Raw genomic sequence first — 144,179 nt, 5'->3', positions numbered from 1 at the left:
GTATGTTCACAATAAAAAAAAAAAGGTAATCTCAAAAAAAAGCTAAGCTCATAGGAAAATCAGAAATGTTTATGGGAGATATGAATCACTTTTTATGCTTTGATTATAAAGATCCAGAATTCATAAAGAGACATGCTTGACATTTCCCTGATTGGTTGTTTATATAACACAAGGTCTCGTTATGTAGCCCATACTGACTTTGAATCTCCAAATTCCTGCCTCCCAAAGGGATTTTCAACGTGCACCAGCATACCCAGAATAATCACTTCAACAATAAATGTAAAAATGTAACATTCTAAGGATTTTATTTGATAATTAGTATTTATTCAGTAAAGAACTAAAACAAGGAAAAATAAAGCAATACATAGTTAACAAAAAAGTCCCTTATGGAGGACAAAGTTTCTACTTAACTTGGAAATGCTTTAGGGGAAAGCATGCACAGTCTAATAGATGACAGCCCAAAGTAGACAATACCAATAATTTCCCTCCTTTCTGGAACTTTGTGGCCTTCTAATTTGCTCCAGACACAGAGACACAAAAGGAATTAAAATATCTTTGACAAGATGCATGAATTTTTCTCACTTTTATATTCATTACCTACATACTTTTGTAATTAGTCTGTGAATGCCTCACTTACTAATAAATTTTCAACATAAGTGAAAGGATTCAGTTGGGTAGTATATCATCTTTATTTTTTCGATGCTATTTATCAACTTAAGCTAATTAAACTCAAAGTTGTCAGACTTCCTTTGCCTCCTCAAATTCAAATGAAGAATTTGATATCACATCTTTAATAAGTAATGAACATTTTGTGACATTTGTTTCTTCTAATTAGCCTGTTAAACTTGTATGAAATTGCCAGTTGATTGAAGAATTCTCTTTGCTATAGCAGAATTAATTAACTTTGACCATTATTTCAACTAGCCAATGATTTTTAGCTAAAAAAGTAATATCAAAAATTACTGATGACATCTCTATTCTCTTGCTATGTTTAACTTTTCATTACATAATAAAATCTATCTATAAGATGAATATTACACATATTGATATGGATTTAGAAACACATCTGTTATACTATAGCATATGTACATATATACATATCATATTTACAGTCTATATATAACAATGTATCAGATACATTTAGTCTATGTATCAGATTTTATCCTCAAAGTATGCTAAAATATTTTAAACTGACAAAACTTTTACATTTACACAATATGCTTTTTGGTAAATGTTCACTTATATTAAAGTATAAAAGATTTCAATATGTAGAATAATGTAATACACACACATACCATATATCAGGATAAACATACTGTTCTTAGTAAACTTGAAAAGATTAATAATGTTAATGATGAGTATTGTTTCCCTATCTTGCACATGAAGATTTGAACTTTTTCTTAAGTTCTTTTATAGTTGTGGTGGTACCTTAAAAAACTACTTTGTTTTTTAAAAATGTTTAAATTGTGACCTACAAACAGAACCTTGCAAATGGTTAAAAACAATGTAACGTGGAAATATTACAACCTAAAAGAATTTTTATGTCACATAGATGATGTGCTTTACACTTAGTTTGGGGGTCGTTTTAGAAGGAGACTTTCTGTTTGTAATAAACTTTGAAGAGTTTGGAAATAAAATTTCTGCTTAATTCATCATTTTCTATGATAATAAAAAAGTAAAGTGAGACTTTTAATGGCTACATATATTTATGAGTAGATAAGTAGCTAGATACATATATAGAGAGAAAGAAGGGATGATGTAGATACTATATATAATGCTTACCTTTCATATTCTACTTATATGTACTGATTTCAGACCTAAATCCCCACAAAGGGTCACCTGCACATGAAATACCGATAGTATTGAAGTTGATATTTACAGTGAGACACTTTGAAATATTAGTATCTTTGTTCATTTTAATCTTAACCCTTTTGTAAGATCTTCCCATCAGAGTCAAAGATGTCCAAATTGCCTCTAAAAGAAGTAAGATTTCAGAGGCTAGGAATGATGGTACATGTCTTTCAAGCCAGCAGAGGCAGAGTTTAGGTGGATTACAATTTGAGGCCAACCCAGACAAAATGTTAATAAAAAATCCTCTTCCCCCAATCTCAAAAAAAAAAAAAAGCCAAATTCGGTGGGAGAATAAGACTTCCATTTATACACAGAAATTCTAATGGCCCAAGAATTTACCAAGCTAAGTTCCTGTGCTCAATATGTAACCAAGTATCAGAGACTATAAGGCTTAAACAACAGAAACTTATATTTCACAGTTCTGGAAGCCTGGAAGTCCAAGATCAAAGAGTTGGCTGCATCAGCTTCTGGTAAGTCTCTCTTCTTGGCTTGCAGCCAATTTCTCATTGAATTATTAAATGGAAAAAAGAAAGAAGTTGGATTCTCTGACATCTCTTATGAGGACAACAAACCCATTATGAGGGCCCTACCTTCATGAACTCACATAATCCTCATTGCCTTCTACTATGCCATCACATTTAGGATATGAGGCTTCAACAATCTGAATTTCAGAGGGGCAACAGTGCACAACATTTTCTTCCAGGATTTCCAGATTCATGCCCTTCTTTCATAAGAAACTATGTTAATTGTATCACAACTGCCGGAAACATCTTAACTAATTCAAGCATCAATTATAAATCCCAAAGTCCTTTCTAAATGTTATTTAAATATAACAGAGTTAAGACAAGATCTGATTCATCCAAAAGAAAATTCTTTTCCAGGTAAGAGCCTGTGAAACCAGAGAACTATGTGTTTCCAAAATTCAGTGGTCAAATAGGTGCAGACCATTTGTCTCAAGCCAAGAAGGTCCCAAACAAGTTCATAATCTGAAGGAATCACATCATGAGTCCTGAACATAATCCCATTGGGTTCATTCTGTCTTCTAGACCCTCTGAGTTAGTGATTCTCCATCTGTAACTCTGTGGGAGTAATCAATACCCCAAGATTCAGACAGGAGCTGTCTGTCACTATGAAAGCCAACTTTCTGAATCACCATCAGTACCAATTTTTTATGTTTTCAAAGAAGCATACTTTCACTAATAGAAAAATAGCTATTGGGTCTAAGGCCATACCACCCTGAACACGCCCAATCTCATCTGATCTCGGAAGCTAAACAGGGTCGGGCCTGGTTAGTACTTGGATGGGAAAAATATCTATTAGTTAAATATCCAGTCTTGTCAAATCTAAGAAGTTGCATAATATTCTTTTATTTCATCTTGGGTGTTTTCAGCTCAAACTGGTGGCTGCTCTTTCTCATAAAGTATCATTTTCACACTAAAGTAAGGAGGCTGAGCCTAAATAATTTCTTGCAGACATCCTGGTGTCTAGGCAGGAGATGGGGGCTGTCTACCCAGCTCCAAGGCCTAGAGATCAGACAAGCCATCCTTTGAAGTGCAGATGCCTGGCTCAGTGGTGTGAGCTAGGAGGGCTCTGCTTTAGGGAAATGCTTTGTATATAGAGAATGCTCTGATTCTGCATTGATGAACTCCCTAAATGGCTTGAATCCCCAGCCTCTTAGTAGACTCTAAGCATACCCTATGTGGGAGGTTAAGACCTACCTTCCATAGATGGAAAAGTTCTGCTGGCACCTGAGTATGTCCATTTAAGATCTGGCCTCTTGTCTTCATGGAGGGGGAAGGTGATTCCCATCCCCACTCCCCACCCCTGCCAGATGATAGGCATACCTGTATCCCTGAAGACAGGGACAGTCACTTGGCTGATAGGTTGCTGAACCTATCAGTCCAATGCCTGGGATGAGTAGTGTCCTGTGACTGGGCCCTCTGGCCTGACCCTATTTAGGCATGGCTCACAGGTACCAAGATGCCCTGCCTTGTGTCTCCATGATCGTATTCTGTGTCCAGTCCGTTGGCTTATCTCCGGTCAGCATGGCATCCCAATTGAGCTCTCCATCAGAGCTGAATTGGCTTGTTGATATTGTTTTTGTTCTTTCTTTCCATTCTGGCCTGTTTCCTAGCTCTGTTAAGTGTATTTGCAGGCTTCAGGCCTTTATAACAACTGGCTATTGGTAGCCTGTTAACTGTGTAATAAAAACTCCAAGATTCCATCTTCCAAAACCTGAAAAATATCCAATTTTTTCACTCATAACCTCTACTGCCACAAACCACTAGATCACTCTCCAGCCCATCAGTTCCTAATAATCTGCTTGATTTCCATCTGAGATCTCACCAGAATTGCTCTGAGCTCCCATATTACTATGTGTGCCCTGCAACTTTCCACATCTCTACTTGTTACCCATGTCCAAAGCAGTTTCCATGTGTTGATGTATGTCCCAACACCACCCCAGTTCTTAATACCAAAACATGTTTTAAGTAGTTTAGCTCCCCAGAGAAACAGAATTGATGAGATACTACATATAGAACAAGGCTTACAAGGAATATTTTGACAAGGTTCTGAAAGTTGACAAGTCCCAGGATTGATAGTGAACAGAGACCCAGAAGTGTAGATGGTGAACATTCTAGTTCCAGCCCAAAGGCCTGAGGTCCAAGAAGCCGATAGTGTTAAGTTTCAGCCCAAGACCAAAACCAAAAGCAGAAGACTGATAACTCAGCTCAAAGATAGCCAGGAAGGAAGTGCAAGTTCTCCCTTTTCCAGCCATTTTGTTCTATTTAGTTGCTTGACAGAATTAATGAAAGCCAACCATCTACATTAGAAAAGGCAATCTATCTTACAAATACAGTAAGTCAAATGTTAATCTCCTCTAAAACATGCCATCATACATACACTCAAAATGATGTTTAAGCAAATTATCCTGTATCCTAGTAAAACTGACCCATAGAATTAAGCATAAGAAAGGCCCTGTCTGGAATGATATTCACAGGGCTCCAGAGGTGACATATGGGATCTTGGATACCTTGATAGCTGGTAATTGAGAGAAAGGAGAGCCCCAGGGTTGGTAATTGGGTAACCCTGGAGAACGATATATTCTATCCCAATAAATAGTAAACATAAGAGATATTCTAGTATTTGATGTTGGTATAATTTGTGGAGGGGAAGGGAAATAATTGTTTAAATTTGGATACAGGTGGACCCATTGCAACAATGAGATGTGGAAGGCTTTATGTCGAAAAAAACGAACGTTACAACTTTGGCGCGCAAGTGTGTGTGGGGGGGGGGCGGTGCAGAGGATATGGGAAGGGATGGGAAAGGGAAGCAAAGGAGGAGGCAACAATGCTTGATAAGAAATGTATTCATTACCTTGCTCATGTAATTGTAACCCCTCTGTAAGGTATTTTCACAATAAAAAAAAGGGGAAGCTGAATAGAATCTCTAGCTTCAAAAAAATATTCTACATTTTTACTCTGGCATAACTATGAAAGATGGAGTTGATATTTTTCCCCTACACATGTTTAAGCAAGTCAAAATGGAAATACAATTGTGTGTGTGTGTGTGCGTGTGTATGTGTGTGTGTGTGAAACCTCTCAAACTTTTAAAAGCAACTCTTGGCTTAGTTTATTCCAAAACCCTCTGGATCTAGGGACCACCTATGTGGGAGAAATTTAAAACTAAATGAAACTATTCTATGTTCTTTGCCCAGCAATTTAATTTTAAGCCTTTATAGCCCTAAAAAATGTGCAACTATCATTTTATATTGTGTCTTGGAATTAGTTTTCTAAAAAGATTCCAACAAGAGTAAATTTGATATTTATAGTCTTAATTTGGTGTTTCAGTTTTGTTTCCCTACATGAATTCTTATTAAAACTTCCTTTGTCTAAGCCTTCTTTCCCCATTCTTTTTGAATATTGATATTTGTTGAAGGCTCATCATAACTACCCAATAAATATTTTGTAATAAAACTATTATTATTAATACTCATCTTTACATCATTTTCAAATTCTTCAATCTGCAGGTAAACTGTGAACTTCTACTGCAGTAGCCACTAGCTATTTGTTAGCACATTGGTCGTTAGAGCGTCCGTCAGTCCCTGAACTGTACATTGAAGCTAAGAACATAATAATGATGAAAGTCTAAATGGCTCACATACTTTTAGAGTTGTCTAAACTCACCTGGAAGTTATTGAGGCAGATTTAATTAAATGTTATTTGGAGGCATGGAATTCAATTTTACTTAAGTCTCAATGCCTTTATAGATGAACTTGACACCACACATAAGCTTCTTGAAGTTTATGCTTCCAAATAATCAATCAGACCATTCTACACTAATGCCCTGAAGGGAACATTATTGTATCTCCGTTTTTTCTAATGAGGCTTAAAAGATTATTTTGTTGATCTGATACTGATTGTGTTTTTAAATTCCATTTAAGCAAACTAAGATGTGTAGTGTCATTTCTTGGCAACTGAGTCATGGAAGAACAAGATGTTTCAGCTATACTATAGGACCATGAGTTACTAAGAGATAAGACAACCTTTTGCATATTGTTTGCCAAAAATCATTATGCGCACTCTCCTGCTCTGATTCCTGACAGCATGTTCTGTGGGTCCTAAGAAACGGTTTCCTTGTTCCCTGTAACCTTAACTGCAGTGATCACAGCATTAAAAGTATAAAGCAGTTCTGGAGCTTTATTAATGAACCCATCAGCTAAATTACAGTGATCATTAAAACTGCCAGTCAGTGTCCAAATGTTTTGACTATCAAATTCAGAGAGATTAATCATTCCCTTAAATATGCTCTGCTGGCAACCTAATTCCTTTTACTTGTCCAAGATGTCATTTACTATGGTATGTTTCTTCCCTTGTATAGACTAGTAATTAAATCAAGGACAAGTGGGTAGAACCAACCTTTGGGGAAATTTTTAAAAATGAGTTAATGATCCATTTATTCAGCATTAGAAACTGAAGGTGAGTTATGTAAGCTAATGGCATTTATAAATATTTTCAAAGAACATCAGGTGTTTAGTAGAATCACAGAGGTCAAATCATTTCAGAACAGAAGACATGTTTCAGAGGACGAGATGTGTCAACAAATCATTCATGACATCATCTTCAAAAGAAAAGGGAATTTTCAATATGTTATAAAGTGATAAAAGTTAAAAGATGCTTGGTAAGTTGAAGAAGAAAATATTGGCTGGAAAAGCAGGTTTGTTATAAAAATTGACAGGGACTTTAAGACATGTTTGAAAATGATTGAATTGAGTTACATAAGTGATATATCTTGCTGTCTCTCTTTTATTCCTTATCAAAATTGAAACTTAACAAATTGCATCATTTCTGTTTGCTTCTCTTCCTACTTTCATTTTCAAAATAAGTCTATAACGCATACTTCAAAAACTTTGAAGCCCTTCTGAAACATCACCAGCATTTATTTTTTAATTCCATAAGTTGTACAAATTGCTGCTGAAAAATAATTACTATAGTTATAACAAACACTATTTCTTTAAATGAAAAAATTCTTATGGCTTTCCAGGAGTAAATTCTGACCCCCAGTTAATGAACTGTTTTGTATAAAGGAATGATAGCCCAAGGTTTTTATTTTTCCCTTCTGATGTCAAAACCTTCCTCGGGGCTGATGTATGAGGCAGCTCATACCTGTAATACCAGCCACTCAGGAAGTAAAAGACCAGAAGGATCATGATCAAGGCTAGTCCAAGAAAAAGATAGTAAGACTCAATTTCAATCAACCAACTAGGAACAATCCTGTGGTGTCAGCCATATTGAAGGTATTGGTAGAAGGATCCTGAGTATAACACAAGACCTCACCTGAAAAAGAAAACAAAGGAAAAATAAAACAACCACAAGACTTCACCTAAAAGAAAAATTAAAAGGTAGGGGTATAGCTCATGTGATAGAGCATCTGTCTAGCCCAGTGCAAGGTTCTGAGTCCAAACTCCAGTACCCATCACAAAAAACATTATATATGTCTCAGACTCTGCCAATACCCACTTGCTTCTTTCAGCCTATGTCTACTGAGAAAAATGATATGTTTAAATGAGAATACTCTTTGTTTGCAATCTAAGTTTATGATTCTGAAGAAAATTTAATTAAGTCAATGAACTTACAAAAAAATTCAAAATGTGAACTCATTATTATGATTCACCTACTTGATTTTAGAAATTAAAAGATTACAATTAAAGGATTTAAATCAAGAATGGTTAGACACTCCTTAACACTATTCACACTGGAAGACAAAATTAGAGCTCTCTTTCACAACACATAAGTCTTTTATAATAACATAATTGCTGGCTATCCTATCTGACAAGCCTAGGGGCTTTCTAGAGGATCTTGAGCATTATAATTTCATATCAATAGTTGCAACTCTAGTCAGAGCACTTCCCATATCCCTACCTAATTCTCATTCTTGGCATTTGGCTTCAGCTGTCTCTGTGTAGGACAGGTAGAAGGTATCGGCAGTAATAAGACGAAGCTTCCATCATCTATCTTTCTTTCCTTCCTCTACCTTCCAATTCTAAGTTTGCACAAGAAAAGAACTCTTATTCATTAAATGTCTCCTATAAATTGGATCAGTTCCATGTTTTACATATATAATTTCATTGATTCTTTCCACAAAGTATTAAGCATTTAATGACAATTAAAAATAAATTATACATATATTTTTATTAATTCCTTCATTTGTTCTACTTCAGTCTTGTAGATGAGGAACACTAGACTGATAAAGGTGAAGGGATTTTCTAAAGGCAGAGAGTGAAGAAATGGGGTTTCCTGATTCTTTCTGCCCAGGATACCATACTATGCCCATCTCACCTGTACTTAAGACTTTCTTGAGGGTTGGGTTGGGGAAAAGGAGGGGAGAGGAAACTAACTATGATGCTAAAATACACGAATTAATATTAACCTTTTGACAAACTCAGAGACAAGTAGAACAAACTTTCTTTACTAGAAAGTGAAGATGCCTAGTATTCCTTTTGAAACTTCAGATGCACATTTGGCATGAGAAGTAATTCTGCTAGAGTATGCAATTGGTATAAGTTATAAATCTCTTGCCAGCCAATAATAAATTGTAGGTTCCATTTTAAACATTTTTAATGTGTACCTTAAATGCCACTTGCTGAATATTTCTATTCTTCAAACATCCTGTTCAATATGTAGGCTAATTTTATAATCCTTATAACTGTATTAAAGCTGTTCCTATTAGTTCTCATCCTCCTGAGCACTTCACCAGGATTCTGACTTAAGAAATTTTGCTAGAATCCGTACTACACTACAGCTAACAATGTACTGCAATACCTAAAATGCACACTTTATGTAGTTCCTCTTCAGGTAGAATCTACAATTTTGCTGACTTCATTGTATTAAGTTTTCACTGCAAGAGAAATATAATCATCACTGTGGTATCTAATGAGTTTTTATTCAAAAAAATTCACCCTCTCAATAACTATTCATTTTGTAATTATTTATGTAATAAATTTGACACTATTGAGCACTGATTTTATGCATGCCTATTTCAATCTTGCAAATTAAAAATTTCTATTTTTCCAAGTCTTTCCATTTCCTAACAAATGAGGCAACGTCATTCTTTCTGATGGAGGCATAGAATTCCATTTGTGTATATATACCATATTTTCTTGATCCATTCATCTACTGAGGGTCATCTGGGTTGGTTCCATATCTTAGCTATAGTAAATAATGCTTCAATAAACATAGTTGTGCTGGGAGCTTTACTATGGTCTTGTTTGTGATCATTTGGGTAACTGCCCAAAAGTGGTATTGCTGGGTCATAAGACGAAATGAACCCCAAATAAGGACTCATATGGTTTTTTTCTTGCTATTGTTTCTCACATATTTATAAGATGATTTCTTTGTTGCTTTGTATGTCCCTTCCCCACAGTATAACCCCTGTTTTCACTGTATTTGGTGTTGGTATAATTTGTGGCGGGGAAGGAAAAAAACAAATTGTTTAAATAGGGATACTGGTAGACCCATTGCAACAATGAGATGTACAAGACTTTATGTCAAGAAACGAACTTTACAACTTTGGCTGGGAGGGAGGGGAAGGAAAGGATGAGGGGAAGAAGGGAGGGGGGAGGCTGAAGGAGGAGGGGGTGCAGAGATGGGAAGGAATGGGAAGGGGAAACAAAGGAGGAGGCAGCAATGCTTGATAAGAAATGTACTCATTACCTTGATCATGTAATTGTAACCTCTCCGTACGGTATTTTCACAAAAAAATTAAATAATACATTAAAATATTTTTAAAAATTTATATTTTTCTATTATATGTCATTTTTCTTTCACATCTAAGGATAGTTTTTTATTTTTAATGTTACCTTTGATTCATAGTTTATAAATCAGATTTTTTGTTCTTTCTATTCCAGTTTGTTTGGAGAAATGAGTTTTGGAAAAACTGTATAACAGAAGTTTTAATAATTAGTAGTATTCATCAAGAAAAGAAACAATTGTGAATCCACTTTTAAAACACATACAGAGCTGAGCAAAATTACTACCACAAATGATAAGTATTAGCACTAATTTTTCCTATTGATGAGGTTAAATGTACAGTACTATTGGAGCTGGGGACCCCATAAGGCCCTCGGCATTTCTCAGATGGCTAGTATTAGTGGGTACCTATCGATGAGACACCTAGATCCAGCATGTATGCTGCATATGACAGTGACATATAGCAGACAGGAGTGGGGAAACATAGTTCTGCTAAGGGTCATTTGGATATTTATAAAAATCACTTAGAGGCCATACAAATCATCAGCACAGACAGTCATAGCCTGCCAATGAAAAGCATTTGAGAAGAATATGTGTTTGCTGTCATTTACCAAATGATTTCTTATGGAAAGACTAGACTTTCCACATCCCTCTGAGTTCCATGACATTTGGCTAAGACAGGAAGACTTCTGTTCAATCACATTTTGCTCTTGTTTTTGCATTCTTCTCATCTGTGTTTTAAATTAATTTACATTCCTGGTTACTCTATTTTAATTAACAGATCTTCTCTACATATATCCACCTTCCGCCTAGGAGATGACTTACAGAGCCAGCAGAAGTAGCCCATATCCACCATTTTTAAGTGTGCTCTGCACATGTACTTCCTGTTTCAACTTATCTTTGTATTCTGCCAATGTCAGAGTTAATATCCAACAGTGCTGAATGTGCTGAACTATAGCTAACCTCGTTTCTACACCTCATTTCTAAAGTTTAAGAACTCAGTTACAAAACAGACTTGGTTCAGATTGTCAGTTTTAGTAAATGGGATGGGAAAATGTCCAATCAAATGTGAATTTCAGAAAAATAATTTTAGTTTAAGAATAACCTATATTATATCTAGACCATACATATACTAACAAAAATGCTTTATTGTTTATCTGAAATCAAAATTCAAGTAAGAAATATTTTTCTTGATTTATTTTTCTTGTAAAGGTGATGTACGGAGGAGTTACAGTTACCTCCTCCCTTGTTTTCTCATAGTTTTCCCCTCCTAACCCCCCCAACCTCCACAAGTTGTATAGTTCATTTTCAACACAGAATGTAGTGAGTATCACTGCCACATTTGTTAGTAAGCAAAGTAAACTAGACCCAAGAAACAGTTGCATGGGTTCCCTCATTTGTAACTAGAATTTGCCTATAAATCTACAAGTAAATACACTCGATGGCAAAAAGATAAAAAAATACACTTGGACATGATAAATTATGCAGGATTCTGGATACTCACACAGTGAGACCAAAAGAAGATATTCTTTGGAGAATATCTTCACAAAGGTTCAATAGCTATATGCATATGGTCATATAAAATGATGTTTACTGAAAGAAATTCCAAGAAACTGAAGCGAGATTTTTTGTTCTTTTGCTTTATGTTCTTGTTTGTTTGCTTGCTTGCACGGTTGATTTGATTTCTTCTTCTTCTTGACACAGTTTTTTTTTATTTCTGTACCTTTTGTCTGGTATATAATTTTATCTGTTTGGGAGAGGGTCAGGAAAGCATGTATATTGTGGGACAGAGGGCGAACAAATACAGCAGTGATACCAGAATTTAATAATTTTGAGTGTAAGAATATCTTCAACGTTTCAGATATATATATATACATGTTAAATTTTATTTGTTATTAATCAAATTTAAATTTGACTGAACCAAAAAGGGACCTTTAGGAAGCAAACACATCCTTGATAGGTATTCATTCATCTAAGATTTTGCCTATAATTGTGCTTCAAGGAGAGTTGAAGGTGAGAAAAATTATAAGGCTGCATCTTAGTTGTAGTTTTGTTTTGTGCTTGTGCAGAAATTTCTTCTTTAGTCACTATTTTATTCCCCCAGATGATTCTTTATATAACAGGTTTAATTAGAATATACAAAATATACACAATTATATTTTTCTTTCTCTGTGAAGGAAATATTCTCCATTGAATACACAGGTCTTGAGAGTAATAGAATGTTGTACAGTATGTATACAAAGCCAAGCTGTTTGATGTTGCATGACACATTGTGACATTTTTGAGCTAGGCAGAAAAAAAAATCTGTATTTGCTCCTTGACATATTTACTATATCCATAATTCCAGGAGAAACCCTTCATGTGGAACTTCAAAATGGCTTTGGAAAAATAAAGAGAGACAGAAATGTAACTGAGGTAAAATCTAGGATGGCGGGGAAGTTCTATTTCTTCCAACTCTTCTAATATGCTGGAATCAACTTTTTCACTAATCTGCACCAGAACTTTAAGATGTTGAATTACTAATTATTGGCCACAGTCTTTGCTTAGATTCAGAAGACATTTCAAAAAATGGGGCGGGGGGGACTGATAAGTTTGAATGAGGAATACATGGAGTAGAATCATGTCAAATTATTCCTAATTATTCCTATGATACTGAAAAGGAGTAGAATCATGTCAAATTATTATGTCAAATTATTCCTAATTATTCCTATGATACTGAAAAGGAGTTGAAAAGAGAAAGAAAGCACTTTTTCAAATTAATGCAGACATTACTCAACCATCAGCTGACCACTGTTGATAATACCTGAATGATGTAAACAAAAAACCTTCCTTATGTAACAACTAATGTCCATAATCTTTGATACATGAAACTGATCTTTAACTAAAGGGGTTCAGGATAACTCACACTTGGGTCCACTTTGTTAGCACATATCCTTCTGAGAAACTTGACATTATTCAGAAAACCTTTTTTGCCCCCTTTGCCCTTTTTCTGATTCAGTCTTCTCTCTAAGTTCTCCTGGTCTTAGTCCTTTGCTTTCCTATGGTTAGAAGCGAAAACTGAAATTCACCATCATCATTCAACACACCCAGCAACCAGGACCAGAATGAGGACTGGAGACCTACAGAGATTTAGATGCTGAGGAACTGTATTTTCCTTTCTATATCAAAATAGCAGTCTCGTGTTATGCAGAAGAGCCAACAAACTTCCAGACTTGTTTATCCAAACACTTTATCCAAACCTGCACTGTTTTTTTCCCCTTTTCTTTCTGCTGTGTGAGTGTGAGTGTGTGTGTGTGTGTGTGTGTGTGTGTGTGTGTGTGTGTGTGTGTGTAGGCATCTGTATTATTCCGGGGGCTTGAACTCTGGACCTGTTTGCTCAGGACCATGACAATTGCCATGGGAGCCAGGTGCCGGTGGCTCATGCCTATAATCCTAGCTACTCAGGAGGCTGAAATCTGAGGATCGAGGTTCAAAGCCATCCCAGGCAGGAAAATCTGTGAGACTCTTATCTCCAATAAGCCACTCAGAAAACCCAAAGTGGAGCTAGGGCTCAAGTGGTAGAGTGCTAGCCTTGAGCTGAAGAGCTGAGGGACAGCTGCCAGGCCTAGAGTTCAAGCCCCAAGACTGACCAAAAAAAAAAAAAAAAAGCCAAGGGTTTTTCTGCCCAAGCTTTTTAACTGTAATCCTAGATCTCAGCCTCTTGAGTACCTGGGATAACAGGTATGAGCCCTTAGCACTCAGCTTCATTTCTTTTTCCCCTCCAGCTATTTGCTTTTATTTCTAACTGATTTTCTTGGTCCCCCTCCTTTCTTTCTTTCTTTTTTTTATTGTAAAGGTGATATAAAAGGGGTTACAATTACATAAGTAAGAAAATGAGTACAATTCTTGTCAAGCAATGTTTCCCCCTCCCTGCTTTTCTGTGGCTTTTCCTCCCTCCAACTCCCTGGCACACTGAAGTTGTGAAATTCACTTCCAACATAGTGTCTTGTGATTAGCACTGTTGAATTGGTTCATCCTTTGTCCTTTGTCTCACCACTTTGTTATTCCCCTTCCCATCTCCAAATCAGATAAACTTATATATAAGATAAAGGGGTACCAAAATAAAAAAAAAAAGAGACAACAAGAGATACACCAAAGGGGGGAAAATGAAAGAAAAAATAAAAATTGCATACATTACACTTTAAAAATAAAACAAAAACCTCTTGTTTCTATATTTTGTAGTACATTTCTATTAGCATCATTTTACAAGGCCATATATACATAGCTACTTAGTTATTGTGATCCTTTGCTAGGACTATCCCAGACTTATACTAGTTGTTACAAATGAGGGAAACCACAGAGCCTATTTTTCTTTGGATCTGGCTTACTTCACTCAATATAATTTTTTTCCAAGTCTTTCCATTTCCTAACAAATGGGGCAGTGTCATTCTTTCTGATAGAAGCATAGAATTCTATTGTGTATATATACCACATTTTCTTGATCCATTCATCCACTGAGGGGCATCTGGGTTGGCTCCATATCTTGGCTATGGTAAATAATGCTGCAATAAACATAGTTGTGCTGTAGCTTTAGTGAGGCCTTGTTTGTGGTCATTTGGATAAATTCCAAGTAGTGGGATTCTATTAAAGATTTTCTAAATGTTTTCAAATTTTCAGCAGACATTACTCTAAAGTTTTATGTTCAGATAAGAAACTTTTCATGAGACCCACCTTCTAAGCATTTAAATTCACAGTGACTTTGAAGAAATTCTAAGACCTATCCTAAAAGAAAAGAGAAAATTTAAATAGTAATTTAGACTACACTGACTGATAAATTTCATGGAAGATATTGTCAAACCATTTATAATCTACGCTTTGTAAGACATCTAAACATCCATATTTTACTATGCAACACACAAAATTTTTATTTTCAAATGGCTCAAAAATAACAGAAAGGATTATGAGTCACTAACGTAAAACTAGTCTCTTTTTGCCAATGTCATCACCATTTTATATTTTTACACACTTGCTTTTACATTTATATAAATCAGTCAATGCCTGTCCCAGAAAAGATTTCATGATTCTCAGTCCAAAACCATTCTTTGCCAAACACAAGAAAGTGCCTTGCTCCTTGGAGAATCTGACCAATGGAAACTTGAGAAAAAAGCAGCCTCTGTTCTCCTGTTTACTGGGCACTACACTTTAACCTGCACACACCGCCCACAGCAGACACATACCCAGGGTAGGAAGCTTTCTGTCTGAGCTTCTTCTAGCTCTTCCATTGTTCCACTTCTAGAAAATCACAAATTCATTTATTTACAATATATTTCAAAAATTCAAATGGCCTAAGGAAATGAGGTAGACAGAGCAGTTAGCAATTTGTTCCTCTAAATTCCCAGTGTTTGTTTCTTTATGATTTAACAGTTTCCTTGTGTCTTTCCAACAAATGAGCAAGCCAAAAGAAACAAAGTTGTTTTTGCTATGGACTCTGATTTCTTGTTGAAGTGCACCCCCTGCTGGCTATTCTGTTTTTAATTTTTTTAATGTAATTTTATTGTGAAGGTGCTGCACAGAAGGGTTCCGTTACATAAGTGAGGTAATTAGTACATTTCTTGTGGAACACTGTTACTCCTTCATTTTTCTCTCTCTATGCCTCCTCCTCACTCCTCTCCCTACTCTAAGTTGTAAAGTTCATTTCCAACATAGTGTCTTGTATCATGGTTGCATTGGGTCATCCTTTTTCCTTGTTTCACCACTTTATTTCCTTTCCCTTCACCAAATCAGATAAACACATCTACAAGATTCAGGGTACTAGAATCTAACACAGAGTGATTACCAGGGATAAACCAAAAGGAAAAGGAAAAATGAAATAAAATAAAAAGCAAGAATTTGATATAGTACAATGATGACAAGCTCAACAACCAAAAAAAAGGCCTGTTGTTTCCATATCTTGGAGTTCATTTCAACTAGCATCCTCTGCTAGAACTATCCTAGACATATACTAATTATTACAAATTAGGGAAACCATGAAGCCAAGTTTCTTTAGGTCTGGCTTACTTCACTTAGTATTTTTTCCAAGTCTTTCTATTTCCTTAAAAATGAGGTGATGTCATTCTTTCTGATGGAGGCATAGAATTCCATTGTATGTATGTATATGTATATGTATATGTATATATATAATATATATATATAAATACGTATACATATATATACCACATTTTCTTGATCCATTCATTTACTGAGGGGCATCTGCGTTGGTTCTATATCTTAGCTACGGCGAATTATGCTGCGATAAACATAGTTGTGCTAGTAGCATTAGTATGGCCTTATTTATGGTCATTTGGGTAAATGACCAGAAATGGGATTCCTGGGCCACTGAGGAGCCACTATACTGCTTTCCAGATTGGTTGAATAAGTTTACACTCTAACCAACAGTGCAGTAATGTTCCCTTTTTGGCCACATCCACTCCAGCAACTGAACTATAACCAATTTCTTTGATGAACATCGATGCAAAACTTCTCAACAAAATTCTAATTGGATCTGGGAAGGTGGCTCAGTGGTAGAGTGCCTTGCATGAATGAGGCTGGGTTGGATTCCTCAGCAGCACATAAGCAGAAAAAGCCAGAAGTGGTGCTATGGCTCTAGTGGTAGAGTGCTAGCCTTGAGCTAAAGAGCTGACGGACAGTATTCTGGCTGAGAGTTCAAGCCCCATGACTGACACACAAAAAAAATTCTGTCCAATCAACTTCACCAATTCATTAAAAAAATCATACACTATGATCAAACAGGATTAATTTCAAGGATGCAAAGTTGGTTCTATATATACAAGTCAATTCATATAATTCATCACATCCACAAGAGCAAGGGTAAGAACCACTTGATCATCTCAATAGATGCAAAAAAAAAAAAAAAAAGCATTTAACAAGATCCAACACCCTTTATGATGAAAGTTCTGGAGAAACTAGGAATCCAATGAACATATAATAAAGGCTGTGTATGACAAGTCTACAGGTAGCATTATACTTAGTGGCTACTAAAGCCATTTCCTCTAAATTCAGAAATGAGACAAGGATGTCCACTCTCTCCACTCCTCTGCGCTATATTAGAATGCCTAGCTAGAGCAATAAGACAAGATGCAAACATAAAGGGACTCCAAATAGGGAAAGGTAAAGTAAAAATTCTCCCTCTTTGCAGATGACATGATCTTGTATTTAAAGAACCCATAGATTCCATTCCCAAGTTACTCGAGCTGATCCGAAACTTTGGCAAAGTAGAAGGGTATAAAACAAACCCTGATTTTCAATAATTAGTATAGTCTAGGGTAATCTTATCAGATGAGCAGAATAGCTTAATAGCTACGTATATATGACCATATAGGATGATGCTAAGCGAAGTGAACTCCAAGACATAGACACAAGAGGTTTTTCTCTGTTGCTGTTGTTTTTAATGTACTACGTGATTTCTTGTTTCACTGTATGTTCTTCCCCCTATGGTATATACCCTGTTGTCACTGGATTTGATTTTGGTGCCTGGTATTGTATATACGTTTATCTGAATAAGGGAAGGGGAACAACAGAATGGTGAGACAAAAGACAAGGTGGGAACCAATGCAACAGTGATGTTCTCAAGATAATACGTTGGAAATGATCTGTACAGCTTAGAGGGGGGAAAGGGAAAGAGGGAGAAAAATAAGGGAAGGGGTAACAAGTTTAACAAGAAATGTACTTATTACCTTACTTATGTAACTGTAACCTCTCTATACATTGCCATGGCAAAAAAAATTAAAAATTAAAAAATTAACTCTAAAAATCAATGGCTTTTCTGTATGTCAATCGTGAGAAGAGTGGGGCTGAAATCAGGAAAGCAACTCCTTTTGTAATAGCCTCCCCCCCAAAAAAATAAAATAACTAGGAATTAACTTAACCTGAAAAAAAGAAATTAAAGTAGAACTAAGGAAGTGGAAAAACCTTCCATGCTCCTGGATTAGGAGGTTAACACCATGAAAATGGCACTGACAAATGCTATAGCCACTTTTTGATACCTGAAATTACTCCAATATATAAGGCCTTTAATAAAATATTTGAAACAAAAGTGCACATATGATTTAAAACTTAATTTACAAAACTCTGCTTCTTTAGGCAAACTCAATACATGATGAGTTTTGTTTAAATTTTATTTGATTGCAAAGATGCCACACAGAGGGGTTACAGTTACATGAGTAAGGTAATAAGTACATTTCTTGTTGAACATTGTTACCCCCTCCTTTGCTTTTCTCCTACTATCCCTTCCCTGCAATGAGTTTGTATAAAAGAGAATGCATTGCAAAACCTGCTCATATTCATCATTATTGTTAGTTGTTGTTGTTTTGTTTTTTGTCAGTCGTGGGGCTTGAACTCTGGGCCTGGGCACTGTCCCTCAGCTTTTCAGCTCAAGGCGAGCACTCTACCACTTGAGCCATAGAGCCACCACTTCTGGTTTTCTGGTAGTTTATTGGAGATAAGAGTTTCATGGACTTTCTTGCCCGGGCTGGCTTTGAACCGTGATCCTCAGATCTCAGCCTCCTGAGTAGCTAGGATTACAGGCATGAGATACCGGTGCCTGGCTATTGTTAGGTTTTTAAAGAGAAGCTGTTGCCGAGTAAGAACCACACCACGCACATGGTATTCAGGTAAGGGGTAGATTTACTCATCATTCTCGCTGGCAGCAGGCCATGTTGGCACTCCATGCGGCTGGGAAAAGACCTGGGAAAGAGCATCTGGCCCTGTGCTAGGCCTTATCTAGGGTAGGGGCAGAGAAAGGTGTGGCCACATTGAATCCAGATGTAACCTCTTCCAGGTATGCCAGTTGCCTAAGTAACACAGGTACTGGGCGGAGACTTGGCTGGGAGGAGGGCAGGACTCTGCTCACCATCCAGGAGCAGACCTTACAATTATAAACAACTGTGGCCAATTGTTCACTAGGATTAAAAATTGATTGAAACCTTGTGATGAAAAATTAGGGCTGTGTGTTACCTTAACAAAACTTCGTGCCTAAAGGTTTACTTGGACATACAAAGTAGTTCTAGCCTTGGTGTACAGTGAACACCATCACAGGCTCTACTCCATGCATCAATTTTTCCCCTCTCAGTCTTGCACACTTACAGCCTAGAAATATTACACTACAATCCTCTTTTAAAGAGGGGGAAAAGGAAATGCTTTGACATGTTAAATGAAATGTCAAGATAAAAATATGTGTAGCAATATATTATAAATATGATGTTTTCAATATTGTCAAAAAGAAAAGTCAAGACAGAATAATTATACAAAAGGGAAATATACTAAAATGTCAGCAATGACAGATTTGGGGGGCTTAGGATAATGATTGAACTAGACGAATAAATACAGCGTGCATATATTTAAATTTCATTTTCCAAAACGGTTTAGAGCATTATTGCTTGTCTTATAAGCAACTAAAAAGGAAAGGGAGATTGTCACTTTTATTATAAATATGTGCCAAAATTTAACATTGCTTCTCAATATTACTGGATCTTAAAGTGTCTAATCTACAGTCTTCATTTGGTAAATTTCACTGTGAATCTGTGGTTGAGTCTGAAACATGAAGTTCTTGCAGTCGATGTTACTTTTCTTCAGACAATATGCAAAGTGTGCTGAGATCATCATTGGGGGGAAAGACAGTAAAAATTATAAACTAAACAACACACACAAGCAAAATAGATTTCTTTCTGGATGTCTGTTTTCTAACAAATTGCTTAATATTCCAGGCAGAGGCAATCACAGTGATGACCCACAGCTGGTTGGGGGCTGTTGTGGGTGTGGTAATGACAACAGGCTGAATTCATTGTACTTAATTTTATATGATTAATACACGTGTTCTGAGCAATGGTTGGAAATAAAGTGACAATACACATTTGGCAGAATTTGTTCCTTTGGTTTATAATCCTATAAGTATAGTTGAGATTATTCTTTCCTAATATTGATTCCTAATATGTCAGCATCCTACTTCTTTTCTGCCGACCTATATGAGCTAATAATATCTTCCTTCCATGATTTTCCACCATGTTTTTTTTAATCTGGAAGGTGGTGACTCATCTGAAAGTTTATAAATTACAAATTGTATAAATTACAAACTTTGGAATTATTTATGAATATAAGGAAGTTGGAGGCAGTGATGGTGGCTCACACGTGTAATCTCAGCTACTCAGGAAGTAGTACAGATTGGAGGATCATGACTTCAGACCAGATGGATGCAGTGATGTAGGCTTGTGATCCTAGCCACGTGGGAATTGGCCTTGGGCAAAGTAAACAAGACCCTATCTGAAAAATAAACATAAAAGGGCCAGGGGCGTTGACCAAGTGGTAAAGTAATTGCTTAGCAAGCATGATGCCCTTAATTGAAAACCTAGTACTGCCACATGTTTTAGGTTAAAAAAAAAGAAATTCTAATGGCCTATTCTCTATAGGATAGCTGTATTTCCTCTCAAATATGTAATATTGTAATCAGGCCTTGAAAAGTTTTGTCCTCCAGCCTCAATTCTGTTGTGTTTTTAAATAAGCATCAGAGAAGGAAGAAAAAAATATCATTTATATAGATCATTCTCTGCTTCAACTTCACCAGCTGTGTTTCTACAAAGTCAGAGTCCCCTCCCTCACAAATTTCAGCTTCCATGGCTCTCCTCCTTAGCTTCATTCCAGATACACTCACCACCTTGTTTTTCTTGTACATGTCAAGGCTGTTCTCACCACTTCCCCTTGCAGTCGCAGTATTCTTCACATGGCTACACAGCTCACTCCTTTAAACCTCCTGTTATATGTTCACTAGTAAACATATTACATCTTCCTCAATAGACTATAAACTCCAGGAGAGCAGGGATTTCTGGGAGTTTGGACACTGCTACATATCTAGAATCATATATCATCACACAGTATATGCTCAAAGAATACTTATGGCAAAATACATTAATTAAATTTGTAAATCTAATTTCAAAAAGTGGTACTTGTGCTGGGTGCTGGTGGCTCACACCTGTAATCCTAGCTCCTCAGGAGGCTGAGATCTAAGGATTGCAGTTTGAAGCTAGCCCAAGCAGGAAAATCCAGAAGGTCTGTCTCCTATAAACTACCAAAAAACCAGATGTGGAGCTATGGCTCAATGTAGTAGAGCATTAGCCTTGAGTAAAACAACTCTGGAACAATGCCCAGGCCCTGAAATCAACCTACACAACTGACCAAAAGTAATTAATTAAATTAAAAAGCAGTGCTTGTTAAAACACAATAAATTGGAGTTAAGTGGGAAAAATACGGATGTAGCTATAATAAAGTTTTATTGTAATAATTAAAAGTAAAGTAAATAGAATATTTCTCCATATGGACAATTCATATGGAGTAAGACAGAAAGACAGATCTGGAAAGAAAGTAGAAAACACATCAGTGTGACAACGTTAGCACCCATTAACAATGAACAATGGAACATGGAACAATGATTCTGTCAGCAAAATCTGGTCTCATTAATCAAAAGAGTAGACACAAGTAATATTTCCCCTTCCAATTGGTTGACTCTGGGCCATGACCAACAGTACAACTATGTTGCTATCAAGATCAAGTCTACTTAAACATCACTGTCCAATCATCGAAGTGGCCACCAGTCATTCATTGAAGCTGTGAAAAGCCAAGTGATAATTCTCTTCATCAACAAAACTGAGGATTCCATGAAATGGACATGTCAACTTCTTGATGTGATTGTGAGAATGAGTACTTAGTATACCAACATATGCTACAAAGCTGGCCTTAATGACAGGAAAGCCAAGGCTTGTGTGGAAAGGTTTTGGCAATAACGAGGTAACAAAAATTGAGGAGGAAGAATTTGCAGGGGAACCTGTCTTTCCCCATCCTGTGACTTAATAGGACTCTTCGCATGATGAACAGCCCTGTGGAACAAGCTTTAAGAGTTCTCTTCCAGCTTAGAAGAGCTTTGCCTGGAATCATTTCTCATAGTAGGTCTTTATGTTATTGAGTTTGGGTATCCTGAAAGACGTGTTCACAAGGCACTAGGTAATATGCTTTTATCTTTTCAAGAACTTTGCCTATGAAATGAGTTTATGCTCAACCTTCCTTGAAGATTATGACAACATTTTCTTAGGTAAAAGTTAAGAAAATATTGACTTTGAAAATAAAATAGTGTTTGTAATTAAGTCTTCCTGTACATAAGCATTTACCAAGATATGTACTCTTTGATTCCTACAAAAACAACATGATGGACCATATGGGGCATTTTATGGCAAACAGTGAGGCTCCCAAATTAATTTAGAAAGGGTTAATGGTTTAAAAAAGAGTAAAATGATTTGACATTAATTTATTTGTTCTCTATGAATGCTTGATAAATGTAAGTGATTACCTTGGGGAATGAAAGGACAACAATCTTTTTAGACCTGTGCTGTCCGATATGACGGACTCTACCATCTGTAACAATTGAAATCAGTCAAGTAAATATTTTAAATCGAGTTTCTTGGTCACACAGTCTTCTCAGTCACTGCAAAATAACAGTCTGAACATTCAATAAAGAGAAAAATGGAAAGTTAATGTTTGAAAACAATTCTCACTGTTTTTAGGATATTAACAATGGCTACATGTGACTGGTTACTGGTGAACAGTGAAGGAGGTTTTGCTGAACAGTGCTGGTCTGAACAGATAGGATTCTCAAGAGCATTCTCTAAGGAAGGGCAGACTTCTAAACATGTGAGAATTATATGTATTTATCCCCCAAGTCTTCAAGAAATATAAAGTATCAGTCATTAATGTTAGCTTGGGAATGGAGCCAGTGACGTAAAGTACCAAAATAGTAAGTGGGCTAGCAACTAAGTGAATGCATCTATGAGGTGGGGAGCCAAGATTATGAGTCCTTGTGCATTTAATCCAGTTCCCAACTTTACCAAATGTATTAAAGCAAGTCAGCCTTAGAAAGAATGGGAAAAGAATGAGAACTAGGCAGTGCTATTTCATGGAAAGAAGTTTGAGGTATGTTATTCACATTTTAGGATAAAAGATAGGCCTATGGAAGCTAGAGGTCTGGCTAACTCCCATGAGGGAGACGTTTTGCTTACCTCCTTCTAGATAATTAAGACTTTCTGAAGTATTAGCTTCAGAAATACTTTCTGAAGAGCTAGCTGATAAAGTAGCTAGAGATTTAAGTATTTTATCTGGAGGAAATAAACTGAGAATGATTTCTAACATTAGTCATAGATGAGAGGCAATTATTTTTCAAGGGTAATCTAGTTTTTCCTAAAATAATTTCACATTTCAAAAAAAAAACCATCAACACCACACAGTAGAGCACAGCAACCTGGCTTGGACAGACCCCTCTGGCTTCTTAAAACTCTTTTCTCTGCAAATGATAGAAAGTAGTAGTTATGAGACATGAGTGGCTTTTACCTGAATAATACCTCCTATTATTTTTCCAAAAGAAAGTTAGCCATAGATTGTCTTACTGTTTTAGCAAAAGAGAAAAACAAGAGACTTAATTATCTTCAATAGTAACTCAAATTAGTGTTTACTAGAACTTTATGATTTAAGAAACAATATTACAAATTACAGAGTGTTGCTATGCCATTTACTAAATAACAGATTAGATGACCAGAGACAAATGTTATTCCTTGCAATTTCTAGAAAAGTGCATTTGCTTACTAATATGTTCAAGTTACATCCCAATTTATTGTGAAGATATAAAGTTGCAGTCTATACCTACTGAGCATTTAACTATGGCTAATCCAAAACTACAAGGATTTTACTAAATACAAACTATGTGTGGTGACGGTGGGGATTCAATCCCATACACCTTACATGCAAGGCCAAGTACATAAGACCACTTAACTATCTTCCAGACCTTACCAATATTTTAGAATAAAATGCACACAGGATTTTGAATAGCCTGAAAAAATAGTATCTTGTTAGTAATTTTATGTTGATCACATGAAATAATAACTTCAACAAGTTAAATAAGATATCATATTAAAATTAGCTTTACCTGTTTCTTTTTACACTTTCTGACTTAATTTAAAAAGTCTTACTATTAAGTGGATCTGGTCATCCTTCCTTAATCATCATTACCCAAATAATTTTCAATGAACTCATGATAATACAGCTACTAGCCACTTTTTCAAGCTTCCTTTTTTTTCAGGGGGGGGGGTCCGGTCGTGGGGCCTCAACTCTGGGTCTGGGCGCAGTCCCTCAACTCTTTAGCTCAAGGCTAGCGCTCTACCACTTGAGCCACAGTGCCACTTCTGGATTTTTTCTTTTTGCTTATGTGGTGCTGAGGAATCGAACCCAGGGCCTCATGCTTGCAAAACAAGTGCTCTACCACTGAGCCACCTTCCCAGCCCTTTTTCAAGCTTCCTTTAGAATTACATATGCCCCACACAGGCCGAAATTTTCTTAATAGAGAACCAGAAACACAACAAATCAAAGAAAAGTTAGACAAATGGGATTGCATGAAATTGCAGAGCTTCTGCATGGCAAATGATATAGCTAGCAAGATCAATAGAAAACCCACGGATTGGGAAAAGATCTTCACTAGCCATAAAACGGACAAGGGTCTCATATCTAAAATAAACCTGGAACTCAAAAAATTAAATCCCCCAACAACAAATCCTCAAAGAAACAACTGCCCAATAAATAAATGGGCTATAGACTTAAAGAGAAACTTCTCTGATACCACCTCACCTCAGTTAGAATGGCTATAATTAAGAACTCTAATTAAACAACAGATGCTGGAGGGGATGTGGACAGAAGGGAACCTTACTTCATTGTTGGTGGGAATGTAAACTTGTTCAACCACTTTGGAAGCAGTATGGAGGTTCCTCAAAAGACTCCACATAGAGCTCCCCTATGACCCAGCAATCCCACTTTTGGGCATTTATCTGAATGATCACAAACAAGACCATACTAAAGCTACCAGCGCAACTTTGTTTATTGCAGCATTATTTACCATAGCTAAAATATGGAACCAACCCAGATGCCCCTCGGTAGATGAATGGATCAAGAAAATGTGGTATATATATATATATATATATATATATATATATATATATATATATATATATATATATATATATATATATACAATGGAATTCTATGTCTCCATCAGAAAGAATGACATTGCCCCATTTGTTAGCAAATGAAAAGACTTGGAAAAAATTATTAAGTGAAGTAAGCCAGGCCCAAAGAAACATAGGTCCCATGGTTTCCCTTATTTGCAATATCTAGTATAGGTATGAGTCAAGAGGAAAAGGTCAGATAATGTGATGTTAGGAAAACGAACCCTTAAATATGTATTTTAATGTTTTTTTTTCTTTCATGCGATTGTTTCTAACGCATTTATAAGATTATCTCTTTGTTGCCTTGTATGTCCCTCCCCCACTTGTATGTCCCTCCCCCACAGTGTAACCCCTGCTTTCACTATATTTGATGTCAGTATAACTTGTGGAGGAGATGGGGACAAACAAGTCGTTTAAGGATTCAGGTGGACCTGTTGCAACAATGAGAAGTACAAAATGTCATGTCAAAAATGAGCTTTACAATGTCGGTGTGGGGGGGAGGGGGGGAAGGATTGGGGGGAGGGGGGGGAGGCTGGGAAGGGAGGTGAAGGGTAAACAAAGGAGGAGGCTGCAATGCTTGGTAAGAAATGTATGCATTATCCTGCCCATGTAATTGTAACCCCTCTGTACAGTATGTTCTCAAATAAAATTAAATTAAAAAAAAAAAGAAAATGTGATATATATATATATACACACAATGGAATTCTATGCCTCCATCAGAAAGAATGGCATTGCCCCATTTGTTAGCAAATGAAAAGACTTGGAAAAAATTATATTAAGTGAAGTAAGCCAGGCCCAAAGAAACATAGGTCCCATGGTTTCCCTTATTTGCAATAACTAGTATATATCTGAGTCAAGCAGAAAAGGTCAGATAAGTTGATGTAAGGTGAAATGAAACCCAAGATAAATATTCAAATGATTTTCTTTCATGCAATTGTTTCTAACATATTTATAAGATGATTTCTTTGTGGCTTTGTGTGTCCCTCCCCTACAGTATAACCCCTGCTTTCACTGTATTTGATGTTGGTAAAATTTGTGGAGGGGAAGGGAAAAAAATCAAATTGTTTAAATAGCGATACAGGGGAACCCATTCCAACAATGAGATGTACAAATCGTTATGTCAAAAAACGAACTTTACAACTTTGGCGGGAGTGGGGGGGGGCGGGGGGGGGGGGGGGGGGGGGGAATGGGAAGCAATGGGAAAGGGAAACAAAGGAGGAGGCAACAATGCTTGATAAGAAATGTACTCAATATCTTGCTCATGTAATGGTAACCCCTCTGTATGGTATTTTCACAATTAAAAAAAAGAAAGGAGCACTATTAACCAAAATATATTATATCCATTGTTAAATGAATATTGTCAAATGAATATAGTTGTGGCAACTCCTTTGTACAACTATTTCAAGATAATAATAAAAAGAAAACAACAACAACAACAAAGAATTACATATGCCCCAATAACCAAGTATGCTGAAATTATGTTTGAAAATTATGAATCATGCCACTAATGTGAAATAGCATGTATTTCCTTCTTTGTCCCCTTTTTCTGATGGTTGGAATACAAGTATAACGTAATGGCAAGGATAGGATCATTCCCACTATGACACCAGTTGGACCACCCAGATAATTAGACAGGTGCAATCTTTAATGATTGCTAAGCCCCTCTTTCAACCTTAGATTTTTTAAGTCTCAGATATTTCTGTCCAAGAAATAAAACTTTGTTGGTTAGGCAATCATACTTTAGCTTCAATCTGCAAATATGATTTCAAAGTCAGTCTCAACTAAATGTAGCATTACTTGAGAAAACATGAGTATAGAGAGAATGGCATTATTGTATGCAAATTAAGATAAAATGCTCTGGAAATGTGCCATAAAGACTGGGATTTTTTTTTTTTTGTCGGTCATGGGGCCTGAACTCTGGGTCTGGGCACTCTGAGTCTTCGGCTCAAGGCTAGTGCTCTACCACTTGAGCCACAGTGCCACTTCCAGCTTTTTTTGCTTATGTGGTGCTAAGGAATCGAACCAGGGCCTCAGGCATGCAAGACAAGCGCTCTACCACTGAGCCACCTTCCCATCCCCAAGACTTGGATTTTTTTTTAACTATTGAACTAGGTAAGTGGGAAATCATTGTAAAAATGGTAGAAACAGAAAAATACTTTGCTCTCAGATTCAAAAATCACTTCAAGTTTATTCTTAAAAATATTGAAGTACTGGGCTGGGAAGGTGGCTCAATGGTAGAGTGCTTTCCTTGCATGTTTGAGGTCCTGGGTTCCATTCCTCAGCACCACACAAGTAGAAACAGCCAGAAGTGGCACTGTGGCTCAAGTGGTAGAGCACTAGCCTTGAGCTGAAGTGCTGAGGGTCAGCGCCCAGGCCCAGAGATCAAGCCCCAGGACCAAAAAAAAAAAAAAATTTAAGTTCTGAAATTGGTTTTTGAAAGATGCATTGCCTATATGGCTTTTTCAAGGACGATGACACAAACCTCCAAACAGTGGACAAGTACTTATATACTTACAGAAAAATACTTCATTCTGCGGATAAGAGATGATTAATGTATGTGTGTGTGTGTGTGTGTGTGTGTGTGTGTGTGAGCTACTGAAACATGGAAGGACTCCTAGCTTTAATACAAATTGATGAACCATCATCAATTGAGCCCATCTTTAGATACCGAGGAAGGCTTTTGTTTTACATAAATAGTACAAATATTGTTTTTTCAGATTGAATCAGTATAAATTAAAGAATTTCCATGCAGCTGGGAAGGTGGCTCAGTGGTAGAGCCCTTGCTTGCATGCATGAGGCCCTGGGTTCAATTCCTCACACCACATAAGCAAAAAGGAAAAAGCCGGAAGTGGCGTTGTGGCTCAAATGGTAGAGCGCTAGCCTTGAGCTGAAGAGCTTAGGGACAGTGCCCAGGCCCAGAGTTTAAGCCCCATGACCAGACCCCCACCCCCCAAAAAAAAGAATTTCCATGCAATCTGAAACACATATAATTATTGATTAATGTTTAAGTGAGATAATTCCAATCAACTTGATAAAACATTGGAAACTCATTTGCTTTTACTCATTTTCCTTTCCTAGTAAGGTTGATTTCTGACCTTTAAAAGCCCAGATGATAAATGCTAGCAACTTAATTAACTAGTTTTATCAAATGAACATAGTCTGACATGCTTATTATCATTTCATATGGCCAGTCACCAGTGGCTCATGCTTGTAATCCTAGCGACTCCACAGGCAGAGTTCTGAGGATTGCAGTTCAAAGCCAGCCACAGCAGAAGTCTGTGACTCATACCTCCAAAACTCTACTGAGAAAAAGCCAAACATGACACTGTGGCTCAAGTGGTAGAGAGATAACCTTGAGCACAAAGAAGCTCAGGAATAGGGCTAGGCCCTGATTTCAATTCCCAGGACTGACAAAAAAAATCATATAAATAAGATTCTTTACATTTAAGTTTGAAGAAATAGTTCTGGAAAAAAATACATTTTTAAATGAGAAAAATAATTCCTTCAGAAAATAAAAGCTGTCTGCTTAGAGGTCTTTCAAAATGAGTTTAAAATACTTTTCTGTTATTTTTTTCTTACAAGTTATTTATGTTCTTTTAAAACAGATCCCTTCCTATTTTCATATCTACACTCACAGTTGTCACTATTTTTTTTGTAAACCTGTCTAGCTATGTGGGAGATTTATTTAGCTTGAGGGACTTAAAACATGTTTTGATCCCTGTTATAAAGATTCACCCACAAATAGTCCCTACATCTGTCACTGATCTCCGTTCTTTTGTAGAGTTCAGTCTGGTTTACTTCCTTTCTGGAGTGTTTTGTAACCCAGGGACAAGAATACTCCTTCAAAGAACTCTGAGCCAGTAAGTCACATCCCCTGTTACTTCTTATATTTAAATACAGAGAAAGATGCAGTACAGGAAGTAATTAAGTAAAGAAATTAACAACTTATTAATTCTAATTCTTAACAACAACTTTATATGACCAAAATTCTTCACCTTTTTATGTGATTTATTTCTAATTTCTTTAGTGTATATTTTTCATTTTCAAAAGCAGATGTATTCAGGGCAAAATTTTTCAAAAACTATCTGCTTACAAATACTTGATCTATCATTTGCTTGCCACTGAGATAGCTGAATTACTTACCTAATGCCATCTTCAGTAACACCTATAATGATATCTGTCACTACTCATTTTGAATATATAAAATATATGTATAGTAATTTTAACTTAGTATCTTTAATACTAAGTGAATGGGGTAACTATGAAGTTCTACGTTAATTCTAAATGTTAGAAAAAAGTGAATATAATGAAATATCAATAAAATGATAAGAATGCCAATACAGGACATATATGAATAATATTTATAGTGATCAAGCAAAAACTGAGTAGTTATTATAGTGAGGATTTAGACAAATTTACCTTAACATTAGTTTTTTAAATCCAGTTCTCCAATATATAAAATACTCAATAAAATACTCTCATGAAATTGCATAACTAGTTTTTCCTAACACAACACACATGTGAAAGAAGAGGGAATCTACCCAATATCCCTATGCAGGGGATATTGGTCTGAGCTTGGTATCCATTTGCAGAAAACACCATCTCATCCAGACAAATATGCCACTGGTAAATGAACGAGAATGCAGGAGGACAAACTGTAAATAAATAGGTGTTAGCAAAGCAGAGAGCAGGGAGAAGGAGCCCTTCCCCCCCCCCTTTGCCCCCCCCCCCACGTGCTTCCCATAGCTCCTGTGTGGCAGCATTGCTTCAGTGCTGGAAAGATTGATGTGGAGCATAAACTAAGGCTGTCAAACTTCCTGCCATCTTCCTTCCCACAACCAGAGAAACGTCCTTGAGTGTGGGCAAATCCAATCATACTTTTTAGAGAAACTCTGAGAAAAATATCTCTTTACCTTAATACAGGGATTACAGACCCCCAGTTCCAACATCTAAGAGTCCCATATTTAGGTCAGGCGACTTGCTGTCCACATGCCAATAAAGAGCCATGGCAAAGGATAGGGAAAGAGATTTATTACATGGCAACCATGGGAAGACAATACTTAGCTTCATTTTCCCCAAGTCTTCACAGGTACTGCAATTGGCTTCAAGCTAAATAGGGAGAATTAAGGGCATATGGTAAGAAAGGTAGGCAAAGTTAAAACATTTCTGGTCAAATACAAGGTCTGGTTTGCCATTAACTCAATCTTTGTCGATGGAGGGCTGGTGGGTGAATGGTCCATAGTTTTTTGGCTGTTTACTTCAAAACAATCAGATCACTGCCTGTTTGAGTGGCAGGCAGTCTTTTGTCACATGATGCTTATCATGAATTATTATTTTGAATCCTATTCTTCTTGGAGTGGTTTTCATAAAGTGACTACAGGAGAAAGGGGCTCGTAAGGAGTATAAATGCAAAGTCTGGGGGAGCTGACTTAAGTCACATGTTAGTTAAGTCACATGTCCAGCAGAAACAGCATTTTAGTTGCCTCTCATGACCTAAGAAGCAAAAATAACACAATTTGTGACTTTTTTCCATAAAATCTCATAGGCAATGAAGTGTAGTGTAAATGATATCTACAAAGAAATAGTTTAATAAGAACACAACAATGCTAAAACCTTATTTAGCAAGAATACTGGATACAGATTTTGCAATGATTTCTAAAGAACTAAGTTGAGGATTTTTGATACTGGGGTCTATGAGAAGTTTCACAAGACATATTCTTTCTTTCAAATATATCTATATATACAGATATATGGATATGTATATATATAGTTTGGGGTTGTTTTTTTTTTTTTTTGGTCAACTGTGGGGCTTGAACTCTGGGCCTGGGAGCTATCCCTCAGCTCTTCAGCTCAAGGCTAGCACTCTACCACTTGAGCCACAGCGCCACTTCCAGTTTTCTGGTGGTTTATTGGAGATAAGGGTCTCACCAACTTTCCTGCCCGGGCTGGCTTTGAATGTGGATCCTCAGATCTCAGCCTCCTGAGTAGCTAGGATTACAGACATGAGCCACCAGCACCTGGCTTTATTATTTAAAAGTTATAAAGTTGGCTTTCCATTTCAAATGAGTTCACTTGACAAATGAATAGCTCAAATAAAGTTACAAAATATGTATAATATTTAAAAACACATGTGCTTAAGTACTTCCTGTATTTTACAAAGCACCATTATAAACCCAAGACCATTGATGGCATACTTTCAAGTTATTTTATTTAAAATAAAAATATCTGTAAGAGTTAATTTGTCATTTCAATTAAGCTCTTTTAGGGAAAAAATGAACAAAATTTGATCAAATAAGCTCATATCTTAAGATTGTGAATACATAGGTGAATGGAAAACATCAGAGAATTAGTGGATATTTAGTCTAAACATCTGTATCTACTCCTAAACCTTGTGAAGAATACTAACAAAGGACTAATACATTTTATTTTTATTAAGATATACAGAAATTTGGCTTCCCAGAGTTATTGGATACTAAAATAATGCTTTAGGAGAAATAAAAATCAAAACTTTTGAGAAATTACTAGCAAAGTCTAAAGCAGTAACAGAGAAAAACATGGGTATTTATAGAGCTAGTGGGTTTATTCATAGCTTTTCCCCCCCAAGTATTCACCAGGAAAAGCAATCCAAGAAAGGGCTTTGTAAGCAAAAGAGCAAGAAGAATATAGTCTAAGACTTTGCTTTTGTTTCTGAAAGTCATCCATCTGCTTTCTCAAGTCCCCTTTACATCAAATTGTTATTACTTTATGCAGTATGCTTATTAGTAGAAGAGCAGAGTAGAAACCAAAAAAATGCTGGGAAGAACATTTAAAATGCAAAAGGTTCCTCGTTTTTCATTCAACAGAAACATGAGCTCTTCAAAGTTATTTCTTTGAACATCTCTAATTAAATTTAAAGTGCCTGCCACCTCCTTTCTCATCAAAATACTCTGGAAAATGTGCTTTGTCACACATTCCAACTAATTGAATCATGGTATCTAGAAAATTTGATTACAAAGAAATCTGATCCATGCAAAAATCAAAGACTCAGATACAAACTTGCTTCTCACATATCAATGAGGTCACTCTTTTAAACAAATTATTTTCTTCTTTGTTTTTCATAGTGCTCATTAATATGTGTCTCTGATTATAGGGCTACTCTTGTCTATTTGAGCACTGAAAATTTTAAACATAAACAAAGAGAAATCGGCTGTCCATGCATTCTCTGATAGAACTATTGCTACTCATCCTTATATGAGTTTTTTAATTTTTTTAATTATCTTTAAATAGTTGTACCAAGGGGTTTCAATTCAACATAACAGTATGTTTACAATGATTTCTCACTTACCTAATTCAATGACGTCTAGTCTTGATGGTACATTTCTAGAGCATTTTTGCTTAATGTGCTTATAACAATGACATTCTTCCTACACTCATTTTTTTTCCAATTAAATGCTAAATTTAGTTGGGACATAATACTGCAAAGATGTTTCCACAGTAAGTTAAAGATTGAACTTGAAATATGATTTGCCTAACCAAGAAAGTATTATGTCTTGGACAGGAAAGTTTGAGGAAATACATTTCCAGAATAGACTTGGAAGTGCAGGTACTATGTGTCTTAAATGTATCTTAAATGTAAGGTGACAAAAGGAAGTGATTTCAGCCTGACTGATTTGTAGCCCATCAAGACAAATGCTCAGATGGTTTTGATTGGCTATTTGCTATCTCTGCTGATTGGAACTGGTAGTCCTTAGCTTAAATTTTTTAGGAAGAATATATTATAATGAAAGTTCACAGTTGTGGATGCACTTCACCCTAAATATCCATAGATGGTGCCAATGTGACACTTAAAATCCCCTAGGATTTACCTAAAAGGTTAATAGCCTAAAAGGAATAACCTAAAAAGTTAATAAACATATTTATTTTATCTTAACTAGCCCAAAAAACTCGTGTTAGGATCAACTAAAATCCTTTCAGTTCTACAATAGCATTACACTTAATTACCTTATTACCTTTCAAGAGCTTCAGCAAACTTCTGTATTAAGAACACTATAAATGGATTTTACATATTTGGTAAGTAATTCCAAAAGCAAGCAAACTCCCTGAAATAACTGATCACATTTGAAAATTTATTTTGTCTTTCTTCATGAAGAAACCAAAGTGTAAATCCTTGTATCTTATTTATATTCAGACTGATCAAAGCAGATTATACAATGCTGAGGAAACTGCAGATTTTCTTTTTCGTAGTAAAGTCACAGAATCTCAAAGTTAGCCCAATGTTCTCATCATTCTAAAGGTGTTTTACAGCAGAAACTGAATAAGAACTCATATTTTGAGTGTGAAGTCAAATTAAGCAGCCTCTCCTCCCCCTTTGTCCCTTGTTTTCTCTCTTTCTCTCTCTTTCTCTCTCTTTCTCTCTCTCTCTCTCTCTCTCTCTCTCTCTCTCTCTCTCTCTCTCTCTCTCTCTCTCTCTCTCCATCCACTTTCCACTCTTGCATTTGCTGTGACCAGCAGAGTCTCACAAAGCAAATAAGCCTCTGATTCTTAGTAATATAATATTTTGCTATTTGTCAGTCTCTGCTAAATGCAGAAATAGCGTCTTCTCTTATACATGACTTTTAAGCTTATGGCTTGCTAGTTTGAAGATTTTGAACTGTATCATTTCATTCAACCGATTTTTCTTTCACCCTTTTATTATTTTTTTAATTTATTTATTTTATGGTAAAGATGTTGTACAGAGGGGTTACAGTTCCATGAGTAAGGCAATGAGTACATTACTTGTCGATCATTGTTACCCCTTCCCATCCTTGGTGTTGTCCCACTATCCCTTCCCTCCCTCACCTCCCACACTCTTATTCCCCCCTCCCTACCCTCACCACCCTGAGTTGTAAAGTTCATTTCCAATATACTGTCCTGTGGGTATCTTTGTTGCAATGGGTCATCCTGTATCCTTGTTTCAGTGTTTTGTTATTCCCCTTCCCCTCCCCAGATTAGACATATGTATATACAAGATGCAAGGAATCAAAATTGAGCACAGTGACAACAGGGGATATACCATAGGGGAAAGAACATACAAAGGAAACAACAAAAAAATCATATGGTTCATGTAAAACAATAACAATAAAGACAGACCTCTTATGCCCATATCTTGGGGTTCATTTCACTTAGCAATCATGTTATATGGTCATTTATACATGGTTTTTGAGCTTTTCAGCTCATTTGATAAGATTATCCTATATGTATACTAATTATTGCAAATAAGGGAAACCATGGGACCTAAATTTCTTTGGGCTCGGTAACTTCACTAAATATAATGTTTTCCAAGTCTTTCCATTTCCTAACAAATAGGGCGGTGGTGTTCTTTCTGATGAAAGCATAGAATTCCATTGTATATATGTACCACATTTTCTTGATCCATTCATCTACTGAGAGGCATCTGGGTTGGTCCCTTATCTTAGTTATGGTGAACAATGCTACGATAAACATAGTAGTGCTGGTAGCTTTAGTATGGCCTTGTTTGTGATTGTTTGGGTACATGCCCAAAAGTGGAATTGCTGGGTCATAGGGGAGCACTATATGGAGTCTTTTAAGGAACCTCCATATTGCTTTCCAGAATGGCTGAACAAGTTTATACTCCCACCAACAATGCAGTAGGGTTCCCTTTTGGCCACATCCCCTCCAATATCTGTCATTACTAGATCAGACTTCAAACTCTACTATAAAGCCATAGTAATCAAAACAGCTTGGTACTGCGCAAGAATAGACCTGAAGACCAATGGAATAGAACTGAAGACCCAGAAATGAACCCACAGACTATATAGGTAGCTATAGGCCACCTAATCTTTGATAAGGGGGGCAAAAAAAATAGAATGGAAGAAAGATAGTCTCTTCAGTAAAGGGTGCTGGAAAAACTGGTTAACTACTTATAGAAAACTAAAATTAGATCCTTATATATCACCTTGCACCAGAATCAATTCCAAATGGATCAAAGACCTTGAAGTAAAAGCAGACACTCTGAAAATATTACAGGAAGGAATAGGAGAAACTTTAGGGATCCTTGGCACAGGCTGAAATTTTCTTAATAGAGACCCAAATCAAAGAAAGGTTGGACAAATGGGATTGCATGAAACTGTAGAGCTTCTGCATGTCAAAGGACATAGATAACAAGTTCAATAGAAAGCCCACAGACTGGGAGGTCTTCACTAGCTATACAACAGGGCCTCGTATTTAAAATATACCTGGAACTCAAAAAATTTAATCCCCCAACAACAAATCCTCAAAGAAACAACTGCCCAATAAATAAGTGGGTTAAAGACTTAAAGAGAGACTTCTCTGGAGAGGAAATAAGAATGGCTAGTAGACACATGAAGAAATGCCCACTTCTCTGGTCATAAAAGAAATGCAAATCCAAACAACATTGAGATTCCATCTCAGCCCAGTTAGAATGGCTATAATCTTTCACCTTTTTCTAAAAAAAAAATACATGTATACAATAACATTACAACTGCTGATAAAGAATTCACTTTTATTAGAGGAATAAAATAATGTAAAATGTCATCAATTACCACTATGTTAAAGGAATTTGAAATTAGTTTTCAAAACACATCCCAAAAAAGTTCTATTGCAAGAGATCAACCTTTTACTTATTTTAAGAGATGTGTTGCATTCTAAACACATCTTGCTATTGTTGTTTACTTGAGTGAAATTGTGATTTTAAAATTCACAGTGAACAATTATTATCTTAAAGTATATGTTGGACATCAACAAAATTAAATATTTATTAGCTTGACATCTAGACAGTTCAAAAGTCATCACTTAGTAAATGGCATTAGATTCAGGTCATTTAAAAGAGTTTTCAATGTAAACAATTTTTGTTTTGGAGACTAGGTATTTTCACCTGGAAAAAGTTATTTGTTCCTTTAATCATCTTCACTCTCATTCATGTTCTTAGTAAGAAAATACTTTCAGGAGTTTTACACATTTCTATCAACTTTTGTTTTACTATGCACAAAAAACAGAGCCGGGTGCCTGTAATACTCAGGAGGCTAAGATCTGAGAATTGTGGATCAAAACTAGACCAGGCAGGACAATTCGTGAGATTCTTATCTCCAATAAACTACTCAGAAAAAGCTATAAGAGGCACTGTGGCTCAAAGTGATAGAGCACTAGCCTTGAGCAAAAGAACTCAGGGACAGTGCCAAGCCCCATAATCCAAAAAAAAAAAAAAAAAGGAAGGAAGGAAGGAAGCAAGCAAGCAAGCAAGCAAGCAAGCAAGCCAGCCAGCCAGCCAATAGGAAAATTATTTCTGCTGGCTGGCCATAAACCCTGCACATTAAAATATAAAACAGAGCTCTGGACCCATTTACAACCCCCCCCCCTCACTTTGAAGTATAGCTTCTTATCAGCTATAACATTGATCCAATGACATGAGGATTGAAATTCTGCCAGCCTTTAGAAGTTACTTCTAGGAATTTTACTAATGGGTACTAAATATTAGTCATTTTAGAAATTCAACATTTATAGTTAAAAACTTACATTTTCATTGAGAAGACAAAAGTCTCCTTGTTTGTATTTTCGGTAAAGAGTTGATCAGAAGACAGTGTGGATTAAAAATTTCTAGGGAACTGTTAGTTAACCACATTATATAAATCTCCAATAATCTCAACAACACTTGCTAAATTTCAGTAATGTGATTATATAACTTGGAAAAATGAGATGTTAGACAGCAGAAAGGTTTTTTCTTGTTTTTGGAACGGTAGCATAGCACAACTATGTGCTACAATAATTTCTTTGCCTCTTTAGCAAGGGAGAAAATGTTACTCATAAGAGCAGTATCTCCTTAGCTTAATGAATAAGAGAATCATCTGGGCTACTTTAAAAAGCTTAGTTCCTGACTTCTTATGCCCTGTTAGTTATGAGTCTGAGAAGATCAGAATTAATCTTAGTACAAATGGCCCAAGTTTTAATAATCTCTAATGCTTCTGCTGTCAAGAATGCTACAGAGATAATTCTAGTACTGTCTCTAGACCCCCAGCCTGGTGGTTCCCTGAACCCATACCCTTGTCAGATGTACCAGAGCTGATGGTGAGGCTCTTAAGTCTAAGTAGCCCTGACTTACAATAGACTGTGGAGAAGTAGAAAGAATAACAAAGATTTGAGGGAAGGATAACTTGAATACTGAACTTGAAGTCACAAAAATATCTGCCAGTAAGTTAAGCGTAAAATGAAAATGTTCTTCAGTATGGGGAGAAGACTACAATTAGGTTAAAGAAAGTAGATGTAATCTGAGAACTAATCAAAGCAGTACTGAATTATACTGAAGGTCTTTTTCTTCAGAAGATAGGAATATTATTTAGCAGAAAAAATTGTCTTAATTATATCACTTAAGGCCTGTATTGGCACATAGTAAATCAATCTATAAAACCAACCTGGAACAAAACAATGAAATGTACGGATGATCCTCATCTGATTCCTTCCAGTCAGAATACCACCAATGGAAACTAGTGACCTGGCTGGAAGAATAGATAATTTTGTTATTTTTGATATACCATGTAGAAGTAAGGTGTAAATTGACTTCCAGTATGAACTTCAGGTGGGACCTCTGTTTCAGTCCAGTGTCCAACAAGATGACAGCATGGAAGAATATCTAAGCTGCATCTAAAACTACGTGTAAGAACTTTGAATTTCACACAGGCAATATTTATTAAATAAACTTGATTTGCTGTACTGGTTGCTAGAGTAGTTGTGTGCTCCTAAGTTACATCAATACACAGTTCCAACATAGTCAATGACAGCTCACCTCTCTATCTTCTCAAATATTTCTTTCTTTAATTTCCTAAGGAATTAGAAATATGATCATATCATGTTTCACATTTAATTTAACTTTCTCTTACAAATTAAAGCCTATGTAACTCTCCTGGCTATTGGAATATCTTCACTCAAGAGATCTCTTCAAATTGTGTCCATTTTTCTACTAAGCCTCCTAGTCTTGAGCTTTCTTTTGATCCTATGATCTCCTTTCATCCTCCTGTTGAGTTTGGAGGTCTTTCCATTTCCTTGAAAGAAGACATGGTATCAGGTATATAGGGTATAAATGCGTGCTCCGGGTCCCTAATTTATCTCTATCTATCTATCTGTAGTCTTTTGAAGTCCAAAGATTATAATTTTAATATTATTCAGTTCTTGGATTTTTTTATTATTTTATGTTTAATTGTTTTTATATATTTTCAAGGTTTCCTTTGAAATGGCAAGATCATAAAACCTATACAAGATCACAAAACCTCTATGTTTTGCTTGTTTTTTTTTTTTTGTTTGTACATTTAGTTCAGAAATCCACCTAGGGCTAACTTTTATAGATGGGATGAGATCAGAGTCAAATTCCTTTCTTTGTGAAATCATTTAATAAAAAAGATAAATTTTCTTTACCATATAAACTGTTCATTTTCATAAATCAAGTGAATGGATATACATTGCCAGTTTCTATATTTGGTTCCATTGGTAGTCTTTTCCTGGACTAGAATGACACTTTTGACTATACACTATCATATAAACATACTGGTAAGTATTTTCTCTGTGTTTACAATGTTAGTGTGTTTGAAGTGTGTGAGTGTGTGTGTGTGTGTGTGTGTTCTGTTTCTGAGACTTAAACTCGGAGGTTGGGCGCTGTCCCTGAGTTTTTTTGAACAAGGGTATGTGTCTACCACTTGAGCCACAACTCCATTTCTGGCTTTCAGTGGTTAAATGGAGAAAAGGGTCTCATGGATTTTCCCTGCCTGAGCTGGCTTTGAAGTGGAGTACTCAGATCTCAGCTTCCTGATTACAGGTGTGAACCACCAATGTCCCACTAAAACTTACTTTTCATTGATGCATTAAAACAAAAAAGTTTTAATGAGGGGGCTGGGAAGATGGCTCAGTGGTAGAGCGCTTACCTTGCATGCCTGAGGCCCTGGGTTTGATTCCTCAGCACCACATAAGCAAAAAGAAAAAAGCCAGAAGTGGTGCTGTGGCTCAAGTGGTAGAGTGCTAGCCTTGAGCTGAAGAGCTGAGGGACAGAGCCCAGGCACAGAGTTCAGGCCCTACGACCGGACCCCCACAAAAAAAAGTTTTCATGAGGCAACACAAAATGTACCATTTCATATAGCATTATGCATGTATACATTGCATAATATTTAAATAGGGTTAAACATTTATCTCCTCAAAAACTGTTCATTTCTTCAATATCAGGAATCTAAAGCATGTTTTGAATGGGGGATAAGTTGAAAGGTAATAGATGACTAGAAAAAGGATTAAGAGATGAATACAGTCCTAATACTAAATGCACATATGAGAAATCTATGTGACTGGTGAATCAAGGAGGCAAGAGGAGAATGGTAGGAGGGTGATTCTGATTGAGATGCACTGAACACATAAATAAACATGTTAAATTTTAACCCTGAACAATCATTTATAGACAAAAGTTCATTTAAAAATGATCATTTCTTCATATTAAAACTTCCATAATCCTTTCTTTTAGCTTTCTGAAGTGTATTAACTATTATTTTGTATAGTTATCTTCCTACAGAAATTGTGGTGTGATGGAGCTGCTATATTACATTGTTTCAGCATAGCTCACTTAAAAATTACATCTGTAAGGAACAAAAGTAACTCTTGAGTGATACCTGTGTAATAAAATAATGCTTATGGCAAGCATTTTCTAACACAATTCTAACATTAGTTGTATACTTCTTGTCAAGATAATTGATGAAAGTTCAATGATTTGCTCCTTACAACAAATCTAGACATAACTCCATCAAATAAAATCAGTTAACTACATAATTGATTCTACTTCTAACTTCAATAGAATAGATTTAAGATGCAACAGTGGAAAAAATATTGCACCCCATTAATGATCCCATGTCCTTCTGCCTAGTAGTCTGTCAACTTTAATAATAAAATAAGATACAATTCATTGAGATTATTAAGCAAACTACTTTCTCTCTGGAAGAGCAGTCTTTAATAGGTTAGGATTTCGAAAATTGAATCAATTTATAGTAGATCAAGAAAGAAAACAATAATCATTCCAACCATTAAGGTTCCAGGAGCCAGAGCAAAGGAAGAAGGATGTGACTTGAGAAGTGTATTTATTAACTCAGCAAACCACCAGCAGCCAAATTGGAGGTGAACACAAAACAGTCTGCTAAGTAGTGATGGGTGTGGTGAGAGCTTCTGCATAGCAAAGGACATAGCTAGCATGATCAATAGAAAGCCCACGGATTGGGAGAAGATCTTCACTAGCCATACAACGGACAAGGGTCTCATATCTAAAATATACCTGGAACCCAAAAAATTAAATTCCCCAAAAACAAATCTCCAAAGAAACAACTGCCCAATAAATAAGTGGGCTAAAGACTCAAAGAGAAACTTCTCCGAAGAGGAAAGAAGGATAGCCAATAGACACATGAGGAAATGTTCAACCTCCCTAGCCATAAAAGAAATGCAAATCAAAACAACATTGAGATACCACCTCACCCCAGTTAGAATGGCTATAATCCAGAACTCTAATAACAACAGATGCTGGAGGGGGTGTGGACAGAAGGGAACCCTACTGCATTGTTGTTGGGAGTGTAAATTTGTTCAACCACTTTGGAAAGCAGTATGGAGGTTCCTCAAAAGACTCCACATAGAGCTCCCCTATGATCTAGCAATCCCACTTTTGGGCACTTACCTGAATGATCACAAACAAGACCATACTAAAGCTACCAGCGCAATTATTTACCCTAGCTAAGATATGGAACCAACCCAGATGCCCCTCAGTAGATGAATGGATCAAGAAAATGTGACACACACACACACACACACACACACACACACACACACAATGGAATTCTATGCCTCCATTAGAAAGAATGACACTGCCCAATTTGTTAAGAAATGGAAAGACTTGGAAAAAATTATATTAAGTGAAGTAAGCCAGGCCCAAAGAAACATAGATCCCATGGTTTCCCTTATTTGCAATAACTAGTATATGTCTGAGTCAACCAGAAAAGGTCAGATAAGTTGATGTTAGGGGAATGAACCCGAAGGTAAATATTCAAATGTATTTTTTTCTTTCATGCGATTGTTTATAACATATTTATAAGATAATTTCTTTGTGGCTTTGTATGTCCCTCCCCCACGGTATAACCCATGCTTTCACTGTATTGATGTTGGTATAATTTGTGGAGGGGAAGAGAAAAAACAAATCATTTAACTAAGGATACAGGTGGACCCATTGCAACAATGAGATGTACAAGCCATTATGTCGAAAAACGAACTTTACAACTTTGGCTGGGGGAGCGGTGAGGGGAGTATGGGAAGGGGTGGCAAGGGGAAACAAAGAGGAGGCAACAATGCTTGATAAGAAATGTACTCATCATCTTACCCATGTAATTGTAACTCCTCTGTATGGTATTCTCACAATAAAAAAGAAAGAAAGAAAGAACAATTCCCCTGTTCTCCATCAACGCATCTGGAAATTTGAGTAGACAGTTTCAATGGTGCCACTTGGTGTCAAACCCAGAAGCAAAATAGAAAAAGAAAGCTACATTTAACATATCTATAATTAACACTTGTAAATTTCTATCTGCTGGACCAGATATTTGCATCCTGTGTTCAAGGTATTGATTGTGACCTGTAATTTTGCCTATATTCAAAAGAAAAAAACTGCTTAAATTCAAGTATATTAGGCACATGATTTTAAAAGGAAAATTAATCTTTAATGGAAAATCATCTTAATATTTAAGTAATATATAAATACTGGAAAAGGACGGTGTTCCTGTTCCTGTTTCGCTCTGGTGTCCTTTAGCAATGACTCTCTCATTCCTGTCTCTTAAGAGGCCTAAGCTATAACTGTCAGCTTCTAGGTAGGAAAATTATACATGATAAGATGAGTCTATTGAAGTATCTACTTCAGGTACAAAGTGAAAACTGTCTAGAAAAACAATCTTTGACTCAAAGACTTTATTAACCTTCAGTGGCTTTCTTCTCATGTGTCCTCTTCACTTTTGACAAAATTTAAATATGTCTATATTATGATTATTTAAGTAAATGATGTAACTATAAAATATACCTTTGGTTTCAGTCTCAAAAGTCTTTCTACCAACCTAAATTCTTTTTTATTTAAATATATATTTTTATTGTAAAGATACTGTATAGAGGGGTTATAGTTACATGAGTAAGGTAATGAGTACATTTCCTCTGGAGCATTGTTACCCATTCCTTTGTTTTTCCCCTACCATCCCTTCCCTCCCTACCTCCCCAACTCCCCCTGCCCCCGCCCCCACCCACCACCGAAGTTGTAAAGTTCATTTTCAACATAGTGTCTTGTATATCTCATTGCTACAATGGGTCAACCTGTATCCTTAGTTCAGCATTTTACTATTTCCCTTCCCGTCCCCAAATTAGAAAAATGTATATTCAAGATTCAGAGCACCCGAATCAAATACAGTGAAAACAGGGGTTATATCATGGGGGAAGAACATACGAGAGAAACAACTTACACAGAATATTATAAGTACATTAAAATCAACAGCAACAAAGATAAAAAAAAACCTCTTGGGTCCCTATCTTGGGGTTCATTTCACTTAGCATCATCTTATCTGGTCATATGTACATAGCTTTTGACCTTTTCTGCTTATCCTAGACATATACTAGTTATTGCAAATAAGGGAAACCATGAGACCTATGTTTCTTTGGGCCTGGCTTACTTCACTTAATATAATTTTTTCCAAGTCTTTCCATTTCCTAACAAATAGGGCAGTGTCATTCTTTCTGATGGAGGTATAGAATTCCACACACACACACACACACACACACACAACACACATATGCCACACACACACACACACACACACACACACACCACATTTTCTTGATCCATCTACTGAGAGGCATCTGGGTTGGTTCCATATCTTGACTACTGTGAATAATGCTGCGATAAACATAGTTGTGCTGGTAGCTTTAGTATGGTCTTGTTTGTGATTGTTTGGGTAAATACCCAAAAGTGGGATTACTACCAACCTAAATTCTTAATAAGTTTATGTCTACAATCATTTTATGAGATAAGTACTGGGTACAAGTAAGTTAATTCATAGAATTATTGAGCTTAAGATTTGATACTTAAAAAAACAGGCTATAGCATATTAGTGCAGATGTGGAATTATACAGAATGAAAAAAGGTTTCTCAGATATGTCTTCAAATGTGATCAAAATTCATGTCTGCCATCAGATTCAATAAATATTAAGAACAATGGACAATGTATTTTAAGATATCACCTCTAATTTTCTTAAGTTATTTTGGACTGCACATTGGTGTCTTACACAAGTAACTTGTTTTTACACTGCTTTGCTAGATGTTTGCCTAACAACTGAAGTGGTTAATTGTTTTATAAATACCACGCTCTTCTTCATCTCATCTACTGAACACAAATCCACATACATACATTTTACGCGTTATCTCAATTTAAAAATTCTGAGTCTAATTTAATTTTTGAATTTGCAATGAGAATGCAGATATTAATAAATAAATTAATTTTTGGAGCTGCTCTGTTGGTTACTTGTTGTGAAGTTTATGTGTGTTCCAAACTTATTCATGATTCAAAATCATTTTAATTTATGCTGAGTAAGAAGAGTAGATTTGGACATGGTCATCAAAATTATTATTGCTTAGTTATTCTCTGGACCAACTGAATAGATTACTAACTCTAATGCCTTTTTGATTGCTAAACTTTAATCTTTTCACTCTTATCCCATTTCTTTATGGTTTAGTGACTTGTGCCAACTTTGGACTAAGTTGAAAGCCAGTTATTGGATGCCCTAATGCACAACCACTGGAACATTTCCAGATAGGACTCTGGTGTTGGCACAGAGCGAGACAATCCAGGGTTTCCAGAATTTATGCCATCTAAGTGGGTCATGTTATAACTTCCAGAGATCATTTTTTCTAAGCTGTAATAGTAATGTGTGGGCTAACATTTATAACTTTCAGTTCTGAAATAGTCTTACAACAAAGTGACAAGTATAACTTCTCGTTATACGAAAGGATTACATTTTCACATGTGACAAATTAAATCACTTAATCAAGGTGAGAAAATGGAAATGAAAAAGAAGAAAAGAGTTCATGTATTTCCATAATGCTGAAAATACAACAGTGCCTTTCTTCCATGAATTTCAGGCCAAACAGCCCTCAGCCAACGTTAATGAAATGATGCCAAGGCTCCTGAGTAGACCAAATGAAGAGCAGATTATGTGCTCAGCAAAACTGGATAGAGCTTATCCTCTATGTTGCTAACAATGAGGAAAAGAAATTCCTGCATGGAATAACATTGTCTCTAAGAGAATTTCAAAATAGATTGCAATCTGACTTTTTTGTTGTTGTTGTTTTGAGGTCTGCTCATTTTGCTTAGGTTTGTTTAGTTTTGCTTTTCTAGTATCACCAAGTAGACCAGATTGGGTTCAAACTCAGAGCCCTACTACCTCATGTACCCAAGGGCTAAGATTACAGTCACGATCCACCATACCCCGCTGCTTTCTGAGTTTTGTATGTGCTTTTCCATGAGCAACTTGGTTTAAAGCATGGTTTAAAGCATGGTTTAAAACATGGTAAACTCAGACCCAACTGAGGAAGATTGTCAAGGCCATAATAAAGCAGAGAGTTCACCTTATAATTTAGAACCCTAGCCCTTACTGCTTTTCTTTTTGCATGAATAACTAGTCTGGGACACTTTAGTAATTAAAAGAAATAAATGATTTCATTAAGGAAATAACATGCCAGCTTTCCAATGTCTTTTTGACTGGTAGACCCTTATTTTTCTGTGAGGGGCATTGCCCATACTCTGACAAAATATAAATGAATATAATTTATTTGGTGTTAGGAACATTTTCTCAAACCGCCAAGGACAGAATCACAGACTAGGTTGTCAGTTTCTATGGAGTTTGGAAAGTGAACACCCCACCATTCCTATTCAGTTCTCAAAGATTCTCACTTGCTTTTGAAGATTAAAAAGAGCTTGCAGCCTTCCACACTCCTGGGGTGTGATACAAGAACAAAGACAGCTTAATGGACACGTAGACATTACTAGGCTTGCTGCTCTGATAATGCCATCTGGAAATTCTTAATAACTTCTAAACAGAGGCCCCGTATTTTTATTTTTAACTAGACTCCACACATTATGTAACCAGTCCTTAAACACAGATTGGCTGCCTTAGAGCGTAAGTTCTATGTTTTTATCACCAATGTATGGATAAGCTTGGCCCTTTTCTTCTAGTGTTTCATGTTTTCCATGAGTATTTTTGCTCTAAATTCACATGAACTTGTTTATAGGCCCTCCTCCTGTTTAAAAAAAGCCATCAGAAACTTACAGGTTTGCAACTTGAAATGTTAAGAACCTTGTTATAAAATTACACTGAAACTGCAAAATGTACTTTGTAGGAAGGCCAAACTTCAAAGTTTCATTTTTAAACTTAGAAAAGATGTAAATAAGACCAAATATTATCATGTTCAGCCTTGAAACAAAACTTCATATTTTATCATCAATATTTGTGCTAAGGGAATTGTATTATCTTTAAATATCAAATATATTTAATACTCATGTATAGCCACCACTGGGGCTGTTTATTAAACATATTTTGAGGGGTATTTGATTAATTTACTAGAATTATTTCAGTGCACTAGATTTCAAGGGTATTTGTTTCATGTTTTCTGCCTATTTAACCCCTTCAAAGACAGAAAAAACAGATGAGAAAAACTTAGCCCAAACCAGGTCACAGTTACAAGAGGCCTTTCTCTCTGATACAAGAAGTAATTTATCAATGGTATAATTCATGAATTATAGACCCCAAGGTCTTTACAACACTTCCTTCTCCACACATCAATGTCTAAAGTCCTGTTCTTAATAAAGAGGTCATCTAGTTTTGGCTATGTTCCTGGCACAAAGCTAAAAGCTTTACCTACACAAGTCTTAAAATAATAACTCCAGTAGCAACTTGGAGACTGTACAACAGAGATAGTATGAGTTGTTCTACCAAACAAAGGTTGAAGATGATGGATTTCCTTCCCAAATAGGTGTACATTTTAAGGTCTTAATTGTTGAACATTTATCTAACCTGGCTGTATAGAAAAGTAAAATACCGAGCAAAGGAGAGAGTGTGTCTGTAAGCATGTCTGTAATCTTTCCCTTCTGGCTCCAGTGACCTACAGTTACCAGTTCACGTTAGTATTTTAGTACTATTGTATATCAGCCCACTGAAAGTATTTTACTAGCCTAAATTTATCATGGAAAGTTCTAACCATTAGCTGATGTTTATTCTTCACTACTTCAGGTGCTTTCCATCTGTAAGCAATGAATAATATCAGCACAGAAATTCAACATTTATAAAGATTTACATGGTTGATGAAAAGTGCTGCAATAGGTTCTGTATATATAAAACAGTCTATTGAATACAAAGCACTTAAGGTTTCCATTCCTAAATACAATAGTTGACAGTTGAGGTAGATGACCTCTTTGACAGACACTGAAAGACACAATGACATGAACTACACTAAACTTTGTGTGCTGTGAACTTATGCATTAGCAATATCTTAGCAAACACTGCCCCCATGTGGTATTTCATTCTAAAATGAGTTTAAGGATTCATTCTAAATGAAATGTTGCATTTAATGTGAAGGAACAAAAAAAAAAATCACATGTTATCAAAACTATTATTTAACTGAATGTATAAAATACTCCTCACACTGTTTCCATCACTATTTTCTTTTCACTTGCAAGTTTAGATCCATACCTTTGTTAATAGGTTTGCTCATCTTATGGGGAAAAGTTCTTCAAGCCTAAAGATGTAATAGGGAAGAACAAAACTACACAAACTGAAAATGTAATAATAAAGAACATGTATTATATTTTCATTTCAAACATATATCATATACAATATAATAACTCAATATGTGTATACAGTATGTAAGGATCACATTACGGCAATCATTTCCTCTTAAATATAACATTGCACTACACAGGACAATGGGATGCATGTAAACAATATAAATTGATTGAGTCAAGATAATTAATAAATCCATTTCCTTACTTTTACTTTGTGACAGAGAACTTTTCTCTACATTTACTATAAACTATATGATCAATTACTGTGAGATATAGTGACCTCACTGGTCTGTAAAATTGTAGAACTTATGTTGGATACTAAAGAAAATACTATAATTAATCTTAATGCATTTTAAAGTTTTTCATTGCTATTACATAGGAAAAATTGAGTCTTAAGTATTAAACTTGTGTCAAGAAACTTTGCTACAGTAACCTGTTAGTCTAAAAGATTCCTACAGATTCTTTTTTAAATATTTATTTCTTCTATTCCTAGTTTTAACAAGGTTTAATTTATGATTTACTGTTGAATTTTGACAAAAGCTTTATTTTCCATCTGTGGAAATGGCTTAATGTTTTGCTTCTCTATTCTGTTACATCTGATTTTGTGATAAATCACGTTTTCATTGCTGAGGGTAAATTTGGCCTTGCCACTGTGTATTTTCCGTTTTGTGTACTGATTCATGTGATAGGTGCTGAAGATTTTCACACCTGTGTTCATCAGAAATTTCCACCCACAGTTTGCTTGTAATGTCTCTGTCTTTGGTGTCAAGGTAATAGAAAAGTTGTAAGTTGCGTTGTAAAGTACCCTATTATTTTTAATGTTATTGTAAAAAGTACCCTATTCTTTAAGAAATCATTTGCATAGAAATGGCATCATTATATCTAACTCAAATACGTAAGAGCAAGCCGGGCGCCGGTGGCTCACTCCTGTAATCCTAGCTACTCACGAGGCTGAGATCTGAGTATGGTGCTTCAAAGCCAGCCCGGGCAGGAAAGTCCATGAGGCTCTTCCCTCCCCACCCCCCACCCCTTGGGTCGTGGGGCTTGAACTCTGGGCCTGGGCACTGTCCCTCAGCTCTTCAGCTCAAGGCGAGCGCTCTACCGCTTGAGCCACAGCGCCACTTCCGATTTTCTAGTGGTTTATTGGAAATAAGAGTCTCATGGACTTTCCTGCTCGGGCTGGCTTTGAACTGTGATCCTCAGATCTCAGCCTCCTAAGTAGCTAGGATTACAGGCGTGAGCCACCGGCACCCGACTAGGTAGTGTTTATTGAGTACTTAAAGTATGTCACGCGATAAATAATGAGCCAATAATGTTGTCATGTTAAATACTACATAGTTTATGCCACATAAACATCAATGATTACCATTCAAAATACATTCAAACAGATTGCTACTCATTTGTTTTAAAAGAAGTTCCCAATAAATAGTAAACATTAACTAAATCTTGCATTTGTACATTTTGCAAAGACTGGGGCAAAATCCAATAAAGGTAAACTCCATCATCCACTATTCTAAGGAAATTAATGTCTAGAAGCAGTATTCCCAGCATGAGGATCTAAACTGAAAAGACTTGATTAACAATGTTACATGTATCTTTACAATAAAATAAAAAAGTACTGCCTTTACAGATTTCCATTAACTATAGCTAGGCTGCAAGGTCTTAAAACCATGCAGCAAACACACACATTACAACTAGATGTCACCCAGGAGCTCCCTGGGGTCCTTGATTTCCCTTGTACCCCAAGCTAACATAGTCCAGAGTATACTGTTAGCTTTGTATTCCTGTGGTTACACTTTATTTTAAATTAACTTTTTTTTAATTGACACAATAAAATACAAAAATGTACAGATTAAAGGGGCACTACATGATGTCTTGATATTTATGGTAATGTTTAAGTAGGGTTCAGCGTACCTAACCAAATATTTCTCATTTGGTTATGATTTAAATCATTCAAAATGTCCTCCCTCCTTTCCCTTTAAAATATATTGTGCATTTTTGATGTTACCCATAATCCTGCTATGCAATAATAACAAACAGTGTTGGACTGTTAACTTAAAGAATTGTGCTTATTAATGAGGTAAAGAGTATTATTTCTCTTTATGTGCTCTTGCTAAGTTTTGTCTATTTTGCTTATCTTTTCAAAGAATCTGTTCTTTGTTATATTGATCACTTATAATTCCACTTCATTTATTTCTATTGAGATGCTAGCTATTTCCTTTTATTAATTCTGGGTCTAGTTTGTTCTTTTCCTAGCTCTTTGATTTTTTTTAATTTTATTTTTTTTTGTGAACATGCTGTACCAGAGGGGTTACAATTACATGGGCAGGATAATGCGTATATTTCTTATCAAGCATTGCAGCCTCCTCCTTTGTTTACCCTTCACATCCCTTCCCAGCCTCCCCCCCATCCTCCCCCCAACCAACCCTGTAAAGCTCGTTTTCGACATGACAACTTGTACTTCTCATTGTTGCAACAGGTCCACCTGTATCCTTAAACGACTTGTTTTTCCTCATCTCCTCCACAAGTTATACTGACATCAAATATAGTGAAAGCAGGGGTTATACTGTGGGGGAGGGACATACAAAGCAACAAAGAGATAATCTTATAAATGCGTTAGAAACAAATGCATGAAAGAAAAAAAACATTAAAATACATATCTAAGGGTTCATTTTCCTAACATCACATTATCTGACCTTTTCCGCTTGACTCATACATATACTAGATATTGCAAATAAGGGAAACCATGGGTAGCTCTTTGATTTGTAGCAACTTTTTGTTTATTTAAAATCTTTCTGAATTTTGAAGTAGGCATTGATTACTACAAACATCCTCTTGGTATTGCTTTTATTGAATCCTAATCTTCTGGCTGAGTCTCTATTTTTATTTCTTTCAATTAATTTAGTTAATTCCTTATTGATTTATTCCCTCATTCACAGATTGTTGGCCCAGGCTAGCTTTAAACCATAATCCTTTGAATCTCAGCCTCCTAGTAGCTAGAAATATAGGCATGAGACACTGTTGCCAATTTAATATATATTTACATATATATTTAACTGAAGAATTTCATATATAGTCAAGGTTATTTTTAATAGCAAAGTCTTGCGATAGTCATTTTGTGACTTGATTTCTAATACTAGTTTTAAGTCCTTCCTTTCTCTCTTCCTAACTTTCCTTCATTCTTTCTTTTTGTTTTTTTTCTTTTCTCCCTCTGTTATGCTTTTCTTTTGTGGTTAAGTGATACACTTTAGTAGTGAATATTAATTCCATCTTTGTTTGTTCACTATGGCAAATTTCTGCTTTATAATTAACATCAGAATTACAAAATATCATTTGATAATGCTATTTTGAAATAATAATAAAACATAAGTCTAAACATAAGGAAAAGGCAAAATCATGAAATGTCAAATATACAAAAAAAGACTTTACTTGTACTTCATTCCTTCCCATATTGTTAATTTTTGATGTTTCATTTTTGCATTTGTCTATACTCTATATTAATTTCTTTAAATGTTAATATAGTTATTTTGACTGTTTTGCTTTGTAGTCTTCATAGTAAAATACGAATGGTTCATGTATTATATTTAAAAAATTAGACTTTGAGTGATGCTTTGGCTCAAGCAGTAGAGCGCTTGCCTTGAGCTGAAGAGTGCAGGGACACCGCCCACCACCAACCAAAAAAAAAAAATAGACTCTGAATTTGTCTGTATTTGTATTTCCAAGGATGAGACTATGCCCTAGGCTAACTCCAGATTTGACAAGGCCAAACTCAAATCTGTTCACTATTATGCAGTTTCATCTCATACCAGGGCAATTGTCAAGGTTCTCACCTGAGTTTCTGGCTAGTGATTGTCTTACTACAGCAACCCCAGCATTGAGCAGGAAAGGTAATTCTTGGCCTACCTTTTTATCATTCTCCCTATTGGATGAAGTTTTATTTCTGCTGACCAAAGTTGGAAAGGTATAGTGCAGCCAGTCAGCTGCTTGGTTAATGTAATTCTAGCAGCTCAGTCCAAGGGTATTGGCCTGAAACTAGGGGGTGTGAGATTCAGCCCAATACTGGATTTCACCATGGTGGGTCTAATATTAGATTTCAAATCTAAGGCCTCCTGAGTAGGAGATAACTGTCTCCAAGAAACTTGGAGTTGTGAGAGGGATCACACAGCAACTATTTCCTTTCTGCCTTCCTCTGGGTATCTTTGGAGTCTCTTGCTTGTCTTTCTTAGCTCTTGTAAAGAAGTGTGAAAAAAAAACAGTTCAAATAGAAATGTTTATGTAGGAACAATCACTGGAGAATCTGACTTAGCCACCATCTTGTTCCTTATCCCATTAGTTTATATACTCTAATTTCATTTTTATTCAATTTATAACAGTTTACTAATATCCCCCTGTGATATACTTTGCCTAACAGGATATTCAGGCATTTGTATTTAATGTAATTAATATGATATGTCAACCATCTTACTGTGTATTTTTCCATTTATTCCACCTCTTTTATACGTTCTAGATGTTTTATTGAGTATTTTATCAATATTCTATTTTCTGTTCACAACTGACTTATCATTGGGCCTACATCCCTGCCTTCTTAGTATTTTCTCTATGTTTCTATTTGTCACTGCATATTCAGATGTAATAACAACTCACAGAAAAGAAACTTCATCATTTTGTCTACTTTTCTTTTCTGTCTTATGGCAATTATCATTTTACTTTTTACTTCTCCATACTTTTAATTTTTACAAATGCTCTAACATGGAAACAAAATTTCCCCTACCATACTTCAGAGAGCTAAGTGTTTGAAAGGAATATTGCAGCAATTATTACCATAGAAAAGGTATAGAATCAGCACAGATGCCATGCACAGTGAATGACTGCCTATATACACCAGGGAATGTTACTCATCCATTTGAAAGAATGATATTGTACCATTTGTAAAGAAATGGGAATATTTGGTTGGGAAAAAACCTGTTAAACAAAGTAAGTTAGACTTAGAGGAATATAATACATATTTTCCCTTATATGTAGAAACTAGATTTAGTTTACAAACTTCTAAGTAAATATGTTGGTGTTATGCAAATGTACACAAATGTATTAGCTGTAATATGGTAAACTCTAGGAGAAACAAATAGTGTTATTCCTTAGAAAGCCAAAATCAAAATTCCACAACAACAACAACAAAAAACCCACCAGGAATCAGGTAACATGAAAGAGTTGGGGTAAAGTTGAAAGGAAAGAGGTAGATGAATGAAGAGCAGAAAAGGGGGGAAATGCAGACAAGAATCCAATATCCTACAAAATTAAGAATAAGAAAAGGGTGTCCGGTCAAGATACGTTGCATTCATAAACTGCTTTGTTAAATGGTAACTCCTTTGCACAACTGAAGATAATAATTTTAAAAAATTAAAAATGAAATAAAATATGAAACTCTGCATTTTAGCTTCACTTGCCTATTTTTCCATTCTCTGGGCTCTTTAGTTCCTAGTAGATCTAACACACCACCTTAGAACCTTTTCCTTCTGCCTGAAGACCTGCTAGATTACTTCTTTTTTTTGGGGGGGGGGGCCAGTCGTGGGGCCTGAACTCTGGGCTGGGCGCTGTCCCTCAGCTCTTCAGCTCAAGGCTAGTGCTCTACCACTTGAGTCACAGAGCCACTTCCAGCTTTTTTTCTTTTTTTGCTTATGTGGTGCTGAAGAATAGAACCTAGGGCCTCAAGCATGCAAGGCAAGCGCTCTACCACTTCCCAGCCCTAGACTATTTCTTATAATGAAATTCTAATGCCAGTGATTTTCCTAAGCCTAAAATAAGTATTCAGTCTAAAATAAGTATTTATTTCACCTACATTTATACAAAACATTTCTCACTACATAAAGAGCAATAAGATCCTTACCCCTCCCCACATTTACATGTCTCTCCTAGTGCTTTGCCTTGACTCAGTTTTGATGGGAATCACACTCATCATTTCTTAGTTCCCTTCTGCAAAAAATCAGGAAGTGGCAGTGAGGGCAAAGGATAGTCAAGAGAAATCCTAGCAGAGCCACACTTTAATACTAGAAGCTAAGCTAGCTCGGACTACAGACAGTTCTAGATTCACCTTAGCAAATATTTTTTAAAAAGCCTGAAAGTATCCTGTGAATCTATAAATAACATGCATGCCTTCTAGTAGAAAACCCAACATTCCTTCGAGGAACATAATGAAATTCAGCACTCAATAATATAAATTCAAGATGGATGATTTTGTAGATGCAATGATGAAATGGAAAAAAATATATTACTGAGATTGAAGGATACAGTTTGGTAATAGGGCATTTATGTAACATATGCAAAGTTCTCATGTTGATGCTTAACACTGCAAAATATAACAAAACCAAAACAAACAAGAGAGGCAGAAAACCACTGAGAAATAAACGAAGCTTACATAGCTCAGAGGAAAACAGCCTAACATACACACACACACACACACACACACACACACACACACACACACACACACACACACATAATGTACAAAGAAGAGAAAAATATACATAGAAATAATGTCCCAAAGATTTTCTGAAATAGTAAAAATCAAAGCATTTTTAGGTACAACTAGCGTTCTACCACTCATGGCTTTCCAATTTGCTCTCTAGCCACAGCACAGTTGACTTTGGGGTTTTTTGAAACTTGGCTTTGTAATTTGACATAGCTATGAAATCTTATAGTTTTTCCCGTAACTTGGTGTATATGTAAAAAAGACATGATTTTTAATATTGATTCAGTCTGTCATTTGTCTGTAAGAATTCCATTTTGTTGTTGTTGTCAGTCACAGGGCTTGAACTCAGGGCCTAGGTGCTGTCCCTGAACATTTTTGCTCAAGGCTCAAGCTCTACCACTTTGTGCCACAGCACCATTTCCACTTTTCTGGTGGTTAACAGGAGATAAGAGTCTCAAGGACTTTACTGCCTAGGCTAGCTTCAAACAACAATCTTCAAACCTCAGCTTTCCTCAGGAAGCTAAGATTACATGTGTGAGTCACCGGCACCCAGCTAAGGGTTTCAAATTTTTATGTGATGAAATTCCAAACAGACTGCTTGGTTTGAAAAATGTACAAACTAGTAAATATGATACTTGGTATGTACAAGCATAACTATCGTTAAATGGTTTTAAATAGTAGGAGTGAATTGAAAGATTGTGTTTCAAATAAATATGAACTCTGGGTTTAGGTGCTGTCCCTGTGCTCTTCAGCTCAAGGTGAGCGCTTTACCGTTTAAACCACAATGCCACTTCCGGTTTTCTAGTGGTTTATTGGAGATAAGAGTCTCTCGGACTTTCCTATCCCCAGCTGGCTTTGAACCGTGATCCTCAGAACTCAGCCTCCTGAGAAGCTAGGATTACAGGCGTGAGCCACCAGCGCCTGGCTTAATATATATTTTTATTGTAAAAACACGGTACAGCAGGGTTACAGTTACAGGAGCAAGGTAATGCATTTCCTTCCTATTTTAGAGCATTGTTACCCCCACCTTTGTTTTTCCTCTACCATCCCTTTCCTCCCCACATGTTTCTTTTTTAAACTTCTTAAGCTTTCTTTTAATATCCTTTGTAAAATCCAGTCTCAAATGAGTTTTTCATATTAATTTTTCTTAAGACTGTCAGCAATATCAAAATACTGTCAATCAATGTCAGCTGTAACACCACCTTTAGTTTTGTCGGATACTGCTTTCAATATAATCCAACTTTTTTACACATTTGGGATAGTTATTGCTACAGCTGTTCCCACATTTTAGGACAGATACAAAAATAAATGGGTGCTAGATATAGTTAGCCAATTTGCACATATAAATGTCTGGTCCATTTATATCAGTCAAATTTCTCCCTCTGCTTAATTTAAGCCTAAATTCCCTGAATTGATAGGATTTTAAAAGCAAAAAGATAAAACAATATTATTTATAGGCCCTGAAATAATCCATGAAAAGCAAGTCCAACAGCTTAAATTTTATTAAATGATCAATCAAAAACAATGAACAGCTAAAACTAGAGCCTCAGTAATATAGAAGACCATGACACTTAGAAAAAGACACATCAGCTATTTCACAGAAATAATGAAAAGTTACTAGCATAATGAAATCTGCTGAATTTTAAGTTGCTACTGGTAATTCTTCAGGAAATATAAATGCAATGTGTGCTCCATTCATCCAGTAAAAAATCTGCCATACAGTAAAATAAAATATAAGGAGCTACTTCTAATTTAAAAATTGTTAGCTAAATACTTCTTCAATGCTAAGCATTTTACAGTTTCAGTGCTGAAAATACATCTTCTTTTAAAGTTTTTTTTTTCAACTAGTAGTAGCCTTAATATACTTTCATATTTAAAAGACCACCACAATACATCATGCAACAATAAATGAATTTCAGACTTGTACATAATACATTAAGCCATGACCAACATGATTTTTTAGGAACTGAATCCTGAAAGTGTTTCCTAATATTATTCCTTGATAAATAGTTATTCATAAAGATAAGCTATCCTGAGTTTATGATTTCATAAAGATATTTGACAGAGTTTAAACCAACATGCTCAAACAAAAGATGACATTTGAGTAGGTGTCTGAAGAAAAGTCCTACCAAAAAAGCATCTTTCAAGAAGACCTTTGTCTTTTTATGGCACTTGGTTTTTTACTACTGTATGTAACTTAAGAAAGATGGATCCACCTCAGAATGCTCTACTTTTAAATAGTTGATATGACAATAATTTATGAAGACTATCATTAACAAGATATTCCTTCATCAATATTTGGAATATCATAGTTAATTTATATTTTTATACAAGTACACCTTGGTGATGTTTCTATGACACACATATTTTAAAAAAGAAACAAAGAAAATATATACCATTTTGTATGGTCATATGTACATAGCTATTGAGTTATTATGATTCTCTGCCAGGACTATCCTAGGAATATACTAATTACTGCAAATGAGGGAAACCATAGAGCCTGTTTCTTTGGATCTGGCTCGCTTTACTTAATATGATTTTTTTCCAAGTCTTTCAATTTTCTTTGGAAAAGGGCAATGTCATTCTTTCTGATAGAAGCATAAAATCCCATTGTGTATATATTCCACATTTTCTTGATCCATTCATCTATTGAGGGGCACCTGGATATGACCATACAAAATGATGTTAATTAAAATGAACTCCAAGACATGGAAATTTTTTTGGTTGTTGACCTTGTTGTCACCAATGTACTAAATCTAGTTCTTTCCTCTTATTTTATTTCATTTTTATTTTTCCATTAGTTTATCCCTGGCAATCACGGTCTTTGATTCTAGTACCCTGAGTCTTGTATATATATTTATCTGATTTAGGGAAGGGAAAGGGAACAACAAAATTATGAAACAAGGACAAAGGGTGACCCAGTGCAACAATGATACTCACAAGACATTATGTTGGACATGAACTTTACAACTTCAGGGGAGGGGGAAGGGTGGGAAAGGGTGGGAAAGGGAAGGGATAGTGGGAAAAAAACAAAGGAGGGGGTAACAATGTTTGACAAGAAATGTACTTATTACGTTACTCATGTAACTGTAACCCCTCTGTACAGCATCTTTACAATAAAAGAAAATAAAATATACATCATAGTGACACAATCTATTAATTTGCAAAATAACAACTACCTGTTTATAAAACCATAGAAAAATATTTGAAATAGTACAAATTGAAATAGATTGATAGGATACTTCAAGCAAAGTGCATAATTCCTACTTTTTCTTGATTCATCTTGGCCTTCTTTTCCGTATACTAATAACTATATCTTATATTCATAATTTATAAAACTAATAACAGGGTTGACGAAATAGTTCAGTGGTAGATTGACTGCTTCAAATGCAAAAGGCCTGAGGTTCAAATTCAAACACCATCAATTAAGTAATCAATTAATAATCTAGTTTTCAACTGAAATTATATCCTCAAAAATTCACTAAAAGTATAAGCGAATATATCTTTTATACTAAGTTTTATAAAAAAATGTGGGCCTTACTATTCACTTGGAGATTTATATAGGATTATAGTCTGATTTAAAATCAGACTGTTTGAATGTTATTTAAATGAGTTATTACTGTTCACCATACTTTGTTTAGTTATGTTTATATAACATGATTGTGAAATTCTCAATTAGTACAATAGTAAACAGAAAGTTTTCAAAAACATTACTGGTATTCCTGATCAACATAATAAAGATTATATAAAACTTCAATAAAAATGTAAGGTCTAAATTACTTGTTTTAAGTTAGAACAAAATAATTTAAAAGCAAAATATTAAGGTAAGGAAATTTGGAGAAATAACCCATAGATTATTATCACTAATTGTAGTAATAAATTTTTGGAGATTCATCTAGACTTCTAGCCAGCAATGTTGTTATAAATACAATATACCATCAATATATCATAAATCACACTAAAGTCCCCTGTATTTGACTAGTTTCTTACATATTCATTAATGCTAAAATGAAGTCTATTATTAAATTGACATCATAATAATTCTGTTTCTGAAAACTAAATGTAAACAAGTTGTCTCTTGGACATTTTCTAATCAATATGTGGTTGATTTTCTTTCTAAGGCACCTCCATAAAACTGTGGACAAATTGTTATTCAGATTCTGAAAGTTTCACACATTTTTATAAGGCAATTTAAAGGCCAATGTTCCTTTAACATAGCTGGTAAGTATTATGAAGAGATTCAGTCATGACCATTGAGAGAGAACTCTTGCACTATATGTAGAAACACCTTAACATTGAATGCTTATGAAAACCTTTTGAGAACAGTAAGTAGCAAACCTGAGCAGCAAATGTGAATCTAATATGATCAGCTGGTGGCTTGCTCCTATAATCCTAGTTAATCAGGAGGCTGAGATCTGAGGATTGCAGTTTGGAACCAGATTGGGAAGGAAAGTCATGAGACCCTTGAATTAACTATGAAAAAAGAAAGAACTGTGGCTCAAGTGGTAGAGAACTAGCTTTGAGCAAAGATATTAAAGCACAATGCCCAGGAACTGAGTTCAAGGTCCAGGACCAGCACACACTAAAAAAAAATTAGGAATTTTAGAGGATTTTGAATATGTTCAACTATATACTTCAACTATAATATACTTCAACTATAAATGAGTTGAATAAACCATAATATTGACACCAAAACTCTTGTGCTGTCATTTTCAGCTTAATTTATACAGATCATAATATATATATATATTTTTATTTTTTATTGTGAAAATACCATACAGAGGGGTTACAATTACATGGGCTAGGTAATGAGTACATTTCTTATTAAGCATTGTTGCCTCCTCCGTTGTTTCCAGATCATAATTTTTAAGGAATAAGAAAATATCAGACATCGCCATGTAAATAATGGGATATTTTTTTTTAAAAAAATTCATCCCACATCTCTATCATCTCCACCTCTAGCTCCTATTAGTACTATTTTTTTCTGGACAACAATGAAAAAGGTCACAGATTTTACACATATTTCTTCTCTTATTTTGCAGATCATTTCCTATTTTGACATTTCAATAAGTAAATGATAATGTGGCCCAATTTCCTGAAATCAAGGATTCTATTTTGTGTAACAAAATGAAATTTTTAAATAGGTAAAGGAAAAGAAAGAATTTAATTAAGTTTGAAAGTATACTTTAAATATTATATAGGAAAGGAATACGAGCATTTGACATCCTTCTGTAATCTTTTCTACATAACTAACACATATGAAGAAAGCAGATGTTATCAATGCAAACCACAAGGCTAACACACCCCACATTTACCCACATAATTCACAGAGGGACCAGGTTCATAGGGACCAGGGACACATCTCTGGAAATATCAACAATACTTGATATTCTTGCAGGGTAACACTTCACTGTCTGAGTAATGGCTTAAGGAATTAATTTTTCTGAAAGATAACTGGAAGTCAATGGTAAGGCCCTACAGTGTTCCAAAATCAACATTAGTCTAGACCCAGACGTATTTTTATCTGTTAAATATCTCATTTGCGCTAAAATTCTATAATCTCAAACTAAGTGATCCAAGATTTTTTCAAGAGGCCTTCAAACTCTAAACTTATTGTGCAATATTCTCATATTCACTTAAGCAGCTTTGTTCTAGCAATTATTTCCTTGCTATAGATCAATTAACAACATGAAGAGAAACAATGTATGTGACTTCAATTCTTATTGACGTTTTTCCACACCATTTCTTAAGGCAAAACATGAGAGTTATAAAATAAGATTTTACAATGAGAAAATGAGCAACAGAAAAGTATGGAGAAATGAGCCAGTAAAACACATGAAAATATTTAATGATGAAGTTTTTTTAAAGTTATAGAAACACAAAATAAAATAAAAGTAGTTTACTGAATATTCCTGTATTTTTCTCACATATATAAATGGAAGACTAGATTATTATTATTATTATTATTATTATTTTGCAGTGCTGGGGACTGAAGCCAGGGTACATGCTCTAAAACTGATGCTTAGCCAGTAATTGAAGAATAGCTAATTTTTATTGTAATGGCTTTACTTCAATAAAATTTACAGCATGTAAGTCTAAATTGGTTTAACACTATTAGCAGTTTTATTTTGTAATGTCAAAAGGCAGTCTTCTTTGCCAACACACAGAACTGCCTCTTAGATAGATAGTTACTTGATGCTGACCCTGCAGAGCTCTCCAGAGTTCATACCATTGTAGTTCCTATGTATAAATCTGTTCCCCAAACAGTGTATAGAATAGGTTAAACCATCCAAAAGTCACATATTTGCTCAAACTACTTAAATATAAGAACTTATAAGCCATCCTCATGCTATTATATTGATTATGTTCATTGTTCAACATTCCATAATGCTGTCACAATAATATTGGAATTAACTAGAAGGACTGAGACCAGTCTTTATTAGAGATAGAGACAATAAAGTGATAGTTCTATGTTGCAATGTTGACTGTATAATCCTTATTTGTCTGACATTAATACCTATCAGCCTTTCCTTGTAAAACTAGAACATTCATGCTGTCACAGATTGCACAGCTAATTTGCAGCAGAGCCCAGATCAGTCTGACTCGCAGACCCTTTCCCTTCCGCTTCTCTCTCTCTCTCTCTCTCTCTCTCTCTCTCTCTCTCTCTCTCTCTCACTCTCTCTCTCTACATATATATATATAAAATTGTAAAGATACTGTACACTGGGGTTACAGTTACATGAGCAAGGTAATGAGTCTATTTCCTATGGAGCATTGTTACACCCTCCTTTGTTTTTCCCCTACCATGCCTTTCCTCCCCCCTCCCCAACTCCTCCCCCTTCTCTCCTCCCCTCCCCCCTGCAAAGTTGTAAAGTTCATTTTCAACACAGTTTCTTATATATCTCATTGTTACAATGAGTCATCCTGTATCCTTATTTCAGCATTTGTTATTTCCCTTCCCCTCCCCAAAATAGAAAAATGTATATAAAATGTATATAGAAGATGCAGGGCACCAGAATCAAATACAGTGACAACAGGGGTTATACCATGGGGAAAGAACATACAAAAGAAACCAAAAAAATCACATAGTACATTATAAATATATTAAAAAGAACAGAGAAAATCTCTTGTGTTCCTATCTTGATGTTCATTTCACTGAACATCAGCTTATATGGTCATATGTACATAGCTTTTGACCTCTTCTGCTTGTCCTAGACATATACTAATTGCTGCAGATAAGAAAAACCATGGGACCTATGCTTCCTTGGGCCTAGCTTACATTTTTGTCTTCTAAGGAAATGTATTTAATAGTGAAAATATTTTGTGTACATGTTTACATCTTTGTGAGAATCTCTAGTATGATGTAACTAATAATCACTCACAAGCTATTTCTTGAATGCATAAATGAATAATTGGCTAACTGAACTGTAGAATTATCCCAGGACTTAAATAGAAATATTTGGTTTATAGATATTATTTAATAAAACCATATATGTATGTTTAAATATAAACATACTTTATTCCTACATAAATATTTCATGGTTTATATGTTTATTTAAAAATAAGCCAACATGTTTTATACATTCTCAATGAACATAATCCAGAGTCCTATTTGGTGACCACATGGTTTCAAGTTTTAACAATTTTTTCTCAAGGTCTCAAATGAATAAATAATAAGTACTTTGCATAATAAAATAACAAGTGCAATCCATCAGTTCAGTATAAAAGGAAAGAGTGCAATCATTTCTTTGAACTCTTAAAAGCAAAACCAAAGAAGAAACAAAAGTAAAACATAAAAGAGCTTTGATAGAAAAAAATATTTCTTAAGTATGAAATTTATGTCTTTAATAAATCTAATTTAATTAACTTATTTTCAATTTGATTAGTATAACTATTTCTACCAACCTGATTGTGAAACTGTCTATTTTTTGAAAAAGTCATTCTGATGATATCACACTCTGGTAATGTACAAGACAAATTTTGAATTCATTGATCTCAAAGAATGATCCTCATGCACCCGCAAGCTGTTTCATTCTGTCACAGCCTGAAACACCTCAAATCAACAGCCTTTTTATTTCAGTCCCACACAATTTCTCACCTTCTTTTTAAAAAGAAATATTTCACCAAAGATAGAGCATCATAAACAGAATCAGTTGACTCACTGCAAAACCTAAAGGGGAAAAATATTGTTCAGGGAATCACTTTTAAACAAGTAATTTGAAAAGCACTCTGTATGTTTCAGCTCTTGTACCTGACATTGGGCCACAACCCAAAGGTGGTCCAGGTGAAACAAAAGACACAACTCTCTTATCCATACATGACAGTGTGGCAAGCTAGATTCTAACACAGGTCCTTCTTCAACTGTAGGTTATATTGTGCGTGAAGTACTCTCCACATGCTCATCTCTGAGTCTGCTCAAATGCAGCCTCTGGGGGAAATCTTCCCCACTGCCCATCACTTAACTTTTTTTCTCATTAGAGTAGTTACTCCCGTTTATCTAATAAGAGGATTCTAGTGGGCACTAATTTTATTATGTTGTATTAGGTGTTTTCTCCTACTTCTGAATTTGGAACTGAGGAAAGGCTATATCTCTTAGTCACTTTTCAATATTTATAAGTAGAATTTTCTTGGGCACTGGACTAAAAACTGGAGGTCCTGCCAATAGGCACCTCAGAAATACCCACATTGACATGTGCACACCTCACATTATATCTGTATAATCTGAATTCTTTTCCTTAAGACTTTCTGCACTTTATGATATGCAAATGTAGTCTGTGACTCTCAATGACAGAATTTTCCAAACTTACTGGGTCACGCACTGTTTTCACATGCATCTTAAAGAAGCATCAAATGAGAATACTGTGTTTGCTTCCTGTCACTGTGACAAAATATATGAGAATCAATTTAAAATGAAAAATGGTAAATCTAGCCCAAGTGGCTCATGCTTGTAATCCTAGCTATTGAAGAATCTGAAATCTGAGTATCACAGTCTGAAGCCAGTCTGCGCAGGAAAGTCCATGTGACTGTTATCAACAGTTAACCAGAAAAATAAATGAGTAAATAAAAGTAGAGCTGTGGCTCAAGAGTGCTAACCTTAAGCACAAAAGCTTAGGGATTATTGCCCAAGCCTGGAGTTCAAGACCCAGAATTGGAAGGAAGAAAGGCTTGTTTTGTCTGGTATCATACATTTCACAATCATGTGACCTGTTGCTTTGGGGCCTAAGGCAACATAGTACATCAGGAAGGGGATGTATGGCAGGAAGAATTATTACTCAAGGCATCAAATGAAATAAAAATTAATGGAATCAAAATGGAAGGGAAAGGGGGGGGCAATATCCAGAACATGCCTCCCCTCTACAATTTAACTTTCTCCTAATAGGCTCCATCTTTTAAAGGTCTCACCATCTCCCAATAACACCACAGGCTGGTGACCAAGCCTTCGGCCCATGGGTCTTTGGAGGTATTCAGGAGCCACAGTATAGCAAAGACTTCATGCAATGCCTTCCATGACTTATGAACAAGCACACAGAAAACTATAGGCTAAGGAAGGGTCGCATCACAGGCTGATAGACAAGCACAGAGAAAGGTTCCAATACCTGAGGGAATGCAGGAAATCCTCTAGAATGAAATGACAGTCAAATGAATCACCGCACACCAAATCTGAAACCGGGAAAGTCAGTGCAGAAGTTTTCATACAACCTCAGGCACGGGCAGATCCACGTGGCTTGCTGCGCCCATCAGCGGTCCATAATCCGAACTGTATTTGCGCATGCTCCAAATGAAGCCAACGTATGAAACAACATGAGCGGGGTTCCAGTGACAGCATCGTTATTCAGACCAGACTTTCTCCCCACCCCAGGCCTACTCTTCCAAAAGTATACAAACCAAAAAATTTTAAGAACAAAATCTAAACACATCTTCAAAGAAACTAGAAAACTGTAGCTTCTTAGTGATAACTATGAATTGCCAAAAACAATGACGATCCTGCAGAAGTTGTGAAGGAGTTAAAGAGTAGACTCAGAGAGTGGAGCTTGGGGAGAGCTGTATCAGCTACTACAGGCATCAGGAAAAAAGCATAATGTTTAAAAGTGAAAGACCCAGAGAAGAAGATTGTGGGACCCCCACTGGAAGAAGGGGCAAATCTAATCAAGGTACATTGTGTAAATACATGGGCACATGCATGAGACCCCCTGTATAACTAATATTAATAAAAAATAAAGTTCCCATCTGAAACTTACAATTGCAATCTTTGTTTATAAGTGTGCAAGAACCAGGGACGTGCATGGGATGTAATCTGATTTAAAGTAGCAGAAGGTGAGGTTCTCTGGAAAAACATATATACAGTCATATATGCAAGAAGCTGTTTCTGTAGCCATCACTCCCTTTACATTAAGTGGAATGCAAACTACAGAACAAAATTGGTCAAAATGCATTAGTAGAAAGTAAAATGCATTCGTGTACTGGTGGCTCACACGTGTAATCCTGCTACTAGGACTATAAATTGGCACAATGCCTATAGAAGTAAATTCAAATTTTCCTTTAAAAATTTAAGTGTTTATGACTTTGGTTCAGCAGTTTTACTCCTAAGAATGTATGTTACCCTTACACATGGAAAATAAGCAATTTTTCTCAGTAAAGCATTGTCTGTAAGATAAACAACTAGACTTAAACTACCAACAATCATTCACCTAGAAAAATTACAATCCATCTGCACAATGGAATACTATAAGCTATAAAAGAGAATAAGCATATCTTACTGCCAAATATCAATGAGTAATAGTGTGTGTTATCTGGGTTTTTAATGAAAAGTACATAAAAACATGTATAAATAGGTGTTTGATATTCAAGTATGCAATAGATTATTATTTACTAACTTGACACACTGTACATTACACTCAGTCATAAGAGCTAACATAAGCAAACTACCTAATGTATGTCCCCCATACAACATCAAAACTGTGTTTATTCAATCTTAAGAAGTAAATGTATCTTACCCTTTTCGATAGTGTGAATGAGCCTGGACATTATGCTATGTAAGTAAACCTCATACAAAAAGAAAAAAAATTGCATCATCTCATTTAATGTAGATTATAAAAGAGTTAAACTATAGGCAGAGGAAAATAGTGGAAACCAGGATGGAGGTAGGAAAAGTTGGAAGACTAGATCAAAGGGTAGAGTGTCAGTTATACAGGATGACTAATCAGTAGAGACCTGATTGACAGTGTAATGCCTGTAGTTATTATGACAGCATGTACATAAGATATATTGTTACTGAAAAAAATAAAAATAAGAAGACATGGCAAAAATGGGTAAGGAATTAAGTTTTATGTAAAAAAGTATTTGAAGGGTGGGGATAGGGGGTGGAAAAGGGAAAGGATGGTATGAGGAAACAAAGGAGGAGGCAACAATGCTTGATAAGAAATGTACTCATTACCTTGCTCATGTAATTGTAACCCCTCTGTATGGTATTTTCACAATAATTTTTTTAAAGTATTTTGAAATGGTTAGTTCTTAGAATGGTTAACAGCATGCATGTGGTAGAGAAGATAAATTAGAAAAAGAATGATATGAAAGAATATTTGCAGACTACACATATTTTATATGATTTTGTGGGTGGGCGTATGCGCATGTGTGTCATTTCTGGAGCTTGAATTTAGGGCCCTTGCACTCTTAGTTGGTTTTTTCCCTCAAGCTGATATAGTACCTCCAGCTTAGCTTGAATCATGCCTCCACTTATGACTTTTTCATGATTAATTTGATATAAGAGTTTCACAAACTTTCTTGCTCTGGCTGGCTTCAAACTGGTTCTCAGATCTCAGCCTCCTGAATAATCCTAACTAGTATTACTGGCATGAGCCACCAAAATCCAGTGGATTTTTAATTTTTGAAATGACTTTATAGCCTATTCAATGGATTACTTTTGCTATTCAGTTTATTTTGAACTGAAGTAAAAAATGTTGATTTAGTTATAAAATTAGAGTAAAAACAATGAAATTGATACCTTTGACTATATACCTACCTGTGTCAGAATTTACAAAGTCATACTTTCAGAGATGCAGTCAAAGTGGTGGAGCTGGTTAAAGTTCTGTCATGCTTCTGCTCTTATATACCTAAATGAATTTAGTTTTCCTGAGATATTTCAGGACAGGAGTTATAAATTCATAAATGGCTTCCCTAAAGGAGACTACAAAGCAATGAAACAATTCATGGTAAACCTAAGCAGTGAAAATATTCCATCTAATATGAAAGCATCAACTTCAAAGTTAATCTGAAGATCACATATAATAGGGAAAAAGGTTTACCATTAAATGATCAACTGACAACTTCAAGCAGAATATACTGAAATTCGTAACATTTTATTATCATATCTATTTCTTGCAATTCAGAAAAATCATAAAAATATCTTCTAAATATGTAATTTAATGCATAACACTGTAACACATTTCTAAAGTAAGTTTTAAAATGAGTCAGCCTTATAAAACTGAGTGACATTTTGTCACTGATTTAAAGAAAACTACTGCCTCTGGTAAGATCTTATAATGTATATAATAAAGGAAACACAGTATAAGTTTAGACAAATTTGAGCATCTTGTTATCACCTTAACATCGAGGTGTTAATGCATATGGAACCACAAATATTTGAACTGCTCCTTTCATTATATCAGATGACACAAGAAGCATGCCTGAAAATTGTCTTATTTGTTCAGGTAAATTAAATAACGTCAGATCAATGAGTGATGTGCTTATCTTTGTAGAATCTAAATGTGTAGGACTCCTGGGCTAAATCAACATTTGCAATGGTGTGAAAATGAAATACTTCAATATTGAAATGACTTATTTCCCTAAAAGGATTTATTTTTACAGATACTCTTTCCTGTTGTTCTATCTGACTCATGAGTCTTATTTACAGAAAAGAAGAACCTGAAAAAATAATTGTCAGTTTAAAGACAGAAAGGGGAAAGAAACAAAGCAATCATTAAAAATGGATAAATGAGTGGGACCAATGTCACCTAGGAACATTCTTTTTTTTTTTAATACTTCCTGGTGGCTTACTTTTTATTGGTGTATATTAAATTATACATAAGAGGTTTCATCATGGTATTTCCATCCATACATTTAATGTACTTTGATCATAAGCCCCCCTTCTGTTACTCTTTCTCTCTCTGATTTTTTTCCTTTTACCTCCTCATAATAGTCATCTATTTACTGATTTTTGTGTTGTTGTGCTTCCCTCTAGTTTTTGGAAGTTAAAGAAAACATGCAGTGTTGTCCTTATAATATTGGCCTGTTTCACTTGACCTAAGTAGAGCACCACTGTGTACAAGTATCATTTTCTAGACCCATTCATCCATTGATGGAGGTAGTCTGCTTTGCTCTTCATTAAAATTTTCCTAAATTTTGGATTTCTTACATATGTTCAAAGTGTTTAATTTCAGTGGGTGAGATGTCCACCTTAGCATCCTGTTCTATCAGTGGCATTGGAGTAAAGGTTCTTGTAGCTCCACCTAGAGTTGCAGAGATGGATGTCAAGTAAAGACAGGCCACAGTGGGAAAGGGTATGGCCACTAATCCCACTATGTTTAACTGAAGCTAAAATTTTGCCATACACACACACACACATACACACACAAAGAGTCTGTAGAAAACTGGTTGACACAGGTCACTGGTAGCTCACAACTTTTGTAATCATAACTATTCAGGAGACTGAGATCTGAGGTTTGCAGTTTGAAGCCAACCCTGGCAGGAAAGTCCCTGAGACTCTTATCTCCAATTAACCAGCAGAAAACCGGAAGTGGTGTTGTGGCTCCAAGTCCTAGAACTTTAGCCTTGAGCAAAAGACTTAAGGGATAGTGCCCAGGCCCCAAGGGATGGAGGGAGGGAGGCAGGGAGGGAAGGAGGGAGGGAGGGGGAGAGAGAGAGAGAGAGAGAGGGAGGGAGGGAGGGAAAGAGGGAGGGAGGGAAGAAGGGAAGGAGGGAGGGAGCTGGGTGCCTGTGGCTCATGCCTATAATCCTAGTTACTCAGGAGGCTGAGATCTGAGAATCACAGTTCAAAGCCAGCCAGGGGAAGGAAAGTCCATGAGACTCTCATCTCCAATAAACCACCAGAAAACCAGAAGTGGCACTGTGGCTCAAGTGGTGGAGCGCTTGGCCTTGAGCTGAAGAGCTCAGGGACAGCACCCAGGCCCAGAGTTCAATCCCCATTAGCTTGACATTTTGTGTCCTCTGATAACAATGACTCTAATCCTTACCCAAACACCCATTTGCCAAGGAAGTATTTTACATATTTTACATAAACAAATTCATTCCATCTCCACAGCAAAAGTAAGATCCTCCTCTTTAAGATGAACAGCCTGGAGCACAAGTAGGTCTGCAACTTTCCCCAGTTCATGTAGTTAACAAATGGCAGAGAGACTTGTACCTATCCGGGTGCCGCCTGTAATCCTCGCCACTCATCAGGCTGGGATTTGAGGATCACATATATCTAATACAGAATGTCCACACATTATATTATTGTATGTCTTAGTAACTGAGTATAAATAATCTTCCCATCATTTATTTCTGGACTAAATGATTTAACAGCTCTGCTGTCCCTTAGGTAGTTTCAGTTCCTTGACATAAAGATGTTATCAATCAGTTTTGTCTTTCCTGGAACCCATGATGATTGCAATATGACTGTGAAGACAGCAGCTAACAGCAAAGACAAAGAAGATGAAGGCAGAGGTGGCAGTGTTTTCCCTACTTTTAGTAAATTCATAGCAGCAGTAACATTTTAAGTGCCTGTTACAAATACACTATCAACAGACTGAAAATGAATTGTCTCTAGAGTGGAAAAAAATACTCTAGCATTAGTGCTGGGTATTTTGAGTACTCACTGAGAATTCCTGTGAGCAGTCTACACCCAGTCTACACTCAGTCCACAGGACTGAGGTCACCTGTGACTCCAGTTGTTAAATTAAAATGTTTTCTCTCAGAAGCTTTGTGATCTCATTCTCCATTTTGAATTCCCTTTACATTTCTCCATCGATCATGGCTAGCTGCTACTCCACAACCACCAGCTTCTACTAACCCTCCTTAAAATAAATGAAAGTGTTCTCTGAATGTGCCACTATTAAAAGGTGTCAAACACTATTTTTCCTTAACATAAAGGTTTTTGAAAACACTGCTACACCTAGACACATACACACAACAGACAATAGTGCTCTATCCTGGAGTTTTTCTCCCTCACCAACTGTAGTTTCAGCCAGCAAATAGATCCTCATTTTTCTGTGTAAGATGCCCAATGTTTATTTCACCCTTTCCACCTTCTCTTATGCCTTGACTGAGGCCAGACCTAAGGGTTTGGTAAGATGTATTAAAATCTCTGTAGACTTTCAGTCCTCCCCCTCCTCTACTGATTTTCCTTAGTTAGCTAGGTCCATGGAAACAGAGTGACAGCTATGAACAGGAAGCCAGGCTTAGCAAGGTAGTACAGAGGTCTTAGATAAAGCAAACACATCCAGGCTTTGGGAGGTGACAAAAGGAAATGAGCAAAGTCACACCCTAAACCTATTATTCTCCAATCATTCCAATGAGGAGGAAACAAGGCCACAAGACCAGGGGCCTCCAGGGGTGACAATATACTCATGACACAGGTGGCCAGGAGGAAGCTAAACACTTCAAAGTGTTTAAATGCCTAAACTTGTGTTCTGAGCAACTGAGGGATGCTAATAGTGAACTTTTAAGCTAGTAAGAGAATATAGCACATGATTTGCTGCAGCTTTTTAAAATAACATGAATGTGGTCTTACAAAATATTTTCTTACACAAATAAATCTGTGGATAATTTCTAATGGTGCTACTTAGCCAAGAAATGGAGGAGGAGGAAAAGGAAGGGGAAGAAAGGGGGAGGAGAGAGGGTGAGGGAGTGAGGGGGAGGAGGAAGAGAAGGAGGAAGATTTAGCATTCTGCCACAAATTGGCTTGTCACTTGCCAAAGACAAATTTAATCTGTCAGATTTTGAGCATTTGTCCTGTCTCTCCAAATGCAAAAGACTTTGAAAATACGAATGAGACAATGCAGAATACTTCTAGTGCATTAAATAATTTCCCAGCAACAAGATCAGTACATCTAGTCTAAACAATAAGAATATTAAACGAACCAAGGAATTTGAATGATTTTAAATAATTCAAAGTTAAGTTAGGGAATATTTATATAAGATGGTTAGTTGTCACATATATATATGTGTGTGTATATATATATATATATATATGTATACACATACATATATGTGAGGATGTCTAGACAATTGAGGTATATGCAAAGGATTTTAACCAAGAAATTCTCAATCTCCGAAGTTAATGCCATCAAAAGGAGAAGTATGGAAATTAGGACGATATATGAGGAAAGAAAACGAACAAAGTCTATCTCAGCAAGGTAGACTGGAAGCATTTCAGATCTATAAAAGTTGTCTACCTATAGCTCAAACATTCCAGTTCTGCATATGTGGCCAAAGGAGGAAGCTGACAGACCTAGAGAACATGACAATTTTCTTCACAGGGAGTGGGACAATGAAGGGATGTTTTAGGAAACTACACAGGTCAGCTTTGGGATCGACACTATGAGACAAAGAGCTCATTTCATAATTCAGGTATATGGTCATAAAGAACTGGCCGATAGTATACACTAGAAAAGGAAAAATAAAAGTTAAGAAACACTGATTGAAGGAGAAACTCAAGTCCTTGTATCTGTATCTGAAGTAATAAACCAATACACATGACTCCAACAATCCTTTTTAAGTTGGGAGAACTAGAGCCTACTACTAAAATATCTCTGAGATGAAAGGAGAGGTTGAGGTACAGGGTCTTGTGTAAGGGTCAGATGAGCACTCCGTTTTATCTTTCTTTCATACCTACTATCATCAAAAGCAGTTACTAGCAGCACCCTTCACTGTCCTTAAGTGCCGTAAGAGGAAAGAACATCATTCTCCTTCGAAGGAGCTTTTAATTTAGTTTGGCAAAAATGGAATGAAGAGTGTTTATTATAGGAAGCAAAAATAATGTGAAAATGAGGACAAATTGAGTGATATTTTCATCACTAGCAGAATTGAAAATAAAGGTATAACACAGGAAATGGGGGAGTAGATTAAAATGTCACAAATGGAAAGCAGGATGTTGAATCTTGAGTTATGCATCCAGAGATTAGAGACAGAGAGGGAAGGACTGAGAGCAGGAATCTGCTCAGCTCAGAGAAAGGTTGGCCAGGGAAGTTGCTGAAGGAAAAGTGATACCAAGTTGCTTGACCCAGTAGTAGTAAACAGCTTGCCTCAAGGGGAGGAGTATACCACACAAGTGATTCTAAAATCATTAACTGGAGAATTAGAAGTAGGCAACAAGTCTCTACACAAGTGTTATTTCTCCCTCCTAGCAAAAGGAATTCTCTGTTTCCAATATGCTTGCTCAAGGTCTTTTTACATAGGGACAGAGATTTGGTCAGCACTTTCTGTTCTGTTTATACATAATAACCATTCTAATAAACACTTCTTGAAAAAGTGCAACTAGAATTGCAATGCATAGAGGAACATTTTTTAATGAACTAAAAGTAGGTAAAAATTGATTGTTTTTCCCATCTACATACTTCTCTAACAGAAGAGAGGGAAAGTTGGTGTGGACAAAGTAACAAGATAAACGAATTCACTATATAAACCAGTAAAGGAATTTTCTCACTAAATAAAAGAAATGACTATGAGGAACATGAGTGGAATTGCAGCACTAATGTCTTAATCCTCAAAATAGCTGGTACCATGTACCTTCTACAAGAAAATAGAAATTAATTTAACACTATATGAAAATATTTAAGTTAAAAAGTGCCTAGATTCCATCCTGCCTCCATCAATCTAATCCTCTCTAATCCTGAAGAATTGGAAAGTTAATTGCACTATGCTCTTATTGTATCATCTGTGAACTGGAGATAATATTAGTATCCACCTTAACTAGTAACTTTTTCTATTGATTAAGATAATTAAGCTACTTAGCACTTTGGTCCATAGCAAGAACCTAATAAGTGGGATATAATTACTATTAGAATTTCTTCCTATCTGCTTAGGTAAGGCATATTGTTCTCCTCAATTAATAGAAGTTCTAAAAAGTGGATAATTATTATCCTGAGCCTTTTTACTACCTTCTCAAAACATGGATGTTCAGAAATAAACATGTTCACTGTCTTTTTCATTCTCTTGGAATGTTCTGTTTAGGCTTTATAGATAGTTAATACTTCTTGCAAATTTGAGTTGTCTATAATCCACACCTAACAAAACACCTGCCTTGTTCTAAGAGCTGAGAAATAATTATTTCAGATGCAACACAATGTCACTACATGGTGTATAAACAATCTCTTGGTAAGAAACAAGGTCAATTTAAAATAGATAGTAATAATTTAAAGATTGCAACTAAAAACTAGGAAAGTTTGTATTCGATTAACTAGTTTTTCTTTTATTGTGAAAGGCTATTTAGAATTTTTTGTAACATGTATGAAGTTTATATCATAGCAACAATGAATAGATTAATTCCAGTTATGTATTCCTGAACAAGATATTTTATTGTACTAAAGGAATTCACCTATGTAGAAATACAAGCTGTGGAGAGCCTTCACTTAAGAAAGATTTTAGTTTGTTAGTCCTACTTTCACCATAATACTGTGCTATTGTTTGCCCATAAATCTACCACCCACTAACAGCTGGAAAAGCCACTGGATTTGTTTCCAGCAAACAATTTCTTTAGTCAAAGAAGAAATGCAATGCAATGAACGTTCAGCGTGTACAGGATAGTAAGATATGAGAATGAGAGGTTGGAAATGAAGGCGCTGTATTATAGTTCCTCATTACTTCCTGTCACTCAAATTTCCCAAGAACACTTACTTGCTAACTTAATCACAAAACATAGCTTGACCTTTAACAGCTCTCAAGGCTGAAATGTTAACCTTCACCATTTTGCAAAATTCTTTAAACACTTCCTCTGGAAAGCACATAGCTCAAAGTGCTAAAATTGTCTCCTGTAATGACCACAACAGGATTGTAACAAACCCGCATTTAAAAACCAAATATAGCCTTCCGTGGGGGTGGTTTGCCACTTCCCCCTTTTTAACATGCAGGAACTAATTTAGCTGAGAAGATAAAAGCAAGAACAGCCTACAGATGTGTAAGGAAACTAGATCCTAGAAACAAGATGCCCCCGTAGCAGGGTGGGCTGGGCAGTTTTCTATTTAAAAAAAAAAAAGAAAAAAAAACCTCTGTGACTTAAGAATGTCACAAATATAAAGCATTAAGTCTAAGACATAAGTAGACAGAAGGAAGAGAAGAAAAAGCACCTCAAATGAACACTGTTAATGTATTTTCCAGTTGTATGATTTTATACTAATTGTTGATTTAATACCAATGTGAAAATATCACATTCTAAAACTCTAGGCTAAGAGGAAGGGCTCCTTTTTAACTACCAATAATATCAGCAAAGTAAAAATACTAGAAGTGCTGTTAGATGAGGAAACATTTTCACAGAAAGATGATTATTTAATCTCATCCCAGACAGTCTAACCGTATCCATAAGTAAACCTCATAAAATGTACTTATTTCCCACTTTATTTTTGAACTTGTTCAATTCATTGCTTATCTAGTTTATTGTGTATTTAAGGGCTTTGTTGAATAGAGTATTGGAAAACTGCAATCTGCAGGAGTGTTGGTCATGAGCCTTAATCGCTCAACAAATATAATTTCTTTTTTTTTCTTTGTTGGTGTGGGGCTTGAACTCTGGGACTGGGCACTGTCCCTCAGCTCTTCAGCTCAAGGCTGGCGCTCTACCACTCGAGCCACAGTGCCACTTCCAACAAATATATTTTCTAACAGTGCCCTTCCTCATGACAAAAATCTTCTGGGGCTTTCATAAAAGGACAAGAGTAGAGTGGCTTATGCAGGCACAAAGGGCAGATCCTGGTTAATCTTCCTGGCTCTGGTTCAGATATTCTGTAAAAATTTTCACTACACTCTATTTCACTTGTGTTTTTTTAACAGACATTTCTTTCATATTTCTTCAAAACAGACTCACAATCACTATCTACTATCCTTTAAAATCAAAATCACATAAAAATGTGACACTTCATTAGCGACGCTTACATGTTAGAATATAACCTGATGACTTTCTTACTCCTTTATTATTGACACAATTATTTGGGAAAGAAAAAAAATCAAAGTATCATATTGGGAGAAAATGAACATGCAGGATTTGATAACATGAGCGTGTACAGGCATTCAGTAGAAATAAGGAGTAAATGATGTACAGTTTCAGAACTTTACATTTTCTGACAACTCCATATGTGTCAAATACCTGTGATTTCTTAGAATACTCCGCCTATTTCATCTACGTCCTCATACTCATCTTTCTGGACTGGATTTAATTTTGTCAAAACTTTGTGGATTTTTCTAAATCTCTATATTTCATTTCTACAACCCCACTCTCTAGAAGTACATTTCCCTATCTGAGGTAGGTTTTAGGAGGTAACTTCTTAACACACATAGTCCTCTAACCTCTGGAATTGTGTAAATTCTCCATGTTAATAATGTTTCTACTTGAGACCAGATGAGTCTATGGTTGATCTAAGTATTTTTGACAGAATTTAAAGGCAAAGAAAAAAATATGAGTAATTTGTCCTTTTATTTTGCTTTTTGTTTTTGTTAGTCCTGGGGCTTGATCTCTGGGCCTGGGCATTCTCTCCGAGCTCTTTTTCTCAAGGCTAGTACTCCATCACTTTGAGCCACAGGGCCAATTCCAGTGTTTGGGTGATTAATTGGAGATCAAAGTCTTATTGGGACTTTTATGTTGATTTGGAACATGATACTCAGATCTCAGCCTCTTGCGTAGCTAGGATTACAGGCAATGAACCACCAGTGCCTGGCTGTGACTGTTATTTTACAAGGCTAAAACAGTAACTTCAACTCTTCTAGGGTAACAAAGCTACTCATAAATTATAATCTTCACAATTTTAACATGACACAGTGAGACTATTCTATTTGTATCTTCGCCTTATCAATAGCAGTTGCAGAGGAAATTTAGATAACATTTCTCAATTTACATTCTATCCCTTTTGTTAGAGAGAGAATCCTCAGGAAGTTAACTGTTACAGAATTTTTCTTTATTGTTATCATTTTATTTTTTAGATTATCTTCAAGTAGTTGTACAGAAGTAAATTGTTGAGCTGGACAAGAGAAGGAATTACTAGAGAAACAATGAAGTTAATTTCCATTCTTCACAAAAATAAGACAGACTCATTTTCATAATCACCACAAATTCTCCTCCAAAACCACAATTCTATGTTATAACTACAGATCTTCTCATCCATAGGTGCAACCTCTTTCTCTACTCATTAAACTGTAGTTGATTGGGTAAATCAAATTGGAAGATTTAAGGCTTTGCCCTTTCAACTTGCCATCTTCTGTTCAGAAACTCACTAGCTGCCACATGAATAAACCCTACTTAATAATGTGAATAGGCATGCCATACGATATGGACAGGTGTGCTAGATGATAATATTTATCTGAGATTGACCTGTCACTCCAGCTAAGAATGAGACAACCACTTAACATGTGAATGAGGCCTTAGTCAAACTACCAACTGACATCAAACACAGAGGTAGGACACAGTAAAATGGAAGCAAAAGCAAACTGACCAGATAATCCCAGCTTAAATCAGCAGCACTTGGATTACTAAGTTTTGATATGGTTTGTTAGTCTCCCAGGAAACTATGGATTTGTTAAATAAGTATTTCATTGCTCAATATGGATTTGAATATTTATATTCCTAGAAATTAATACTTGTCTTTGTCTTTGCCCTTAGCATGTTAAAAATTAATGAAAAGATGTATATAGTACATGTTAGAACAATTACATAAAAGAATATCAAGCATGGAAAATACATATGCCTTTGAACCAAAAAAAAAAACAGATGAAAACCATAAGTATATGACACCTCATTTGATTCAACTGAGTTTCTGGGCATCCTGAGGACCCTAGACGCACTCTTAATGGCTACATGTAGGAAGAATTGGATATAGAGATCCATTAGGATGATGAAGTCATGAGCGAGGCTTTGCTGATGATCACAAGCAGAACTGAAGATGAAGAAACTAAAGAATAAAACTCATAGGCAATTAGAATCACTGGGACTTGGAAAGTCTTCTGAGACTCTCATGGGAAAGATCTCTTCTCTCTGGTACTCTGCATAACTCCTATATGGAGCTTCTAAGTATTTCCTCTTCTACTTTATAAGTCCCTTTTGAACATAATACATTGTGTAGGTGTGTAATAATCGTGAAAAAACTGCAGGAAAATAATGCACAATCCTGAAGAGCACTGAGAGACAGCTAGACTGAATTTCTTTCTCTTCCCCTTCCCCCCACTAGACAGTGGAGGAAGTTGTATTCTGAAGGCATCAGAAGTTATCTTGGGTTTCAATACCTAGAAACAGAAAGAAAAACGAAGCCTGGGGTCAAGAATTGTTCAGAAGTCATTTGATAAACAAATCTCTTTCAAGCAGAGAATTCCAGATGTAACTCTAGGATTGCATCTTTCTCTTGTGAAATAAGCACTTTGAAATGATTCCTGGATACAAGGTGAGGAGGTGACTAGAACTAAACTACTAGACTAATATATAGCTAATTTCATCTTCTTTTGAACTACCTTAAATAAAGGTCCCTTTTTCTAGTATTACAGTTATTTCTGACTACATGTTATGCCTTCTGACAGACTATAAGTTCTTCAAAGGAAAGTTGTCTGCTTCACCACAAAGAACATTCCCAAGACCAGAACCATGTTTCATACTCTTTTGATTTATTTTGATGGAGAAATAATAAAATCAACAAATACCTAAAGGAATTTAATGAGCAAAATAATTTTACTTCATGAGTGAGGAAAATTTTTTTGAAAAAGCCTAGTTATAATGAATAAAATCTTTAAAAATGAGGTAACATGTGGCTGATTAAAACTGTCTTAACTCCCTAACTTAGGAAAAATTGCTTATGGGCTTATGAACTTCATGTAGTTTATCAAGAAAAAAAATCCACCATGAAAATAATACTACTTTGGAAAGCAGTATGGAGGTTCCTCAAAAGACTCCACATAGAGCTTCCCTATGACCCAGCAATCCCACTTTTGGGCATTTACCCAAAGATCACAAAGTCATACTAAAGCAACCAACACAACTGTTTATTGCAGCATCATTTACCATAGCTATGATATGGAACCAACCCAGATGCCCCTCAGTAGATGAATGGATCAAGAAAATGTTATATATGTGTGTGTGAATTCTACGCTTCTATCAGAAAGAAAGACATCGCCCCATTTGTTAGGAAATGGAAAGACTTGGAAAAATTATATTAAGTGAAGTAAGCCAGGCCCAAAGAAACATAGGTCCCATGGTTTCCCTTATTTGCAATAACTAGTATATATCTGGGACAAGCAGAAAAGGTCAAAAGCTATGTACATATGACCAGATATGATGTTAAATGAAATGAAACCCAAGATAGGGACACAAGTGGTTTTTTTTCTTGCTATTGCTTCTAATGTATTTATAATGTACCATGTGAATTTTTTGTTGTTTTGTATGTCCCTCCCCCATTGTATAACCCCTGTTTTCACTGTATTTGATGTAAGTGCCCTGCATCTTGTATATACTCTTCTCTAATTTGGGGAGGGGAAGAGGAAAAAAAAACAAAATGCTTAAATAGGGATACAGGTTGACCCATTGTAACAATGAGAAGCACAAGACACTATGTTGAAAAATGAACTTTACAATTTAGGTGGGGTGGGGAGTGTAGTTGTGGAGGTGGAAGGGAAGGGATGGTAGGGGAAAAACAAAAGAGGAGGTAACAATGCTTGATAGGAAATGTACTCATTACCTTGCTCATGTAACTGTAACCCCTCTGTATGGTTTTTTTGACAATAAAAAAACATATTAAAAAAAGAAAATAGCCGAGCATCGGTGGCTCATGCCTGTAATCCTGGCTACTGAGGAAGCTGAGATCTGAGGATCACTGTTCAAAGCCAGACCAGGCAGAAAAATCCGTGAGACTCTTATTTCCAATTAACCACTAGAAAACCGGAAGTGGCACTGTGGCTCAAGCAATAGAGCACTTGCCTTTAGCTAAAGAGCACAGGGATAGCAACCAAGCCCAGAGTTCAAGCCCCATGACCGACAAAAAAAAAAAGAAAACAATAATATTTAAATCTTTCACGTTAATTTAAACATATTCCATATGTTTACTTTGACTTTGTGTTCCTCAGTAATAACTAAAGCTAAGTTATCTCTTTCCAATAATTCCTAAGGAAATACAAGCATTGGAGGTGAATTTCTTTAGCTCTCTAAAATTATAACCACCATACCTCCTGATTTTGTCCCAGGAAAATAAACTCAAAGACCTTCACTTTTTGCCTTTAACATTAATTTGAGAGATGATCACACACACACACACACACACACACACACACACAGAGCAGATTTAAATGGGTACAATTTCAAAGCTGAGCAAAAGAGATTAAATGTTCATAGCACAGACTGAACATCTAAGGAGATTTTAGGGTGAATTCCCTTTGAAAGTTCTGCCCTTAAGAGACAGCCCACTTTTCATCAGACATTCAGATTTCCATTTCGTTTTCCTTACTTTCACAGAGTTTTCTGAATCCTCTCTTCTGTGTCTGTGCTTTAACACTAGATCTAACAGCAGAAACCACTTTCCTCCTTATCTTGGGCATGAGCACAATCTGAATAAGTTAATTTTTTTCTCTCTTGTTGTGAAAGTTGAGTCCAAATGTCTATAAACAGATTTCCAAGTTATCTCTCCTATATTTACATTGGAACATTTTATCTACCACAAATACAGATTTGAAAAATTATGTCCACAAATCTTTTGAGGAAGCCTATTACATATCATTCTGAAAGACTGCAATTTGTTGGAACAGCAAGCAATCAAATGACATGATTTGCATATACACTGAAAATAATATAATCTGAAAATTCTATTTCCAAGCAAATTTGAGAACATATTATATCATATTGCTACTGTTGGAGTAGAAAATACCACCTTTCATAAAATACTACATTTGCCTGAAATAATGTTTTTAGATAATAGCTTTAAGTAACACTAGCACTTAGCCCTTAGCGATGTAAGTAAAAACACAGGTTCACATGTGGCTTTAATGAAGTCAAACAAAGTTACAACAAAAAAAAAGGGAAGGAAAAAAGGAGAAAGGAAGGAAAGAAGAAAGGAAAAGTAAATGAGAAAAAGTATTCTTCCCTGGCTTATTGGTATAAGAAAAGTGCTGAATTTCTGAAACTTCCCTGGAGTTAACATGTAATACAGTAGCATTTTTTAAATTTATAAACATTTATTGTGGAAGTGAAGTGAAAAGTATAAGCCATATAAGTAGAAATTATAACTAACCAATTATAGATTCAGAGGCCACTTAATCCATGTGTTATAAAACATTCATTGAGCACATTATAAACTTGCAATTTTTTTCTCAGAAATACTTAAAAATGGTGAAAAATTTCAAGATGGTTTATGATGTTCATCAGTTAGATAGTATGATTTTATTTTGCACAGGAAAGTCACATAGAAAAGCTGGAGCATTGTAAGTCAACATTAAAATCAGGTGTGTGTGGGAAGAGTCGGGGAGGTGGAGGAGGGAAAGGATAGTAGGAGAAAAACAAAGGAGGGGGTAACAATGCTTGATAAGAAATGTACTCATTACCTTACTCATGTAACTGTAACCCCTCTGTACAACATCTTTACAATAAAATAAAAAATTTAAAAATTGTACTCATTACCTTACCTATGTAACTGTAACAACCCCTGTTCATCATCTTTACAATAAAGATTAAAAATAAAAACAGCTGTGAAGGCATATGACTGTAAAACCACAAGCACAAGTGGTTCAGATGGGGAATACGCACAGATCCAGGTGAACTTGGGCAGAAGAAAACACTTAGTGAAACCCACTCTCAAAACCCAATCCAAGCATGATGGTACACCTCTGTGATCCTAGCTCCATGGGAAACTGAGTTTGAGGATTGTGGACTGAAAACAGTTCTGGGTAAAAGTGAGACCCTATCTGAAACATAAAACTAGAACAATAAAGGATTAAAGTCATAGTTTAAATGATTGAACTCTGCCCAACAATTAACAAGGCCCCGAGTTCAAAAGCCATTTAGAAAAAATAAAAAGGCATCATGAATGATTGCTTATAAAGAAGATTTTATGGAAATACGAAAAGTCAGATCCTAAGATGTAGGATCTGGCAATTAGTAAAATGGGAAAAAAATTTACATTTTTAAAAATTCTTTTGATAAAAGCAGTTAAAACACAATTAAAAGAATTGCTGTAGAGCTCCCAGAGGAATATTTTGTTCATTCATTCATCTTGATTGTAGCCCTAGAATTACCAGCCCAAATTAAAAAGGAAAAGGTAAGTATTGACCTCCAGGGTAGCCTTAGGATCAGATAGATATACAACTTCAGAAAAGTTCCTCAAAAAAAAAATCCCTACTTGCATTTTGCTGAAGAGTGGAAGAAATAGGAAGGAAGGATGTACAAAGGAGGAAGAAGAGTGTTAGAAATCTTTAACTGTCATTACCCCAGGGGAACAATCTGACCGAGTCCTGCTCTGGGCTTTTTCATTTCCTCTCATCCCTTCATATAAACAACCTGAGGCTATATCTAAGCTCTTACTGATTCCAGGAACTTACACATTTCAGAAGCTGTGCTTTCTGACACCTTACTATGGGGCCACACCCCTTTCCTGGTGACTCCATTCTTCCCCTCTTTCCACGGCTTCTACCTTCTGGAGACACCTATGTTCCTCCAAGTCTAAACTGAGGCATCACTATTGTTTGTTACCTGCATAGGTCTCAAAAACTACTTTATCTAATCCTTCCAGGACATTGACATAACAAATTTAAATGTACAGTGTTTTATTTTAATATTTTAAATATTTATGGTCTTATAGACTACTAGCAAAAACAGCCTGAGAGCTCAGTTCAGATTTTTTGGCTTTTCTCTATACTTAGAGATAAAGTGATACTTAATCTCAGCACTGCAGTGTATTGTTGCTACAGAAAATTCAATGTGTTTTTATATAAAACATTTGAAGAGGAAAAATCTGGGAGGCTCTCACGTAAAGCATTATTTGGTAATACCCTCAAATCCCTCACCCCCTCGTTCTTGGAAATAACCGGCCCTCAACACTAAGATAACTACTCAACTATTCAGAGTATTGCTACTCTGACTAAAAGTATTCTGGACAAAAAGTACATGGTAATACTGGTACCAACAATTGAGGAGCTGTGTTAAGGTAAAGAATAAATTGTGTATTACTTTGCCTACTCTGAGAGCATTCTCTTATTTACTCTTAAACATTCCAGAGAAAAAGCACATAGTAAGAAGGACAATTATCTACCCCAAGCAGTACTGGGATTTAAACAAAGGGCCTTACACTTGCTAGGGAGGTGCTTGACCATTTGAGCTACTCCCGCTAGTTTTTGCAGTTGGCCTGAGATATTTGCACTTCCTGTCATATCACTGAGTATGACAGTAATGCACAACTGAACCTCGATATAGCTGGAGATGAAATTTTATGCCTGAGCTGGTTTTAGACCATAATCTCTCTAGTTCTACCTAAGCAGCTAGGATTACAGGTTTGAGTCACTATGCCCAACTAACACAACATACTGTTCTCTAATTTGTGATAGGATTACAATCCTTTGGTGGAATCCTAAAGCAACTTTGTTCTCAACCCACGCGGTAATAATTCAGCGTTCTCCTAAATACCTCCACTTTAAAGCCTGAAAGACTGACTCGTTGTTACACTTCACAAAGAAGCAGAAGCCAGTAGGTGAGACCTCCTCGCCACGATTTGATCTCTTTCAGATTTACCTGTACTCAAATTTGGGAATTCTGTCTTCTCTCAGGTTTCAGTGGGCGAAATATCCAACTGCAAGCTTATTCTTCCCACTCTCTCCACTAGATTCCATTTTCTCTAAATTCCCTTAAGATGCTTCCCTATATATTTCCATTTCTTTACTATATTTAAACTATACAGCAAGCTCCATTTGTATCAGCTATTTATTAAAAGGACAGTTTTTACTTACACATCATGTGATGTAATAGACTACAAACTGTGGGGAAGTAGGAAAGTAGGCAATAAAGTGTCACAGAACATACCTCTGTCCCTCAATAGTGCCCGCCATTCCTATTTCTTTCACTTAACACACAGCCACAGAACAGCACATTAAACTCATCCTTTTCACGAACTGGACAAAGTCTCTGACTCCACAATTTTAGACATATTCCTTAACCTAAATCTTTTTTCTCTTTTGAAATGCAAACAAGGACCTTAAAATGACTGGTCTTTAAAGTTTAGATATTTATCCCTTCAACAAACTCTGATGGCATATTTATTATGTTGACTGACACTGCTAGGGATCTCAAAATAGAAAAAAACACAATCACTGACTACCTTAAGGACAAAATCATTCCTGAAAATGAACATTAGAATAGTCTGAGTGCTTAGAACAAAGTAGGGGGTAGGGTTATTGAAGCAAAAGGAAGGTAAACCAAATTTCATTATGTTGAAAATAAGGTTCCCAGAGGAACTTCCCTTTCATTGGAAAAAGCAGGTCCAGGAAGAGTTAAGAAAGCTTTGTGTGAATGTATGTGTGTCATGGGGGCTGTAGGGAAAGGAAGGTTAAGAGGAAAGAAGTCATCAGAGGGGAAATTATAGGCCCTGTAAGTATGGAAAACAACAGATATTTCAGCGCCACTGACTCACAGGGTATGAAGAGAAAAAAAAAGGCAGAGCCTTGAACATAATATCATGACGTTAACATTCATATTGCAAGTAAAAGAAAGCCTTTGAATTGTCTGAAAATGTATAGCAGTAGCAGAGGCAATTGGTTGGTTAGGAAGTGAATATTAGGAATTTTTAGATTAGAATGATATAAAAATCAACTGCTTGGTAAACAAATGGCTTTGAAAAATTATATACTTAACACACTGGAAAGGCTATGTAGGTTGCTCACTTGAATAATAAATAATAATATATAAATCTATCCATATTTCAGGGCTCATGAATGCCAAACAAGTTTTCATCTATGCATAACATATCTAAAAACCTGACATAAAAACCAGCAATGCCTTCAAATACCTTTGATAGTGAGAAATAGTCTATTTGACTTGTCAATATTTTTCACTTTTTCATATGCATAAAAATGAGTCTTATATAGTATTCCTCACTCTATTTTCTTTAATTTATAAATGAAAACATTTCTAATGGCAATCACAAACATTTATATGTGGTTTATCTCTTGAGCAATGATATGAACTCCTATAATGTAGAATTAGGTCTAAGTGAGGGTAGATACAAAGGCCCAGCAGCAAAAAGGCTCTCCTGTAGAGTAACAGCTAGGATGATACCAGCACTTTTTCACCAAATTCTAACTTCTTTCTCTGCCCTCATGAATTTGAATTTCTGTCATTACTCATGTGTGCTGTAGGCCTCTCTTTCAGATGAGGATTATACACATCATCATTACATGTTTCCATAGCTGGAATCACTGGAGGCATCTACTTAATAATCAACACTGGAGATGTGTAAATAATCTGCAACTGGCCATTGGTGATTAGGATTGTTTGTCTGAAAATGCCCTGAGGTCAGCTAGCAGGATGCTGTTCTTCTAACCCCATCCCATTCTGGTTTTTGTTTTCTTGCAATTTACAGATTTCTCACAGGATGTGAATTTGCCTGCAATGTCACAGAACTGTAAAGAACTTCTGAGAACTAATCAAGACCCTACAGCACTGTCCTTAATTCTCAGATTAAGTCTGTCAGCGATGTTTATAAATGCAGTGATGCCTGCACATACATGAATGCTTCCTTCTTCCTCAAAAGATCATGTCTTAATCACAGAAAGATGTGTTGCATATTTGTCCTAAGAGTAGCACTAGATTAAAGAAAGACTAACTAGCTCTTGCCAAAAAAAAAAAAAAATGAAGGAAATCATTGTGCAAATTGGTGAATCTCTTAAAATATCAAATACATAAAACTTCTTCAGTTGATCCCTAATCCTTAAGACCCAGGCAAACAAAAATCACTGACATTAAAAATTGTATCCCTGGGCTATGTTGTAAAGTGCATTTTTTGTTCACTAAGACTGATAATGAGTTCTTTTTAACGGTATCACTGATTCACCCACAAGGCACTAGGTGTCAAAAAAAATGGCAGATGGCTTCTCTTATAAAGTGACACAGTATGACATCTTTGAGGGCAGGATGCTATTTAAATTATAACACTCACACCTATGGAAGCAACATCATTAATTGGAAAATGTCTTAAGAAAGACCATAATGTGTTATAACAAAGAAGTACCCACTTATGCTTTCTGGAAGAAGAATAAAAGAATGCTAGTTTTCTCTTCTGTCCAAAGAAGCTATTAAGTATTATTTTTTATCAGTATGGTACATTGTTCTCTTGGTCTAGCCATGCAGAACTGTACTGCCAATATGAAACTGTCTCCATTTTAGTAAGTTATCTTCTTACAAAAATAAAAATTCTTTTATTTCTGTTCTGTCATATTACTATATTCCTACATAAATTACTTGAAGAAAATAATTATCACGTTTCCAATAATACACTTTTCAGGCATGCACTGCCTGAAAGGAAAAATGAGGGACTGACTTCCTTTGGGTGACAAAGACCAAGCTTCCCTCCAGTTGGACTCATCAGCCTACATGTCCTGAATGGCACACTTGGTCTCCGGCTCTGAGGGTCTTGATTCTTACTCCTTCTCCAGATTAGTTGAGTTCCTTCATCCACTCCAGAAAAGAAGCACTACATGTGTACCTTAAAAGTCAAATCAAGTAAGAGCAATGAGAAATGAGGAGCCCATTAACACCTACCATTCTGGCCAGACCAGCCAAAGTCACACTGGCAATCAGTACAAGGTTAGAAATCATGTCACATTTTTTAGTTAATTATTCCCAATTACAATGTGCTAGCACTTAGCCAATTCTACTTTGAGAAGTGCCTTATTCTCATCACAAGTAAACTAGACATGCCAGGCACTAGTGGCTCATGCCTGTAATCCTAGCTACTCAGGAAGCTCAGATCTGATGATAGAAGTTCAAAGCCAGCCTGGGCAAGAAAATCCATGAGACTCTTATCTCCAACTAACCACCACAAAACTGGAAATGTGGCTCAAAGTGTTAGAGTACTAGCCTTGAAAGAAAAAGCTCAGGGAGGTGCTGGGAAGTGGCTCAGTGCTTGCCTTGAATGCATAAGGCCCTGGATTCAACTCCTCAGCACCACATAAGCAGAAAAAGTTGGAAGTGGCACTGTGGCTCAAGTGGTAGAGTACTAGCCTTGAACTGAAGAGCTGAGGGACAATGCCCAGGCTCAGAGTTTAGGCCCCATGACTGACGAAAGGAAGAAAGAAAGAAAGGAAGAAAGAAAGAAAGAAAGAAAGAAAGAAAGAAAGAAAGAAAGAAAGAAAGAAAGAAAGAAAGAAAGAAAGAAAGAAAGAAAGAAAGAAAGAAAGAAAGAAAGAAAGAAGGAAAGAAAGAAAGAAAGAAAGAAGGAAGGAAGGAAGGAAGGAAGGAAGGAAGGAAGGAAGGAAGGGCAAGCGAGCTCAGGACAGTAATGAGGCCCTGAGTTCAAGCTCTATGACCAACAAAAAGAAAGACACAAAGAAGGAAAGAAGGAAGGAAGGAAGGAAAGAAGGAAGGAAGGAAGGAAGGAAGGAAGGAAGGTAGATAAGCAAGTTATGGAACTGAAAAATACATTTTAGTTAGGATTGCTAAATAGCACATGGTTTGTGTATTTTGATGCTTACTTTTGATTATTATTATAAAGGTGATGTACAGAGGGTTACAGTTATGTTAGGTAATGAGTACATTCTTTTTGTCACCCCTTCACTTGCTCTCCAGTTTTCTCCCTTTCCCACCTGCAGCTTGTATAGTTCATTTTCAACAAAGTGTCTAGTGCTGGATTTGTTCAACCTTTGTCCCTCCATTTCTGTGTTGTTCCTTACCCTCTCAAAGACAGATAAATGAATATACATGACCAAAAGGAAAACCAACAAAGAGAAAAAACTTTGTGCATTTATCAAATTAGAAATTACCAGAAGTGTATATGGTCTCCCTTGAAAACATACAGGTATAACCTGTATTCTAGTTACAAAAGTTTCTCCATTTTGACATTTGATTGATCATCCCTAACTTAATGGTGGAATGCCCTAGTCCTTCATAAGGCCAAAGGTTGCCTACAGAATGCCCTTTTAATGCTTCTAAGGGGCTGAAAATAGAAATGGGTACAACTAGAGTTAGTATCCCCTGAGCTTCATCCTGTGGTGCAGGTCTGCCCTCTGGTACCCATGGCAGCTCCTTTCACCCCATCCTAGTGCCTCTGACAGCCACGGCCTCTGGTCAAAGTGTCCAATTCAACACAAAAGGGAAGTCATAACATTCATTGAGAATTAAAATAAATGTATCAAGCTAGGGAATTTGGTTCCCCTAACTGAGCAAATCTTTTTCAATGCAATGCGTTCACCATTCAAGGAACTAGTCCATCAGGCTAGGCCTTGATGGATCCTGTAGATATGATAAAAAAAAATGAGTAATTTTAGCAGAGAATACTGAAATAGGCAAATGGTTACAATAAAAAAACTATCCAGTCCTCAATTCTCAGTTACTTATTTCTTCACAAAATCTCTCTTCCTAATTTTTTAAATGTTATTTTATTATAAAGACTCTGTACAGAGGGGGTAAAGTTACATGAGTGAGGTACATTTCTTGTTGAACATTGTTACCCACTCCATTGTGTTCTCCCACTATCCCTTCCCTCTCCCCACTCCTCCTTCCACAAGTTATGAAGTTCCTTTCTGACAGTGCCTTGTGAGTATTATTGTTGCCATGGGTCATCCTTTGTACTGCTTTGAGCATTTTGTTATTTTCCTCCTCTTCCCAAATCAGATAAATGTGTATACAAGATAGAGATTGCCAGGGATAAACCAATGAAAAAAGAAAGCTAAGCCACACTAAAGCTACCAGCACAACTATGTTCATTGCAGCATTATTTATCATAGCTAAGATTAAGGAGCCAATCCAGATGCCCCTCAATAGATAAATGGGTCAAGAAAATGTGATATATATACACAATGGAATTTTATGCTTCTATCAGAAAGAGGTATTGCCCCTTTTGTAAGGAAATGGAAAGACTTAGAAAAAAATCATATTAAGTGAAGTAAGCCAGACCCAAAGAAACATAGGCTCTATGGTTTCCCTCATTTGTAATAATTAGTGTATGCTGAGGATAGTCCTGAGAGAGGATCATGATAGCTCAAGAGCTATGTACGCATGACCATACAAAATGATGCTAATTGAAATGAACTCTTCCTATATTTTGTAGGTATCATGCATATGCTCTCTCTTGCCCTCTCTCTCTTTCATTCTCTCTTTCCTTCCCTCCCTCTCTTTCTCTCTCTTGTTTTTGTTCTGCTTTGGTTTCTGAGGCATAGTCTCACTATGTAATCCACACTGGCTTGGTATTGTCTACGTAGCATAGGCTTGCCTTGAGCTCAAGCTCTTTCTGCCTCAGTGTCGTCAGTGCTGCTAGCTTTCTCTCAGCACATTTTGTCTTCATAACACTTGTCATATATGCAAACATACATTTGCATTATATAACTTTGTTTCCTAGGTGTCTCTCCTTTAATCCAAAGAAGGCAGGTATCGGTTATCTTTTCCTCACTATTACAGTACAAATCTTAACACAAGCTCGGCTCTGTGAAAAGGAAAAAAAAACCTCAATAAAGCTATTAAAGTGAGGTATAAATAAAAATAAAATTACTTGATCTTAGGAGCCTTGGGAAAACTCTATAGAGGAAAGAAAATTTATATAAATGGCATTCCAGTATTTGAAATGAGAAGAAAGGAATGCATCTCTACAAGCAAAAGAAGTAAAAGGAAAATCATGTGTGCCAAAAATGGAAAAGGGAACACATGAAAGGCATACTTTGGAAATAGATGATTAGATGCAAATATCTACTTTGTGAAGGAGGGAGTAAAAAATATAAAGAGAGGCGAGGAACTACTTGTTAACATGCAAAAACTTTTGGCACTTGATTTTATAATGCTGACTCATAATGTTTTTGAGTCTAGATATATGAAGCTGTTTTTGATTCTTCTATATGAAGCTGTTCCCTCATCTCAAAAATAGAAAAAGCTGCAAATAGTTCATTGTAAGATTTCATGAGTCATGGGAAGGAATTAGATTTTATTATGGTATTAAGTTTGTCTCTATTATTTGCCAAACAAATGCTTCGAAAATTGAGCATAACATAGTTTGAGCCTTGCTTGCCAAACTTAGAGAGAGATGGCTTGACCTTGAGCCCAAGAGGATAGTGATAGAGAACTGGAGTGAAGTTGACAGCTATGTCGGTGCCGACCCCAACCTCAACGATGCACATAACTCAAGTCAGAGAAAAATTTGTGGGAAAAACCCAGACAAACAGAACTCACACTCCAACATCACACCCTTCCTCCCAGATAAACATGGAGAAGATTTCACTGACTTCATTAAACTTCTGCAGCTGCCCAAACCCTGGCATTGCCATTTCTTTTCAGCCTTTCTAAGCATCACATATCAGAAATGTTGAAGCACTGGTTGCATGACTTCATTGTTCTTCTTGAACTTGTGAACATACTGAAATAAAAAATGTAAGTGATGAGTGAAAAATTTGAGTTGTTTCTAGAACTGGTCTTTTGGTAGCATACATGTCAATAACTTTAAGAATTAGAATTTTGTACAGATGAGTTTATTGACTTCATTTTCTTGTACTGATGAATAAAAATTTATTTACATCAACTAGTGATTTGTGGGAAAAACAGTAATGATGACAAAAGTTTTTAATCAAAAATTATTAAAGAGCAGTAACCGAGGCATGTCAGATAATCATTTGTTTAGGAGGTAACCCTTGATTGTCTGCCATCTGTAGGACTGAGCTAGAGTATTTTCCCAGGCATGTTCTGTGACCCCTAGAGATGCAAGGTTAATGTCCACATCACTGTCATTCCTGAGACAGAGTCAAAATGTCTTCTACAGAGTAATTGCTAAAGAACTAGTTGTCAAGTGACCATATTTCATGCATTAATTTCATCAAAAGGAATTGATTTAACACATCACTTCCAACAGCCAGTAGCATTTTTGTTAGAATAAGCAGCTTCTAACAAATGACTGCATTTATTAAGTTACAGTGTAACTATTCAAAGTAAAAGCTGAAAAAGCATATGGAAAAAATGGTACCTCATTGTCAAAAATGATACAGAATCATGTAAAATTTAACTTGGAGATAAAGATTTGAAGGGGGGAAATTCACTTTACTTTTCCAATTAGAAAAAGAACTAGAAGTAGGTTGCTGGAAAGGGAAGAATAAAATTTAAAATCTTATCAATCCGTTACTTGCCTTATACAAAACACTGCTCTGTTAGATGCTGTGACTTAATTGGAATCGTACTAGTACATCATATAGGATAGAAATGATAATGTTAATTATTTTGAACAGTGCCCCAAATTTAGTATATGAGAATACATAAGATGTGTGAATATGCCAAAGACAGAGTATTCTATAGTAGTAGTTTTTATCCTCATTGTTTCCATTGCTATGCCCTTTCTCAGATGAAAATAATTGTCTATCATCTCATATCTGTAGATACATAAAGGTCAAAAGCTTTCTTACCTACTCTATAGTCATTAAGCTAATTAACAGCAAATCATTCTTGACTAATTTCTAAATGTCCTGAATTATCTACATGTTGATGACCTAAATGTTAAAACATTACATTTTTGTTGAAAAACTACAGCACAATTAATTAATTAATATTGAATGGGTTTGTAGGTAGCCTTATTATAGATAGTAGAGAAAATTATGTAGAGATAATACCTGAAGAAAATCATGACAAGGAACTCAATTTCCTCATGTCACATAATTAAAATACAAACTGAAATTATTTTAACTTACAAGGGAAAAGCTCATTCCTATAAATCTGGCAAAAGGTCTGTTTTTTTTAATAGATATTTTTATTGTGAAAATACTGTACAGAGGGGTTACAATCACATGATCAAGGTAATGAGTACATTTCTTATTGAGCATTGTTGCCTCCTCTTTTGTTTTCCCCCTACCATTCCTTCCCTCCTACCTCCACAGCTACATTCCACCGCCCACCACCACCTGTCCCTAAATTGTAAAGTTCGTTTTTCCAACAAAGCATCTTCTACATTTCATTGTTGCAATGGGTCAATCTGTATCCCAAAAAGTCTGTTTATTTAAGGAAATTGAAGCAATTCATTGTATCCAGATTTAGGATAAATATTTTGCTACATGCTGAGGCATCTGTTGTGATCTGCATTGTGTGTGTGTGTGTGTGTGTGTGTGTGTGTGTGTGTGTGTGTGTGTGTGTGTGTTTAGGAGTGGTGTGAATAGAAATTGAATATGAATTTTACTTTCATAAGCTTTTCTACAGCTCTTCTAAATTCAAAAGTTTTTAATGAGATTTAAAGGGAAAAAGTTTCCCCCAAGCTCTGAAGGATATAGGACTTACTTTAACTAGAAAAAAAAATGAACAAAGCAAAACAATGTGCTTTTGTACTTAAGTGCAGTAAACTCTGAGTTTTCATAAAGTAATATAACAGTCTGGTATTTGCAAAGAAAACCAAAGAACACCACAATTCTTTTTGAGAGCAGGATTATGCCAAGTAATTTTGAAGCATCTGCTAGCCCAGCAGGATGGCATGAAGTCAGGAATGAGAAAACCAGGGGATGTATTGCTTTCCTTAATTCAATGAGTATACAGCTGTATATCCAATGAAAATGGCCGCAGGGAGGACTGGATAATCCCAGCTGAAGTCCAAGCTTTTAAACTGGATTTAGCTTTCCTCTATATCAGTATAGGGGTTATACACATATCTGTGCATGCACGTGCGCACACGCACACACACACACACACACACACACATCAATTTGTATCTCCACGGTTCAGGCTTTGGCACACAAGCTGAGGGCTGACTCAGGAAGCAGTCAGATATAGTCTTAATTCTGCCCATTGCAACAATGAGATGTACAAGTCGTTATGTCAAAAACTAAGTATTCAAATGTTTTTTTTTCTTTTATGCAATTGTTTCTAACATATTTATAAGATGATTTCTATATTGCTTTGTATGTCCCTTCCCCACGGTATAACACCTGCTTTCACTGTATTTTGATATTGGTATAATTTGTGGAGGGGAAGGGCAAAAACAAATCATTTAACTAGGGATACAGGTGGACCCAGTGCAACAATGAGATGTACAAGTCTTATGTCGAAAAACCAACGTTACAACTTCGGTGGGGGGGTAGGGAACCGAGTGGGGGGAGGTGGGGGGATTATGAGAAGGGATGGTAAGGGTAAACAAAGAGGAGGCAACAATGCTTGATAAGAAATGTACTCATTACCTTGCTCATATAATTTTGTAACCCCTCTGTATGGTATTTTCACAACAAAAAAACTTATTATAAAAAGAAAAAAAAAGAGATATGGTCTCCATTCTGGTCCTGCTCCATTGTGACCTTGGTAAGTGATTGACCTTTGAAAACTTCATCAACATCATCAGATAGCAAGGCAAGTACAAAATGAACTCTTTGCCCTGCCACTGAGTATGTATTTCAGGTTCTCAAACTGCTGTATGGGCCTCATCGCACCATCTACCCACCCTACTCCCCCTCTGGGCAAAGACTTCTTGGATAAGTATAGTTGGAGTGAATAATTGTTGACATTCAGCTCCAATTAGCAAGACTGTCAACAAAATTCCCAGAGAACAAAGACATACTGTAAATCTTGTCAGGAGAACCTATCCCAGTTTATCACTCTCAGGACTGGTAAATAGACTTAGAGATGAATCTTCTAATATGGTCTCTACTAACAATCAGGTGATTTATATCCCTTTGTTTCTGTCATTTCTTTTGCTTCTGGACAGGTTTTAAAACTTAAGGGAAAATAGATGAGTTGATTGGTGGGGTTGGGATCATGAGTTGGGGAGGATGATAGAAGAGGTAACGCTGATCAAGATATATTGTACTTGTCAACTGTAATGTTTAATTGAAACCCCTTAGTAAACTATTAAAAGATAAGAAGAAATACCTTTAATCACAATAAAATTAATGGCAAAGAGGAATACTGTTTACTCAGTGTCTCTTTGGTGATCCTAATATCTAATTTTATATTATTATTATTATTACCAGTTATCTTCATCTGTCATTCAACAATTTAAGAAAGGTTTAAAATATTAAGTACTCTCTATCACCACTTCTCAGGATGTAACAGTTTTTGGATAAATTATAAAATATTGGGACTGCATGAAACATAAAATCTGTTTAAATCAATGTCATCAGTTTACAAATGGGAATCCTAGTTCTTGAGGTTAACTTGGTCCTAAAGATAATCAGGAGCAGTCAAAACCCAACCAGGGGCTAAGGGATGTTGCTCAGCAGTGGAGCACTGACTTAGCATGAACAGGGTGTGGGTTCAATCCCCAGGATCGTAAATAAATAAGTAAATAAATAGAGCTCCAACCAAACCAATTCCCATTTACAAATCTGATAGTCTTTCTATATTCTGTGCTCTACCCTGCCCTATTCTATATCATTTTCAAATTTTCATTTTCTTTCTTTCATTAGCAAGTTCTTTTATGTTCTCAATCCAGAGCTGGGATTTGAGGGTGAATCTAAGCATCTTAGAAAGAATGAGAAGAATGGAGAGATCATTTAGAAAATTCAGAAGTCAAATGAAGGGACTTAGTTTCATTCAGGATGGAAAGTACTTTATTTATATCTGTCCATTTAACAATTTTTCATGACAAGCTAGGATCACTAGTCAGAAACATCCTACTTCTCAAATTTCTCCTCTTTCTTAAATCTTTAGGAATGAAGTTTAAAATTTTTAGCAAAGATACCATTTAATTTTTATGATTCATAAAGATCAGTCTATTAATACATTGGCATCTACTTTAAAATGCAAATGTAAAGGTCAATAGGTAATACTACAGCAGTTATTACTATCTGATAGCATCTCGATTCAGTTTGATGAATTACAGCAGCTTACACTGTCATATATAGTTTGCTTGTTTTTCCTTATTTTATCCTTATTCTATTGTCCTGTGCTTTTATTATTGTTGTGGAATTGAGATAGTTTTGTTTTGTTTTGTTTACTTGAGGCAGGCCTTAGTTTGTAGGCCAAGCTAGCCTTGAACTCTCTTTCTACACCTGGTTAGCTTGTACTCACAATAGTCTGGCCTCCATCTCTTAAGTGACAGGATTACAAAGATGTCACATTGTGCTCAGTCATTACACATTTGAACCTCAAGTAGTTTCTAGCAAAATATAATTTTAACTGCAAAAGCAATTCTGAAAAAAATCTGTGTATGAACATGACAAGCAGGAATTGGGCTGCTCCTGTTGTCAAATATAAAGTACCACGGTGCCTTTTAATTTCAAAGAGTTCAGCATAAGGATCTATAGAAATGACCAAGACCACAGTTCTCAAGAGTTTTCATGTGAAATGATGTGCACCCAGCAAGATTTTATAGCCCAGTAGTTAACCAAGTGCAGACTCTAGACCAACAGTACCACCACCTTCTGGGAACTTGACAGACAGGTAAAGTCGTGAGCCCATCTCAAACCTACTATGCGTGACTGCTAATGAGACTGTAACAAAATACTACAAATAGAGTATCTTAAACAGAAATTTATATTACAGTTATAGGGACAAAAGTTTAAGACCAAGGTGTCAGCTTTTCTTTTTCTGAGCCCTGTTCCTTCATTTGCAGATGGCTACCGTCCTGCTCTGTCCTTACACTTTATGCCCTTCCTCTGTTACAGACACCACCACTGTTTCTTCCTTTATTATGAATATACTGGCTCTGTGGGATTAGACCCCACTCTGCAAACCTCATTTCACCTTAATCACTTCCTTAAAAGCCCTGTCTCCAAATACAGTTGTATTTAAAGCTACTAGAAAATAGGACTTCAACTTGTAGACTTGGGGTCCACACAATTCAGCTCACAAAACCTAGAATGTAAGAATCACAGAAGCTGGAGTCTAGAACATTATGTTCAATATGTCCTCTAGGTGATTTAATTAGCCAAATAATGTTTGAGAAATATTCCAGATAATTTGTATGAGCTGAAGTGAGAAGTGAGAGGTTTTACAGTGTTAAAAGAAAGACTATCTCTCTTTTTTCCCCTTTCTTTCCTCCCCCCTTCATACACACACACACACACACACACACACACACACCCTCTGAACCCTCTGAGTCTGGAACTTGTGACTAGAAAAGGATGCTGCTACATAAAAGCAAAGCTGCAAGCTATTTAATGGCTGCTGGAGAAACAGGCAAACTCCACAATTCCATGTTGGTATTGAACGGACTGAATCTTTGTCACAATGGCTTCAGGAATTTCTTAAAAGTGAGATGCTATGAACTACTCATTTCTGACTGAATCAGATTCTCAAAAAGTCATATTAAAGCCACCTGATATTCTAGGAAGAGGAAAGTTGGCATAGAGCCATAATTAACTAAATTGGTAGATTGTGGTTATTAAACAACAGAGGAATAAAAATAGTACTTCCAAATCTGGTTGTGTATTTTATAAAAGCTGAAAAAGTAAAAGACTAAAGAGAAGAAAACATCACAAAATAACTCCAAATTAGAATTTAAGTATCATAAAATTTTAACACTGATACAGCAACAGAGCAAAATTATCTCTCTCTCTCTCCCTCTCCATGTGTCTTTCTCTGTGTCTCTGTATCTGTCTCTGTCTTTGTCTCTCTGTCTTTCTCTGTCTCTCTCACTCACTCCTTCTCTCTGGTTAGCACTCTCTCTCTTCCCCTGTCATACTTCAGCACTCATACTTACATTGCCTGGGTATAATGCTCAATCATTACGCATAGGTTTGCTCTCATGGGTAATACGCTGGGTTGTCAGTGCATCTGCACCAGTACTGATACCATATGTACTTTATAAAAACTACCTACTATTGCTTATGACTTAGCCAAACACAATGGTGGATTCTTATAAACACAGCACTCTGGTTGCTGAGGCAGGAAGCTACAGAGTTCATCTGAAGTCATCCTGAGCTGCATAGAAATCCTGACTCAAAACACCACTAAAAAAATAACATTTTGTTTAAATAAGGGTTCAGGTTGACCCATTGTAACAATGAGATGCTAAAGACACTATGTTGAAAAACAAACTTTACTGTTTAGGCTGGGGTGGGGTAGGGAGGGAGTGTAGTTGTGAAGGTGGGAGGGAAGGGATGGTAGGGGAAAAATAAATGAGGAGGTAACAATGCTTGATCAGAAATGCACTCATTACCTTGCTCATGTAACTGTAACCTCTCTGTACAGTATTTTTACAATAAAAAAGTATCAAAAATAAAGGACAAATATCCTCATTCTCTTTGCCAGTCAATACTAGTATTATGATTCAGGATTATAGATCTCACTTTCATCAAATTTAAAGATAGTGGGATAATGACTTAACAATCATATATAATCATTAGAAAAAAGATTCCATGACAGAGTGTTGGCCTAGTTTGTCAAGGCCCTGGGTTTGATTCTCAGAAATAAACACAGATAACAGATTGTGGAAATTAACTCAACTTTGCCCCTGCTACATAACTAAGAATATCAATAAACTGTAAGGCACTGGAGTTCCCACTTATAATCTTAACTACACAGGAGACTGAGATCTGAGGATTATGATCCAAAACTAGCCTAGGCAATAAAGTGCATGAGAATCCTAATTCCAATTAACCACTAATTTTTTAAGCCAGAAATGGAGCTGTGGCTTAAGTGGTAGATCTAGATCTTTGAACTCAAAAGCCTAGGGACAGCACCCATACCCTGAGTTCAAGCCACAAGACTGGTGCACACACACACACACACACACACACACACATATGTGTGTGTGTAATTTCCTTTTGAAATATTAAGATTCATTTTAGGCAGCCTTCTTGTCAAGCATCTGTGTTTCTAAAAATTTCCTTTCCTTTTATACCAAACAGTTGATTTTTATATTAAGGTTCTATGATTCATTTTTAAAAAGACTTCTTGTATTTTTAAAAAGGAGCTACTGTGTATGTGTCTCATTACATCATGTGTTTTATTCCCTTAACAACAACAAAGATGACTTAGCTCTCAATCATGTGGCTCTAAATTCTGCCTCTGACACAGATCTCCAAAATCAATTGTTCCTATACAAAGTAAAGAAAGTTTTTATGATGTATGCAAAAGGTCAACATATACAGAAATTTTGACTAAATCATAAAATGGAAACTTACATGGCCTTATTCATCTCACCGTTGTTCTATATTGTTCAGGTTTTCGTTTGTTTTGACCTTACTTCTGTTGCAACTTTGTATTGACTACTTGAACAATAACTAACAAAACACTATCAGCAATAACTCATCAGTATAACTTGCACATTCATCTGTAGATTTAACTACATGGCAGTTGGCAGCATCAACCCACATGAAATAGTTTCCACAATGTCACAAAAATAATTACCTTTAAATAACTTCCTTCCATATGTCTTAAATGACAATGAATGAAAAGCCTCAAATTAAATAAGATTATTTATAGTTAAATATGCTAATAAATTTTCTATAATATATCGGTCTCAAAATCATAAATGAAGAAACAGTATAATTACCCTTTAAAATTTCCCCTCACTTGTACCTCCAAATAAACTTTGCAATTCTTTTATGGAATTTTATGTTCTAGTAGCAACTCTCCATTTCTATTGGGACCAGAGAATAAGGAGAGCATTTCATGTCATAGCTATGGCTCATCTGAACCCAATACTATTTTTCTTCAAAGGATGAAGACAAACAAGTACATAAGAGTACATGAGATAAAATGTAGCATTTACATACAATTTCCATTATTTGTTTTAATGAAAACTGTTTACTGAGGTCATTTATAGACCCAGAATATAATGAGTGCTGGAGATTTTCAATGAAGTATGTTCTCCTGAGCTCAAGATGGTTGCAGGACTGAATTTCAAATGTAAGGGGACAACACAATTCATTTTTAAGCAGTGATTTAAAGCAAAACTGCATACAATAAATGTGTGAAATTACCATGAAACTAGTCTTCTAAGAGTCTACAATGAGACAGGAGAGAGGAAACAAGAAAGGAAATAGAACAAAACATTACCAACGGCATCAGTGAGACACACATGGAGCGTGCTAATGATTAAGAAAAAAATCTCAAAGATAAAAATATTTTAATAAATAATAATTATACAAGTGAATTAGAGAAATTTCTTTTTATGCGAATGATTGATGTAAAAAGGAATTATAAAGTAGATAATAAAACTTTTCCATTGTATATCAAAATAATAGATTATAGGGCACTTGATGGTGAATGCTAGATTGAGGTACATTTGCATAGCACATAATTTGCAGTTTTTGAAGTGTCTTCATTTGAAATTGATAGAAGCCTTCCAAGTATCAGTGCTTCCCACAGAAAGACATTTTCTGGTCCCACATCTCCATACTTAGGAAGCATGATATTTTAGGTTAACATTCTCTAATTTTAGCTTTAAAAGGACCCTTCTGAACTGTCAACCTTCCATCAGCAAATGTAACATGAAAAATATGCACACAAGTAGCTTTAAGGATTTGTATGGTGAATATTTAGAAAAATTAACCTTCCACGGATGCAATACAGGTGCTTTTCTATGGCTGAAATATGGGCACTGTCCCTCAGTTCTTCAGCTTAAGGGTAGGGCACTTGAGCCATAGAGCCACTTCCAGTTTTCTGGTGGTTTATTGGAGATAAGAGTATCAAGGACTTTCCTGCCTGGGCTGGCTTTGAATCATGATCCTCAGATCTCAGCCTCCTGAGATTACAGATGTGAGCCACCCTCGCCTGGCCATGATAGACACCTTTCTAAAGGACAGACTGAAGTAACAAATCACAATGTTAAGCAAGGTAGAGCAAGGTCACATAAAACGCTCTCATGCAATTCTTGCCTCATATCGTGCAAGAACTCTTGCATCTTATCCATGTATAGAGTTTCTTCCCTCCATGATTTTTTACTTCATTAACAAAATCTAGACTTCTAGTATTAGATTTTCATTTTCCCCACTTTTTTATGACATTTAACTCTCACTTTGAACTGAACAAAAATGAGAGTAGAGCGAATACAAGACCAGAACCAAGTGTTTCATGAGTGAAACATCGTACAGACTATCATCTGAACTATATGTGCAAAGTACACATTCTCAAGACTCTGTAAGATTGTCATCAAGGAAGTTAAGAAGCTGTCATCTGGAAGTTATCCAAAATTGAAAACAAGAAATAAACATTGTTATCTTGAGACAACAACAAAACTCAGACCCAGGGCCATGCAACACATTCCACCAAATACTTCCTTCTCACCAGCACTGATTTTTGTGGGTCATCTACACATTCACCTATATCTACCCCCAAAACATCATCGGTCTTGGTCACAGCTCATCCTTAAGGCCTTGCTGAGACTTCTCTACACCTGGATTTCCTACCTTAAATTACTGTAGATCTTCCACTTTCCGGACAAGGGAAAAGATAATGTGATCCCTTGTGCAGTTAGATAAACTTGGAACAGAGCAGCTTATTTAAAAAAAAAAAACAGATATAAGACCAAAAGAGCAGGAAAATTTTAAATATTATGAGAGCAACAGATGTTGGGATCCAGAAATATTTCCAGAAACCATATCTCCAGATTTGTTTTGAAGAATGAATGACACTGTAAATCTAACACAGACACCCCATCTTCTCTGTAGCATCACATTGTATCCTAACTCTCCCAAAAATTTTAGTCATATGCCCTTACATTGTAAGATAAACCTTTCCTATCTTGGTCCTATTTAAGCAAGCCATATCTGATTAGAGGACAAGGACCGTGTCCTTGTTGCATTGCAGTAAGGGCAGTAAGCTCTGAAGGCAGGACTCATAGCAGAATATTGTGATTCTTCTGCTCCTTATTCACAACTCTAAGCTAGAAAAATAAATGAACATGTGAAAATATAGGACTTTTTTACTCTTGTGTCTTTATATAGCGTTAAGGTAGGGTGCATCTGACACACTATTTCCAGAGTGAATATGTCTAACTTTTTCAACTCAGAGTTCTTGTGCCCTTCACACACTTTGCTGATTTTCCTTATTGTGCATGATAGTTGCCTGCCTTTCCACAACCCCATTCAGAGAGACCCCACGACTGTTTCTGAAGAATCAAATGCACTATAATTTTTTCACATATTCCATACTTCTCCCCCACCTGCAGCCACTAGCTGCAGCCACTTTCTGCTTTGAAATAGTAATTTCTGATTCACAGAGGCTTATCAAAGCCAAACACATGTCCCTTGCTGGTGCATCCAGAGGGTTAGATCAGCAGTAACTGGTCTGTTTTTTTAGAGAGTTTATGACACCTTTCTAACAGAACTATTAGTGATTCTGCCAAAGTAAAATGATATCCAATTTAAATTTTAATTGCCTTTTCATTAATTAGAAACACAAAGTGTTCAATAACAAATAACACATAGCAAATAAAATAAATAGGAAAAATAAAAATTGTATGTATATAAATAAGTCAAACCAAAACCCTAGTCAATGCTAGAAGGAAAAATGAAAACAAATCATGCTTATTTTTCTGAAGCAAGAACTCCAGTCTCCTGTTGTCTCCGCAGTCTCCCCATGGGTAATCATATCCACTTTTTCATTTAATAATAGAATAATTGTTCCGTTCAGTGTGTGGCCATTAGTCTAGAGCATCCCTACTGGATACAGTCAAGTAACCAAGTCTTGGATAATGGGATGTGATGTAAGTAGAGTGTTTTGGTTTTGTGGTTTTTGTGACATTACTCATTCTTTGTTCTATCCTCTTACAAGTTAGAACATAACCATGGCACATCATTAAGTTAGAATGGGATGTAGACAGACAACTGACTCGACTTACATACATGAGAAGAGTTTACCTATTATAATGGCTGTCACGAAAGAGATAAAGGTTTATGTCTATATTTGTGCCTATCTTGGGGCCTGTTTGCTGTCCCTAAGCACTTTGCTCAAGACTAGGTCTCTACCAGTTGAGCCAGAGCTTCACTTCTTACTTTTCGCTGGATAATTAGAAATGAGTGTCTCAAGGAGTTTCCTTCCTAGGCTGGCTTTGCACCTCAATCATCAGATCTCAGCTTCTTGAGTTGCTAAGATTACAGGCATGAGCCATTGACAGTCACCTAAGCTTAAGCATTGTACTTAGAGGGTCCCAGTATTCCAACAGGTGCTTAGCCACCACTCTAAACAATGCAACCATCATATTTAAGACATGATTACAAATGTATATCTTAGCTCCATCAAAAGTGACAAAAGAAAGCCCAGAGTGTCTGCTGTACATAGAAGCAAGCTCCAACTGTGGCATCTAAGGTGAGGAAATGGATACAGTTCTCCCTGAATCTATGATTAAGAGCTTAATTTTCTGGAACAAAATGAGAGTGTCAACTTTTATTACATATCTGTTCAATAGCAGACTAATCAAGACTCCTTTCATTGAAAAAATATATAAAAACAATAACCAATTTATATGATAAAAAATGAAAGAACTTCAAATAATGCTATATGGCCACAGAAATTATATCCCAGTACAAACCAAATCATAAAAAGCAAAGTTAAGGAACTTAGAGAAATCATTTAATCTCTCAAGATATAAAATGTTTCTAGTTTGTACTTTTCTCTACACAGTTTCTCTGTTCTGTGCTTTCTCTTGCAAGCTAGCGTTCTAATAAAGAAGTCACCACTTACCGGAGACTGAGGATTGCTACTTCTATAAAGGGAATTAGAGTTTCAAAGAATGGCAAAGCATGTCTTCCAAAGGTGCTCAATATTCTTCATATCAGAATCTCCTTTAAACCCTTCCACTACCACTAGGAAAATCTGATATTCCAGAGGAGAGATCAACTTTCTAGATCACCTAATTCTCTGCCTTTCTCATTCTGTGAAAAACCAAAGCAGTCAAGTTTCCCAGTTCCAGAATTCTCCCCCTGTAGCTTTTACTTTTCCTCTTAGTTCTCTCAATTTTCATCCAAACATTATTTCAGTTGCTGATTTTTATCTACATTTGATACCACTGCCCTAGCAGGAAACATCATGGAGAGAGTCAGAGAAACTTTTTTTCACAGTGAAAACAAAGTTATTATTTTATTTAACTATAATGTCCTTTTTTATTGTGAAAATACCGTACAGAGGAGTTACAATTACACAGGCAAGATAATGAGTACATTTCTTATCAAGCATTGTTGCCTCCTCCTTTGTTCCCCTTCCCATCCCTTCCCATCTCCCACCCACCCTCAGAGAAACTTTGACCTTGATTTTATTTATTGGGAGCTCTAAATAAAATTTTAATACTCTATCTTTATGTATTAGTCTACATAGACAGTCTGGTTTGCATTTGAGATCTTGGCCATTGTGAAACTTTAGTATCTCATTGCTAGATACCTATATAGTGCATCACAAATCGCTTTTTCAGTAAAACTCCATGTACTCTTATGATTAACATAATTATAGCATAATTTATGTGCTAAAGTTATTGTTTTTAATGTGTAATATTTAAATTTGATCAGGCATTTCTTCTAAACATAGTTTGATCTGGGAAAGAAGGGATGGAGAAGGAAGAGATGGCAGGAAGGTAGGAAGGCAGGAAGAAGTGAAGGAAAGAAGGGAATACTCAGATCTTAATCATTGCAGGTACCTGGCCTGGTTTTATCACTTAGCTATTCAGGTGGATTATCCCACACACATTTGTGTGTCTTGATAAAGTATGCATATACACAGAAATATGGACAATATTAGAAAGACTGACCACAGATGTACAGAAAAGGGGGATACTTTTAACTGGGAATGACAAGATTGGCCTTCTGGAAGATGAGGGATTTAGGCTGGCTTCAAAATACATTACATTTGGTGTCACACATATGACATAAACATGAGAAATTCAGAGAAATAGATGAGAGAATAAGAGGAATATAAAAAAGTATCACTAGTTGGGGAAAGAGAAGAAAAGTCATTTTAGAGACTATGGTCAATAAACAAACACAACACTGTGAATAGTCAGGTACAGCAGCCTCTCCACCCATAGCCATCTGATCCCAAATACTCCAAAAAGCACAACATCTTGCCTTTAGAGATTCAGTTTTTGGGAAACCCAACAGATTCTTCCATAGGAGTAACTCTCAGGACTGTTCTGGGTATTAGAGACTCTCTTGTCATTACATTCTATGTCATTACATTCTATGACCAAGAAGAAATGGATAAAGATTTACCGTAATCAGGTGCCTTTGGAGGATGTAGACAGTATAGGATCTGGAGCTGTGCACAGAACCTCACCAAGACAATGGGTGGTATTCTTAGAAGACATCATGAGAACTGTTTAGAGCTTGATTTGAGCCATTTGTACTCTGGTTGTGACCTACACATAGGAAGAATATGATCAGATACACTTTTTTAAACTATATAACTATTTTCACCAAAAGTCATCCTGTAAGAAACAAAATGAGAAAGAGCAAAGAGTTTATGAAAGACCCCCATATAAAGGGGCATAAAGCCAGGGACTTGATCTAATTTGTCCTTGCTTTATTACAGAGAGTACAATGGTAGCTGGCATTGAAACCCATTTTAGGTACATATGAAAAATGTTTTCCTTGTGACAAACCCTGTACTTGGAACGTATTAGCTCATTTAAGTCTCATATATAAACAGAGTGAAGGAAATTCAAATTCAGAGGAAATAAGAGTCTTGCCCTAGGTCATCTAGCCTATGAATGGCAGTGCCAGAATTTAAATCCTAGTCTAATTGACTAAAGCCAATGCTATTAACAACCATGAAATAATTCTTCACCAGACAGGAAACCAGACTATGACTATAGCATTCAGTAATCTTTGTTTGGCACAGCTCACTCTGAAGATGGTATCATTCAGATGCAAACTGGAAGAACCAGTTTTAGAGACATGGAGATGTAGGATATTAAGGAAAGCTAAACCGTCAAGCAGGCTTTAGTTTATAGAATCCAATTTGGTTTGTCTGAATTTTATTTGGGACCAGAATTAGTTAAAAGAATAAATGTTTTGCTTCTCTCCTTGGTTCAACTTTTTATTGAAGGAAAGCAGAAAATATTCGTAATTACCCATGGCATCAAAACCTATCATGTCAGTATGGAAATGCATCAGGTAATTACTTAGATTCAGAAATATCAACTAGTAAATTCCCAAGAAAGATACAATAACCAATTACTCAAAAATATTTTTATATTCCTTTAGCAAACTTAAACTGAATTGTTTCTCTAATCATTTCTATGAATCATCACTAACCCAAAGATGTTTACTCTGGAACTTTGTAAGACAGTAAGTGATAGAGGAAAGAAGATAAGGATAAGCTAAAAGGGAGAGTATCTATCAAATAGTATCATTCATTTTGGATTCATTACTTTTGCCTTCCAGGACTTTGGCTGGTAACATTGTATAATCTGGCTGCTAAGTGTGTTTCTGAATGTTTCTACAAGTACCAGAGAAGAATAGGACAACAGAGACCAAACTAACTGCCAGGCTTCCACTTGCTAGTAAAGAACGGAAATGAGTCATTCATTCTTCACCCACACTCTTGAAACTAAGCCTGAAATAAGTTCAGTGCAGAATAGAACTCCATCTTTTTCATTCTCCTCTCCTCATCTGCAAGAACAGTACCTACTATACGTGTTTGTCGTATAAATGTTTAACAGATTGTGTTGAGAGAAAACTGAAATTTTCTCCTTTTTTCCCCTTTATCTAGGATACACAGGAAAGCATGAACCCACAGAGCTTTGCATAGATAGCCTAGGAGAAAATAACCGCTTAGATATTAACAGGCCCCTAAAATACATGCCTGAAATAGAACTTCTAATTTCCTCCCCATAATTTGATCCCTTATTGTTCTCCCTCTGAGTGCCCCTCCATCTTGCTAGATGCTCAGGGCAAATGGTAAGAGTAATACTTGATTCCTCTCATTTTTTTAATATAAAAATCCTCAGTAAGAAGATCGTGTCCTCAAAATCCAGCAATAACACTTCAGTCCATGATACACTATTCAGCATTGCTACACATCTGTCTTGCCATAATACTCCTACTGATTGCTCTGTTCCCAGGTATTCACATCTGTATTTTAAGATTTGTCCAGTTAAAAGTAGGTATTTTGAATCATGAATATCATTTCATGCTTCTGCTTATAAAGCTCCAATGGCTTCCTGTAATGTTCAAAGCCTCATCTGCCATGACTTCAAGATTATAAGGATCAAGTCTCCATTTTTTTTTTTTTTTTTTGCCAGTCCTAGGGCTTGATCTCAGGGTCTGGGCACTGTCCCTGAGCTTCTTTTTCTCAAGGCTAGCATTCTACCTCTTGAGCCACAGTGCCACTTCCAGCTATTTCTGTCTATGTGGTACTGAGGAATCAAACCCAGGGCTTTAGGCCTGCTAGACAAGCACTCTACCACTAAGCCACATTCCCAGCCCAAGTCTCCGTTTTTTTTTAAAATAATATTTTATTTTATTGTAAAGGTGGTGTACAGAGGGGTTACAGTTATGTAAGTAAGGCAGTGAGTACATTTCTTGTGAAACAGTATTCCCTCCCTCATTTCCTCCTACTTTCCCTCACCCTAACTCCTCACCCCATCAAGTTACAAAGTTCATAAAGTTCAATAGTGTCTTGTGAGTATTGCTGTTGCATTGGTTCATCCTTTGCCTTTTGTCTCACCATTTTGTTATTCCCTTCCATTTTTTAAAAACTTCATCTTCCACTACTCTGTCCTTTCTGCCCTCATCATACTTTCCTCTGTTAGGACAAAGCATGATCACTCCTGATTCATCAACATTGTGTTTGTAATCTCTCTGTATGGAAATCATGTTCTCTTAATTTTCATGTGGTAAAATCCTTTTCATTATTCAAGCTTCAGAAAAAAAAATCTAATTATCAAGATTTCTTTTGATTACTGATGTTGATTCTCCTTGTAGTACTTAACACCAGATACATTGTATAACATTACTATGGTTTGCCCCTCCTGTACGAAACTTACCATGATATAAACCATGACGTTATGATGATACTTGTTTGTTTAACCTATTTTTTCCAGCACTGATATAGTTTTGATAAAGTAGGTCTGTTCTTATGATGTTCATCTCATCTGCTGAACTTTTTAGTTGATCATTATGTTATCACATCTATGTAAGCATGACAGATACTGATGACTACTGAGTCATCTTATACTGACTGAAGAGTAGAATCTGGCAACCCTCTCTTTAGGAAACGTTTTAAACTCCATATGTATCACCAAGCCAATTCTGATACACCTGTGTCAAAAGTTAGCTTCTTCAGTTAAATTTTTTCTGAGTATGATAGCTTAGATTATTTTGGTAATTGCCTAAGTATCAATGGTTGTCTTTTAAATACTAGCAGTAAAAACATTCCTCTTTGTAACAGCAGAGAAATTGGTTAGTACTTAGCTACTTCAGTATTGTGAACTAAATTCACATTACAGAGCTAACTTTCCAGAGTTGTAAAGAGGTGTCATTTAGAATAACTTCACTTTGCTAAGCCACTGTGTCATTTCCATGCCCTGAGGCTCCTTGTCCAGGATTGTTATGAAAGGATGCTTTACCCCAATCACCATAAATAGTATTAGTGCCCAAGCTTGATCTTCAAAGGCTAGAAATTTGGCCTGCCTCACAAGAATAAATTTGATTTTTCCCTAAAATGTTTTAAGATGTTTTTTTAGCTTATTTCAACAACTTGTTTTTCCTATTTAAATTAGTTATATTACAGGGCTAATTGACATTGCCAACCAAGTTGAATGATAGTTATAAGTTTGTTCTACAGTTGTCTATCTCACTTGCTATTTGTATTCAAATTACAATGAATCTCTGGCAGGGTGGTGGTGTTTATTTTTTACTTTTTATGTTGAAGAGATAGGAAATAACATACATTGAAAAGACAAGTAAATGAATCCTAGAGAAGAAAAATTAAGGCAAAATAAATAGAAAGCCAAAATATATTGAAATTTGAAACTCACAACAACTCAGTGAACATTCTTCAAGAATAGTTGATATAAAACTATTAGCATATATATTCTAAAAACCACAAATATTCGAGCCATTCATTAATTTTCTGTGTTTGAATGTACGGTTTTGCAATCATTTTCTCTCTGTTAGAACTGAGGGACATGAAAACAACTGAAATGATCTACTTACCCTTGATTGACAAGTAATATACTCATTGCCTTACTCATGGAACTGTAATACCTCTGGACAGCATCTTTACAATAAAATTAAATTAAAAACAAGAAAAGGTAGCAAGGTCAAAAATTTCTCCTTACTAGTCAAGAGTTCTGAATGAGACTTGCCTCTGAATGCATCTTATTACTTATTATGAAGTACATCATAATAGCCTTCAAGGATTTTAAAACCTATTTTGAGAATAAATTAATTAAATTCAAAGTCACTGACAGTAAGTGAAAACCAAGTGATATAAAATTTAGTTTTCAATTAAAAATATCTGGTAAAAACTTAATATGAAGGACAACTTGCTCAATAGTAAACAATACTAGATAATATTTTATACATTAAAAAATAAGGTAATTAACAAATTTATCCTATAATATGCATCAACCTTTATACAAGACATATTTAAAATATTGATTACTGAAAGCATTTGGCATTAAGCAGAAAATACAAGCTTAATGCATGGCAATACAATACCAATACAAAAAAATGTATTATATCCACATATTATATTGTTTTTTAAGTGACTGAAAATTACAGTTATTGTTGTCTTCATGGTGTGAATAAAAGTAAATTATTGCTTGGTGCTAGATTCACGTCTATAATCATGCCTCCGCAGAAGGCTGAGATCTCAGAATCCTGGCTTGAAGCCAGCCCAAGTAAGAAAGTCCATGAAACTATCATCTCCAATTACCTACCTTCCCCCAAAAAGCCAGAAGTGGAGCTGTAGTTCAAGTGGTAAAGTGCTAATCTTAAGCCAAAAAAGCTCCCAGGCCCTGAATGCAAGCCTCAGGAATGGCAAAATAAATAAATAAAACAAAGCAAAACAATAAAAGTAAATTGTCAGATAAATCTACAGCCCAGTGCTGGAATGATCCATTTCTTGACTAAAAGACTGTTTATAGACCAATAATATCAAACTAAACCTACAAAGCATCTGATGGGAAGGAAAATTACAGGATCTTGGTTGATTTGTTCCTTTAAAAGTAAGTCCAGTCTTTTGCATCTTGTGTTTCAGATGTAACTCTTCAACATACTGAAGGTGAAGGAGTATAGGATTTCTTTGTCAACTCTGTGAATGAGGAGTGTCTGAGAAACAAAGGAAAGACTATATTCAGAAAAGCCAGGCTAAAGAACACCAAGAACCACAAGAGAAGAACAGTATAGATAGAAAGTCAGGCAAAACAAGAAGAAAGTAGTACCTTGTAGCTCCAGCCCAAACTCCTCTGGGGTGAGAAAAAGTCAAAGCCCTGATCATAAAGTAAGCTTGGTGACCACCGCCACAGACAGACCAGCAGGCCATCACTGATGCAGGAATCTGATGGGTCAGTGACTCCTTACATGAAAAGTTTGCATCGGATGTGACAGCCTTTCACTACTCATAGCTAAGAGAGAAGAAGCAAAGCATTATTGTGTAGGAAGGCTTTCTGCTTGAAACTGAGATATTCAGATTATATCAACAGTGCTCAAACTGCTGATGGCCAACTAGGCCCTGAGACTTAGACACAACCAGAGATTGTGAGACAAAGAATCAGTGACCAGTGGAATTTTCAGCACCCAGCTCATGTCAAGTGGCCAATAGCCACCAAGAATGAACATACAGAGAGAAAATTGCCCTATCCTGAGAGTCAAGCACAGGACTGAGATCATGTTACACCTCCCAGCCTTAACCTTTATCACAGGATAACCAGAAGTCTTCATGAGATCTGAAAGAACTGAGACTTGCAAGTAGATCAGCTGAGTCCCTTACATCTCCATACTTGGCTGAAAATCATACTTGGTAGTATTTGTTGCCTATACCACGAACAAGTACATGATGAGAACAACCTGTGGTGCTGCCCTAGGGAAAATAAGCAAGGCAACCTGTGAAACAATTACAACCTTGACAGGCCCACAGACTGTGCTTTCCATTACGCAAAGAAAGGGAATGTTGAATATGAAAGCTGTAGGAAAATGGACATCACACCTTTAAACAGTGTAATTCTGAACTTGCATAAAACACCAACCCAAATACAAGGAAATATTAGAGGGCCCAGCTACTTCTCTTCTATCTGAGTAGTGCTAGGGAATCAGGTCCTACTGTGAGCATGTGAGCAAAAGTTTGCCAACTAAGTTCTATGAATGCAACATGGAAAACCTGTGAGACACTAATAAGAAACAAAACACAAGAATCATAGGTGTAGAAGAAGATGTATACTAATAGGCTTGAAGATATATTAAATACAATGGGAGGAAATTTCTCAATTTTTAGAAAGAACAGCAATTAAGGTACAACTGGCTACAGTCCAGACAGAAAAGAATCATGACAAGACACATCATGTTGAAAAACTAAGTGTAGAAAATAAGGAAAGAACACTAAAAGCTAAAAGAACGAACTGCCAAATCATCTACGGTAGTATCACAATCAGAATAGCAGCTCATTTCTTACCAAAAACCTTAAAAGCAAGAAAGGTATAAGATGGTATATCTGAAGCACTGAAAGTAAACAACTGTTAACCTTGACTAATCTATCCAGAAGAGCTATCATTCACAACTGAGAGACAAATATAGTCTTAGCATGTTATACAAAAACTAAAGCAATCTATGACCATTATGCCAGTACCACAGAATAGATTCAGAGGAATTCTACACAGAGAAGAGGAAGATAAATGTAAACAAGAAAATAGGGGAGAAAATAAATTCCACCAGATGAGCAGATAAACAAATGAAGACTAGGAGAAAACCTAAATTATAAAAACAACACAATGGCCAGAAGGAGTTGCTACATAATAATACTTACTGGTATCAATTCTAATCAAAACACATGCAATGATGAGTAGGATTAAAATGACTAACCTCTTGTTTCCATTTCTTGGAGTTCATTTCGATAAACATAATTTTATGTGATCATCTGCACATAGCTATTGAGTCTTTGTGATCCTCTCCTAAGAGTATCATCTTTTGGTCTCACTGTGTGAATATTTAAAGTCCTGTATAATTTATCACACCCAAGTGTATTTTTGATCTATTACCATCCCTTGTGTTTACTTATAGATTTATAGGCACATTCTAATTACCACAAATGAGAGAAACCATGTAACCTATGTTTCTTTGGGTCTGGCTTATTTCACTTAATATAATTTTTCCAAAGCTTTCCATTTCCTTACAAATGGTGCAGTATCTTTCTTTCTGATGGAAGCATAAAATTCCTTTGTGCATATATGCCACATTGTCTTGTCCACTGAGAGGCATCTTGGTTGATTCCATACCTTGGCTATGGTAAACAATGCTGCAATGAGTATGGTTATGCTGGTAGCTTGACTGTGTCCTTTCCCAGGAGTGGGATTGCTACTTCATAGGGAAGCTATATGTTTAGTCTTTTGAGGAATCTCCATACTGCTTTCCAGAGTAGTTGAATAGGTTTACATTCACAACAACAATGTAGCAGTGTTCCCTTTTGGCAACATCCTTGCCTGCAGCTGTTATTGTTAGTTTTCTTGATAATGGCCACTCTAACTGGTATGAGGTAGAATCTCAGTGTTGTTTTGATTTGCATTTCTTTTATGGCCAGAGATGTTGAACATATGGTTTGTCTTGTATGCAAGTTTATCTGTTTGGGGAAAGTAAGAGGAACACAGAAATAGTGGGATAAAGGATGAACAAATATAGCAGTGATACTCACTAGACACTATGTTGAAAATGAACTCTACAACTTGGGGGATTAGAAGGGGAAAACTTGGAGAAAACAAAGGAAAAGGTGACACTGTTCAAAAAGAAATGTACTCATTACCTTATGTGACTGTAACCCCTCTGTACATCACCTTTACAATAAAAAATTATGACCTGGCCAATTATTGTTCACAAGAAATGCATCTTACTGATCAAAACAACTATTTTCTTAGAGTAAAATATTGAAACAAATCAACCTTGAGAGCCAATGAGAATGGTCATTCTTCTATCCAATTAAGTAGATTTCAAACCAAAATTAGTCATAAGAGAAAAACAAAGTTCACATTAACAATCCATTAAGAGGAACAACAAGTGCTGATAATTCCTAATAATTACCTCAAAATATTGGTGCTACCCACTGAGGCAGCCAAACACAACTGGACTTAAACCACAGATAGACCCCAAAATATTGATAAAGGGAGACTGCAATACCCTGACCTCACAAACAGACACATCATCTAGACAAAATTATTAGCCAAGAACTTTAGAAACAAATGATACTATGGACCAAATGGGTTTGACAGACAGTTACAGAGTATTCCATATGGTAGCTGCACAATACATAGTCTTTTAATAGCCCATAGAACTTTCACCAATGTAGTTCACATGTTAGGGCATGAAGAAAAATAATTCTATTTATTCTATCAGACCACAATAGAATAAAACCAGGATTTCACAACAAAAAAGACTACAGAAAACATGCACCTACGTGGGGATTGAGCAAGGTTTTGTTGGATGGTAAGTAGGTCATTGATGAAATAAGAAAATGATATTTAATATAAATGTATAAATCTGGAGTGTAAGATTAGAATTTTGTTTGTTGGTTGGTTGGTTGATTGGTTGGTTGGTTGGTTGGTTGGTCATGGAGCTTGAGCTGGGATCCAGGTTGCTGTCCCTATGTTCTTTTTGCTCAAGACTAGTGTTGTACCACTTTGAGCCATAGTGCTGCTTTGTGTTTCTTAGTGATTAATTGGAGATAAGAGCCAGACACAAAGAAACATAGGTCCCATAGTTTCCCTTATTTGTAATAAATGATATATGTCTAGGATAATATATGTCTAGCAGATGAGCAGAATAGCTCAATAGATATGTACATATGACCAAACAAGATGATGCTAAGGGAAATGAACTCCAAGACATGGTCACAAGAGGTTTTCCTTTGTTGTTGTTGTCTATATTGTACTACATGATTTCTTTTTCCTTTTGTGTTTTTTGTCCCCCCTATGGTTTATCCCCTGTTGTCACTGTATTTGATTTTGATACCCTGGGAATTGTATATACATTTATCCTGAATTAGGGAAGGGGAACAAAGGGAACCAATGCAACAGGGATACTCACAAGACAACAGGTTGGAAATGATCTGTACAAATTGGGAATGGGGGGGAAGAAAGTGGGAGAAAAGTGGAGGGGCAAGTTCGACAAGAAATGTACTTATTAACTTACTTATATAACTGTAACTCCTCTGTATATAACCTTGACAATAAAATTAAATTAAACTTAAAAAGAAGCCTCACAAACTTTCCTGCCCAGGTTGGCTTTGAACCACAATCCTCAGATCTCAACCTCATAAGTGGCTAAGATTACAAGAGTGAGCTAGAAGAGAAATTTTTAATGGCTCCTTAGAATCTATTGAATTTTGTAAGAGGTAAGTATCATTAAAAAAACATAGCCCTAAATAATACCTTCTTATAATTATGCTTGTTTATTATTGAATTTTTTAATGCATGCTGTGTGGTACCATAGAATTTAATTACCTGGAATTTCCTTGGGTCCAAACAAGGCAATGGCTAAAAATGTCAGTATGAATTGATTTTTTTCCCCTTACAGTTTCTAACCACATCCCCTGCCAATGTATTTTGGACAGTTTCTGCATATTTAAAATTTCTTTGTAAATGACAAAAAATTTCTAAACGCCAAATATTATTTATATTGGTAAAGCAGTAATATGCTTAGGAAGTACAAAATAAAACAAGGAAAAATACTAGTGATTGTTACACAGGTGACTGTAGTTCTCACCTCTAAGAATGTAGCCACACTTTAAGATTCTCCGCTTTGAAAAATACTCCATAAGTCATAACTACTGCCAGTGTTTGTGCTGTTTCCTTCTGACCACAAGGATTTATGTGCTAGTAAAATTGTTATTGTTGTTACAGATCTATAAAAAGATTGAGAGAAATAGTTTTCACAAATTTCTGATTCAAGATGGGAAAATATAACCATGCAATGTTAACGAAAAATAGATTTATATATTGAAGTAAAAATACTTAATAGAATTAAATTCAATGGAAAAACATAGAAATTTAAATGAAAAGACAAGTATTTTGTGATGATATATTGATTTATAATTCAGCAAATAAAGTGGCCTGAGGAAAAAGGAATTGTGAAAGATTCTAATTTCATGGCATTTAACAATTAATAAACATCAATTTGGGAGCAATAAAATGAAGAGACAAAACTAAAGTAAAAATATGTAAAATTTGAGACAACCTAAGCAACTTGTTTCCAGATTAGTATTTTAATAACTTTTTAGAAAATAACACCTAATTAAAATGCTTTTTTCAATTACTCACATGATTCAGGTACTTTTAATAGCTACTGTTTTTTGAATAGCCAACAAATAACATTTAAGATGGTGAGCCTGAAAGCAAAGTACCTCTAAGCTTCCTATTATCAAACAGAGACAAAGAAAGAATAGAGATGCTCAATTCCAAAGTGTGAACTGGCAAATAATACCAACTGGCATTTCATAAAGGTTACAGTTGTGGTTAAAAATAACTTCCTCTTGAATTATTGTGGAAAAGAATGTGAACACTAAAAATCACAATCTGCTAAATGAAATGTGCTTGGCAAATTGACCCTCTGGGTGAGTATATTGGGAAATGCTCTAACTTGTCTACTAGCCTTAGGCTCCTGTTAAGGTCAGACAAGTATAGAATTAGGTCAGTTATTCAAAAGTCCTAGAAACTTTTCTAAGAATTATTATTAGAAGGGCAAAAGATATAAGGACTCTTAATTGGAAGATTCTATTTTGTGTCATTGCCATCTAAACTCTTAGAACAAATCTTATGGAGGAAGGGATAGTACTTAATTGTGTTAAATGGTTTTGGAACAAAGGAAAAAGGAGAAAGAAAGAATTAAGGAAAAAAGAAAAAAAGAAGAAAAGAAAAAAGCTGGTTTGTCTGTTCTACATATTACAAGTATATTTATCCTGTCTTATGGGATAATTTAAATACATTTTCACATCTCAAGGTACCACTACTAAGTAACAAATTTATTTTTATTACCCTTTCTTCACAGATTTTCATGGTTAATTTCCTTCTACTAGTCAATCATTTATTTATTTATTTTATGTCTTTTCCTCTGGATGTCAACCAAATTGGTAATTAAATATTTGTTGAAAGGCTGTGGTGGTTATTTTTACTGTAGGCCATTTGAGGACCAAAGGTATGAAGCTGTATATGGTGATTAATTTTGATTCTCAACTTGATTTGATAAAGATACACCTAGGAAGTTAGTAAATTACAACTCTGGGTGTGTTTTTGAAGGTTCTTCCAGAGACCATGAGATTAGAAAGGTTCTACCCTAATCAATAATTTAATTCATTGATTGATTTGAAATTTGAATAGATGACAGAAATGCTAGAATTGTGGAAGGTAAGGCTTAGTTGGAGGAATTGGGTCACTGGGGAGGTTCCTTACAGTGGTATATCTCAGCCCCGGCTTATTTCTTCTTAATCTCTTTGCTTCCTAGCCACCCTGAGAAGAGCTCCACATAATCTACTACCATGACACCCTGCCTCACCATGATCTAGAAACAATGGAGTCAGGTCAATCATGAACTAAAACTTCTGAAAATATAAGCCAAAATAAACTTTTCCTCATTATAGTTGTTTATCTCAGGCATTTCACTACCATAAACAAAATGTCAACTGACACACTAAAACTCACTCTAGCAGACATCATCAGTACTCTGATCATGGCTCTTCAAGATTTGCCATTTGTACACAATCCACACTTTAGCAGGACAGATACTTCAGAGTCCCTGCTAAAGGGTTTTCTCTGCTATAGAAACACCTCAGAGAGGAGATAATAGGGAGTTGACACCCTCAACAAAAATCCTAACCTAATTAACAAAAGATGTATATAAACCAGAAGCCCCCAACAAAAAATGAGTCCCAGTGGTAAAGAAAGATAATGTACTCATCAAAGTACCTTTTCCTGGATTCCTTTCCCTTTTTTGCCTAATGTCTCTCTCCTCTTCTGAAGCTTCCTAGGATCAAATTTCAAATTTAATTTTAATTGGTATTATGGTATTGGGGGAAACTCAAGTTAAGACAATCACTTTTCTCTATTAAAAACATGCTTTATTTATTCTAGAGACTAGGAAAGGTGACAAGCAATAAGAATCCAATGAGTCCTGAGGATAACTAAGTAAATACTTCCATGAAAGGAACTCCTTTGTACTTCCTTCACTGATCACACAAAAGACCACGTACTTCAATTACATCCTTACCACTGTCCATTTTTTTTCTTCCAAATGAGTCATATACTAATGATGACTTAATGTTGCATACAATTTTCCTTTTTTTTTTAATGATCTGTGTTTGGTTTCCTTATCTCTCCCACTACCTTAAATACTTCAATCCCAATCACTTAAATTGATTATCTTAATTATTATTTTCTCTTTCATGTCTGCAACATTTCTTGGCTATTCTCCATGCCAAAGCAATATATCATGTCCATAACTATCTCTCCCCATTTGTTAATATCCCTAAACTCCTTCATTTTTCCAGGTGCTTTCCTCAGTAAGGGGGCAAGCAGTTTCCCAATATTTGGACACTTAAATAACCATCCTCAAATGGCTCATCCTAGTTCATGTCAATTATAGAAAATTGAGGTCATGTTATATTTAATCCACAAACAGTTTCAAGGTAAAGACTACTATGTTTAGCTTTATAGATTAGAAAACCCAGGCTTTCTGCCTATGTTTACATTTCCAGATAATCTACTACACTCATAATATGATATACACAAAGGTTTTAGATCCATTTTCTCATTCCCTCTGACTTATGTATAAGAATCTGTAAATCGGTCAGCATATAAATAATTCTCCTTGTAGTTGAAGGACTCTGTGCTGGTATTTTATTCCTTCTGATCAATTGTTAAGAACATCTTTAAATGATATTGTTACTAATGATCTATGTTCTTTCTGAGTCACTCACATTGGGAACATTTCTTCTCTAAATTCAAGAAATGTTTCCTGGCTGGGTGTCAGTGGCTCACATCTGTAATCCTAACTACTCAGGAGGCTGAGATCTGAGGATCATGGTTCAAAGCCAGCCAGGGCAGGAAACTCCATAAGGCTCTTCTCTCCAATAAATCACTCAGAAAACAAGAAGTGGCGCTGTTGCTCAATGGTAGAGTGCTAGCCTTGAGCTGAAGAGCTGAGGGACAGCGCCCAGGCCCAGAGTTCAAGCCCCACGACTTACAAAAAAGAAAAGAAAAAAAGAGAAATGTTTCCTTCAAAAAAATACTTCTCTGTACACTAAACTGTTTTACCTTTAGAATATCTTTGTATTTTTCCTTAACCAAACAAAATGCTAATCTATTTCTCCGGGTACTTGATAAAGAAGTATTACAAAATATGTGATAAAATATTCATAGCAAGGCACCTAATCTAATAATGCTTATCATGGTATTATGGAAAGCAAGAATTTCTAGTCCTACTCCTTTCTCCTTCATTTCCTCCCTGTAACCTCAAATTTAGCTACTTTTTAGGGGTATTTCTCCCTTTTTAAAGAACACAGTTCATAGCAGCAGGTAATTGTTCCACATTTTCCTAGCATGTGGGTATGAGTGAACAACCAGTGAGAATTCTGAAATCTTAGAAATATATCTTGTAATAAAATATTATTACAGTTCTAAAAATAAACAATTACCCAGGCTATAATAACAAGAAACAATAATAGCAAAAAGGCATGAGTGAGAAAGTGAAGACAGAAAGTAATATTTTTTTATGTCCTTAACTTAGGATGGTAAATAAATTGTATGCTTGATTTAACTTACTCTTAAAACATACTAGCAAACAAAGGCTCGGGGAAGTTAAACATTTTTTCCAGCTTCCTATAGTCAGCCAAAATTAGAGTTGGCATTTTAAATCAAGTCTGGCTCCCACACCATGTTCATATCCCTACAGCATTATCCAAATGGCCAAGGTGATCAATTCTGCTGCCCAGATGAGGTCAAAGCAATCAAGGAAGCCAAGGAATTCCCATTTACCTTTACTAAACAACTAAGTGCAAACACTTAGCTTCAACAGAATAGAAAATAGCATTTTACAAGAAAAGAAGTATAATAATACAAAACTAAGTTTGGGGACAAGAGAAAAAGGCAAGATTAAAAATAAATCTTTTATAATTTTCTCCCTCAGGCAGAAAAAAATTGATATTTTTCAATCCTGCTTAACTCAAAGTAATTTTGGATAATGTTATATAACCACCAATGATAACTCAGAGAGTTTATTCTATCCTTTTGCAAGCTAGAATTTCTCAGGGGCAGGATGTGCACATGACAAGGCACCAAGTGGCCCACGTGACAATGTGGTGATTTCTTGTCACAGGTGGAGAAGGTCCTGCACTGGCACCAAAAGTAAACTGTTGGAAGTTCATTGTTCACAAACTCATTCTCTTCCCCACTGTGTCTGTAAAATAAGGATATATCAGCTGTAACAGTCTCACAGACTCCAGTGGAGTCATAAAGCTAAAGAAAAATTTGTAGCCATTGAGGGCAATACTTTACAATTGAGATCCAATGTCTACACAGCCATAATTAATAGCAGAATTCCACATCACAAAGTACAAACTTTCCAAATTCTAATACACTCAAGTCTAAGCACCATTTCACTTGTAAAGTAGGGCATCATTACCTAAAGATAACAGCATCTGCAGAAATACTTACTTAGCAACAAAATCACAAGGTCTTCCTTAGAGCTTCCTTTAGGCTAGAAATAGACCCTGCTTAGCCAGCTGGCCTGAAAAGCTAATGACAAACACAAAATCCAAAAGAATTACATTGCTCATCCTATTCCCTCATCGCCCCAGAAGAGTATCTGATGCACTTTTTTGAGAGTAAAGGGTAGAAATACCTGGATGTTCTTCCTTTGTGCATGTTTTTTAGAACTCAAAATGCCTGCCTTTCTAGTTAGTCATTTGTGCAATATGCTGGTCAACTGTTACATAAATTTAAGTTTGCAACTATTTGCAAAGATCACACTAGCCACGACATGTGCACAGCCTCACTCTAGCATGGAGCAAAGAGTGTGAGCAGATAATACACAGGATGTACCAGCATCTGCCATTGTCTAGGCCAGTGGGAACATTGAATAATGTTAAGTTCTATGTGACCTGAAATGTCTTTAAAGAGCACACTTCCATGTTCTTATTCTAGAAAGACATTTTAGTGACTCCTATTACTGCTATCTGAATTTTGTTGGGTTATGGTCCTAATACCTTTTATTGGCTAAGAAAACAAATACTTCTATTTTAATAATATGATAATCTTAAGGAAAACCGCCATATTCCATCGCTCTAATTTAGACTAAGTATATTTTCTTTTGTTTATTTGTCAAAGCTCCACCTCAGGGCCTTGTGCTCTCTCTAGGCTTTTTTTGCACACAGCTGACACTCTACCACCGGAGCCACCTTTCAAGTCCAAACTTTTTCCTGGTTAGAGATAAGTCTCTGATTGGTTTTTCCTTGTTGGCTTACAACCACACTCCTCAAATCTCAGCTTCCTGAGTAGCTCCCAGCTATCTGCCAAGGTGTATTTTAATTTCTCACATGAGCACATGACAAGGTAATAGTTGCACAATAAATTTGCTCAGAAGATATTATTTCTTGTTTACTTCTGACCTAATTATAGAGACAGAAAAAGAAAGACTCCAGATGTCTCTTCTAACAGATCTTGCTTGAGTTGCTTATATCCTCATATTTCGAGGAGCACTAATAATATGAAAGAGTCTGCAGCAGATGATAAGGAATTTAGAAAAACTATTATGTTTTAGATAGGAAGATTCCCCCCAAAGGCTCATTCCTATGTTGAAGGATTGGTTCCCCAGCTGATAGGTGTGATCATTGAGAATTGTTGGGATTATAAAGGGTCTGACTCCATTATTTTGTTAACCTATTGATGGGTTCATAATATAATGTTATCAGAAGGTGGGAGAAAGTAAGAGAAGATACCTAGTTGGGGAGAGTAAGTCACTGGGATTCCTTTGGAGTCTATCTTATCATTCACCCCTTTTTGTATCTCTGCTTCCTCGCTTCCATGAGATAAATAGCTTCTGTCACTATGATGTTTTGTTACACTTTAGACCCAAAGCTATCAACTGAAATCTGTGAAATTGTGTGCCAACATAAATCTTCACTCCACTTAGTTGTTTCTCTCAGGATTTTGTCACAGCAATGGAAAGTCTATTACCATAGAAAATTAGTAGCAGAGAAGTGGGGTTATTGTTGTGACTGCTCCTGAGGATATGATTAAGAAGCCAGTGGACTGGTTCATGGGAAGGATTTTGAAAGTGTGGGAACGTAGACTAGAGACACACAAGAAAGCTATAAGTAGAATGGGAGATTTTAGTAGGAGCTCAGAAGATCAGAATGCACATAGGAATACAGACTGTAAAGATTGTACCCATTAAGTTTCAGATGGGAACTGGAATGGAAATCATAAATATTATATTGTAGCAGAACTTGCCTACATTTTGTCCATGACCTAATAAAAATAATGGTTGCAATGCTGAGTTTTAAGATAATAATAGCATAATTTATCTGGTGGAGGAAGTTTCAAGGTATGCTGCTGCTTGAGTATTTCTAGCTGCTTTTAGTCAGGTTTCCAGTGAAAATTGGGAACAAAGAGCAAACAAGAAAGCTTGAAAGGTTTGCAATTTGGTAAGAAGAAATCTGTGTAAAGGTGAGGCTCAGGAGAGCATGGTTTCTAAAGAAAGGAGCACTATCCATAAGAAGCCAAGAACCTCACATTAGGCCAATAGGAAAGATGCCTTGTAGCTATCTCAAGAAATCAGCAAGACCACATCAAACCTAAGTTAGAAAGTGTAAATTAATTTAGAAGAGAACATTTAGGATGTTTTAGATCCAGAATTCATTTCACTATGCTTAGCTATCCAGGTTCTCACAGGCCACTACAGTCACAGCCAAAGTGGGTCTGTTTACTACTTATTGTGGTAGAAGACCTTCATGTCATTCATACAATGCAAGAGTTGCAGGGTTGTAAGGTTTGCATCCACATTTCAAAGAGAATCTTGGAAGGCCAAGCAATATATGACATGATAAGAGTCTGTTTCAGTAGCTCCTGACGAAAAGCACTGTGTGAATCCGTGAGATGACATAATGGACAACCCAGAAAGTTAGCAATACCATGGACATAGAACATCTGCTAGCAAAACCACAAGAATGAGTAAATTAGCCCAGCAGACAGGCTAGATAGCCACAGCAGTCAAGATCATAGAGTAAGAGATGCCCAAGTCCTTTGGCACTCACTCCATGTCAACATGGTTTCTAGATGCTGGACATAGAACAACAGGATTTAATATTTGGCAAAAGTTTCAGTCCTGCTTTGTTCCAATCTTTCATTGGTATTCACCAATTCCTCCTTTTTGTGTGGGAATGTTTACTCTATTTATAAGTGGGCAGTAATTTTCCTTGTGTGTGTGTGTGTGTGTGTGTGTGTGTGTGTGTGTGTGTGTGTGTGTGTGTGTGTGTGTGTGTACTGGAGTTTGAACTCAAGGCCTGGTACTGTCCTTAACTTTTTCTGCTCAAAGACTTTTTCTGCTCAAAGCTGGTTCTCTATCACTCGAATCACAGCTCTATTTCCAGCATTTTGGTGATAGATTAGAGATAAGAGTCTCATGGACTACCTGCTTAGGTTAAATATCAACCATAGTCCTCAGGTCTCAGCATCCTGAGTAGCTAGGATGACAGGTTTGAGCTACCAGTACCCAGCTTTCCTTTTGATTCCATAAGGGGTTACAACTAGAAATTAAGTATCTGTCTTCACTGGAGTTGCACTTCTGGACAATGTTGGGTCAGCTAAGACTTTGAGGACTCTTCAAGATTGCCTAAATGCATTTTGGGCTATGAGATAGCTAGGAGTCTTTAGGGGCTTCTAGTGGAATGTTATGGTTGGGATATGAAATATTCTCCTGAAGGTCTATTGGTTTAAAGTTTTGACTCCAACTCTAGATCGGTCATGGAAAGGTAATTGGATCATAAGCACTGTGACTTAATTAATAATTGAATGATGGGTAAAATGATGAAAAGCAAGAGTGGGGAACTAATTGGTGGAGGTAGGTCCCTGGGGACATCTTGGAAAGACATACCTTGTCTCTGACCACTTGCTAGATCACTTCTTGTTCCCTGGACCTCAGGAGGCAAGCAACTCTACTGCTACATGCTTTGCCACCATGATAATTCTGCCTCACTATAAGCACACAGCAATGGAAAAAGCTGAGTATGTATTGCAACCATGAAACAAAACATATCTTAACTCCTGTGCATTGTTCCTCCAGGTGTTTATCATCATAATAGCTAACTAACTCAGAAACAAAAACCCTGTTTCCATGAACTCTGATTTTGAGTAAGTTAATAAACTCATGCTGCAATGCAAGTCAGCTTAACATACAAAAGACTCATTGCATACCAAACAATTTATCAGCAAAAAAATTATGAGATAAATTTCTGGCTAGAGAAGAGTCTACAAAATATAGCCCACAGACAAAATCCATTTGTCATCTGTTTCTTTTTTTGTATGGCTTGCTTTTACATTTTCAAATTATTATGCAAAATAAATAAACATATAATAATATGTGAAAATGTTAATGTCTACAAATAAAATCCATAACTATACCCATTCCTTCACTATAGTCTAGGTCTTTTCATGATACAACATAGTTGAATTACTGGTAAGATTATACAATTCAGAAAACCTGAAAATTGAATAACTATTCCTTCTCAGCATAAAAGTGTCAGTCCTTAGCCTAGAGGATCCCTGACAGCCTTATGATTGACCTATGTTTTGAATAAAATTTGAAGGAAAACAAATATTTAGATAGGAGACTCTAGCTGTTCTCTCAGTTAAGAAAGGAAACATGGAGGGTCACAGAGAGATAACCATGTTGATGTGTATTTACCCAGAGATCTACTGCAGGGCAAAATGAATATATATTAAATAAATGCACAAATGGACACAAAGATTTAAAGGATGGAAATAAGGTGGGAAGGGAGAAAGGAAAGAAAAGTGGGAATGCAAAACATTTAACAGGTAATGGGAATGGACGGAGTAAAGAACTCAAGTGGAGAATTGTGGTAAGAAAAGCACAGTGGTTAGCTTTAGGTCATATGGAAGTGTTCACAAGTCACCGTTGAACAGCAGTCAGGAAGTGAAATTCTAGCTCTGAATCAAGAGCAGAGTAGAAACAAAATCAGAAAGCCCCATCTCTTCAGAGTTGAGTCTGATTGTGCCAGCATGGTTTTCATGAGTAAACAGTAGGCCCTTATTGTTCTTAGATTTGATTTAGGATGGCTATGCAACTTTCTAAATCTTCAAGAGCAAATTGTAAAGAAGAGGTTGGGCACGGATTTACTTTACAAGATATATTGGTGACATAATATTATGGTCCTCAGATTCCACACTGATGGAATATCTTGTATCAGTGAGAAAGAGAAAGGAAAGAAGAGAGAAAAGGAGGGAGGAAAGGAGTAGGGGGAAGAGTGTCAGTATACTATTTTGTTGCTTGCAAGTGCTTGCTTCTGTAAATTATGATGTAGAATAAGTAAATAAAGTAGTAAATGCTGCTTACTAGATTTTTTCTCTTTTCCTTACTTTGATTGTGGTTTAAATAGAGTCGGAAAAATGGATTTCTTAAACTTACCTTGGAACTCTTCCATGATCATGCTAACTCCCAGAAATTATCACTAAAATATTCTTTAAGAGCTACCTAAATGACTTTGGAGCACAAAAAGAAATTTTACAGTGCAATAAACTTTCTTTGAATTACACTAAAACCAGGAGAAAGCAAAAAAAGAAAAGAAACTGACTTATAAAGCAAAGGTTTGTCAATGGTTTATTGTAGTATAACATAGTAAAATAGGAAGAAATAGCGAAAGAGAAAAATATTTCCTGATGCCCACTGTAGAAATGGGGGTTAAGACCCTAAACATAGCATTTCTTTTCTGTGGCTTTTATACTACCAACTGAGTTTTATCTGTATCAAACTTACTCCCATGTATAGCTATTAAAAACACCTAGACAGTTCCACATTTCCTGATAAACATTGGACTTTCTTGAAACCTATGCTTAACCATGGAATCTAGACAAGTATCTCCTTGCATTTCATAAGCATCGTTATCAGAACAATGGTATGTAGGGAATGAAAAATATCTGCACCAGGGATTTAAGCTCACCAAGGGCTCAGAAAGCACAGAATCTGCACCTGCTACAAGATAATATTGGGTTTGCCAAGAAAAACATAGATTTCAACACAAAGCTAAAGATATTTACACTAGTTGGGGTATGTACTTAACTGAGTCATGAGAAAATTAAAGCTTAAATGGCCTCTTATACACCACCCAAAGTCCAGAATATTAAGACACTATAAGATACAAAGAATTTAAATATGTACCGGAAAGCAATGGAAATAATACTATGGATCCGATTACAAAGGAAGGAAGGGTGGAACAAGCCCCGCCAGTTCTTACAATACATTCCACCCACATACACATCTTATACTGTTTTCTATTTTTAATTGGGTTAGAAATTGCCTCAGAGTCTTCACTTCAGCAGTTCTGTTATGAGTAACTTAAGGCTCACAAAGATGGCAACAAGGACTCAAATGGCTTTCTAGGTCTTTATTTGCCAGAGACCTTGGCCGTGCTGTTCCCAGATAATAATGAGTCCCTTTCCTGCCTCTTCCATGTAACCAAGTCTCTCCTGTCAGCTATCTGCCTGTGTCAAGGAAACAAACAGCAATCCTCCCAGCTTCCTTTTACAGACCAGGAATCACTTAATAATACTATATAAAAAGGATTAAATCTTGGTCAAACTAGCAAAGATTTTCTCTCAAGGATTTTATCTTTTATACTGTGCTTACCTTTTTCTCTTGAGCTAAAATATTCCCAATTTACTAAGGGAGGGGTGAGTGAAAAAAACATTCACATATTATGGTTATTACTCATGTCTCATTGGAGACTGAAAGGCAGCTCAGTCCATGTAATAGTGAGCAGACAAGTAATTAGGAATTTGTAATACCTGAGTGAGCTCCAAAGTTTATACTCTACCACACCACCACCATCATCTAAAATTATAGAACAAATACTTTCTCTCTCTCTCTCTTTCTCCCTCTCTCCTCTCTCACCCCCTCTCTTCTCTCCACATACCAGTAAATGAAGAACATTTTTGAGTATTCATCATGTGAAAATCTATGTAATGGAAGCTTATGGGTATTCATCACATGCAAACTTATGTAATCGATGCTGTAGCTCTGTCCTTTATTTGGGTTTGTCCCTGTTGATTTTCAGTGCCCCTTCCTTAGTTATCCCTACCATCATTTTGCCAAGAGTATAGAGAAATAGCATATTCACAGAATAACGTACTACCATCAAAAAAGGCTCTATCACCAAACCAGGAACAATGATAAGTATGATATACACAGCTCACCATAGACTTGTTTTTTTCCCCTCCACTTTATTCTTCTGTTCCTCTCTGCTCACATCACCCTCTAACATTCACATAGCATTACTTTACAACTCACAAACAGCACACTCTTTTTAATGATTTTGGATCTTTGAAGATATTATTCTTTTTCTGGAGATATTTCTTCTCTGAACTAATGACACACTTTTAAACATCCTTCCAGATCCAGACATGGGAACCAGAAGGAGGGAAAGAGTGAATGGGGGTTGAATATGATCCAAGTATGAAGTCATACCCATGAATGAGAATGGAATAAGATCATCCGCTAAAACTGTTTACAGGTGAGGAAGCATTAGAAAGAATATTGAGGTGAATTTGATCAATATACATTATGTACTTTACGTAGTTTTTGTAATAAATCCACTTATTCTAATAGAAAACTTTAACTACTTTAATGTGTTCTTATAGTCAGGCACTGATAGCTTATGCTTGTAATCTTAGCTACTCAGAAACAGAGATCTGAAGACAGAGGTTCAAAGGCAGCCCAGTCAGGGAAGTCTGGAAGACTTATCTTCAATTGATCAGCAAAATCGGCTGGAAGTGGAGCTGTGGCTCAAGTGATAGAGCACTAGCCTTAAACACAAAAGGTCAGGCACAGCACCCAGGCCCTGATTTCAAGTCCCAGGCCGGTGTGTATGCACCTGCATGCATGCGCCCCCAGGCATGTGCACACACACACACACACACACACACACACACACACACACACACATTCTTTAGAAAGCTCTTTCATATTCTATTGCTTTCACCTTTCTGTGCCCTCATAGAACTTTAGATGTCTCTCTTCTAGGGTCTACTATCTTATACAAAGAATTTATTTTCATGTTGGCAGAGTTCAGCATTTAGTAAATACCAGATGTTAACTAGATAGTGGTCATTGAATGAATTAACTAATAAGCACCGAACCCATGCTTTTCCTTAAAAACCTTATACTTTTAGTTCACACTTGTGAGTTGATGCATATATTTGAATATTGCTAGCTTAATTATTTTCCACAAATTTAATTCAAGTTGCAAAGGCGCATTTGCTCAAATAATGTACCTTGAGGTTAATGAGAATAAAGAGTTATTCAGCTCACGGGACTGAAGTTCAGGAACCACAAGAAGGTGGAGGAGGAGGAAGGAAGTGGCTAAGAAGCACAGCATATTAAACTTGTTAGCTATTGTCATCTCAGAAACTGACAATAGTCTGATTTAGTGGAGTGTTTCATGCTTCAAGAGATCTTGATTATTTGCCTCATTTTCCTCTTGGGTAACAGTGTAGCTTTCTGGCACTTGACAGTTGTGATTTGTTGCACTCTGGCACTGTTCCTCTAGATTATGCACTTCCTCTTTCTACTCATCAACATTGTCTTCTTGATTAATCTTGTAACAATTGCTCTACAAGATAGAAGTAACTTTGGCCTTAGAATTTACACAGAGTGATGAAGAAACATTGTCCCAAAAATGTTTTCAAGTTACCTTCTCTGATTTATTCTAAAAATATATGTCTTAAAATCCAAAATAAGAAGGAGGAAAGATTATTTTAAAAAACACACTTTAAAGAGCCAAGACATATGAATTATAATCTATTTATGTCAATTATTTTCATAATAAGGACTTTAACAATACAAGTGATCAAGGCTTACTATGAGAAAAATACATTCATAGAAAATTTTAATAGGGATATTTCAAGAATCTGTTTAACCTGATACACTGCCATTAGCATGTGCAAGAAAAAAAATCAACAGGAATTCACTAACTTCTAGTTGTTTATAATCTACAGGAAATTATTTAATTATAACACAAAAAGATAAGAGCAAGAATGGAGGCAATCTATGTAGTAACAATCCTCATCTATACACGTATCTACATAAGATTATATTTATTATTTTATATAATTATTCTTAATTTCCTCCACACTAAATGCTCATCTTTCAATACAGAAGAAAATTGATCTTAATAATTGGGTTATCAGCTTTTCACTACTACACCAATACCTGAGTTAATCAGCTCATAAAAGAAAAGGGTTATTTGGCTCATTCTTTTGAAGGTTTTAGTCCATGACCAATTTTAAAAGTTTTAATCCATAACAAATTAGTCCCATTGCCTGGAACATGGGACAAGACATAATAGAGCAGCTCATTTACTTCAAACATGAAAATGAGAGAAGACAGAGAGAGAGATGAGAGAAAGGAAGGAAGGGAAGGAAAAGGGAGGGGAAAGAAGGGGAGGAAAGGAAAGGAAAGGAAAGGTAAGGAAAGGAAAGGAAAGGAGAGGAAAGGAAAGGAGAGGAAAGGGAGAGAAATAAAGGGGTAAAGGGGTGGGGAAGGGAAGAGTAGGGAGAGGAGGGGAGGGGAAGAAAGAAAAGAGAGGGAGGGGATATGTGGTTTTCTCTGCTCTTCATCCTATAGACCAGGGGATCCTTTTTCTTCTAGAATAAAGTCCTATGTTTTAATATTGCTTTAGATTCTCCACTTCCAATTGCCTACAATTTTGTCTTTATATTTTTCTTGGAGTCATGTGTGAAAGCTGTCCTTGATAGCTTTGTACTTTGCTGTACTTCATTTTTTTCAGAGGGATCAGTTTGGGGCTTCTTTTTAAAAAATGCCTGGGTAAACAATAGAGAAACATGAAGTACAGAAAGAAAACTATCTTTACTTTATATTTCATAATATTATTGAGCCACGTTGATACAATGTGGTATGAAAATGATAACAAGGAACAATTCAAGTCCTATTGGGAAAAAAAGTGAAAACCTAAGTAACAAACACTGAACCTAAAGAATACTTGTGTGTTACCTGTGCAAAGATGACCTGGGAAGTTCCATCCTCCTGTCTACTGTAAGCCCCCTAGGAAAATGAACAAATTCTTTTTATTATTCAATCCATCTCTATATTGCTGAGTGTCTGGCATATCATAGTCTAGATAGATAGAGATATAGTATAAATACAATAAATTTTTAAACTTTCTGCCAGATGGCTCACACCTGAAATCCTAGTTCCTCAGAAGGCTGACAACTGTTGAAGCCATTCTAGGCAGAAAAGACCATGACACTCTTATCTCTAATTAACCACCAAAATGTTGCAAGTAGAAATGTGGCTCAAGTGGTAGAGCACCAGTTTTGAGCAAAAAAGCTAAGAGACAGTATCCAGGCCCTGAACTCAAGCTCCAGTATCACACAAAAATTTATAAAGTTTCTGTAAGAGAAGAGCATGAACAAAATAATGCCTGAAATGATCAAATATTCAAAACTTGAATAGGTAGATGGAAGTACAATTCTATAGAAAAGACTAATGAGATAATAATTTTAAAAGTCCTTAAAAGAAGCTAGATTAGCTCATTGGGAATACTAAAAAATTAAAACTTTTTGTTAGCTTGGATGCTAAGATCAGGACTTGTTTGAGATCATCCCAAACAAAAGTTATGAGATTTTTTACAGCCAATAAAAATTTGGGCATCTCCCCTCAGTAGATGAATGGATCAAGAAAATGTAATATATATATATAATGGAATTCTATGCCTCTCATCAGAAAGAATGACACTGCAATACTGCCCCATTTGTTAGGAAATGGAAAGACTTGGAAAAAATTATGTTAGGTTAAGTGAAGTAATAGACTCAAAGAAACATAGGTCCCATGGTTTCCCTTATCTGCAATAACTAGTTTATGTCTAGGACAAGCAGAAGAGGTCAAAAGCTATGTACATAGGACTATAAACCCTGATGCTAATTAAAATGAACCCCAAGATAGGGACACAAGAGGCTTCATCTTTGCTGCTGTTCTTTATAATGTACTTATAATGTACTATGTGATTTTTTTTTCGGTCCTGGGGCTTGAATTCTGGGCTTGGGCGCTGTCCCTCAGCTCTTCAGCTCAAGGTGAATGCTCTACCACTTGAGCTACAGTGCCACTTCCAGTTTTCTAGTGGTTTATTGGAGATAAGAGTCTCACGGAATTTCTTGCCCTGGCTGGCTTTGAACGGTGATCCTCAGATCTCAGCCTTCTGAGTAGCTAGGATTATAGGTATGAGCCACCTGAACCTGGCTTGAATTTTTGTTTCTTTGTATGTTCTTCCCCCATGAAACAACCTCTGTTGTCACTGTATTTGATTCAGTTATCCTGCATCTTGTATATACATTTTTCTAATTTGGGGAGAGGAAGGGAGATAACAAAATGCTGAAATAAGGATACAGGATGACCCATTGTACCAATTAGATGTACAAGACAGTATGTTAAAAACGAACTTTACAATTTTGCAGGAGAAGGGGGAGGGGAGGGAGGAGTTAGGGAGATGCGAGAAAAGGGATGGTAGGGGAAAAATAAAGGAGGATGTATCAATGCTCAATAGGAAATGTACTCATTACCTTGCTCATGTAACTGTAACCCCTCTGTACAGTATCTTTACAATAAAAATATATATTAAGAACAAAAACATTTGAGCATCTGTGACAGTGTGCCCAAGTTTTGCAGGAACATGTAATATAAAAGATTGTGGACTAGGACATCCTGGGGAGAAAAATATGACCAAATTTGAAAAAAGCAAGAATAAAAAGGGTGAATAATGATGCAATAAACATAGTTGTGCTGGTAGCTTTAGTATGGCCTTGTTTGTTTTCACTTGGGTATATGCGTAGTCTTTTGAAGAGCCTCCATACTGCTTTCCAGAGTGGTTGAACAAGTTTACATTCCCACCATTGTTGGACATGGCTCAAGCATGAGCTTAAAATGTGCTGTGCAGTTGGAATAGTCCTCTGAGTCCTAGGAATCTGCAGTGACAAGAAAATGCCCTAGTACCCATTCATCTCCAGCCCCAGAATGACCCAGGGGCTTATGGCCTGATCCAACACACAGCCTGAAACTCAGAGCCTAGGTTGTGGTGTCCAACTCCACCCAACTAAGACTCACTGAATAGAAAGATGTTCTAAACGGCCTTTGAATCGTAGTTTCTTATAGGCTATTCTAGGTTCCAAAACTTCAAGTTCTTGCTTTTTTTTTGACTTGGTGTCCTCTTGTTCACACCATTTTTCCTGATATTAACAATGTTTATAAGACATCTTAACATGTTACTTTAAAAATTATAAGACTGCCTGACACAGGTAATCCTAACTACTCAGGAGGCTGAGATCCAAGGATAATGATTCAAAGCCAGCCTGGTCAGAAAAATCCATCAGACTCTTTCCTACACTCACCAAAGAGCTGAGAGTAGAGCCAGTTCAAATGGTAGAGCATTAGCCTTGAGCAAAAAAGCTCAAGGACAGTTACTTAAGCCCTGGTACTAGGTTCAAGCCCCAGGACTGGCACATGCGTGCGTGCAGGCGCACGCACATGCACACACACACACACACACACACGCACACACACATGCACACACACACACACACGCACACACACGCACACACACACGCACACACACACACACACGCACACACGCACACACACACACACACACACACACACACAGATGTTTGAGAGTTTAGTTCAGTGGTTGAGCACAATCTAACTTTACACAAATCCATGAATTCAATTCCAAGCATTAAAAAAGAAAGCTATGAAAAAGTTTTACATTTTTGGGCAAACTTCTTTTTTTTTCTCAAAGAAACCCAAAAAAGCAAAATAATGATTAGTATCAATTCACTGCTTGGGGGAAAAAGAAATGATTGCCTTCTAGTAAGGCCCTAGTTAAGGCAGAAAAAATCTCTATTGCATTATGGTGTTATGGTGTCTTTCAGTGGCTCCTAAGACAAGATCACAACTTAGTGACAAAGTATGGAGTTTTCCTTAAAGAAAGTTTATATTATCACTTCCAGTCATCTCGGATGAATCCCAATATAAAGCAGGGAAAAATTAGTTCTTACTTGTGAGTTGAATATTGTTAATGCAATTATTTTCCACACATTTAAATCAAGTTGAAAAGACTAATATTTACTCAAATAATCTACATGAGGTTAATGAGAATATAGAGTTTTTGAGCTCACAAGACTTTGAAATGGAACGAACAAGAATCTTCACTTTGAACTAAGATATCAAGCCAATCTGTATCCGGACCAATAGGTTACCTGTGATTCAATGTATTCTAACAGTAGTCTCTTTTAAAATACTATAAATTACTCTTTGATTTTTTCATAATGCTGAATCCTTAACATTTTACCTAACATTTTAGCCTGGCTTCAGTTGGGCTTCAAAAGCTATAAAGGGATCTATCTTATTTTTTCTAGGAAGAAGAGTGTTAGGTTTGATTGAGAGGTGGTGGTTGTTATGCTTGGAGGGAAAGAGAACTGAGCCCATATGTTTAGTGATCTCATGGGAAAGGCTAACAGCAACGACAGCAGTGTAATGAGGAGGCCACCTGCTCCTGGGCATATGGGAAGCAGTATCCAGGAAAACTCTGCAAATGAAAGAAGTCTAATTTTCAGTGATTAGACTGGTAGAGGCTAAAGCTATGATAATCTGGGAAGTAAATGAAAGCACAATCTCATTTTATATTTATTAGTTCAATGCTGATAAACTCTGCAACATCTGGATTATCATTACTTAATTAGTAATACTATTTTCCAGTTAATAAAGTACTTTTCTTTAAGTCACAAAATTAACTAAGTCTCATAGAGGAAAAGAGGAAAACATAATCCCAAATGTAAATTCTCAAAGGTAAACACATCTTGTACTTACACAAAACCCTGTATCTTCGTGAAGAAAACTTAACTTGTCTGACAAATTACCACTTACAAAGGACATATGGAAGGAGTGTTTTGTCGGGTGTGTTTGTAAGATATTTAGAATAGATGCTCTTCTTAAGGCCAGGAACATATTAATGAGACAGAGGAAATCATATTGCTAGCTTTGTAAAGAAGCATTTGGCTTCTGTTTAAAGACTCTTAAATACTACTCTCCTAAAGTGAAAGTATTACAGTCTAGACAAAAATATACATTTTCAAAAACTGTGAACATCATTTCTTGATTAATTATTTATAGTGATTTCAAACAATTTCTCCAGCCAAGCTAACTTAGGGCCCAGAATTAAAAACAACAAAAAAGCTTTATTTCTGTATCTAAAAAGCACACATGCCTCATGCTCTTGAATATAATTTAGGTTTTAATTGATCATCTTTAATAATATTCCAAATGCTTAAATTCATATTAAAAATCTTTTTATAACAGAAGTTATGACTTACTTTTTTCCTCCAACATTTATAAAATAGAATTCATAACTACATTGAATTTGTATGTGCATGATCCTTCAGAGATGCTTGTATCCTAATATGAATAAAATTAGTTTCATCACAATGTGTGGCAAAGAAACAACATTCCCTTCGCAATCTTCAGGGGTAGAAACAGACCTGAGTGCTCTCAGGTCAGAGCAGTCTTTTCTTGTTCACTGGCATGCATAATGTGAATTCAGGATCATCTCATAATAAAACTGATTGGTAGCATATAAAGTAAAATAAGTAACAACAGAGTCACTAACTTTTTCTGAGGTACATATTCTGATCCTTACTGAACTGATAACAAAGATATAACAAAGAGCCATTGCATCTTTTAAATGTGTTTTTATATCATTGTTAAAATAACCTAAGCTCTCAACATAACAAAACTAGGACTGCTTTATGAAAATGGGTAAATGGAGATATTCTTGCTTCTCAGAAAATGAAGTGACAACAGTTTATTTAAATTTGAAATCCTTAAAATGTTAATACATTTTCTTTTGAAATCAATAGTGCTTGTTTTGTTCACAGTCTATTGTTTCTTTTTCTAATATTTATTTATTATTTACAATTTGTTTATCAAACATATTTATCCACTCATGATTAGCAATGGACACACACAGGAACATATTAATGATACTGAGAGTCTAGAGACACTATTAAGATAATTTATTATTTAAAATCTATTACTTAGTTGTTTAACTGCATAACAATTAAATACTTCTTTTTTAAATTTTTATTTTTTATTGTGAAAATACTGTACACAGGAGTTAGTTACAATTACATGGGCAAGATAACCATTACATTTCTTATCAAGCATTGTTGCCTCCTCTGTTTCCCCTTGCCATCCCTTCTCATACTCCCCCCATCTCCCCCCACCCAATCCTTCCCCCCACCCACCAAAGCTGTAAAGTTCGTTTTTCGACATAATGACTTATACATCTCACTGTTGCAAGGATCCACCTGTATCCCTAGTTAAACGATTTGATTTTGCCCTTCCCTTCCACAAATTATACCAACATCAAATACAGTGAAAGTAGGGGTTATACCGTGGGGGAGGGACATACAAAGCAACATAGAAATCATCTTATAAATATATTAGAAACAATTGCATGAAAGAAAAAACACAATTAAATACTTCTAATGTAATACTTTAAAAAATATTCTTTTACTGCTATTTGAAAGGATGCCTTTTCAAAGCACAGTGGTACCATCATAAATAGAAGCAGCTTGGAATGAATATCAGTAAATGCCACTGAAAGAACTTCAGTGCATAACAAATGAAATGTCTTAAGACTGGAGACTTTTTCTATTATTAATGAGATGGAGTGCCATAAGGAAATGCACTGACAGAGTAATAGTCAAGTCATGAATTAAATAGTGACTTTAAGCATAAGTGTTTCTTAGTTTCCCTTCACAAGATACCTACCTACCTAGGTTTATTAGGGGGGAGCAATTAGAAAATATTATTGCCTCAAAGGTATATAATCATTCAGTGCACAGAGAAAATTACTCCTATGGAGTTTGTATATCCTGTATATCCTTTTTATACCAAAACAAAACTCAAATCTATACTTTACCCTGTCTTAACTTACTATATCAAGGATGAGTTTTATAACTTTGAAAACATTATAAAACTATTAATACTAAAAATAGGTCTAAGAATATGAAAGAGGTTAACTCATACATGCCTATCACCACCAAAGCTCTAATAATAAAAATGATGATAATGATGATGATGATGAAGCATTTAAAACTATGGATCCATTCTCTGTGATGCTTTTGGTCCTATTCTCAGAAGCCTCTTTGAATAGCCCATATTGAAGGTAGAGCATTTCTTCCTATTCCTTTGTAGGAAAATAAACCATCTTTAATGAAGTTTGTTTTTACCATCCATCAATCTTCATTCTCATACCTTGAGTAACATATGTGTCATAGTGATTTCTTATTCCCTGAGCACCTAACTAGCATGAAATCTATTACTTACATGGATCTCAACGGGCTTATTGAATAAAAATAAATGAAAAATGTCCAGATTTTTCTTATTTACATATTTATATAATATAAATCTGAACACAGTATAAGCACTTGGTGAATGATCCACCTGAATGAATCAAGTATACAAAAAAAGTAAAATTTACTTTATCCCCTTGGAGATTATGAGGAACTTGAGTAACTCAACTAATGTGATTAGTTGAATCCATAGTATTATATCCTTCAGATAATACCAGCAAACACCGTTTCTTTTTTCTTTCTTTTTTTTTCTTTTTGTCAGTCATGGGTCTTGAGCTCTGGGCCTAGGCGCTGTCCTTCAGCTCTGCAGCTCAAGGCTAGCACTCTACCACTTGAGCCACAGCACCACTTCTGTTTTTCTGCTGGTTAATTGGAGATAAGAGTTTCACAGACTTTCTTGCCCAGTCTTGCTTTAAATGGCGATCCTCAGATCTTGGCTTCTTTTTTTTTTTAATACTTTTTTTATTGTAAAAATACTATACAGAGGGGTTACAGTTACATTAGCAAGATAATGAGTACATTTCCTATCAAGTATTGTTACCTCCTCTGTTTTTCCCCTACCCTCTCTTCCCTCCTACCTCCACAACTACACTCTTGCCCCTCCCTGCCTAAACTATAAAGTTCATTTTGCAACATAGTGTCTTGTACATTTCATTGTTACAATGAGTCAATCTGGATCCCTTTTTAAGCATTTTGTTTTTTCCCTTCCCCACCCCAAGTTAGAGAAGTGTGTGTGTATACAAGATGCAGGGCACCGACATCAAATACAGTGAAAACAGGGGTTGTACCATAGGGGAGGAACATACAAAGAAAAAATAAAGTGCATGGTACATTATAAATACGTTAGGAACAATAGCAAGAAAGAAAAAACCACTTCTGTCCCTGTCTTGAGGTTCATTTCGCTTAACATCATCTTATCTGGTCATATGTACATCTTTTTTTTCCTTTTCTGCTTGTCTGAGACATATACTAGTTATTGCAAATAAGGGAAACCATGGGACCAATGTTTCTTTGGGCCTGGCTTACTTCACTTAATATAATTTTTTACGATTCTTTCCATTTCCTAAGAAATGAGGCAACGTCATTCCATAGAATGACATAGAACTCCACTGTGTGTGTGTATGTGTGTGTGTGTGTGTGTGTGTGTGTGTGTGTGTGTGTATACCACATTTTCTTGATCCATTCATCTACTGAGGGGCATCCAGAATAAACATAGTTGTGCTGGTAGCTTTAGTATAGAAGTGTTGAGTAGCTAGATTACAGGCATGAACCACCAGCGCCTGGCTTCAAACAGTTTCTTGACAGGTGTCAAGACACAAAAACTCTAGGGTCCTGGTAGAAGCATACCGCTCCTCAATACCATGATTTGCTGTAATTTGCTCATTGGTCTCTGTGTCTTCTGAACACATTAGTACATAGAGCTATTTGAGCTTTACCTGCTCTTTTCGCTGTTCCTTTGACTGAATTGTCACTTTATTATTTACGACTGCTTCTCAGACTGCTCAGTATCTTCAAACACGAAACTACTTTCCTATAGAAGCATAAGCACTCTTCCACTGTTAGCTGTCTCTAATGTGTACCTAATATACTTTCTCCAGAAAAGCTAACAGATATCTATAAAAATATAAAGAGGCTTTCTTTGTATAGTTTAATTTTTAAAAGGAATAGCTCTAGCACATATTAGAAGCATGAAGAATGATGAGGAACACAGGGTTACTAATTGCCATGCATCCATCACCATAGACTGTATAGGAAGAAATTATTAGGTAGCCAATAGGAGAGGCCTGTGAATCACAGCAGACTGCTTTCAGAGTAAGAACCAGAGTTTCTGTGTAGTTAACTTGTCAACCTAAGAAAATCTTACAGGAAGGAAACCAGAAAAATAAATACCTTGACCTCTATTTCCTCCCTAGCCTTTACTATGGGTTTGCCATTAACAACACCACAGATACTGAAGGAGAAGCAAGTCAGTCCTTGAAGTAAAGAGGCAAACAGATTTGTACAACAATACAGAAAAAGATCTTTGACATAACAACAGTGAAAGGAGCCTGGAGCAGAGGGCGGAAATCTCACTGATTTGCAACAATGAATACCTATAGAAAACTATTATCTCTTCTTGGCAGATGGCTTTGGGCATGAATGAGCCTGGACGTGATGAGATTCTACTCCCAGGGAACTCAACACTCATTGATCAACAACTACTATGTGTCAAAACTATTCTAAACACTTGGGATTAGATCATGAATAAAGGATGTGTATTGTTCTATAAGGGTTATAGACCAGGACATAAATTAGGCCATAAACAGGCAATTCCAATACAATGGAAAAAGCAGAAGCATTGGAAATATGAACTCCTGAAGGACATGGACTGAAGCGTTTGTTATTTTTTGTTGTTGTTGTTGTTTTGTTTTGTGCAGCGCTAGCTCCTAGCAAAGTAACAGATAGGAAGAGCTAAGTAAATGTTAAATGTTAAATAAATGAAAAGTAGTATAGAGCTTATCCCACATAGGAAACTCAAAAAAATGACAATCTGCAAATTAAGTCTTCAAAAGATTTGGTCAAAGTTCATATCTTTTTTAAACTGAGGTTTGAACTCAGGACTTTATAATATAATTGCTAGGCTGGTAATCTATCCCCTGAGCCATGCCTCTAACCCTAATTTTTGGTGATTATTTTTGGAAAGCTTTTCTGAACTTTTCAGCCTCATCTGGCCTCAAACCACAGTCCACTAGATCGTAGCCTCTTGAATAGCTAGAAATACAAGAATGAGCTACCAGTGTCTAGTCAATATTTGTATTTTCTTTCTATTCCATTTAAGCTATTTTTCGTTGTTCATTCCCTAAAGATATTTAGGGATCATTTCTTTTCATTTTTATTGATTTTAACGAATAACTCCATTAATCATATGTAAACTGCCTTCCGTAGTATACTTAGTGAAAAATTTTCTCACATTTATTATATATTTACCTATGTACATGCATATATATATACTTTAAATATAGTTGTACATATATAAATTAAATTACATATATATGTATACCGATTGCTTTTCTATAAAGCAATGATATACAAGTGAGAAAGCAATCAGGAAAGCAATTTTATTTACGATAGCCTCAAAACAATGACATATGTAGGTATTAATCAAGAAATTGAAAAACTTCTACCATGAACATTATGAAACATTGAAAAATATTTAAGAAGACACCAGAAGATGACAAAAATCTCCAGTGCTCATGGATTGGCAGAATTTATATATAAAAAAGTAACTACAATGCCAAAGGAAATGTGTAGACATTTAGTGCAATACCCATCAAAGTCAGGTACAATTCCTCAGACACAGTAAAATCAATACAAAAATTATATGAAAACATAAAAAAAAAATCTTGAGTAGAAAAGGCAATCCTGAGTAAAAAGAACCCCACTGAAAGTACACCATAGTGGGCTTCAAATTATACTACCAAGCTATAACAAAAAGAACATGGTACTGGCAAAAAAACAACCAATGAAACAGAATAGGAAATTCAGAAATAAATCCACACAACTATAGTTATCTAATCTTTGAGAAAATTGTCAAAAAATCATACACTGGAGAAAGATAATCTCTTCAGAAGTGATACCGACAAAACTGGCTGCCTTAACTCCTACCTCTTATTCTGTAAAACAAAACCAATGCCAAATAGAGTTAAGAAAAGAATTCAGCATAAGACCTATACCTTTAAATCTTCAGCAGGAAAACAGATGGCCTCAATATATGATGGCATTTTGTGGTATCATCACAAGTGGCAAGCAGCACCATAAAGCAGAAAACTTACAAGTTCAGGTCTATGGCAGTTGGAATATTTCAATAAACCAAGTTAGATGATGCTTCTTACCCTTGCTCTTCACACCTGCCTAATGCTGTGATTAGATGATTAGACAGCTGATAGGAAAAAAATATGTATGTTTGCTAAGAATAATACACTTGTTTTGGGGTAGAATGGAAGGGAGCACTATGCTGGAACCATTTAGTCTAGAGCATTGTACTTGTATCCTTTATCTAGAAATCTTGTTCTACTTTAGTATATCTTCACAGGTTATGTGTGCATACGCAAATGTGTATGAATATGTGAGTGCATATAAGTATGTGCATGTGTGTGTGTGTTGTATATGTTGGAATGTGTTTGCATTCATAAACTATACTTTCAGTCATGTTATAGGTAACCATAACTAGAATTCATGTGCAATGTTTTATCCTTCTTATTGATTAGTAATTCATTATCCCTCTTGACTTAATAACAATTTTTAATGTACTACTCTGAGAAACATTTGAAGAACATACGTTTCAGAGTTTGAAATCAGTGTTTAGATTAATCTCCAGAAAAAATAGGTTCGAGCTCTAAGGGCATTCTTTTAGGACAAGTAACAGTGAAGAAAAGAATATATGATGTCAAAAAAAGTTTTTATAATGAAGTTGTTTATTAAAAACTTCTGAATAATGAAAAAAAGAGTATATGATGTAAGTGTTTATTTTGTAGACTAGAGAGCCCTCCCAGCAGCCTTTTACTGAGAGCATGGAAATTTCATAGGTCATATTTCTATATCTTAATCTATTTATTTCTGAATACCATAACATATACTAATATATACTAAAATAATGTAACACCAATATGTTGGAAATATCTCCAGGTGCCATCAGAGTCATCACATATAGACAGCAAGGAATAAAATAAGAAAAAGAAATAAAGACAGAAGATTCAGGCATGACACAGAAGAGAAAAGCAGATGTAAGATAAACAAAATGTATAGGTTAGACACTTAAAATAAAACACTGATTGGAGTGAAAAGTATATTACCCATTTGTCATTTAATATTTAGCTCTTATCCTTAAAATTGACCTGTGGCCTTATGCTCTTAATCTTCTAATTGACCCATAGTGTTTTATCTAGAAGCAGCTCTATTAATTATTTATGTTGTATATTTGGTAAATGGTACTTTGGGCAAGCTTTTAAATTTTATTTTTAAGTTTTCTTAATCATCACTCTCACTGAAAGTAAAAAAGCTAAACAGAAAGACACAGGTATTAAAGTATTGCTACATTCCTGAATATCATTCCTGACTGTTTTCCATATGTATAGTTTCTTAGCTCAACACAAGAATGTTCACATTATACAATTTCTTAGTATGCTTTAATGATAGTAATAAATAAAATAGTTGTAAAGCATTGTGTATTAAATAAGTAATATTTCCTTTCAATACTGTCTTGGCTGGTTACTGGTAGCTCATGATTTTAATTCTAGCTACTGGAATATTAGATTATGAGAAATGATTTGAGACTAGCCTGCTTAAAAGATTTGTGCATTCTTATATCTACCAATAAATGGGATTGGTGATATGAGCCTGACATCCAGACAAGTCTTGGCAAAATGTTCAGTTAGTAGTGATCTTGAAGAGATAGCTGGTGGCAGCCCAAGTCCTCCCAAGAGGAAGAAACAACCTAAGGAAGTGGCAAATGAACCTGAAGAGGCAACCAGCCTCCCTCTCCTCAAGAAAAGAGGAAATTCTCCTCCAAGGAGGAGCCAGTCAGCAATGGGCCTGAAGAGGCTGCTAGCAGCAAAAGTAGTGCCAAGAAAAAGAAAAAGCTCAAACAATCATCCCAGGATTAGAATGGACATTTCCTGGGGGAAAGGACATGCCCCAAGATGACCTTTCTCATCCCATGCCCTAAATCCCAATAAAGACAAATTAACAACAACAACAAAATGTTCCCAACATTATATCTTAATAGAAAAAAAAGAAGCTGAATGTCATGGCTCAGATCCATCATCCAACTTATGACAGAAAACACAAATAGAAGGATCATAGTAGCGGCTGGTCAGGTCATGGACAAAAAAAAGCGAAGCCCATTTAAAAAATAATCACACAAAAACTGTTGGAGCAATGACTCAAGCAATAGAGTACCTGTCTAGACAATATAAACCCCTGGGTCCAAATCCCAGTTCATCCAAAAGAAAGACAAGGGAGGAAAGAAGGAAGGAAGGAAAGAAGAAGGAAGGAAGGAAGAGAAAAACAAAATTCTTCTTAAATTCTTTTGCAAATTGGACAATTAATCCATAGTTTACATATACTTTAATTTCCTCATTTTTTACATTTCTGTGTATAGTATTTATTTTTTATTTGTTTTATTCAAGTCTATGCCTCAAAGTTCATAGGTTCTAAATTAATTAATTAATTAGTTAATTAATTAATATTACAGGTGGATTCTTGCATATGAATTAATATGTTTTGTTTCCTGTCTTTTTACCAATGAATAGCATTTAGATAATATTAAAACAAATAATAATTATAAAAATAACCCAGAGGACAATTAGAACAGTACTGGCATATATTCACTGAGACATTAGTTTGTTCTGTAAATTAAAATAGAAATGATTAAAAAGAAAATAAGACATTCTTTGACCCTTTTTTGCATTGTATCTGGTAGCATTTTAATTTTCCAAAGCTTTCTATTCTTTTACAGTTGGGACTTTCATAGTCATTCACTGGAATATATGTTCCCTTTCCTCCTAGAATATTCATTTATGTTGCCTTTTCAGATAACTTCTTATTAATACCTTAGATGAATGAAATATAAAAATCTTTGAATGGTGTTTCTTATCAAAACATGTTAGAAGAACATTTTTGCTAAGAAATCGATATGTTGCTGAAGTTTAACTATAAAAATCTATGTATTTTTCAAAGAAAGGTTGGACAAATGAGATTGCATGAAATTGCAGAGCCTCTGCATGGCAAAGGACATAGCTAGCAAGATCAATAGAAAGCCCACCAATTGGGAGAAGATCTTCACTAGCCATAGAACGGACAAGGGTCTCAGATCTAAAATATATATGGAACTCAAAAAATTAAATTCCCCAACAACAAATCCCCAAAGAAACAACTGCCTGATAAATAAGTGGGCTAAATGCTTAAAGAGAAACATCTCTGAAGAGGAAAGAAGGATGGCCAATGGACACATGAAGAAATGCTCAACCTCCCTAGCCATAAAAGAAATGCAAATCAAAACAACATTGAGATACCACCTCACCCCACTTAGAATGGCTAAAATCAAGAACTCTAATAACAAAAGATGCTGGAGGGGATGTGTACAGAAGGGAACCCTACTGCATTGTTGGTGGGAGTGTAAACTTGTTCAACCACTTTGGAAAGCAGTATGGAGGTTCCTCAAAAGACTCCATATAGAGCTCCCCTATGACCCAGCAATCCCACTTTTGGGCATTTACCCAAATGATCACAAAGAAGACCACACTAAAGCTACCAGCAGAACTATGTTTATTGCAACATTATTTACCCTAGCTAAGATATGGAACCAACTCAGATGCACCTCAGTAGATGAATGGATCAAGAAAACGTGGTATATATACACAATGGTATTCTATGCCTCCATCAGAAAGAATGACATTGCCCCATTTGTTAGGAAATGGAAAGACTTGGAAAAAATTCTATTAAGTGAAGTAAGTCAGGCCCAAGAAACATAGGTCTCATGGTTTCTCTTATTTGCAATAACTACTATATGTCTGAGACAAGCAGAAACGGTCAGATAAGTTGATTTTAGGCAAAATGAACCCCAGGATAAGGACTTAAATGTTTTTTTCTTTTTTTTGGGTCCGGTCGTGGGCCTGAACTCTGGCCTGGGCGCTGTCCCTCAGCTCTTCAGCTCAAGGCTAGCACTACCACTTGAGCCACAGCGCTACTTCCGGCTTTTTTCTTTTTGCTTATGTGGTGCTGAGGAATCGAACCCAGGGCCTCATGCATGCAAGGCAAGCGCTCTACCACTGAGCCACCTTCCCAGCCCCAAATGTTTTTTTCTTTTTTGCAATTGTTTCTAACATATTTATAAGATATTTCTTTGTTGCTTTGTACGTCCCTTCCCCACAGTATAACTCCTGTTTTTACTGTGTTTGATGTTGGTATAATTTGTGGAAGGGAAGGGAAAAAACAAATAATTTAAATAGGAGTACAGGTGGACCCATTGCAAGAATGAGACCTACAAGTCGTTATGTCGAAAAACGAACTTTACAACTTTGGCGCGGGGAGGGGTGGGGAGGAGGGTTGCAGATGGGAAGGGATGGGAAGGGAAAACAAAGGAGGAAGTAACAATGCTTGATAAGAAATGTACTCATTACTTTTCCCTTGTAATTGTGACCCCTCTGTATGGCATTTTCACAATAAAAAATATGTTTATATGTCTCTCTCTCTCTCTATATGTGTGTGTGTGTGTGTGTGTGTGTGTGTGTGTGTGTGTGTGTGTGTGTGTGTGTGTGTGTGAATTTCCATTTACCGTGGATTTTTATGGCTTGTGCCTTTTGGTGAAATGCAAAAATTGCGTGGGCAGTTGAGAAAGTTCATGGGTTAAAACTAGGTAATATAATTTACCTAAAAGATTCAGCATTAACTATTTAAGAGAAGAAATAGAATGTTGGCAATTCCAATGGGAGAAAGGAACAGGAAGAAAATGTTCCTATTTTCTATTCACTTCAAAAACATGTGGCATGGTTTTTTTTTTCTAGCAAAAACTCCCGAAGAACCATTAAGCTCAGATTTGCCTACTATTATACTTTGCCATTAGAGATTAATTATAATGTGTTTCAAAATAAATCTTAAGGCATTGTTCAGAGACTTTCCATTCCTAGGAATCCTACTTCTATCTAGAAGCTTGTCCTGCCTGAGTGTGCAATTTGAGACTCAAAGGGACAGTCGTCAAGATAAATATCCATTTATAACAAAGGTCCGTTTGTATTTGCATTTTTTTGTTCAATTGATGCTCCCCTTCATATTAGTTATATAATTATGAAGAAATGTTAATATACTAGAGAGATACTTGCACACTCGTGTTTATAGCAGCAGTATCTATAGTAGCCAAACTTAAATGTCTAACACGAATGGTTAAAGAAACTGGTAAAAATATACCTTGTAGTATTATTCAAAATTACAGAAATAATACAGTCACATGAAAATTGATAGAACTGTAGATCATCAAAAGCACAGTATAGGAATGCATGAAAATACAATGCTGAAGCATCTTATTTTGTACAATTAATATTCAATACTAAAAATAATCAATTGGTCCTTATTACATGGTATTAGCAACCTGTGTGAGCCTCTTCAATATTACACTAGCGTTATTCTGCTTGACCAACAGAACATGCCAGAAGTAATTGTTGCTATCTCTAAGCTTACATTATAGGAGACATAGTCCTTTCTCTATTAGTTGCTTTCTTTTTCTCAGATCATATGGTTTTGAGGAATTTAGGTGCCATATAGATTAATCAAGTGTTCTTTTGCACATTGCATTGATCTCAATTAGCTATGTGGATTATGTCTTAAAAGTTATTTGAGAATGGGAGGCAAGGCCTGGGCCTGCAAATTATAAGAAATTAAAATGATAGCTCATATCAAAGGTTCTCATGAAAAAGGGACTCATATGATGTGCCCATAGGCTAACTAGCTTGGAGTTTAAATTCAAATTAAACACCAAGTCCAGTAAAGCCCAAAGTAAGTAAATAAATAAATACTGGATTGTCATTCTGATCAATATTACTTATGAGTATCAAAGCATAGGTTAATAATTAAAATATAAGCTTCACCCTTTAAAAGAACACAATAGAACCAAGAGATTCCAGAAACACAAAGATGACTGAATATCAGAAAAATCAATTAATATAATCCATTATATTAAAAGATTAAAGGAGATATGTTTAAAAGATTAAAGGATATAAGAATCTCTATTAACCTCAAAATGTTCTAACAAAATAATAAGGATGATTTTCCATAACATGTATATACATAATACATTCATGTATAGATATCTCTCAGCATCTGTTTATTTGAAGATAAACAAATGTAACGTATAAATTGGTATATAATCAGTACATAAACATCACATAAATCAGTATATAAACATTACATTAATATACAACATGTATATATACAATATCTGTCATATATATGCATATAAATATATGTTTACATAGTCCATAGATGTCTATCTTTTTATGTTATATGCATCAAAACCAAATGCAAAGCATTGATATTCATACTTAATTCAGGAGAAGATAAGGATGCACATTGCCACCAGAAACATTATTATATTTCAGTTAACCAATGCACTAAAAATAAAAAGGAAACACATTTGTAAAATATTTTAGACAATGTAGTATCTTATATCTGTGACACTGGCTACAAATGGTTCAAAATGAGCCTGGCAGGGCATTGGGAGATAAGTTTGCTAGACTCCATGTTAATCAATAAAATGTTGGTGTGGAGGGGTGCTTGTAAATCTCAGTTATGCAGGAAGCATTATTATAATGATCTCCCTCCGCCTAGGCCAGTTCAAGCATAACTGCAAAACCCCATTTGAAAAATAACTAAAGCAGTCAGACATCAGTGGCTACAGGTATCAGTAGCTATTCAAGAGGCTAAGATCTGAGGATATTGGTTTGAAGACAGCTTGGCAGGAAAGTCTATGAAATGATTATCTCTATTTGACCACCAAAAAATGGGAATCAGAGCTTTGGCTTAAGTGGTACACTGCTAGCCTTGAGAGAAAAGCTAAGGTACAGTTCAATCCCTAGGGTTAGCACAGAAGGAAGAAAGGAGGAGGGAAGGAGGGAAGGAAGGAAGGAAGGAAGGAAGGAACGAACGAACGAACGAACGAACGAACGAAGAAACGAAGGAACGAAGGAAGGAAGGAGAGAAAAAGCAACAAAAACAAGTAAAGAAAACAAAAATAAGGAGCTAAGGAAAAAAGTATTGGGGACATAGTTCAAGTGGTAATTATCCACAAAGATACACAAGGCTCTGAATTCAATCCTTAGTACTGCCATTTTTTTTTTCAGGAAGAAAGCAAAGGGGTCATTCTCTAAAGACATTCATTATAGAGCTGGACACAGCAAGCTAAATTACTGTAAGAAAACTGAGCAAGTTGGCAAAGAATAGGAATAGAGAATAGGAATAGATATAGTAAAGGAAATAAAATTTTTCTTTAAACAAATTAAAAAGCACCCAGATAAACAAAATAAAACAAACCAGGAAACATGAAATGTATCTATACATGAAAAGATATAATAAATGGAAAAATGAATTCAGGAAGACATCTATGAAGATTATAATCTTTAATCATTCTACAATTATTAAGAAAAAGTATAAACAGCTCAATAACAAGGAAGAAATATATTTGAACTGGAAATCCATACTAGAATATAAATTGTCATTTATTATAAAATACTCTACTTTCATATTAACAGAAAAATGTCAATTAAAAACCCCTGATAACAGTTTATATCCTCATCTATAAATCAGTGATTTGCCCAGTTCCTGAAACTATGCTTCAGCCTGTAGCAAAGTAATCAGTACACTGGATGCACTTCATGTGTTTCTCTCTTTTCTGAATTATTGCAAAAAGTTTATTTTAATTAATAAACATGCACCTATGCATTCCCATGCCCAACACAACAAATGTATATACATATGTGAAATCGTTTCTTTGAGCATAGTACTTATGTTCTTAGGGTTGCACAATGCTTTGTTTTACATATAACTTTTCATTTTTGTACTTA

The sequence above is a fragment of the Dipodomys spectabilis genome, unplaced genomic scaffold, assembly GCF_019054845.1.
Source record: "Dipodomys spectabilis isolate Male_0828 unplaced genomic scaffold, ASM1905484v1 ptg000140l, whole genome shotgun sequence".
Classification (NCBI taxonomy): domain Eukaryota; kingdom Metazoa; phylum Chordata; class Mammalia; order Rodentia; family Heteromyidae; genus Dipodomys; species Dipodomys spectabilis.
This window is presented reverse-complemented; position numbering follows the sequence as displayed.